Source organism: Onychostoma macrolepis, chromosome 08, assembly GCF_012432095.1.
Source record: "Onychostoma macrolepis isolate SWU-2019 chromosome 08, ASM1243209v1, whole genome shotgun sequence".
Taxonomy (NCBI): domain Eukaryota; kingdom Metazoa; phylum Chordata; class Actinopteri; order Cypriniformes; family Cyprinidae; genus Onychostoma; species Onychostoma macrolepis.
In genome coordinates, this window is record NC_081162.1 from 1,413,293 (window position 1) to 1,557,471 (window position 144,179).

General features: G+C 38.7%; 3 protein-coding genes across 10 annotated transcripts; 1 reads left to right on the forward strand and 2 right to left on the reverse strand.

Moving 5' to 3' along the window:
• Window positions 1-460: 460 nt before the first annotated feature.
• On the reverse strand, window positions 461-84,266 carry mib2 (MIB E3 ubiquitin protein ligase 2). 3 transcript variants are annotated; one of them, XM_058784121.1, is made up of 19 exons: window positions 83,936-84,266; window positions 64,185-64,532; window positions 63,249-63,420; window positions 47,335-47,441; window positions 44,887-45,081; window positions 43,038-43,180; window positions 40,637-40,744; window positions 40,246-40,350; window positions 37,259-37,421; window positions 36,277-36,410; window positions 32,630-32,778; window positions 28,655-28,811; window positions 27,339-27,493; window positions 19,754-19,880; window positions 18,643-18,867; window positions 7,723-7,901; window positions 7,456-7,640; window positions 6,152-6,217; window positions 461-3,791 (listed from the first exon to the last, which is right to left on the reverse strand). In XM_058784121.1, exons 1-19 carry the CDS (start codon window positions 83,946-83,948, stop codon window positions 3,550-3,552), a joined length of 2,973 nt encoding a protein of 990 aa, XP_058640104.1. In that variant the 5' UTR covers window positions 83,949-84,266; the 3' UTR covers window positions 461-3,549. The 3 variants fall into 3 exon arrangements, with proteins under 3 accessions (XP_058640104.1, XP_058640103.1, XP_058640105.1); XM_058784120.1 differs by lacking the exon at window positions 83,936-84,266 and adding an exon at window positions 70,905-71,808; XM_058784122.1 differs by lacking the exon at window positions 83,936-84,266 and adding an exon at window positions 66,363-67,490.
• A 2,505-nt stretch (window positions 84,267-86,771) lies between these two features.
• Window positions 86,772-96,930, reverse strand: ubiad1 (UbiA prenyltransferase domain containing 1). Of its 2 annotated transcripts, none has more exons than XM_058785540.1 (3): window positions 96,733-96,930; window positions 92,207-92,795; window positions 86,772-88,315 (listed from the first exon to the last, which is right to left on the reverse strand). In XM_058785540.1, exons 2-3 carry the CDS (start codon window positions 92,748-92,750, stop codon window positions 87,828-87,830), a joined length of 1,032 nt encoding a protein of 343 aa, XP_058641523.1. In that variant the 5' UTR covers window positions 92,751-92,795; window positions 96,733-96,930; the 3' UTR covers window positions 86,772-87,827. The 2 variants fall into 2 exon arrangements, with proteins under 2 accessions (XP_058641523.1, XP_058641524.1); XM_058785541.1 differs by lacking the exon at window positions 96,733-96,930 and adding an exon at window positions 96,520-96,726.
• A 9,209-nt stretch (window positions 96,931-106,139) lies between these two features.
• mmp23ba (matrix metallopeptidase 23ba) lies at window positions 106,140-136,858 on the forward strand. 5 transcript variants are annotated; one of them, XM_058783893.1, is made up of 9 exons: window positions 106,140-106,441; window positions 115,028-115,167; window positions 115,612-115,751; window positions 116,646-116,813; window positions 118,264-118,428; window positions 118,565-118,675; window positions 134,888-134,980; window positions 135,193-135,254; window positions 136,372-136,508. In XM_058783893.1, exons 1-8 carry the CDS (start codon window positions 106,316-106,318, stop codon window positions 135,240-135,242), a joined length of 993 nt encoding a protein of 330 aa, XP_058639876.1. In that variant the 5' UTR covers window positions 106,140-106,315; the 3' UTR covers window positions 135,243-135,254; window positions 136,372-136,508. The 5 variants fall into 5 exon arrangements, with proteins under 5 accessions (XP_058639876.1, XP_058639875.1, XP_058639878.1 ...); XM_058783892.1 differs by lacking the exon at window positions 135,193-135,254 and having other exon boundaries at window positions 136,372-136,858; XM_058783895.1 differs by lacking the exon at window positions 135,193-135,254 and having other exon boundaries at window positions 106,145-106,441; window positions 134,888-135,014; window positions 136,372-136,858.
• Window positions 136,859-144,179: the final 7,321 nt, after the last annotated feature.

Sequence of the window (144,179 nt, forward strand, 5' to 3'; positions counted from 1 at the left end):
AAAGTAATAATAAAACAATTCATATTTTAGACATGCATGTATGTATTTACTAATGTATGCAGTTTAGTTCCAACCATGATCAAACACACCGGCCTGTAATGTTCTAGTAATTCAGAAGATCTAGGAAAATGTGTTTTAGGATTCCTACATTTTTAGGGGAAAACACACAATATTGTCTGTTATGACACTGCTGTTCACGTATTCTAAATAAACATATTAAAACACTGACACGGTCATGTATCTTGAAGTGTTTAGTGACATCAAGACACTCGTAATCAGTCTGTACCAAAGTGTCCAAATAAATGAATTCATCACACCTAAAGCAGCTAATCATCGCTGTGAGTTTTGGTAGAAGCTTAGGCTTGCCAAGTTCCTCTGAGCTCTGCCAATATTCCTGTGCATTTCAATAAATGACTTGTCACCTAAACACCTTGCTTTTCATATCAATATTGAAACAAAATTCATTGTCAGTTTTATTCATTGGTAAGATCCTTAGATCCAGCCACTACAGCGCCCAAAAAACGAAACCATAAATATATGCTTATAAAACAGTTCAATATTTACTGCAAAATATTTTTTACAGAGTAAAACTTGGAAAAAAAAAAGGTGACAAAAACAACAAAATAAATATAGGAAATGGACAGTAAGGCCAACATCCGAACTCCACATAATGAACTGTATAAACAATTTTTAACATTTTTTTTTTAGCTTAAATAATTTAAAATACACTTTCCTTAAAGTAAAACTCGGCAAACCATTTCTGTAGTTCATTATCATGCGTTTGCCCTTACCTGCTGACAACTCACATATATTTTTACTTCTGAATGATGATTATGTACAGCTCAAACAATATTATTAAAACCGTCAAAGCAAATTGACATTTCTAGATGAATTCTGGATTGTCGATATTCTACATGGAAGAGACCATCAAATAACAACAACAAAAACATTGTGATTGAATTCTGAGTTTCTCTTTAAATTCACCGTTTCTGACGTTAATTTGACTTCACTAGTGGAGAAATGTAGTCAGTTTTGATTCTAGAGCCAGTGAATGATGCCACAATGCATGATGGTACATTTATGGCGCATTTTTGCCATATACATCATATTGCAATGTCAGGATACTTACAATAACTAACACAAACAGAAATAATGCACTAAACAGCAAGTGTATATTGAGCAGAACTGATGGCTTATGGGCAGTTGTTGTGTCTTGTGAGCTGTTAGCAGATAAGCTAATAAAACTAGACAACACACCGTCCTTCTATTCTAACAAGTCACGGCTGACTTTCACATTAAAACACTGTTCTCTTAATCCAAAAAGCAAAAGAACTACACAAACTTTCAATTTCAACAAATTAGAAAACGTCCAGCCCCGTAACGGGGCCGACAAGTTAAATCAAAACATTACAAAGGCTTCATAGGGACACAGCGTTCTTGTACGCATGTGTGTTTTCTCTCTCACACACGCTGACAAATTTTGGCACTAATACCGCCATCGCATTTCTCACAAACTGCAAAACTCTGCAGCGGTTGGCGTACAGCGAGACATTCAAATCGACATGTTTGTGTTGGCTATCCCAAAAGAGGGAGCTATAAAAAGAGCCCATCACAGAATGACATGTAAATAAACTCCGTAATGCACACAGTAAAGCCCTTCTGGAACAAAAACACTTGATGGACAATTAGACTTTATGAAGAATATGAACTGACGCTGAAGTACTCACAGGCCCAATTCACGTTGGATATGGAGAACATTGAAATTATTATTTCAGCTAACAATGGTAAAATACACTTTCTTACAAAACACACCCGACTGCCATTCTAACACATTTTTCACATCATAATAGTAGGTGAAATACAACAATCGTTACAGAAGTAGTTCTCTCAAAAATGACGGTCCTCTTATTTACTCATCCTCATTCCTTTCCAGACTCCTGCTGTTATTATTATTATTATTATTTATTTATTTATTTTTTAAGCATTAAGCATTTCATTTTATCGAGCATTTTTAAGTATCCTTACACCACCACCATCGCACAATTTGGATGATGGTCCTTTTTTGAAGCTTGACAGACATTTGACCTGGTGTATGGGAAAGAGTTACCGTGTATGCAGACTCTTCCGTAAATTCTACTGTGTTCCACACACACACACACACACACACACACACACAAACTAAACGCATACGGGTTTTGAATGACATGGGGGTAAGTAAATACTGACAGCAGTGATGATTTCATTAAATCATAAATTATATCGGTGCAATCACCTACAACCTTGAAGAGCTCCCAATTCATTATGTTCAAAACAAGTGATGTCAATCTCAGAATACATTTAGGCAAAGCATTGCTTTGGGAGATATGAGGCTAATAAACACTTTATATAATGTCATGCAATGCCAGTGGATAAGGTTGCACGTTTAGTAAAGTTTACAGAGGGAGATTTCTTGCATTTTGAGTTGAACTGACTTGCATGAACCTGAGAAAAACTAAACAACTCCTAGTAATAGGAAGCATTCAGCACCTTTGCTGCCACAAATGAATCTACTATTGTTATCAAGGGTCTTTGAGTCGGACCCTCGCACAGACACAGAGCCATTATCACACATGGGTAGAAATTACAGGTCGTCTGCACTTATAACACTACATATGGTATTCGTGACACAATATATGACGTAGATAATATGCTCACCAGCATGCATTATGTATATCTCTTGCTCGTGGAAAGCTTCTGTAAGTTCAAGCTCTGCGAGAGGTACGGTACAGGCATCTGTACAACATCACCCTCGGACAAACGACGGCAAATAACGTGAACGGCATTCTCAGGGACGCTGGGACACGACCGATGAAGCGCTGCACTTTAATGTACATCAGATTTGGCTTGGAATGAAGTTAGTGTTTGAAGCAGCAAGCCCTGGATCACCATATACGGTGGGATCTGATGGAAACAAACCAGGTCATATTTCACCCTAAAATCACACGGACAAAAACAATAAATTACATTATGAATCTGGGAGAATTAATATTCCTTATATTCTCTGTAAAAACGGCATAAATTAAAACTAGAGTAAAACAAATACTGTACTAGCGTGATGCATAAACACTTAATGCTTTGAGCATCGAAAATCTATTCATTTTATGCAGCGCTAAATATCTCAATATCTTCTTTTTCTTGCACAACATGATTTCTTCCTGTGGATTTTAGTGTGAAATATGGCCCAGGTCCCGACAGGTTTTGTGAGATGCTTTGACGTGAGACACACGTCAGCTCACGTTGCATGCTGGGTATGCTTTACGGTTCGCTATAAACTAGCTCTTCAGCGGCACGAAGTGTATAAACTCCTCTTCACTCGGTAATACTGTAGGTGCGGATGTTTCACCGGTCGTCGCAGCAGATGTCCACATGCTACTCAGAGGACTACACCGATCCAAAACCAGGTCCCCAAACGCAGTCATTGGCTGGCCATCCAGCGATCGCGGTCCTGCTTCGTGGCTGAATGATGAGGCTCAGGACAGGACAGACTATGAAGCACAAACAGGAGCGACGTCAGACGAACAGCTGGATCCTCTCGCGGATGGTCTGCCGGCAGATGGGGCAGGTCTTGAGCGCGGCGCTGCAGTCGATGCAGGAAGCGTGGCCGCACTGGAACACCAGCTTGATGTGGTTGTCGATGCAGATGGGGCAGGTGATGCGCTCCTCCATCTGCCGGTAGCGCGACTGCAGCTGCTCCAGCAGGTTGTGCTTCTCCGAGTTCTCTGAGCTGGGGCTGCACTCCACCTCCGTCTGGTCTGCTTTCAAGAAACAGAGACGCTCAATTCCAAGCACAACGCGCCACAGTTCAATAAAACACAACATGATGTAGGAGCGAGCATTAGCTCAAGCAAAGAACTAAAACTTAATAGTAGGGATGTAACGATATCAAAACCTCACGATACGATAATATCTCAATATGAAGTCCACAATACGATATTTATTGCGTCAAACGAAGAATTGGAAAAAAAAATTCATTAGTGCTGTCAAACGATTAATCGCATACAAAATAAAAGTTTTTCTTTGCATAATATATGTGTGTGTTCTGTGTATATTTATTATGTGTATGTATATATATATATATATATATATATATATATATATATATATATATATATATATATATATATATATATATATATATATATATATATATATAAATAAATGCACACACATACAGAATAGATTTTGAAAATATTTACATGTATTTACATGTCTATATTTATATTCATATAATTTATACTATAAATATATTTAATCTATAAACATAACATGAAATATATACATGCATGTGTGTGTTTATATATACATAATAAATATACACAGCACACATACATATATTACAGTATGTAAACAGAAACTTTTATTTTGGATGCGATTAATCACGATTAATCCTTTGACAGCACTCATTTTAAAGTTAAATACTTCTATTTAATGCACTTTGAGAGTAAAAAAAAAAAAAAACATGCTCCTAAGAAAACTTAAGTCAGTGAATTGACTTGCAGCTGAACTTTAAAGGGGACTCAACCCTCTTTTTATTTGTGATATACTGTCTCAGTCTAAATTACATTCACGCTGCTGTTTTAGGAAGACAAACAAATTAGAATATAGGCTAATGATGATAATAACAATTTGATATTATATTATTGTTATTCCCATGACTGTAATAGCCATATATTGTAAAACAATTGCACTGTAAAATAAATGAAAATTTATATTTTATAGGTGTATTATTTTTGCTTTACACTACAGTAAGGAAATTACAATACTTTTTTCCTCATTTCTACACTTGAAAGAGGTATTTTGAATTTGGACTGCATTTAAACCGCTCGCTGTCAGCAATTCATGCTGCACTTTTATTTTAGACCGCTTTTATCTTCAGCTTCAGTGAAAACAGGCTAACAAAAACGCATCTCACGACATAACTAGTGAAACGCTGTAATCACCTGCACATTACAATGTTGGGAATTACACGAACGTGAAAATAAAGCAAACGCACGCATGCGATAAACGAGTTCACTGCATCATTCAGTGTGAACGGAGCCGTTCTGAGACGCGGAAAACACTTTGAAAAAACTGACTTGATGAAGGGATTTCGGTTTTAGTTCGCTTGACAAATACTGTGCCAAAGCATAATGGCCCAAAACACAACTTTAAAAACCTTTAATGTTAGAATAAGAAGTTTAAATATATTTTAAGAACTACACTTTTTGCTCGAAAGACCTATCGTTTCATTTAGTCATGTCACCACGATAATATTGAGACAGTTTTGCTATTGCGATACCATGATGTTGATAATACCGTTACATCCCTGCTTAATAGTAATAGTAACAGCATGGTAATATAATTTCTTTCAGTTGCTCCAGAGTGACTAACTTTCTTTGCACCTTACAGCCCATAATATTTTTCTACAGAAAACCATTCTAAACAGGATTAATGTACTGAATGGCCAAATATATGTAGCATCTTATTGATCTCGTCTAAAATCTTGAAGACCAGTTTTTTACTTGAAGCTATTTTCTTAACAGGTTTCTATGGGGTACAAGACATTATGTCTTAGTTCTTCAGAACAGTAGACAGTATTTACTACAACCAATGTTTGAGAGAAATTTGGTTCTTCTTGGTAATTCAAATAGAATGTCCCTACCAAAATGTTACCAAAAAAAAAAAAAGCATTAAGAGCTGAGCGTATGCTGACCGTAACACAGTGAGCTCATTTAAAAAAGGATTTATTAACTGTTATTAACTGCATTTTGTTCTAAAGTGTTTATCGTTTGTAAAGCGGACACTTAATTTCTAGCGATTATCGTCGATTTGATTGCACAGATACTATTTAAACTAAACTGAGCTAGACAATGACATCTCTGAATTCAATAATGAAATGCCTTTAACTGAAAATTGAGTGTTTAATCTTATCATTATACATTACTGACACTCTATCCTCCAATTTGATACTGTTAAGTGCTTTGACACAATCTGTATTGTTAAAAGCACTTTATAAATAAAGGTGACTTAAAGCCGTCCATGGAACACCACAGCTGTTTCTTCTCAGAATGAACCAAAATGAAAAACTTTTTGATTCTTAAATCTCAACATAAAATATTATAAAAATGCTTACCTTGTCGAATTTTCTTTGTTATTGTCACCTGGCACCGGATACATTTCTTCATTCTGTGAGCACATTCTGAACAGAGACACACAGGACTGAGTTTCTATATACCAACTGTGTATACACACACAAGTAAAACATTTCTGGATCAACATCCATCCAACTTGTGACCAACTTTACTACCATATCCTCCTGAGCCCCAGCTGTGGAGTTTTTGTCTCTGTAGTGGACACTATATTTTAGTGAATTTCTCTGAGATCTTACATGTCACTGTTTTAAGTCTGGATGTCCTGTAAAAAGAGCACATTCTGGGTTTTCAGAGATACCAAATGATTGGATGTTTCACCACGATCACTCCCTCTCCTTGGCCTTTAAAGATGGCTGACATTAATTTAGTGATAAAATTGTACATCCTTATGGAAATACGATAATATTTTGCAATTATAATTTTAAATCTGATTAATTTTTTAATTGTTTGTCATAAATCGACATCTCAGGAAAATGTTATGGGGTTTCAAATCAAAATATGACTTCCTGTTATGAAACAGGTCATCATTTCATACTTGTCCCCTGTAGAGGACACCGGGACTAAAAGCATGTTTATTACACATTTTGGGAGACAAAACAATAAAATAGGAAAAGGAAAAAAAATTATAATAATAATAAATATATATATATTATTATTATGAAAATCTGGCCAATTACTAATCGCATTAGTACACTTCTTTTTTCAACATGCTGTCCCAACAGCACTTTAATATGCAAATTAGATGCAGTGTATAGATAACATTGTGTTTAATGGGAAAACCAGTTTATGAAATTTTTACACCCATATTGCATAAAGCAAAATGCTTTATCAAATCATTTTGTTATATATTTTATAACATAGTTGAGAATCATCCTTAAAGTTGCCTTTTCATGTCTATTCATGTCCTGGTGTCTTCTACAGAGGACATAACATGAATAAAATATCATTTTTCAAAAATGTTATTTTTCTTATGCTCTAAACCAGGGAACCTCAAATCTGGCTCGCGAGATCCAGTCTCCTGCAGAGTTTAGCTCTAACCCTAAGCAAACACACCTGAGCATGCGTCTTCAGGATCATTAGAAAATCACAGGTGGGTGAGTTTGATCAGGGTTGGAGCTAAACTCTGCAGGAGAGTGGATCCCGTGAGCCATCACTGCTCTAAACAATGTAACGACATGAAAAAATTACTTTTTTCTGGTTCTCAGGAGGTAGAGTGAAACTACGTTTTGATCAAGCAACAACAAAAAAGGTCGGGACTTGTTTGTTCACCGATCAGCAAGCTCACCCTCACAGGCGACGCTGTGTTGACATGGAGAGAACAGCACCAGCAGCGCGAGCTCGGAGCAGATGAGGCACTCGCTGGGGCCCGTCACGCTGGGCATGGCCAGGTTGGTCATGGTGTTGGGCGTAGTGTGTACTCGCCTGAGACTGCTGCTGCTGGTGCCTGTGCCACTCGTGACGGCTTGAAGCCTGAACACACAAACACACACACATCTGTTCATTCTTTAATCCCTCATTTAGTGAGCGCCACAATCAATGCACTGAGACACACCTGTGTTTTTCTGCGAAGCTCCTGATGAGAGTTTGTACGCTGCTGTCTGTAACCAGGTCCAGCGGGCTTTTACCTTTATGGTTGGCATAATTGATATCGGCCCCTTCCTGTGCCAAGAAGCAGGCGATAGCAGCTCCTACGTTCAGCTCCGTGTTTCCCATCAGCCCTGAGCTACACAACTACATGCAAAGAATGAAGGAATAAACACCATTGATTACTTTTCTCTTAATTATACTGTACAGCGCACATATACACTGGAAAACAGGAAGATGCTACTCTAGTGTGCAAGGCTTCTATTATTTCTGCACAGTATGTGAATTTTTACGTGGAACACATACACTGCCGCTCAAAAGTTTGGGATCAGTAAGATTTTTAATGTTTTTTAAGTGGAGTCCCTTCTGCTCATCAAGGCTGTATTCATTCGATCAAAAATACAGAAAAAATAGTAATATTGTGCAATTTCTAATATTGTTTACCTATTTTAATATACTTTAAAATATAATTTATTGCTGTGATCAAAGCTGTATTTTCAGCATCATTCCTCCAGTCTTCAGTGTCACATGATCCTTCAGAAATCATTCTAATATGATAATATCATTTTTGGAACATGTGATACTTTTTTCTTTGATGAATACAAAGTTATAAGAGCAGCATTTGTTCAAAATAGAAATCTTTTCTAACAATAAGTCTTTACTACGACTTTTTATTCATTTAACACATCCCTCCTGAATAAAGGCATTAATTTCTTTAAAATATATATATATTTTATTAAATATACAAAATATACTTTTGAGTAGCATTGTATATTGTAAAATTTTTATTAATCGGAGAATCCTAAAACATAACACAGGTCCCAAAAAAATTATGAAGCAGCACCAACATTGATTATAAATTAGCATATTAGAATGATTTCTGAAGGATTGTGTGACACTGAAGACTGGAGTAATGATGCTGAAAATTCAGCGCTGCATCACAGAAATAAATTATATTTTAAAGTATATTAAAATAGAAAACTTATTTTAAATTGCAATAATGTTTCACAGAATAATTTTTTTTTTCTGTATTTTTGATCACATAGATACAACCTTGATGAGCAGAAGAAACTTCTTTAAAAAAACTTATGGATCTTACTGATCCCAAACTTTTGAGTGGCCGTGTAGATGACGTACTACATTTACCAAAATGCTTAGCATACAGCAGACCGCAGAGCACACAGCGTGGAATACTGTGTCCCACAATGCAGTGCTTGATTGGCCTTCCATTTCAAGAGTGACAAATTCACCAGGAGCAAAAGCAACTGCGGTTTTTATCTTCTTTTAGGAATCATTACTTTCATCAACGATTACCACTTTCAACTGTGTTTCTGAGAAATCCCTTACTGCACCTTTAAGCGTGCAACAGTGAGCTCACAAGGCAGTAATGTAGTGTACTACAGTATGAATCAACTGTTTAACGTTCATAACCCTGATTCTCTGGAACAATGAAATGAGAGATCCACCTATGTGAAGAGCATCTGTACCTGACCTCTGCAGAAGCATCTAATGACTCCAAGTCTGGCTTGACAGCAGTGGTGGAAAGAGTACTGAAAATCTGTACTTAGGTACAAGTACTGTTACATTGCTGAAATAATACTCAATTACAAGTAAAAGTACTGGTGTCAAAACTGTACTTAAGTAAAAGTACAAAGTACTCTTCTCAAAAACTACTCCGAGTACTAGATACTTTTTAGCGGCGATATTTAATGAATTAAATATCTCATATCTTCGGGGTCCTAACGCTCTGCCAGATGCCCCAAGAAAACAAACTGTGCTAATATACACCCAACAATGTCATGTAATACTGAAAAATTATAACCCTAACCTTTATCTCCATACTGAAAACCTAGATGGCCAGACAGTGATTCAGCTAAAATATTAGTGTCTGAGACGCTGTGAGCACGGAGACTGTAGTGTGCACAGCAATTTTTTAAATGCTTAGCTTAAATATGTAGTATTAATTAAATAGTGCTCATTAATGGCTGTGAAATGAGTAGAGGCTTGGACCCAGAAACAGCATTCCTTATGTCATGACTTAACAAGAAAATTCTCCCCAAGCCATCAAACTGATGTCATCAAAGTGAGAATGCCATTCTAGAGCAGAAGCAAATTTTCAGTTTTTGATTAAATATTACGAAGGCAGACAATTTTTTTTCCCGGTGTATTGACTTACACGGTTTAATTGTTCACCACAAGACTAGTAATGTGCACTAAAAAATTAAGTAGGGTCATTTTTGATTTCATGACGACTTCAATCATTTTCAATACCATTGGAAAAACTACCACATACTGTATACTGCCATATAGATATTTTAATATTTCAAATAGTTTTGTCCATCCATTTTTCAAGGCAAGCATTATTTCAAGCTTTGAGTGGTTTAATCCAAGTCTTCTAAAAAAGACGTTAGCTTTGATGAACAGATTTTAATACAGGCTTTTATTTACATAGCCTAAATATAAACATTGATAAGCTCCTAGAGCACACAACAGTGTACAGTGTGAACAATTTAAACCGTTAACATGGGCGTGGAAAAAATACGCACCGCATACGCACCACAGACAGACGTAATGCCATACTCCTGTCTGTATGCCTGGTCTGTTCTGTTCTTGCGCTCCATTTGGGCGCGCTACATTCTGATTGGTTCGGATAGCATACTGCGGGAGGTCGGGGACGCTATAAAATCGTGCTATAAAGCGATTTAGAAATCGCGCAAGCTCAAATCGTGATTTTATGACGATTTCGATTAATCGCACAGCCCTAAATGAAACTCTTCTAAACAGAGCCCAAGAGGCAGCCATGCCCCTGGTAGAGTGTGCCCTGAAGGGACTCGCTTTTATTAATTTGCCAATGATAGAGATTCCATAAGCCAATCAAAGAGGCATTGCCAAGAAATGAAGAGCTATCCATTTAAACCCACCACAGGGTATGCAGAGGACATAGAGCATTCAACCTCTGATCCTGCACAAAAGAGAAAGGCAGTAGGTAGAAAGAGGAAAGCTCGATGGCCTCACATGTGCATGCTGGGAAGCACTTAGTTATAAGGGTCAGGTTGGGCCTAAGAAAAACCATATCTCCACCAAAAGTGAATGTAGTGCACAAGGAATAAACAGAGAGTACAATGCAAATCACTAGCTGCGTTTCCATTACCCTTCAAATTGAGCAAATTAAAATTGCGAATTGAAAATATGCCTAATAGAAATGCGCCAATTTCGCAAAAACTCCCATATATCGCAAAAAACGTTTTACGCTCAAACGTTTTTCAGGCAATTCGAAAAATTTCACAAACCTGTAATGGAGTTTTCTCGCATTTACAGGTCACAGGGCGTATGTAAAAAGTCATATGATCATTCTTCAATGTACTATAACCTCCCAGAAACACTTCACACATGGCTTTCCCAGCCATTAATGCTTAGACAATTTACACTGCTCACTCTGATACGCCCACTGAAGCAGATTGCGGCCACTCTAGTCAATGCTTGTGTTTATACCAGCCATGCCACGCATGTTTCTGAAGTGGCTCTCCACGCTGCTTCTATAAAGATACACACATACGGCTTCTTAGAATAAATATTGCCAAACTCCATCAAATCCCACCAAAATCCATTGCCATGACTTATTGCGAGAGGAAAAAGTTACGTTTTAGTCGCATAACACTGGTTAATGGAAACGCCGTCATTGTGCAATACTTTATCGACATTTATAAAATATCTCCAAAGTTTTGTGCAAATCTGTAATGGAAACGCACCTACACCAACATTTGGTTGAAGCCACGGCCAGAAGCAAGGCTGTCTTAAAGACAGAAGCTCAAAGGCTGTTGAAACAAAGTCTCCAGGGACCACGGAGAGGTCCCACTTTGGAACAGCCCTTCTAGTGACTAGTGACAATGACTACGTTTACATGCGCACAAATAATGCAATTGTTTCCAATCATCAGAGCAAGGACTTAATCTCATTATGATGTTTACATGTCAAGAGCAAAGCTCTTCACTCCCGTTTACATGCAATTTCCATTATTTGTATTATTCGCTAAGAATTGTGGCTATTTTTTTACCGCCATTATTCACAGAAGATGGGTCCACAGGATGACCCGGATTCGTTCGTGGACCTCTTTGAGAGAACAGCGGAGGCGTGCGGCTGGGCGCGCACCCAATGGGCAGTGCGCCTGATCCCGCTGCTGACTGGGGAAGTGCAGGTGGCAGCACAACAGCTGCCGGTAGCGAGCCTCCTGGCCTACCACGATCTCAAGTGGGCCATCTTCCAACGAGTCACCCGTACCCCCGAACAACATCGTCCACGCTTCGGGTCAATGGAGCTGGGGGATAACGGTCGATTTTTTGTGATGGCCCAACAGCTCCGTGACACTTGCCACAAGTGGCTGATGGCCGAGGAACGCGACATCGAGGAAGTGGTTGATCTGATGGTGCTGGAGCAGTTTATCGCTCAGCTACCACAGGGGACGGCCGAATGGGTCCAGTGCCACCTCCTGACGTCGCTGATGCAGGCCATCCAGCTGGCTGAAGACCATCTGGTGGCGTGCCCCGGGGTCGGCGAGCCCCTCATTAACCTCTCTCTCTCTACAACCCCTCTCCTTCCCTTTCTCGTCGCCGATCCATCTCCACCTTTCTCCTCTCTCCGCCAATCTCTTGGCCATCCTTCTGCCGCTGGGGCGGCGGGAAGGCCTGGGCCAGCCTGCTGGAGATGCAGGGACCCGGGTCATTTTCAGGACCGGTGTCCGATGATGGAGGTGGGAGTGTTGATCCGGGTTCCCGACTCCCCAGGGGCCTGCCCCCGATCAAACCGGGCAGTACCAAATACCTGTGAGTATTAAGGGGGGTACATATCAGGCTTGGGTGAATTCAGGCTGTAACCAAACCTCCATTCATCAAAGCCTGATGCAACAAAGGGCATTGGATACGAGCCGCAAGGTTAAGGTGAGGTGTGTGCACGGGGATGTGATTAACTACCCCTTAGTGCCTGTTAGTATTCAATTTCGGGGGAAAACGCATAGAATGAAGGTGGCGGTTAATTCCCACCTTAGGCATCCGCTGATTTTGGGTACAGATTGGCCAGCATTTACACAATTATTGGAGATTTTGTGTGCGGATGCTTCTTGGGAGACAGGGTGGGGAAACGGAGAAGCAGTGGCACAGACTGGAGATGCGGTTTCGGGACCTTCACAGAAGGGCTCGGAGGAAACGAGAGCGAGGGCGGATCTAAATCCCCCTGAGCTAGATGACTTTCCTCTTGAGCAGTCACATGATGAGACTCTTAAAATGACCGGATCCGCACCATCGACGGACAGCTTCTTCAGCCTGATCAGCCGCTCTCCTATCCCTATTTTTCCCTTATAAAAGATAGGTTGTATCGGGTGACCCAAGATACCCAGACAAAAGGAAATACAACCCAATTGTTAGTCCCAAAAAGTAGTCCCATGGCAGGCCACTTGGGGGAAGCAAAGACACGCGAACCTCTCATGGCCCGAATCTTTTGGCCGGGCATTCACGAGAACGTCTGCCGGTGGTGTGCGGCGTGTTGTTAATGTCAGCTGGTTAATCCGTCGGCCAGTTCAAAAGCACCATTGCACCCATCACTGGTAGAGGTCCCCTTCGAGAGAACTGGTATGGAGCTCATCGGGCCATTAGAACGTTCAGCACGCGGACATCATTTTACATTAGTTCTGGTGGATTATGCAACATGATATCCGGTAGCAGTGCCGTTACGTACCATATCTGCAAAGAGTGTGCCGGACGAGCTGTTGAGTCATCTCCCGAGTGGGAATCCCTAAAGAGATTCACACTGATCAGGGCATGGCGTTTATGTCACGTACGTTAAGCGAACTATAAACTTTTGGGCATTAAATCGATTTGCACCAGTGTCTATCACCCACAAACAGACGGCTTGGTGGAACGATTTAATCGCACGTTAAAATCCATGGTTCGTACGTTTGTAAAGGAAGATGCCAAAAATTGGGATAAATGGCTCGAGCCCCTGTTGTTTGCGGTGCGGGACGTTTCGCAAGCCTCCACTGGGTTTTCCCCATTTGAGCTTCTCTATGGTCGTCAGCCCCGGGGGGTTATGACGTCATTAGAGAGGTTTGGGAGGAGGGGCCTTCAAACAGCCGTAGTGAAATTCAGTATGTCATGGACCTCAGAGCAAAACTCCACACATCGGGGCGGCTCTCTATGGAGAATTTGCTCCAGGCTCAGGACAGACAAAGTCGCTGTACAACAGGGGTACGCGAGAGCATCAATTTACACCGGGAGAGAAAGTGCTTGTATTACTTCCAACATCTAGTTCGAAATTACTCGCAAAGTGGCAAGGACCTTTTGTGGTTACATGGCGAGTTGGGGATCTCGATTACGAGGTAAAGCGAATGGACAGAGGTAAAGTGAAAGGACAGGGGTGATTCATGTCAAATTTATCATCTCAATCTTTTAAAACGTTGGAATGAGGTGACATCTGTTGAGTTAGCAGCGGCCGTTTCGACAGAGGAAGATCTCGGACCAGAAGCAGCTGTCAAAACCAATCCGCTTGCTCTGGTCCCCGGGGGAGATTACCTCTCGCTGCTGCAGCTCACTGATTTAGCCAAGTTGCAAGCAGGTTTTTCAGATGTGTTTTCACCCCTGCCCGGTCACACGGACCTCATACAGCACCATATCAAAACGATCCCCGGGGAAGTGGCGTGCAGCCATCCCTATCGTTTACCAGAACATAAGAAAAAAGTGGTACAGGATAAATTAAAGGCCATGCTAGAGTTGGGTGTAATAGAAGAATCGCATAGCGATTGGGCGAGCCCGATAGTTTTAATTCCTAAAACAGACAGCTCGGTCCATTTCTGTGTTGATTACAGAAAGGTGAATGCCGTGTCGAAATTCAACATTTATCTGATGCCCCAAGTTGACGAGCTGCTTGATCGGTTAGGTTCGGCTCGCTTATATTCGACACTGGATTTAACGAAAGGGTATTGGCAGATCCCCTTATCGCCATTATCCAAGGAAAAAACAGCCTTCACAACGCTGTTTGGATTACACCAATTTATTATGCTTCCGTTCGGGTTGTTCGGGGTTCCCGTCACCTCTCAGCGTCTCATGGACAAGATCCTCCGGCCACATAGCGAGTACGCTGCTGCCTATCTCGACGACATCATTATATACAGTAATGATTGGCAGCAGCATATGGAACATCTGCACGCTGTCCTGAGATCACTGAGGGTGGCTGGACTCACGGCGAACCTGCGGAAGTGTGCAATTGGGCGTGTGGAGGTACGGTATCTGGGTTTCCACTTGGGGCATGGGCAGGTGCGTCCCCAAATTGATAAGACAGCTGCGATTGCAGCCTGCCCAAGTCCCAAGACCAAAAAGGAGGTGAGACAGTTCCTGGGGCTGGCGGGATATCATAGAAGGTTTATTCCTAATTATTCGGAGCTCACCAGCCCGCTTACGGATCTCACTAAAAAGGAAGCCCCAGATCCGGTCCAGTGGACGGAGCTGTGCCAACAGGCCCTAACCAAGGTAAAGGCTGCCCTGTGCAGCAGGCCGCTCTTACACTCCCCTAACTTTGATCTCCCTTTTTTGTTGCAGACGGACGCGTCGGACAGGGGGCTGGGTGTAATCCTGTCCCAGGTGGTCGGAGGAGAGGAGAGGCCGGTGCTGCATCTGAATCGTAATCTCTCAAAGAGAGAGACCAGATACAGCACCATTGAGAAAGAATGCCTGGCCATTCGGTGGGCAGTCCTCACCCTCCGTTATTACCTCCTGGGACGGGAATTCACTCTCTGTTCGGACCACGTGCCCCTCCAGTGGCTCCACCGTATGAAGGATACCAACGCGTGGATCACCCGTTGGTATCTAGCTTTACAGCCTTAAGTTCAAGGTGGTCCACAGGCGGGGGCGTAGATGGCGGTAGCCGACTTCCTCTTTAGAAATGGGGGGTGGGGTGGGGGGACTGCAGGCCGGATGGCTCCCCGGCCTGAGTCGGGCAGTGGGGGTATGTGGCGAGGAGGGCATGGGAATGCGAAGGCTGCAGCAGGAGAGTGGGTGAGGAGACGAGCGGTGATGAGGAGGTCAAGTCAATGATGACTAACACCTGTCTCTAACTCCAGTGATTGGGGAGAGACAAGATATAAGCATCCCACTAACCTGGGAGGGGAAGAGAGAGACAAATTCCCCAGGAGAGACTGAGCATTATTTGTGTGTGTCCTGAGAGAGTTTGTGAAGGCAGAGAGCCTGACAGCCCTTTATTTTGTTCTTTTATTTATTTATTTATGAGTAATAAAAGGTTTACTCTCCACCCTTGACTTCCTCGTCCTTCCTCTTTATCAAACTTTATTACACTGCGATTATGAGCTTAATCGCATTATTTAGATCAAAGTATTGCGTTTACATGAGGTAAAGTTTAAAATCGCAATATTGCCAAAATCTCACTATAATCGCATTAAGAGGATGCATGTAAACCCACTCATTGTTTCATTTGTGCCTTTGTTCTATTGTATTTATCTGTTATATTTCTCATCATTTGTTTCTTTGGACTTAATAATCACTCATACTATGAAATAAGATATCACCCAGTTGATTGTGACACAAATAAAATAACCTAGTGAAAAACAAAATACTAAAATGTATTTGAAATACCTTTACTTTGTGCCAAGTATACTACAAATACATTTACATATTTATGTACTTAATAAAAATACCCTGCAATTGTACTTTTACTATACTTATAGTCTGCTAAATTGGAACAACTAATTTTGCACTTAATGCACTTTAATTGTGCAGAAATAGTGTTGAGGTCCACCTTAAGATATACTGAAGTATATTTGATAGTGCTAAAGTGGAACTGTTGCAAGTATACTTCAGGTACACTTTAAATATCTTGCATTTAAAGACAAAGATCATACAATCTTTATTAATGATATTAAAACACATTTTAGGCATAATATGTGACCCCGGATCACAAAAGCAGTCATAAGTAGCACAGGTATATTTGTAGCAATAGCCAACAATATGCATTGCTAAGAACTTCATTTAGAAAACTTTAAAGGCGATTTTCTCAATATTTCGATTTTTTTGCACCCTCAGATTCCAGATTTTCAAATAGTTGCATCTCGGCCAGATATTGTCCAATCCTAACAACCCATACATCAATAGAAAGCTTATTTATTCAGAAGATTTATAAAACTGATCCTTATGACTCATTTTGTGGTCCAGGGTCACATATTAAGAATTATGCATTGTGCAAAAAAGAAATGCTCCAAATAAAGTTTAAATATAATTTTGTATCAGCAAGTCTTAAGTGATATGTCAATAAATATGTTAATGGATTTGAAGTATACTTGGTATGAAATTGTAGGGAGTTAAATTATTTCCTTTATGAAAATAACTCCTCGTGAAGCCAAAACTTAGGAACTCTTACAATTCAAATGTCAGGCCACAAAACAAACTCTTCATTTAGGCTTTGATCTCTTTGTGAAGCCAAACACCCAGGAACCCTTACAATGCAAATGTCATGCCACAAGACAATAAACTCTCTAATCAGACAAGAAGATCTGAGAGAAAGACCATTTGGTCCACTCACCCATCCTTCCCCCCTGGACTCATGGTACTGGTCACTGAAAGAACTCAAGTTGCTACTCTTACATAAATATTTACTGTATCTTAAGAATTAATGATCTTAACACTTTCATGTTTGATATCATTTTAAAGGTCTCGGTGCGATGGGTAAACTGGTCTCAATTTCACAGCAGTCACTTATATTATGGGAAATATTGGAAACTTAAGTGAATTCTGTACCTCTGTTGTGGGGGCGGTCTCCTTTCAAAACCTGATAAACATTGCTCTACAGGTGTGACCATTTGGGGCACGAGAACATCTCTTCCTGAGGTTTCTCATCCCCCACACACAGATCTAATCTGTTTTGGGGCAGAGAATAAATGTTTATGAGCCTTTTGTTCTGGTAGTATTTAAGGGAAAGTTGCAAATCAGTCAGGCGATTTGTAGCCAGATCAGCCCGTAGTGTGGAGGGTATTTAATATGTTCCATACTATGTATCTTCTTCTTGAAACCAGGTAAACATTTTATTCTTAGATTCATCTTTGAACAACTGTTATGTATTTTCTTATTTTTGAATTGGCTACTTAGTTTTATTATGTAATTGGCAAGATACGTTTACCTGACTAATAATAAATTGTTATATTTGATTTATTCTGATCTCTTCTGAAATCATTTTTTCCAGTAGATTAATGGTAGAGGTATTTCCGCAAATCTGCGTTCAGGACAGATCACACCAAAGCACTGATGGATGAGCCATGGGGAACACCATGAAGTAGACTTTGGATTTCTGACTGTCGCTGGCTTAACACGGCGTAGCTCTCGTGGTTGTAGGGAAAAATACACTTTTTGTAATGAGCATCCAGGCGCAGCTCACTTAAAGGTATTATAACCGCTCTGCACCCTCTGAGTAAGTTCAGAACTGACGAGTTTGTGTCGTGGATTCACAAAAAAATCGGCCGAAGTGTAATTCCTATGCGATACCTAGTCCCTAATGAACGAATAATTGAAAGTATGGGATTTTCAGAATAATCAAATATCTAAGTTAATGTACAATCGATATCTGTGATCAGTTTAATTATAAATATTGTCTAAACTTAAAACACTTGAAATTGGAGTCAGATCAAGCACGGAGTTAAATTAAAATTGAAACTAAATCCTAATAAATTCAAAAGCGCAAGTAAAAGACCGAATACGCATTAATCCTTCGACCAGGCGGCTGGATTCCGTTGTTTGGACTAGCGGGTGGATCCTTACAAAATAAATGTTTTTTCCTAGGGTAGACCATGCAGTATGCAGTGCACAGTATGCTTTTTTTCTCAGTTACTCTGTCCTCTTACCCTGCCGTAGAGCACCGCTCCTTCACCCTCGCCGCTGCTCATGACGGTGGCCAGCTGCTGGCGGCTGAGAGCCGTGTGCATGGCCGTGTCTCCATCCTCATCCTCTGCGTTGACGTCTGCCCCCTCCGTCACCAGCAGGGCCACTAGAGCCACGTGACCCTGAGTCACGGCCAGCTGCAGCGGCGTCTGATTACGATTGTTGCGGATGTTGATGTCACAGCGACCCTTAAAGCCAAAGAGGGCAGGTTACAAATACACTGCCGGGCAAAAGTTCGAAAAACACTGAACAGAGCTATGTTTTGATTTTAAAAGCTTCTGCCAGGTTGTAAAAACTAAATTGTGCCAACTGATGAATTCTGTGTTATTGCAGTTTAAAAATATCGTCAACATTCTGAAACAGAAAAACATATTATTAACTATTCTAAACTTCCTGGGACTACATGTATTTTTTCAGTTTCAAATACCTACAAAACATTCCAATGTAATAAACACATATAAAGCCACCAGATGGCAGCAAACTCAGTTCATCAAACATTGCATTACTCACGCTAAACACAACACACAGGGCTAAAAGTGAGGGTATGAATGTTGTTCAAGTTGGGGGTTTTAAATAAAGCTCTTAAAATAGCCAGGTTGTCACATAACACAGTCACTGAAAACACAACTGTGGCATTAACACAAAACTAACTTTCTTTAATAAAAAGGGTGCTTCTATGTATATACTGAGAGTTTATTGGGCAAGAACACTGGGGCTTTAAAAGCAGAAATATTTTGTTACTCTTAACTAAAATTCAGTAACAAACGTAAAGTTGTTTAAAATATCCTTTTCTATATCCTATTCATGTGTTAGAGTTGCTCCATGTAAAATCTATTTTTTTATTGTTGGGACAAGAGTCTGGATATAACTTTATACAGATTGGTATGTGATTTATTAGGTCAGATTATTAGACTTGAAGCTTTATTGTTATACTTTCAATTCTTTACAATTCTGTAATTTGCTGTACACTTTCCTCTTCGACATCCATTGTAAGTGTATGACTGTACGTGTATTTTTCCCATGTTTTAAGCAGACATTATTCTTGGAGTTAATTCTGAGGTCAATCTCTCACACCTCTTTGAGGAGAATCTCAGCTACATCCCGGTGGTTGTTCAAGGCGGCCAGATGCAGAGCAGAGAAACCATCTTCCTTCTTAACATCGGCCAGCTGTCGCGCTCGAGCCAAGATCATCTCTGTCGCTCTGGAGGAACACAAACAAATACAGCTCCGTATGACACCCACAGCGTGAGAAACGGGAATCCAGTACTACTAGGACTCATTCAATACTTGGATTTCAGAAACTTAGACATCACATTTTACATTTAAATCCGTGATTTCCTACACTTTCAGAAAAGAGTGTAGCTCCAATCCGGTGACAGCTTTTGTAACTTATGTATTTAAAGTAAACACCAGGAAACAGAAGGACTGCATTGTGATAATGTATCTTGTTTACTGCATAGTGACTGTACATCACGCTTCTCATTACACAGCAGCTCATTTACCAAATCAGTAAATACACAGACATGAACGAGTGATCCGAGTGTAAATGATTTCATTATATGAGGAGAAAGAGAGCACAATGTGACAGGAGAGACATGAAACTAGAACAGTTATGTAGGAAATCCAGCTAGGGACAACAGTTAAGCATCATTATATAAAAATATCTGACCCGCTGAATGCCAAGACTGACCAGTCACTTTCCAGTGCTCCAGAGAGGCCAGAGAAACAGCTCGTCCTGTGTGCGTTCGTGAGGGAGATTAGCCGTGTTTTGAAGTGTGTGCAATGGCTTAAGCTGATGGCAAACAGGATTCAGCAGCTCTGCATTAGAGCAGATTACACCTCCACCCTGTCTGTGTGTGTGTGTGTGTGTGTGTGTGTGTGTGTGTGTGTGTGTGGAAGCGCATCTGCTCCCAGTTGTGAGTCAATCTAATTGGCTGCCATGTCACCAATCTGCTCATAGTACTGACCTTGACTCCTAACAAAACACACACACACATACACACAACCATGACAATAACACTCATATCAGTAGGGCTGGGAATTGAGAAATGGTTTCATTTAATAATAAAATGCATTGGAATGATTTCTGTCACATTGTGTCAGTGCAGAAGTAAAATGATGCAGTTAGGAGTTCGTAGTCTCAACTAAACACTAAGAAAAGTCCATAAAAATTGGTCCCAATGAACCGTGTTAACATGAATTATCCATATTGGTTGTTCTACATTTATTGTGAATTATGCATTGCATTGTATTGCATATTAGAGTAGAAGGAAATGTCCAAAAGACGAATGGCTCTTTCGAATGAGCTGGTTCTTTTCAAGAATGATGGTCCAATTCATTGGTATAACACGGGGGTCGCTCACTCGCTGAATCACTCAAGGCACTTATTAAATGAACATCTGACTCAGTCACTTTTGGCTCAAAGCGATCTGAAATGTGTCACAGTGTACTTAATGAGACGTAAATGAGTTTAATAACTGATATATAGTTAGGACTGTAGGCCAGTAGGACATTGTTCTGGAAATGCGAAGGTATGCTCATGTGAGCTGTGTTTGGGAAATAAAATGTCTGGGAGCAGAATAACAAGTTTTACTGTTGACATCCTAGAGCTCATCTGCAAGAGCACACAACACACACGTTTATCTAATGCCATCTAATCTAAACAAGGCATGATCATAGGCTTAAACATGTTAATTATAAAGACTACAGACAAATCCTAAACTAGTTTAAAGCAGCCAAATTTTCAGCTATTGGTCTAAAGTCTGGTCCACACCGCATCTTCTTCAAGCTAAGAACCGCCCACAATGACGGATGGCCGTCAATCAAATCATGTCTCTGTGAACGGTTGTATAGAAAACACAACAATAACAGAAGGGTGTGCAGACTTAATAAGAACAGGTTTCTCAGATATAACAGAAACAAACTTAACTAAATACTAAGAACCTCAAACAAAAGCGGACCCTGACACCCGGATGGTGTATAAAGACATCAATCAGACTACTGACAACTTTTGCCATTTGTGGCTGAGATTAACCCCAACCTATAATAATTAAAACATTTAGAAATCAATGCTACCTTTCCAGGCCGTGCCCAAAGATGGGGTTTGCCAGTTTTAGCTCACTTCCAGAGACAATTCTGTCTCCAAAGTATATCAAAGTAAACCCATACATCCTCAAACAGCTCCACAGAAGAGCAGCTTCTCAATATTGTCTCAAGTCTCAGGTTTGTGCCATTACCTTGCTTAGTTATCTATCTCTTCTCTTTAATAGCGCTGCTGTAATAAAACTTTTTAGCCTCATACTGTTGCAAATGAGCTGATCTCTTGAACAAAACTTTCATTTCATTATTCACTGAACCATCATAACTCTATTCAGTCAACGATTTTGGTGCGCCACAGAAGAGAAACATTTCACAGCACGATGATTATTGAATGACCTGTGAAGAGTAACTGATAATCCTGGCAGCAAAAGGTATTTCCACAAGACGTACGTGTGTGTGTGTGTGTGTGTGTGTGTGTGTGTGTGTGTGAGAGAGAGAGTTTGTTTGCCTCTCTTTCCACATGAATCAAGTTTATTGCACAAGTGTAGAGTGAAATGTGGTTTCGCTGGGTCTGCGGTGCAGGACAACAACACTGAGAACTGTGTGCTATAACCTCACTGCAAACAATAAGCACTACGAACACTGAACAGATGCCATGGATTCATGTCACCTATGCAGTGTACACCGAGTACTGAAGCTGTAGCTAGTACTTGCTGTCAGCAGTGCAACAGTCCATAGCAATAACTATAAATGAGGTGCTCTTTTATTTCAAGTACTAGCTATTTGAGCTAAATAAGCACAGAACACAAATAAAAGTACTGATTATTATGAAGCTGTGGCTGTAGTGCAATGTGTTGTTATTTTTATTATTATTAGTTTGTCTGAGTGCAAAAGAATGCCATGAATTGCCATAATGTCACTGATTATCATTTCCATTCATAAGAACAATGAACAAATCGATGTTTCATAAAGATTTTAAAACATTTTTTTCTCTCAATAAAGACCAATGACATCCCAACATTACTATCTTTGATTTAAAGCACTGCGGATGATGAAACTACAGTACACTACAAATCTACTGAATATAAATGATATGATACAAATATATTTACGAGTCTACAGCAAAATATTTAAATGTATACAAATTTAAAAAGTAGTGCTGGGCAACGATTAATAAAAGTTTTTGTTTGCATAATGTATGTGTACGTACTGTGTTTTATATTTATTATGTATAAATAAATGCACATCCATATAGTATATATTTTGAAAACATTTACATGTATATATTTATATTCATATAATTTATATTATATATAAATATTTAATATATAAACATAAAATTTTTCTTAAATGTATACGTGCATGTGTGTGCATCTACACACATATATATATATATACACATATATATACATATATATATATATATATATATATATATATATATATATACATATATATATATACACATATACACACACATATATACACATATATATATATACACACACATACACACATATATATACACACACATAATAAATGTACACAGTACACACACATATATTATGCAAACGAAAACTCATTGTGGATGCGATTAATCGTTTGACAGCACTAATAAAAAGGTTTGAATGCTTCAAGGGTGTGAAGAGTCTGCTGAGTTTTCCATTGGCAAGCAGCTTCTCTGATTAGTGGATGTCTCTCTTCAGGATTATGGGTAGAGTAAATCTTTACCTGGAACTCAGCTATTCGAATCGCCCTTGTCCCTTGAATGGATTTTCTTTGTTTGTCTCTGGTCAGCATCTCAGAAAACTAATATTTCTTACTGTTAAAATTGAAATGAATGAACGATAAGAGGAGTACACAAAACGTTATGCTAAGATCAGAGAAGAGCTGTTCAAGAACAGACGATGTGGGAATCAAGAGCAAATATCAAGTGCCAAATCGAATGAATGACTGCAGTGTTTCTCTGTCACTCTGGGTCGTGCTAAACTTCACACGGCCGGCAGCGTCAACACTCGCACACTCGCACACAGCACATATGACAACTGTCAGAACAAGACCAGAGAGCTGAAGAAGCTGCTGCTGGACAACACCAGAATTCAGAGTTTACTAAAATAATACAACAAATCTAATGCATTTTTATCACATCAGAGGAGGAGAAGGCTTTCCATATCTATTGTGATTTGAGCTGTTATGACTGATGTCAACATGGGCAGCTGCGTTACTTACTTGAATTCTTGAAAACTAACCTATTCAATAATAATGTGTAATGCTGGGCCTGTTTAGTTCATGGTAGTAGTAGTAGTATATTTTTTATTTAATGCCATGTCAGCATCTTAGGCTATTTTCTTGGCAAAAACAATTAAAAAATACAAGTATGTTTAGTTCATGGTAATAGTTCAACTGATGTTCACATCTTTTGGAACTCAAACTAGGGCTGAAGGATTTGTTAAAAATAAAAAAATAAAGAAAACTGACTGCAAATTTATAACATAACTTTGCATAACATCAGTCGTCATTTGGCATTCACATTGTACATGGACTTGAAAGAGAGTTCAGACCTATTTTTTTTCTCCATCTACTTTTAATTAACTATGTTTTGGAACCTAAGTCCACCTGAACATTAAACAAAAATATTGTAAATAAGACGATTATTATTGAGCACCTGAGATGGTGTTTTTCTGAGCCGACAAGTGAACAAACTAAGTAAAAGTGAATACATATATTCACTAAGACTCTGTTATGTCACACAAATGAGTCTCTAAACAGAGCTAATGTTCAGATGTTCTTGCAGCTGTCAATGTTAACATGTTATACAATAATGTGCTTAATTAATCAATAACTTGATTTAAGGCAGAGCAGTGACAAAAAATAAAAAATACAAAATACATTCCTGGAAAAAAAATACATTATAGGGTTCATAAGATGTGGGTAAAAATTGCTACATTATTTAATCCACAATATTTTTACATTACGTGGTAATTTTTGCAAAATGTGGAGGCTTCTGGTACAAGGCAAATAATTGTAAATAATTCAAACAAAGAGGGAGGAGGAAAGTGTTTGTGAAACCTGTTGAAAACAATCATCGTAGTTACAATCCTGTACTAATGGACCAGAAATTATTAAGCTACTTTAATACAACAAGAAATACATCTGTTCGAAATTTCCTCATGCAATATGTAATACTGTTATGAATTAAGACTTTAACCAGTTTAGTGGCCCCACTACTATTGTTTACATCAGTTGCATGCTATTACCATGATTAACTGTGTGAAGGATTTAAGACTCCAGCTTCAGTATTTGACCACTGATTATGATATATATAAAACCATTACAGAGACAGCAATTTCTTAATTTCTGTCAGGAGTGCAAATTATTCATAAAAAGAATAAATGAAGGTATTTTTGAATGATTTTGATGAGATACAGGTTGATGTATTTGGAAAGTATCTGAAGAAATTATGGAGAAAAAAAAACTGCGGGCATTGTGGTGTAGATGTCTGCATCTGAGTTATATTAAAAAATAAAGAATGAATAAAATCAGATTTCAGTAATACATGAAACACAGTATAATCATAAAAAATGTTAAAGCCTTAACGGGAGATCATGCATTTCATTGATGTCTTTTAAGTTTAAAGTGAATAAATGAATTCTTTAATGTTTTGAAGGGTTAACTGTGTATTATATAGTAGGTTTACACTGTAACTGACATGAATAAAACAGATGTTATTTTCAATTACTTATGATAAATAAATCATTATCGACCAACCAAAATCTGTACAGCCCCAGCCGGTAACAACATTTTTAATTCAGGCTTAGCTCTAACTCTAAACTGAAACCTAAGTGTGACTGGTTCATAGTAATGTTGTTCCAGGACCAACAAGGATACAGATCCAGGAACGTGTGGTATGTGTGTAAATCATGAGAAGTGTGACTCCAGGAGTGTGTGCGAGGCAGAGGGAGAGACACTGTGTGACAGACATGCGTCCTGTGGCTCTTTAAGTCAACCGTGTCGCCGTTATGAAAGAATCTGGGTCACATTCTCGTGACACCAGAGGAAATGTGTACAAGCTTGTACGAATTTACCACGCAACTGTGGCTGATGGGCGGCCAAAGAGCAAGTCCTGGATCTCTACAGGAAGTGGAGAGCAGGAAATCTGATGCCACACCCCTCAAGAAAAGCCACTCACACAATGCCATGCACTGCACGTTTCACTGAAGCTCATCTAGCTGAGATTGTGGAGTATCAAATGCAAAAATCAGTAAGTGAGGTCAAATAATGAGTTGAAACCAAGGCATAACGGGAGTTTCATAGCTTTTCAGCCTGAGGGGTCATCTATACACTGTAAAAAATGACCGTGATTTTAACAGTAAAAGGCTGTAAAAATGCTACAGTAAAAACCAATTAATTGGTTAACGGTAAGTTCCCCTACTACATTCTGTGAAAAACTGCATTGGTCATTACATGTAATTTTACAGTAGCGTACAGTTTTTAGAAGTGAAAAAGAATGTATAATTGACAGTAAATATATATTATTATTATTAATATTAGTATGTATATTATATAATATTCCATGCGTTACATTTCACATTTGATGTTTTTTCGTTGAAATAACAGTTTTTTTCTTAGTTTCTTCTTATCAGTTGTGTACATTAGGGTTGTATGTTACATCAAATGTGGTTAAATATGTTTATTGCAATATTTCAGTATTGTGTGTCACCATGATGGTGATTAGTGTTTGTATGAATGACACTGTGCCTCTTCTATATTTGTTAGTATTTAAAAGCTGCTTGTGATGGGCTTTTGTTCGTCATGTGACTCTTTCATCACTAACCTGCTTTTGGTGGTTATCAGTGCATTACAAAAGTACAAAACAGATTTCAGTACTTCAATAAGTTGGTATACTCGTTCATTATATCAGTTTATGAAATTACAGTTTTTAAATGTAAATTTAAGTTACATTTATTAAGCCTCAGACTGAAAGAAGTGCCTCTGAAACTCCTCATTTCTCTCAATGCAGCACAGGAGAGGTGTCAGTGAATAAATGGGAAAACAAAGTAACATGCATTACTCATTTGAAAAACTAACTCAGATATTTTGTTGTAAATGTAAAAAAAATAATTATTTTACTAGTTACTAGTTACAGTTAAAGATGTACCTTCTAGGAAAGGGTATTAGATATCCTCATTTTTAAGTGATTTATTTCTTCATTGAAACTATCATTCTTGTTTCATCTTTGTTCCACTGACATTTAGCTGTTTTTTTCTTTGCATGTTTTTTTCTTTATTATACTTTTTGTTTTAAATGCTTTAGTTCCTGATGAGGTCACCTGTCAACTGGTGAATAACCCGTAGGGTCAGGGTGTAAATTCACAATGGTTTGTTGATGACAAAACATTCAGCAACATCATGACAATTACAATCATTTTCACTTGCTTGACAAGACATGAAATATTGATTTAAGTTGAAATGGTTTCTTTATACGAGAAGAGTGTTTGAGAGACAGGTGACATTTTGAAAATTCAGTCAGGTATACAGTTTAGTGTTATTACGCAAACAATATCAGGTAATAAGAGAGGTAATAAAGGAGGACGGCTGCTCTTTGACAGAGGAGCACTCACAGTTTGTTGCCCTTCAGAGCGGCGTGATGCAGCAGGTTGAAGCCGCGGTTGTTCTGCTGCGTGAAATCGATGTTGGGCACCACAGTCAGAATCTCAATGATGCTCCTGAAGTCTTTGGCAATGGCATCATGTAAGGGTGTATCTCCATATGAATCCTGACAACACCGAATTACTGCTGTTAGTGAACACTGCAGAATCTAGTTTTCACATATGTGACCCTGGAGCACAAAAGCAGCCATAAGCAGCACAGGTATATTTGTAGCAATAGCCAATAGCCAACAATTTCTTTTATGCCAAAAATCATTAGGATATTAAGTAAAGATCATGTTCCATGAAGATATTTTGTAAAATAGTTGTATCTTGAAAGCTTATTTATTCAGATTATGTATAATTCTCAATTTTGAAAAATGTACCCTTATGACTGGTTTTGTGGTCCAGGGTCACAAATTCAAATTTTACAGAAATGTTTAAGGGATATGCCGCCCCCCCCAAAAAAGAGAAAATTCTCTCATCATTTGCTCAGTCTTTATTTTCTTTTCTAAAATCTTTCTTTTCTTGGCTGTGCGCACGTTTTGTGAACTGCATCACATGCACTCAGAGATGGACTTGGAAGAGATGGAAACTTTTATACAGTACTTCTGTCTAGATTCCAGCTCTGCTTATTCATCCTTTCAACCTGCAAGTGCTGAAGCAGTAGCCTTTCAAGTCCAAATGTTTTTCAAATCAGGAGAAACATGCAAACGCTGCACTTAAGAACTGTGCATTGACTGAAAACATGTTTAAATGAGTTATGAGTTTAGCATAGTATGGGATGATAATGCATGAATTAATATACTATTAATAGAAAAACATCCTTTTGCAGAATAGGTGTCATTGATGTAAAATATAAAATTAAATATATATATATATACACAATGTAAATGTAGCCATTTAACAATTTAGTTGTAACAAAAAAAAAAAAAGAAAGAAAGAATCAACCAACCATGAATTCAGATGGAATGATTTTGCCTGTAGGTTATAAGTAATACTGAAGATACTTAAGTTTGGACTATTTAAGTAATAAAAACACCAGCAGCAACACGCCACTGCGGCCTTCTGCACTGCCATTTTTCACATTAACATAAAAACAGTTCACAAATCCCCCATTAACAAACATACATAAAAAAATTCAAGGTAAAATAAAATCACACTATTATCCAATAACAAAAAAACGACATCAATTAAACTCAAATCAGATCACTGATTTAGTTCCTTAATCACTCAATCAGCCATGCTAACAAGCTTAACTGGAGCATGAGGCGTGTTTTCTGTCTAACCTGCAGGTTGACGTCTGCAGAGTGCTCAGTCAACACTTTCACCACATCCGTGAAGCCTTTATTGACAGCGATGTGCAGCGCTGAACACATGGAGTTATTCAGCAGGTTCACACTGGCTCCTTTACTGAGCAGCAAGCGTGCGATTTCTGCCTGATTCCTGCAACCACAGCACACAAACCACATACCAGACACACACAAACACAGTGGGAAACACATTAGATGAGGAGAATACAAATACATCAACATCAAGTGTACAATTACAGCCTACAATACAAAAACTGAATGTACTCTAAAATAAACTGTACTACTGACAAGCCACAACACATGCTAGTCAACCAACAGTGTTGGGGGTAATCCATTACAAGTAATGCGAGTTACGTAATCAGATTACTTTTTCTAAGTAACTAGTAAAGTAATGCATTACTTTTTAATTTAGAAGGAAATATCTGAGTTACTTTTTCAAATAAGTAACGCCAGTTTCTCATGTATTGACTGACAGCTCTGGTGTTGAGAGAAATCAGGAGTAAGTGCAGAGCGTTGTGTGTGAACATGATCCTACTGTAGTTCTAGACTAAATATGAACATTATTTACTCATCTTACTGCACAAAAACACTATTCCTCAAAATGAACAAAAACAGTCAAATGCAAACTCAGAATATTATACAAACTGGCAATAGTTAAACGTGTTAAATAAGACAAATATTCTGTATTTAATCCCATTTTATTAACCAATGTCTTTGCTGCTGACCTTCGATGATCCAATTCAACAAAACTATAAGCAAAAATGACATGTGTTTCATTTGTGTTATTGCTGAATAGTGTTGATCTTTCTTCTCCTGCGTCATATTCTTCATGCAATTTGTTTGCGCTGCGCCCTCTACTGTACAGACGTGAACTGGACCGTGTCAATGTATCGTGTAGTACAGCGGCTCAGGGCGCAGACTGCACAGCAAGCAGTGGCCTAACATAGTAGCAAGTGTTTATTAAAAAAATGTAACTGTCATGCTTTCATAATCCCAAAACTCAACAAAAATGACCAGCGAGTCAGCGACCAATAATTAATTGTGCAAAACTTAGTTTAGTTTATCCTCATCGCTCATACTGATGTACTGAAGTACTGAAGCTTGTGTAGTTTCGTTTAAGGTTTTTGAGGATTCAACTTTACACTTTTAAAGGGGTCATCGGATGCGACACGCACTTTTACATGTGGTTTGAACTGAAATGTGTGTTGGCAGTGTGTGTACACAACCACCCTATAATGATAAAGATACCAGTGTTTTTTTTAAAATCTCATTAAATCTTTACCCCTGTATCAAATCGAGCCGATCTCAGATGCCTGTCTGTGTGACATCACACAGACCCAGGCCCTCCATGATTGTTGATTGACACTGGTGTTTTACCTTAGACCCGCCCTGAGTGATCCGTCAACAATCCGCCATTGTTTCACCGCCGGAGCAGGAGTAGACAAGAATGACTCCTAAGCAATTGAGGTGTTTTGTTGTTGGATGTAATAATGAACATAGCAGACGTCATTTACTCCCGACATCTGAGCCGCTGAAGACGCAGTGGATTAAGTTTGTTTTTGAAAGAATGTGCCCCAGATCTACCTAAAAGCGTCTACCTTCACGTGAATCATTTGTGATCCAGATTCACCTACAGAAGAAGTGAGTGTAAGGTTTTTTTAATGAATCTTTGCAAATCGCTTTTCCTAATAATGTGCTAGTTAGCAAGTTTCACGATGAATGCGGCTAAAGTTTGCCGTATCTCAGAGAGTGGCTCAGAAGAGAGGGGCGGGGTCAGCAGAGCTCATTTGCATTTAAAGCGACATGGAATAAAACAGCTTGCTGTAAACAGAGCTGCTTTTGACAGGGTAAAAACGGTGTTGTTTAACACTACCATTGTAAACTACCACAACCACATACCATATTTAATATTTAGTACACATGCACGAAGTGTAAAACGAGAAGGGCATAACCTTATTCGAAAAAAGAAAACACGCAATTATCGCGATTTCTGCAGTTGTTGCATTCCTCTGCGGTTATGCTCGTCAGTATTGCGATATTGCGGTTATCGCGACAGCCCTAGTTGGGGACTCCCAAAACCAAAATATGAACCTTTCATTACCCATAATAGGGGCACTTTAAGACCCTAAAGAATCATATCAACTTGTGGAAAATGGGCATCCGATGACCCATTTAAGGAGGCCTAGAGAGACTTTTATGACGACTAGAATTTGGAGGTCAAGTTCACACTTCAGAGCATCAAATCAGCTAAATGACCTAATCTAAAAAAACTTAAACTTTATAGCCAACCATTCATCTAACTCGTATGAGGAACTAGTAATTCAGCTACATCAGTCAGATCTGCCAAAATCACACCAAGTGCCCCAAATCATGTCCAGCCGCCTGCACTGGCCAGATGATCCAGACTTTGTCAACCTAAAGACATCAAACCACTGACAATATATGTACTCTTGCATGTACTTTAGAAGTTCAATAATGTCATGATTTAGTCTGACTGAAATCATACCAGTCAGGTTTTTGCAAAGTGGACAAACAGAACTAGATAATGTCACTGTAGTCTGGTTTTGGTCTAGACATGAATCGGACTACAGTCAGGCCTGGTTTGTTTTCTGAGAAACAGAGCTGATGCTTGTATTTAATCCTTTAAGTAATCAATTACAGTGAGTACTGTAACTCAACCATGCAAAAAGGCACTGTAATGCAATTAAAACTCTAAACATGCTTAGCGTCTCTGGAGTGCGCCTTCACGTCAATGGGTTAAATAAAGTTTACTGAGGACTAGTGGACTACACTGCCGTGTGCTCAGCAGCGAAAATTTTGTCAGCCATTTTTAATTGAGTCTTAGTCTTTTAAATTAGTCTTAGTCAGGTCTCAAATGTACTTTTTAGTTATCATGATATTTAGTCAACCTTGTCCTGTTTTTGTTTAGTTAAGTTTAAGTCAATGAAATGTCTGAGCAATTTAGTCTAGTTTTAGTCAACGAAAACTTTTCGTTCACATTTTAGTCATTCTGTATAATGGTTAAACTATTATTTTTTGCTCAAAATTAGAATCGCAATGATTGTTGTCATTTGAGAAATTTATTTTTACATTTCAGGAACCAATTACCAATAAGCACAAACCAATAGAAACCAAATTGTGCTGATTTATTATAGGCTATTTAATATGTAATTTAATATTAAAGATATGCACTCTTCTATGTCTACATTGTGAAAACTGGTAAAAACACACTAAAAATATTATAGCAGTGAAATTCCTAGTAATTCCAATAATTCCAAATTGCAATGGTGTTTCTCTATTAAAACAACAGCGGTTGAGTAAGTGCATTTATTCAACAACCACAATCGCAAACAATATAGTCGAGATCTCATGACAGAACACAGACCGGCTGAAGGACACTTTCATGTAGATTGCTAAACTCCAGCTTGTTTGTTGTTTTTTTCAGATCATTGTGGGCGCTTCTGCAATAAAGAATTGCAAAATTAAGCAAAACACCGGTCAGAAAATATATCCTTTTAACAGAGAAGCTCTGGTTCGGGAATTTGAACTCTTGATATCTGGCAACCGCACAAAAGAAAACTCGCGTAGTAGAGGAGATTACAACAGTCGGCAATAATATTTTGTCTCCTTTTTTTGACGGAAATAAAAAAATATTTTTGTTTAGTTTTTATTTTTTACAATACATTTTAGTCTTGTCTTTTATTGTCAATGATATTGCATGTAGACATAGTCACAGTTATTGTTTATTGTCGACTCCTCATTGTTTCTTTTTAGTCTTGGGGAAAAAAAGCTGGTCAATGAACATTTTTCGCCATAGTTTCCGTGGAATTAACACTAGTGCAAAAACACAGGTTGCCCTGCATCTAATACTTGGTAATATACATGTAGCTTTTTCTTATAATTGTCATTGATAACCCATTCCAGAGTGCATGAATAAGTACTGGCGCTCACCCAAACGCTGTGTAGTGTAACGCAGCGTCTCCGTCCTCATCTTTAGTTTCAATGCTGCTGTTGGCCTGAAGTAGAACCTTCACCACCTCCATGTGCCCCTGATGGGCGGCCACCTGCAGAGCCGTCTTCCCCTGGTTCTTAATATCCACCTGAAGACAGTCACACACAGCCTTCATTCAAACACACTTCTGCAAAGACTTTACTAGGGCTGGGAAAATAAATCGATGCATCGCGAATCAAGAAATGATTCCGCACCGATTCTGAGATTTTACGAATGCATCGTGATTTGTTCTCGAGTCGATTCTGAGCTTAGTTTTGAACAGCAGATGGTGCTGCATGCTTTAGAAACAGCCGTACTCCGCTTGTTCCCAAATCCTTACACACACTTGAACCTAAAATAATCATTCATAAAATTCGAAAAGGTTGAAGCGAATTACAAGGGTGTTCACAGTGGGCTGTGTTTACATTAATCTCACATCATAAAAGCATTCTGAGCCGATGTGAAATTACAGACTCAGCCGAACGCACAAGCGCTCTTCAGCACTCTTCTTCATGAGCATTTGAGTGTGCGGATAAAAACTAGAGTAGAGTGTAAAATCTAAGCTCAGAATTGATTCCAGAGAGAAATCGCGATGCATTCAGAAATCTCAGAATCGATTCACGAATCAAATCTGCATCGATTTATCGTCGCAGCCCTAGACTTTACCTCCCAATCAGACTATCTAATGAAATAGTTTACTCACCCTTTTTCCATTTAAGATACAGATGAGTTTGTTTTTTTGTCAGATTTGTAGAAATGTGTCATTGCATCACTGTCTCAGCAATGGATCCTCTGCAGTGAATGGGTGCCGTCAGAATGAGATTCCAAACAGCTGATAAAAACTATGGCTGCCCTCGACTAAAGATTTTTCTGGTCGACTAGTCGTCGTTCATTTTAGGCATTAGTCGTAATAATGAGCCTTTAATTGCCTAATAAGCTCTCAAGTGTACAGCGCACTAGCAGATATAATAATTATGAATGTGTCAGGGAAAAACAGCAAGGAGGCTGCATTAACATTTTAATAATGTATTGATAAATGAGTGCATTCTTTGTTTCTGGCTTAAGAGATGAAGTCGGCGACACTGACTCGTCATCTCAGCAGTAGTGATGCGCCTGAATGCATGTTTCATACGGATTACATAATATGAGAATATTTGTTTTCCACTTGAATTGGTTCATTTGAAAGTAGACTTTTCACTCTCTATAGATATTTTTTTCATGGTTACAGAGTTTTGAAGTTTCGCGCTCAAGTTCACAGAGACCGAGACGGCAGAAAGCTCATTCTGTTTGCTTTTCATTATTTTACATAAGTGCAACGGTTCGTTGTTATTCTGAGTGCACACAAATAAACGTAGAGTCTTTACAGATTCAAAAGATATATTACTCTTATCCGTATGAGCAAAAATGAGGAGTATTTTAAGATCAAGTGACGCACCGGCGCCTCCATCTGTCCTGCAGTGAGCTACTGTTCAACTAACACACTCCACACAGACACTTCTAGGTTAACATTAGATTGAGCGGCCATGTAAAGTTGCTGCTACTAACATATTTCAGGTGACACAACATATAGCCATGTTTGAGGTCTATGAATGATATCCTACCCGATGTATTACAACATAGACCAGCCGTTAACGATCTGTCTGTCACAGACTGGGTCCCTCCAGTGTGGATTTTTTTTTTCCGCGACTAAGCAAATAATACATTTTGGTTTACCAAGCCTCTTCTCTTCGACCATTAGGGGGCAGCACTAATAAAAACATCACAATAATCCACAAGTAATCCACACCACTCCAGTCCATCAGTTATCAAAATCCAGCCACATATTTGTTTAGAGCTGTTTTGGACTGTTTTGTCTTGTAATCGGTGCTTGATCTGCAGATTTCTCTCCTGATTCAGACCAGACCACCTTTTCACTGGAGGAAGCGTTATTATGGATTATAGTTTTAGTTTAACCTTTAGTTAAAGGTCCCATGGCATGAAAATTTCACTTTGAGGTTTTTTAACATTAATATGAGTTCCCCTAGCCTGCCTATGGTCCCCCAGTGGCTAGAAATGGCGATAGGTGTAAACCGAGCCCTGGGTATCCTGCTTCGCCTTTGAGAAAATGAAAGCTCAGATGCCCAATCTGGAATCTTCCCTTTATGTCGTCATACGGGGAAAGGTTACCTCCCCTTTCTCTGCTTTGTCCACCCATGAGAAAATGAGCTACTACCGTGCGAGCGCAATATTTTGTTTTTCCTCGAGAGACATCATGACTTGCAAACGAGCGAAGCATGGCAGTTGCTCAGTGTTTGGATGTACAAATGAACACAAAGTATTTTTTTAGTTCCTTCATCCGAGCCTATGAAGTGTAACATGTGTAACATGACTTCAATATACGTGGACATGGGCAACTTTGTCATAAAAAAAATGATCCAGAGAACAGTCTTCTCTAAACTACAAAGATTACTGATATAGATGCTAATACAGCTTTAGAACCATAGCAAATCAGAGCAACATGAAAAGCCAACAATGTAGGCTAGCATTAGCTACATGATAATAACTGTAACAGCATACATAAACAAACCAACTAAAGTACCGTATCCAGACACAATATTTTAAACTAAACATTCGGAAACGTCCTGCTGTAGCCGCTGAGTTGCAACTTCTTCATCCGGTGCTTCTCCATCCGGATCAGATTCTGGGTCAAACTGAAAAGCTTGAACGACTGTGTGTCTACGAGCCATTGCGATACATCCACTGTCAACATTAGCGTATGGTACCGTGGCCGCAAGCTGGTTAAGGCCACACAGCCACCCTCCACCTTGCCCCGCCTCTCTCCTCCTCATTAGCATTTAAAGCTACAGACACAGAAATGGCACGTCCTAAGGAAAGCTCATTGTAGGACTGGCTTGTAGTGGCTGAAATTCTGCACCAAGGCTGAATTTCGGGAAAGAGACTTCAGATACAGTATTAGGGACCACTTAGGCCTACATAAAAGCATCCAAAAAGCAGCATGTCATGGGACCTTTAACGTCTTGATGGATTTGTTTCAGCTTTTGTCTTCTCAAGATGTTAACTGATGGACTGGAGTGGTGTGGATTATTGTGATGTTTTTATCAGCTGTTTGGACTCTCATTCTGACGGCACCCATTCACTGCAGACCATCCATTGCTGAGACACTGATGCAATGACACATTTCTCCAAATCTGATGAAGAAACAAACTCATCTCTATCTCGGATGGTCTGAGGGTGAGCACATTTTCAGTTTTGGGTGAATTATTCCTTTAACATCTACCAAACTATCTAGCTATGATCAGCTTAATCAGAAAAAGATCCCACTGAGTACGGACGTTCTTTATTAACTGTGGTGGCCTCTTTTAACCAGCCGTCCGTAGTCTCTAATACAGTATCTTACAGAGAGGATGCATTTCCCTTGAAAACGCCGATAAATAGCTGAGCCATTGCTGGGCCGTCTCTAGTGGGCTGTGTGTTTATAAAGGGAAAGGCTATAACCCTTCAGACAGAGAGAGCTGAACTTGAAACGTCTGGAGATTCCCTCCCTTAGGACAACCCATGCAAACAAATTCCGGTTCTTTTCCACTAAATCAGACTATGAGGCACTAACCTTTTCAGGGTGTTTCTGTACCAGTTCCCGCACTTTAACGGCGTTCCCATGTGCCGCCTCGATAACCAGCCGGCCCGGATGATCCTGCTCTGTGGACTGAGAGAGCAGCTTCTCCAGGACTGAAATGACCGTGCCTGAACGACAGAGAGAAAGAGACATTTTGATGCTGTGTTCAGAAAAGGGATTAATGTTACAGTCCTACAGTTCAAAACCCTCTAAACCAGTCAGAATGAGTCAAAATGTCACCATGCATCAAACAACACAAACTATCCAGCACTGGCACAGCATGCAAAGGAGAGAAAAAGAGAGAGAGATACACTAAAAACTAAAAACACACAGTGCTGAAACGAGAAAAACAAGCGTTGGTATCATGCAGGACAGTGTGGAAGAGAACAGAAGATGTGCTTATTTTCTCTTTTACATTAACTCTTTCCATATTTTTTTTTTTTTTTTTTATCAACACTTGAATGTAGGTAGGTTTCATTAAAAAAAAAAAAAACATTTTGAGCAAAAAGCTGAGTAAATTGCATTTTTATCAAATACTACATCTGGATCATATTCAGTACGATGATCAAAGCAAAGATGCAGTAGATGGCTTCCATCAGCACTCTCTAAGCTTGCACAGTCTTTTACCACTTCCTCCAACATTTCACTCTGTAACATTAGGCAGTTTTCATTTATATGCAGCTTAGTGTTGATGATCGCATTATTTTATATGAGATCACTCGTTTCTGCGTCTTCCTCGCCTGTGTTTTTGATCGAGTGATTCTAGACTCATTGAGGAGATGCGTAATAGCACCCCCGAGTGTATAACAGTGAAAACACGGAAACCCGGGAAATTCTGTGTTTGGCAGGAAAAGAGTTAAAGAGAAAGTCAAGTAAAAATGAATCATACAGAATGATTGTGATCATTGTGTAATTATGAGCTGGGTGGACAGTGAGGAGCTCAGCAGACGTGCAGGTACTTCCTGTGAATTCTTACTTCCTGATTCGCTGGAGCTCTCAGCTGTCATCAGATTGGCGTCGACCTCGCCAGGCTGAACAGAGAGACACGCGGGGTTAAATGTCCACGTCTGACCTCCGAACGCCACGCGCAGGTCACCATCTGCATACACCTTCAGAACCTTCCCAACCTGACCCAGAGCCTGAGAACACACACACACGTCATCGAAACGCTACAACTAAACTAAAAATCAGATGGCAAGGTGTTAAACCAGTGCTGTCATGATACCAGAATTAGAGTAGTTGTCACCAATTTTACAAACTTCAACAAATTGTTACATGTTCCCTTGTTTTGTGTGTTATTGACTCTTATTTTGATGTATTGTTTTTGTGTTCTGTCTTCCTGTGTTTAGTTCCCGTTTCCTCTGTTGCCTTTGTCTCCTTAGTCACCCTCATTTGTTCCCATGGTAATTCATTAGTCTCACCTGTTACTCATTAGCCTCTTGTTACCCTGTGTATTTATACCCCTGTGTTTCAGTCTTTGTTTGTCGGTCGCTGTCTATACATTCTGTGTGTAGCTGTTGCATGGTTTTGGTTCAGTTCCTTGTTTTGTTTTTTTGCCTATTTTGGATTGTCTTTGTTTTGTGTTCAGTAAAGGGGTCATCGGATGCAAAATTCACTTTTACATGTTATTTGAACTGAAATGTGTGTTGGCAGTAGTGATGCAAAGTCCGATACATTTCCGTGAACCGGTTCTTTTCGGACAGATCGGCTCATTGAACCAGTTCAAAAAGCAGATTCATCGGTTCCTGACGTTATCAAGCAATAACGTCTCTACTCATTTCTTTTCTAACAACTCAGTGCCATGTTGTATTAATGAAAAATTCAAACAAGTCATTTGTGTCAACACATACTGAAACATTCAAAAAATAAAGTTATTTGTGTGAAAGCATATTGCTGATTATTGCCATACAATTCACTTAAGTTAATGGTGTTTGTGGTCACAGTTTCATTCGCGGATCCATATCAGATACGACTGACTGACCAGTATTGACTAGCCTACAACTTGGATAAGATTCCTAAAAGTTTCACACCTACAGCACACATTAGACATTGATGCACAAACGCGGATTTGTTCTACATGTCTACAGTACAAAGAATTAATAAACTTCTTTTGAAGTCTTATAAACTCCTTTTTGCTTAAGCAACTTTAAATATAATATGCATGCACAATAAACTATTGTAAAATTTATTTACATCACTCGACGTCCTCGGTAATCCTCGGCAAACTTCGACAGTTGGTTGAACCGGCTCATTCGGTTCTTTTTGAGTTGGACGTGCCACTTCGGCTGTGCGTCCTGCGTCATCAACCTGGAACTAAAGTTCGATTCAGTTCGATTTGTGAACCGGCTCGACCGGTTACTTCCTGAGAAGTAAGTCTCAAAAGAACAATTCGTTCAAGAACCGAATATCACTAGCTGGCAGTGTTTGTACACATCCACCCTATAATGATAAAAATCCACCCAGTGTTTATTTTTTTTAATCCTGATAAATATCCCCTTTCTCAAATCAAGCGGTTCACAGAATCTTGGCAGAGTGACATCACACAGACCCAGGCCACTCCCATGATTGTTGATGCCCTGAGTGAGCTGTCATCAGTCCACCATTGTGTCGACACTGGAGCAGGTTTCGACAAGAATGTCTCCTAAGCGATTGAGGTGTTCTGTTGTTGGATGTAATATTGAACATAGCAGTCGTCTTTTACTCCCGACATCTGAGCAGCTGAAGACACAGAACACGCCCCCGATCTACCTAAATGCATCTATGTTAGCGCGAAGAATTCGTGATCCAGTCTCACCTACAGAATAAGTGAGTATAAGTTTTATTTTTTATGAATCTTTGCAAATCGCCTTTCCTAATAATGTGTTAGTTGGCAAGATCCCCCTCAGTCTCAGAGAATGGTTCACCCCACAGAAGAGAGGGGAGGGGCAAGCAGAGCTCATTAGCATTTAAAGGGACATGCACCAAAATGGGTCGCTGTGAACGGAGCGGTTTTAGACAGGGTAAAAAGGGTGTTGTTTTACACTACAATTGAGAAATTTTAACCAAAGTATGTTATAGACTTTTCATTAAGACCCTAAAGAATCATATCAACTTGTGGAAAATGGGCATCCGATGACCCCTTTAAATTATTGCTGCATTTAGATCCTCACCTCTTCCTTGCCTCCATCGTGACACAAAAAAAAAAAAACCTACTTGAAATACTGAATTTATTATTAATGATAAAATTATAATTATATTTTTTAAAAAGTCAATTTATAAAAATACTACATTTAAAATAATTATAAAAATACTATTTAAAAGAATATACACAATAAATTAAACAATCATACATAAATTGTTTTTTATTTTACAAGTTAAATGTGTTTAGTTACAGACTGGCTGTTCATAAAAGAATAAATTAAATATGGTTTATTTTTAGTATCTAATCTATAAAGGCAATTACTGGATTGCATTTATTATCTCTTTAAAAAGATCACTAAAAAGTCTATAAACTTCCTTTATAAACAGAATAAAGCCTTTTTAATTTATTGTTGTAATTCTCTCATGATTTGGCAATGGACCTGCATTTCTATTTTTAACATTTTCATTTTTTTTTTCCTCAAAACTGCTGCTCTTCCTGTTTCTTGTTTAAAATCTATCTATCTATCTATCTATCTATCTATCTATCTATCTATCTATCTATCTATCTATCTATCTATCTATCTATCTATCTATCTTTTAATGCCATGTCGGAAGCAAGGCTATATTTTCTGTCAGAAACAGAATAACAATAGTCATACCATTAAAAAGAAGCTATAGAATACATTTAAGGTTAATACTAGACAAAAAATAAAAAATAAATAAAATATATATTTTTAAAACATCTCGTTTAAAACCAGTCACAAAAATACTGGGAAGTTAGTCATTTACTGTCACAAATGAATGTGATTTTGATTGTAAAGTGTGTGTTGTGGAGAAACCTACTGGAGCCATGCTGTCTGTCCACTCTCCATGGCCCACCTGGAGTCTCTTCACATTGTCAATGTCATCCAGCACTTTCACCAGCTCACCCACGGCAAACGTGTTCACCTGCACACGCACCACTCTATTATAGGAACACACACTTCCTAAAGACCAATTAAGCAAAGTCATCTGAGGCTTCAGCTAATCGCCGGCCCAGAACTCACAGTCTGACACATAAGCAGACTGAAACAGGCACAGCCATCTATTTACGGCTCGCTTTTTGTACAAACAAAGCAGTTCACGATAGGGACGGTCTGCGAATGAGCTTGAGAGGAACTAAATATATACAGCTCACAGTAAAAATAGCCTGATGGACAAACAGACGCTGTGTTTCTGTGAGGGATGGGCTTGCCTTGGTCAGGGCTCCGGGGTGGAAGGTCCAGCGGATGTTATTACTGTACTGGACTCGCACGTCGCCACGGTCCGTTATCCTGTGCACGGTGCCGATTCTGGAGATGTACTACCAACACACACACCACAACACAACAGAGTCAAACACAAGCACTGATATCAAATACTTCACAAAACAAGACAAAAGCCCTTTTCGGATGGGACTAGTTTTACAGGGGGTCGTTAGAGAAATTTGTGTTTCACAGACCTACTTTTTAATCTGTTTTAATCCTGTCCGAATCTACCATGTCTGTGTTTTTCCTCACACAACCTCTGTACTAACTCCAGAGCAAATTACCTACTGTTTTTCAGCAAACTCCGTGATCCTCCGAGAAAACTAATCCCATCCGAACGCGAATGTCTGTGATTGCCGACAATATTTTTTTCACAATGCGTTTCCTTGTGTGTTTTGGCCAACGTGAAGTACCGTAGACGCTCTTACCGCGCGCATTTTTGATATCTGACCCTGGAGCACAAAAGCAGTCATAAGCAGCACAGCTATATTTGTAGCAATAGCCAACAATACATTGTATGGGTCAAAATTATCATTTTTTCTTTTATGTCAAAAATCATTAGGATATTAAGTAAAGATCATGTTCCATGAAGATATTTTGTAAGTTTCCTACCGTAAATATATCAAAACTAAATTTTTGATTAGTAATATGCATTGCTAAGAACTTCATTTGGACAACTTTAAAGGTGATTTTCTCAATATTTAGATTTTTTTGCACCCTCAGATTCCAGATTTTCAAATAGTTGCATCTCAGCCAAATAGTGTCCGATCCTAACAAACCATACATCAATGGAAAGATTATTTATTCAGCTTTCAGATAATAAATCTTAAATTGACCCTTATGACTGGTTTTGTGGTCCAGGGTCACATATGTTTGCCTCCTGGCAAAGAAATAAAAAATTATAATAATAATAAAATCAAGAGCCAGATCATGTAAACTGTTAAGACTGGCTATTGTAATATCAGCATCAGGTAAGATTACTCACATTCATTTCTGCACTCAATTAAATGTTTTAATTACATATGTACCTTAATGGTTTTGCTATACTAGCCATTGCTTCACCATGGTATTTGTAGTAAAACTGTGGTTATACTATGATAATCAATCCGAATGACTATACGCAATGCATGCATACAGAGCATGTGATCTCTGAAACGCCCAGATGTGCCAAACAGACCCTCCCACCTCTGTAATAAACACAGAGATGTTAGTCGCGTCCGAAACTGGTACATGACAATCGCAGACGTTGGGTGATAAGAATAGAAACTCAAATGTAGTTTAGAAAACTAGTCCCGTCCGAATAGGGCTTAAGACTAATTTGAAAGACTAAGACAAACTTTAGGTGGACAATGAAAATTTGTCAAATAATGTGTGCTTTTTTAAATGAAGGAATAGAAGGAGAGCTCAAACAAAAACTACAAATGTTTACACTGAATTCAATTCCAGATACAGTTTGTGTAAACTGTGTGGTATCAAATTACCAATATTAACCAGAAAAAAAACTATGCATATTGCAGGACCTTTCTTCCCCAAATTATAAAACCCCCTAAAATGACAAGTAAGCTGTTTTTATTCAATCTTAAGAAACTTATTAGCACACATGCTCCTAAATACATTGTATGAACACATGTTTGAACACATGTATTTTTAGTCACAAATGTGAGTGAAATGCTCACAATGACAAACCCTGTAAGATGCATGTTTTTAACTCTCATTTTGATAGGTCAATCTGACAAAAAGTAAATAAAATAAAAATCACCAAAATTATTTAAAAATTAAAACAAAAAAAGTAGAAATTGTTATTTTTTTGCAATGTTACTTTATTTTCATTACTTTTTGTCAGCACACTTCACTAGATTTATAATGACGTGTTTGTAAACCTGTTTTCTGCCAAAAAGAAAGGGTTTACCATTGATAAGTGAAGATATTCAGACGTAAGTATTGCAATTTCACTATAAAAAGATTATGAATGTACTTACTATGAAATACTCATTTTTACATTTACTTTTAAATTTATAGTGCAGCCGTATTACATAAGTAACAGATTACTGTTTTAGGAATAATAATAATAATTATAAAGTACTTTATTATTAAATTCAATTGTTTGGCTTCTTAAAAACACCAGTGTAGGCATAATGTGGACTGAGACACTATCACAACTAAAAAGAGGCCAAGGTCCAGGTACAAGTCAACGCAAAGACATTTTAAACGTGAAGAAAGTTATTATGAACAACATTTATAATAAGTAAAACGACTCATGACTACAATTACAAAAACACACAGGTACAACATTTTCTTTGAAATAAAATCAGAAACATTTATTAAAAAGTGAACACAACTGATTTTCACCTCTGCCATTTTTGGGTTCCAGCCGCCGTGACCCTCCTGCATCTGTCTGAGGATATCCACCTCCAGCAGACACTTGACCTTATCACCCTGCTGGAACGAGTGACTGTCTGCGCTCTCCTGCCGCTGCAGCTCCGCGTGCTCGCCTACACACACACGCACACACACACACAATAACACACGCAAACACAAACACACACGCACACATCAAATAAAACGCCATCAAACACCAGCGCTGGGGAGCAAAAGTACCATCACTACATCTCTCAGTAGGCTACAAAGTAACGTGACAAAACAGTACATCAAAATGTTTTATAATATTGGTACAAATCAGCATGGCCGGTAAAAATTTCATAAATCGGTTTGTTCTGAAATGGTTCACTTATTCATCTGATTGTGTGGTCTTTTACATTGCATTTTTGAGTGACATACAATATTATTGAATATTTACAATAATTCTATATATTATTCTATAATATATATATATATATATATATATATATATATATATATATATATATATATATATATATATATATATATATATATATATATATATATATATATATATATATTTATATATATTTTAAGGCTGTCAGTCGATTAAAATTTTAACCGAATTAATTACATGATGTGTCGATTAATTAGTCAATTTTATTTTGCAATTAATTAGATTGTGAAAATACCAACAAAAGATTATTTAAAGCTATTTTTGTGTTAAATGAGAAAGTATCAAGTAGACATTACTTGAGAAAGAAATTAGCTTTTGAAAGTAATATTTTATTTGATTCAACATAAAATGTATTACACATAAACATTTGCTACAACGGCCTAACAAACTATAGAACATAAAAGAAGATAATTTGAGAAACATCTCAGTATTGTTCATACAATAAAAGTCATTGGTAACCAAAACAGCTTTGTTACCAACAGTCTTCAAAATAAATACCTTCTTTTATGTTCCACAAAAGAAAGGTTTGAAACGACATGAGGGTGAGTAAATGACAGAATTTACATTTTTTAGGTGAACTATCCCTTTAATGTTTTTATTATTATTATTATTATTATTATTATGAAATGATACTGTAAATATGAAACTAAATCTGACAGCAGGTGGCGGTAAATGTCTTCATTTGATTCGTTCAAATGGCTGATTCGTTCAGGAATGAAGTAAATGGCTCTCTTTATGAATGGGCTTTGAATCATTGATTCACACGATTTGTTCAAAATGCGATTCATTCAGAAACTAAACACCGCTGTGTTGCTCGGAGACACGCAACAATTCTGCTGTGGCTTTAAAGGTAATATGTTCTCTGCAAAATTGAGCAAAAACATAATATTTTGTTAAAAATAACACAAAATCAACTTCTTGTTTATGGAACTGTTTATGAAAATACATTTAAACTCGTGATATTTGGGACAAAATCAACACTCGTGTGATATTGCTCTCGCTGCTCGTGTGATATCGTATGATATAAATGAGACAAAAACTCATACAGGGGCATTTTTGCCCCAATATCTTGAATTTTAGGGCATAACAGCATTTATGGAGTTGTTACCCTGCATCATATTTGTCAAATGTAAGATGACGTACAGGACTGGGGGCGGGGCCAGTGCATTAACTATGTTAAAACATTTTAATCCTGTTATTTTTTCATAACTAATTAAGTTAACACGTTAAACTGACAGCCTTGATATAATTTTTTATGAAATGGATGGTTTTATTGATGGCAAAAATTGCAAATGTATCTGTTTCACACTCTTGTATTTGTGCTAGGCAAATTATTTGTTCTATGCATAAATAAATAATTCTTATGAGGTACAGGTGGCTGTGTTTTACTGCCGCTCTTACCTAATTTGGGCAGATGCTCCTTGTAGTAGTATCCTCCTTGCACATCCGACACGTATTTCAGATCCACCTTGCCCTTGTGGCCCATTCTGTACACGTTTGTGGTTCCATTGCACCAGGTGACACTAGCCACGCTACGACCCGATTCCTGATCCCATCCACGAATATCCACCACCTTCCCAACCTTCCCCTCACCTCCTGCTCGCACGCACGCACACACACACACATATATATAGAGACAGAAGCAGCACAGGGTAGGAGACTCAGACCAATGTCAGCAGCTTTGAATTAACTTGAGAGATGGGAGAAAACTTTTAAAAAGTTTAAAAATCAACATGCATGCACTTTGTCTGAAAGAAATTAGATGTATATCAGATCAGAGCAGGGTCAGAAAATGCATCTAAAAGGAACTAAAATATTTCAGCCATGTAAAAATGAGAGTGCAAAAAAATGGTCTCTGTAGAAAATTCCTGCAGTTTTATATGCTACATTTTGAGATGTTTTGTCCCATTCTTTTTCCAGGAAAATAGAAAAAAGTCAGCACACTGGGGCTCAAAAATTACAAAAATGTAATAGAATATCCTATACGACAGTCTGTTATTGAATTTTTGTATTTCTGGAGCCCAGGTGTGCTGACTTTTATGATATTTTCATGATCAATTTTTTGTCAAGCACCCTGTTGAAGAGTTTTTCCAGGGATGTGCATGATTTTGTTTTGATTTGAAGTGGTTTTCCATGGAAAACTTTAAATGTGAAGAAAAACACTCCCAAAATGTGAGACTAGTTACATTTTGACTGGGATTTGGTTTAAAAAGAAAAAATCTTCAAATTATCACCATTGTCTGCATGAATGGCAGAAAACCAGGCAGTAAACACTTACTGGAAAAACTTCACCAGCTTAAGTCTCCTCTTCATACTGAGTCATGTAAGCAAAGTCACTGTGTGTCTCATTAACACGGAGGAGAAGATCATCAGTGAATTATGACTCTCACACAAAACTCTTTATCATGCTACTGTGCTTCTACCAATTAAAGCTATTTTTGAATTTGATGTTGATTGGCTTATACAAGTATCAGTCATACTTATTTTATTTCAAACTGAATCACACACTGTGACTGGATAAAAATATGCCTGTATAAAAAGAATAAAAACAACTCCAGGGAGCAAATACTGCCTGTTTCTGACACTGGATTGGAGTAAAGAGATGTAGCAACTAAAACACACCAATGCCAGCCATCACAAAATCTAGTGTCATTTGTCAATCAAATAAGAGTTATGACATCTGAATACTTAACCTGAACAAAGCCAATATTTCACTTTTCACAATGAAAGGATAATCAAACAACAAGAGAACAACAAAATGCTCAAAAAGCTATTACAAACACAGGGGAACACAGCTGAATCTCACAAAACCTCTCAAGATTTACCCCAAAATCACAAGAACAAATGAGCAGTCATATTTTGCATAAATAAAAAGAAATATATTTTATTACCATTGTCAAGTCTAATCATAATATTTCTTTATCTTATTTGTAAAATATCTCATTTTCTTTATGTAAAATAGGTGCATAGTCGCAATGAAAATGTCATAATGCAAACATCTCAAAGGTCTTAAACCCTAAGAAAAGTTTAAATTTTCTTAAATGGAAACCTTTGTTACTTTCTCTTTTGATTTTGGGGTGAAATACGAACATCAAATAACAACCATCACCAACTAACACAAGTGTTCAGCACAGCTAACCAACACTAACGTCACAGCGATGACAGCCAGAATATGCTTTCAGATCACACATAACACAGAGAAAGAGAAGCTCACTGTCTACAGACGTCGATGAGCTCCACATGGGCATTTTGACTCATTCATCATTGAAGTGATTATACATTTTAAAATACAACCTTCACACAAGAACATGTGCAAGTGTTTATAGAAACAGCACGACGGATGATAAAACATCACGACACAACACAAGCTCAAACATCTGATCTGCCATAAAGTCTTCACATCTTACATCTCACATATTATCAATGCAAAAAAACATTTCCTAAACTAAACTCAAACTAAACTCTGCAGGACCAGAAATGGTTAAAGGGATAGTTCACCCAAAATGCTGTCTATGGAGGGTCAGAGCTCTCGGAATTCATCAAAAATATCTTAATTTGTGTTCTGAAGATGAACGAAGGTCTTACGGGTTTGAAACGACATGAGGGCGAGTAATTAATGACAAAGTTTTCATTTTTGGGTGAACTATCCCTTTAAGGCAATGATAATACTGCAAATGTCCATCCTAAGAGTCCAACATGACACAGACTTCAACTCTTCTAGTTAATGAAATTCAGGTTGTCTGTTCTATAAGTTACACAGATGCTGCATTGAACAGATCCAGAACGTTCCTTTAAGCCTTTGAGACACGGCTGAACCTGAAATCAGAGGTGTTAGCGAGCGAGTCTCACCGTCTTGGTTGCCCCAGTCCCAGTCGGGCCCCCGGACCACCTTCACCCCCTGGAAGATTCCTTTCAGGATGATTCTGGACAGGTTCTGTCTTGGTGTCAAGCTCACTCTGAGTTTGAGAGAAGGAAGAGCGAGTTATTAACCTGAGGAAATCTTCAAGGTCTGATCTGCTTCATCCAATTACATTTTACACAATGTTCTCTTTGTGAATTTGATTTGTTTCACAAATAAACGATGCTTTGCAGAGTCTTTCATTATAACTGATGCGAATACAAAAATGTACATTTAATGTTAAATACTGAAATTAAACTCAAATTAATATGATACTAAATGCAAATGCATTAGAATTCAATGACCTGAGGAAAAATCAACACACTTATTTTTTAGGTATACGTATTAAAATTGTGGATAAAAGCAGACTACACCCTCATGAGGCCATGAAAATGAATTGTGCAAGTTATTGATTAATGCATGACTATTTTAAATTCTAATCTCTTTTGGAATTTCCTAAAACAAAATTAAACTAACACCCCTAATTCCCAATTTTCAACAGTGTTTTTCACAATACAAACAAATCACAAATATTCACAATTATCTTAACTAATAGTAGCACTAGTTCTTGTAGAGCTCATGGAAAGGTTGAATTCTCAGGGAAAATCTACAGCTTGATATACATCGTAAGTAGGGCCCTATGAAATCTGTTTTATGTTTTCCATTTTGATTTTTCTGAATTCTATTTATTCTTTTTTTTCTAGACTCTGTTTTAATGGTTAAATTAAATTTTAATAAATCAAAAGCATCTCTGAGTAACTGATTTTATAAAAATAAAAAATAAAAGACTTTATTATTTTTTTTTTTTTTAAGAAATACTGTGTTGTGTATTTACATCTTTCGGGTAAATAAATTCAGGTAAATATTTTTTCAGGTAAATATTTTTTCAGGTAAATATTCATTAAAAATGTTTTAATAATTTTATTATTAGTAGTAGTTCTATAATTACATTAAGTAATATATTTCTGTCACAGTTTCTTCAAGTTAAACAAAACTTTTATTTTAACGGGTTGCTGTGAAGACCTTTATGTTTCCGTTTGTATATGATATTATGATAGTTTTACTCAAAAGAAACGGTAAAATGCTCAAGAAGTGACTCTCAGAGAAGTTCTAGAGATTATGTTTATGTTTTTACATACTGGTATTTTGAGGCGGCAGAAGATGAAACCACGAGAGCGTCACGCGCGCTTCAGTATGTGTGTAGTAAACGAAAACTGCGCGTCTGCGCCATTCATTCACACAGAGACACACAGAACATGCAGGATTCATATTTAAATAGTATTTTGTGGCTTAATATTTACAGACACTAGTCCATATCGCGTTTCAATTGAACTGTACTGACCTACTTTTGATTTATTCGTCCAAAATTTGGCAAATTCCGTGATATTCTACGTTATACAGTAAATTCCATTTTTATGACTGGATTCTGCAATTGCAACCGCGCTTTCTGCATTGCGGAAATCATAGCGCCCAACGTAAGTCACTTCAGATTAGATCATCACATGAAGAAACACAGAAGTAACCCTAGCACCGCAAACATCTGATCAGCCCGTAGCTAAAGACAGCCAAGCGAGAGGTATGTTTTCTTCAGTTTGTTAAAGCAAACAATGTCAAAATCACTGATTTCACACTCATTTAGAGCGATGAGAGGACGCTCACAGTCAGAGAAGACTGTATGTCATTGTTTCTCATTTGGGAATGTGTGCTCGAGGACATTGGACAGATTTTGTACAAGAGCAGCATAATGGGAAACACATTCTCTCAATACAGCTAATGACAGAAGGCTGTCTTATGTCAACAAACTAAAGCAGCCTTGGGAGCTCTTCAAGAGCGCGTTGCGAAAGACCCTGTGCGCTAAACGCAGTGGAATAACAACGAATAACAGCACATACCTTATAGTAAAGATCTGATCTGATCGGGGAGCAAAGGAACTGCCTATTCCCATAATTCATCCGCAGGCTCGCTGCCCAGCTAGATCTACTCCATCAGCTCCAGCACATTCACGCGTCAACAGTCAGCAAAGTCAGAGATCTCTGCTCGGCTTTGATTTTCTCTTCAAACAGGTATCATTTTCTCTTACGGTCGGAGAGATAATGTCACGTCCGTCCTTACGAACGCTCTCTTGCCATATGGCAGCACCTGCACGGCTCGAAGGCTTAAAACACAATCAGGATAAATCTCTAAGCAGTCTGTGGCTCTTGTGTCTCAGGTGCGCGTCTAAGATCAAAGGTAAGGCGTAATCCACAGACGCTGTTTATGCACACGCAACGGAGATGGACGATTTATCTCTCTCTCTGCACTGACAACATCAAGAAGAACGTGGCATCTTAAATAAATAACGTTTGTTGCACAGATTAAAGGTTTGACATACAGAATAAACTGCATTTGACTGAAATGCTGTATTGGAATATTTTACCCAGTTTTTACTCTACCAATGATAAAACTGTGCTGTATGATGAGTTTTGTGCGATAGGGAGCCATTCAGCACCTGTGAGCTCCCGTTATTATGATTTTTATTGTTTAGTGATTTACAAGTTACAGTTGTGCATGAAACGTCCCCATGACTGTAAAAATATGTATTTATAGCAGTGGCATATTTTGAGTTTTGATATGCGAGAATGCCTCATTGAGGTTTGGGCTGTTTTTGACTAGCCATTGGGCAAGTTTTGTTTCGCAGACCTGACAAATATTTTTCAAATGAAAGACAGAAGCACAATTTTTAAGAAAAACAGAGGTTTGTTATGTTTCAGATTCTAAAACAATGGATCTAGATTTAAAAACAATGGCAGAGCTTTTGTCGAATGTAAAAGTTCAGGTGATGAACTCCACCTGCAGCTCCTCTCTACTGGTGCTCTGTTAATAATAATGAAAATATCTTTGTGGAAACTTTGATCATTTAGAAAGTTAACTGAACAGCATTTATTTGACAGAAATCTTTTTTAACACTATAAATTATTTTAACTTAACTTTTGATCAATTTAATGTGCTTTTTTTAGTGCTGTCAAAATTAGCGTGTTAAAGTCATTTTTTCAGTTTAACATTTAAAGTTTTAAAATATTTAACGCAGAGGTGGAGCTTGGGTTGACCACCCCACTCACAACTGCTGCTTCTGTCTCTTTTTTCGTGACAAGGATTGCGTTTATTTAGACGCAGAACATCTTTGTGACCACATCAAACAGGAGACTTTTCAGACGCGCCTCCACTTCACCTCAGCGCCAGGCGGGAGTCAAACGAAAGCGTAAACGGTGACGAGGAGCTTCAGCAAAACAACAGTAAACTCTGGTCAGATGAGATTTTGTCAGGCCATATATCAGTAAAAACCAATCGTCCTGTCAGCTGTTCTGTGCTCGTAGTGTGCAATTGCACGTACAAATGCGGTGGTGCGCGCTGTGAGAAAATACAAAGCGTGTCAGATCTGCATCGCGTTCAGCAGCAGCTGCTCTTAAAGTAACAGCAGCCAATTAACATAATAACCAGCTACTGTGATGTCTATCAATCATAGAACAAAAGAAAAGTGAGGAAATCAATAACTTTAAGGATTCATTTATATTTAATTTAGAATTTAATGTTTGATAACTTTATTCAATTACTGTATATTTCCTACTTGCTGAAGGGCACAGGTAGCCAAATATGACATTTATTATAATGGGTTTATGTGAAGATTGCTTGTTGTTCACTTAAATTAGAAGTCTAATAAATGTTAAAATTGACAGCTCTCAATTATACTGTAATGTTGAATGGTTAAAAATGAGGAAAAAAGAACAATTTCCTTGAGACATCAGTAGTATTGGTATCATACTTGTCTTCAGTCATAAAAAAGATGCCATTAAACAAATATTAAAAATATACTGTCTTTATGTTATTTCTACATTAATTTGAAGATTGAAAGTGAAATTACTGCAATATAAAAGTATATTTAAAAACTTTAATGTTAGGTGAAATTAATTTTTTAAATCGATTGAAAGCACTATTTTTTTTTAGTTTTTTTATTGTATTTACCCAAACTTTTGAATGGCAATGCATCACGTTTTCTACAAAAACGCAACAACACTGATAATAAACAAAAATGTTTCTTGAGCAGCAAATCAGCATTTGTGACCCTGGAGCACAAAAGCAGTCATAAGTAGCACAGGTACATTTGTAGCAATAGCCAATGTCACGGAGCTGACCCGTGACCATGCATGAACTATGGGCACGTACCCGCATAACGTACACACACAGCGTGCAGCGTTACACAGTCTGGTTGCCGGCACTGACATCTGTATACACAGAGTTCTGTAATGTTTGACCCATACAAATGTTGTGTGTTATGTGGTCATGCTGGGTTAATGTGTGTATTATGTTCATTGGGAAGTCTGTACATGTCAAGGTGTTTGTGTGATTGTGGATGTTTAATATAACCTGACAGCATCTATAAAAGTTTTGTTTATACATAAATTCATGGTACAAATAACCACAAGACTCATTTATACAGTTAAAACATTTATTTGGTAGAAGTTTATACAGATTAACAGATTAACAGTAGCAGTGAAACAAATGTGTATCTGGTTGGGTTTTTAGGATCTGTATTTGTATTTGGGGTTAATATGTACTGTGTGTTTGTATGTCTAAAGGTTGTATATTGTAATTGGGCCTGAACTTACCCATAGAGTGGTACGTTCCAGAAGGAGGGGCTTAATGGCCACAAGAAATTGTTTGTTGTGCTCTTGCCCCAACAGTGTGTAGCACGGTCGCACTCGTGTCCTGCTTCACAGCTGCAGTGAACGGACTTTTTTAAATTTTGAATAGTTTGTGTGCTTCCTGGGTGCACTTTTTGTAGCACGGTTTTCTTGTTGGGAATCTTGTTATCGTCTGCACAATAAACGCACCTGCAACTGGACTTCAGTAGATCGGCTATTTTTTACCCCGGCCGCAAAGGCTACTCCGGACAGCCAACAATACATTGAATGGGTCAAAATTATGCATTTTTCTTTTATGCCAAAAATCATTCGGATATTAAGTTCCATGAAGATATTTTGTAAATTTCCTACCGTAACTATATATAAAAAAAAATTTGGGATTAATAATATGCATTTCTATAAACTTAATTTGGAGAACTTTTTTTTTTAATTTGGACATTTTCTCAATATTTAGATTTTTTTGCACCATCAGATTCCAGATTTTCAAATAGTTGCATCTCAGTCAAATATTGTCCGATCATAACAAACCATACATCAATGGAAAGATTATTTATGTATGGATGTATAGATTTCAATTTTAAAAAATTGATTTCAAAATATTACTGTTTTTACCCTATTTTTGCTCAAATAAACACAGCCTCTGTGAGATTTAGACTTCTTTCAAAAACATCAAAAATCTTAATTATTCCAAACTTTTGGCGGCCAGTTTTCATCCACTAAAATCAGCTGGTTAGGAGTCACGACAAAACAGTTTCAGAAAAGTTAGTTCTGTGAAGTTCTCTAGCATCATCTGTTTGCACATAGCACTGTTTAATCAATGCAGTGAGTTCCATATCAGTGTTTGAGCTCAGTCTTTGGTGACACTGCTCTACGGTGTCAAACGGCAGTCAGAGATCAAGGTTAGTCCTCTTTTAGCCTGTTGACATAGAAACTCGAGTAATCCACAGCCACACACAGAGACGGCGTCACGCTACACGTCTGTAAACACCATATCAGACACATATTCAGCCAGCAATCTGTGCGTTTCCATTTCCCCACTGCTGGCATATGTTTAGTCTGTAATTACACGCTATTTTACTACAACCTCAAGTTACTCAAAACATCCTTATATATAAATTTAGATTTCATAGAACATCATAAAAGTAATGTAACAAGCTGCACAATTTGCAGTATCATTCATATCTGTTGAAATTCGTTTTATGCTTATGTTTAATTCTTAGGCTCAGGTGTTTATCTTGAATATTATAAGCAATAATGCTTAGCCAGCACGAGAGAAACGTGATACCTGAGAGGTTCATCATCGACAACATCTACATGAGATTGATATGAATATATAAAGCCAAAGCGATATTACTGTGTGAAAGACCCGATGAGCTCTACACTCTTCTACAGTAACAGCATCCGTGTTTGACACCAGAAAGATTACAGAAGACAACGTGACGGAAGCTAACTAGTAGCTGCCTTAGCCGATTAACAAGTTAGGCTGTTTTGTTCCATGCTCTGCTGAACATATGGGAGGCCTTATGGCGAATTGTGTCCTTACACACGTTACCAGCCTGCACATGACCTCTGACAGAGAGCTGCTATATACAGCTGTGTTCAAAAAAATAGCAGTACAACATCAGTACCCTGATGAACCACTGTTATTAGCAGTAGTGATATTTCTGCATTGCAAATTTAATGCATTAAATGCATTTACTTGTGGACGTAGTAGTGTAATAGAAAAACAACAGTCCCAGTTGGCATGACATGTGTGCTGCTTGTTCTGAGTAACTGACTAATGCATTGAAAGGGGTGTGCTCAAAATAATAGCAGTGTGGAGATTAATTAGAGAATATATTCATTCTGTGAAAAAACAGGTGTCATTAATTGTCCTTTATTAAGGAGGAAGGAAAGCAATGTGTCACACATTGTTATAAATTAGATTTCCTTCTGAATTGCTAAGTAAAATATTCCAAACATTGTTCAGAACAACAACGTAATTAAATTAAAAAGTTGATTGGAGAAGGAAAAAGGTATAAAGAAGTGCAGCAAATTATAGGATTCTCAGTAGTGAAAATTAGCAAAAAATTAGCAACTACTGTTAAAACGTGTTGAAGAATAGTCCGAATGGCAAAGATCCAGCCAAGAGCCACACCCAAAGAAAAACTGCAGTGCTTTACAACTATAGGACAGGAAGAGCTAAATAAACTTATCAGTGCATCTAAACCAACAACATGTTTATTAAATCCTGTACCCACTAAACTACTGAAAGAGTTGTTACCTGCTGCAGAAGAAGAACCGCTTCTCAATATTATTAACTCAGCATTATCCTTAGGCCACATCCCAAAACCATTCGAGCTGGTGGTTATTAAACCTCTTATTAAGAAACCACAACTAGATCCAAGTGAACTGGGAAATTACAGACCCGTTTCAAATCTTCCGTTTGTGTCTAAAATTTTAGAAAAAGTTGTGTCTGCTCAATTGTGCTGCTTCCTGCAAAAAAATGATCTCTATGAAGAATTTCACAGAAACTGCACTTGTTAAAATTACAAATGACTTGCTTCTTGTGTCAGACCAAGGCTGCATCTCATTGCTAGTTTTACTTGATCTTACTGCTGCGTTCGACACTATAGATCATGACATACTCATATGGTATAGACAAACTATACGGGTATTCAAGGGCAGGCTTTAAGATGGTTTAGATCCTACCTATCCGATCGCTACCACTTTGTTTATTTAAATGGGGAGTCATCTCAAATATCACCAGTAAAGTATGGCGTGCCACAAGGATCTGTCCTAGGTCCTCTGCTATTTTCAATATACATGTTGCCCCATGGTAATATTATTCGAAAATACGGGATTAGTTTCCATTGTTATGCTGATGATACTCAACTATATATCTCAACAAGACCAGATGAAACTTCTGAACTATCTAAGCTAGCAGAGTGTGTTAAAAATGTAAAAGATTGGATGACCAATAATTTTCTCCTATTAAATTCGGATAAAACAGAGATATTACTTATTGGATCAAAAAAAAAAAACAGTACACAGAATCTCTTGGATTACAATTTGTAACTAGACGGATGTACTGTTACGTCCTCTAAAGTCAAAAATCTGGGTGTTATATTAGACAGCAAATGGTCCTTTGAAAATCAGATTTCATTTGTTACAAAAACAGCATTCTTCCATCTTAAAAACATTGCCAAGCTACGAAACATGTTACCTGATTCCGATGCAGAAAAGCTAGTTCATGCTTTCATGACTATTGTAATGCATTGCTAGTAGTTTGTCCTGCATCTTCAATAAACAAGCTACAGGTAGTCCAAAATGCAGCGGCTAGAGTCCTTACTAGGTTAAGAAAATATGATCATATTACCCCAATTATAAGTTCCGCATCAGTAAAAAATATTATTATTTACCTATAAAGCCCTTAATGGTTCAGCTCCTGTGTACCTAACTAGTCTTCTATCACGCTACAATCCAACCCGCTCCCTAAGGTCACAAAACTCCACTAAAGGAGGCAGAGCTTTTTCGCATTTGGCTCCCAAACTCTGGAATAGCCTTCCTGATAATGTTTGGGTTCAGACACACTCCCTCTGTTTAAATCTAGATTAAAAACATCTCTTTAGCCAAGCATTCATATAATGCATCTCATAATCTTGTACTGCAGTTATATCTGATCAAACGCACATTATTATTCTTTAGCTTGGGTTGAACAAATAGTTTTTTCTTGGTTGGAACAGCAGCTACACTAATTATGTCTCTATTTGTTTCTCTGTCTCTGCCACGGGGTTGACATCCCATGGTAGCTAGGAATTACACAAGCTTCAGTCTGGATCCAACCCTTAAAAGATCTGAGATGACCGAACACCTGAGAAGAGATGATGCCAACCCCTCAGAGGACCTTTACAAGAAGCCCCCGTAAAGCACCATCGTTGAAAAAACGGCATGTGCAGAATCGGTTAAAATTTGCCAAGGAACACATCGATTGGCCCAAAAGATTGCCATTATTTCCCCCGCCATTATATTTAATTTTAATTTTATATTTAATTTTATTTTATTTTCTACATAGCGCCAGATCACAACAGAAGTCATTTAAGGTTACCTCTCCTATAGAACAGGTCTATACCTTGTTCTTTTATTAAACAAACTAAATAGCCTTATGTTATTTAGCTTATTTACACAACGGCATACCAAAACTGGCCGGCCAGCAATAATATCTGGCCCGTGCCCCAGATATTATATATTCACTCGCTCCAAGAGCACTCCATCACGAGTAGACAATTCATGCCAACAGCCCGTAATTTAACTGCAAATTTAGCAAGAATTTACATGTTAAACATATGTAGCTAGCTTGATAGAGAAGGATCACTCAAATCAGAAAGAATGTGAAGGCTATGATGAAAGCTATAGTTCTCAAGGAATTATAGTTTGTTCCTTCTACATACTGAATATTTTTAGCTGAAAGCATGATTTAAACAAGTACAACACTTATTCACATGCAATCGCTCTCTCAATAATGCATTCTAACAAATGTAATCTTACAGTGCTACTTCATCTGTATCCGATTTCGAATGAGCAGAAATCTGTAAGAAATGCATCGATCCGTCGGTAAAATAACTGATGAAAACGTACTGTTATTTTCATCACAAACCAAATTTGCACTGCAAAAACCAGCAATTATACCCTTTAATGCTGACAACCATGTTATTAGCTTGTCATGTGGTTGGAAAAAAAGTTTGAACACTAGTGTTCCAATAAGCCACGTTGAAACTCTCCTGTTATTTTATTTATTTTATTTTTTAATATACGTTATGAACAGAGCGGAGCGGTGTTTCTGACATCAGTGAGCGAGGAGTGGAGCGGGAGGGGGAAATGATGAACCTGGAGCGGAGCGATTATTACAGTCATGGCCAAAAATATCGGCACCTTTGGTAAATATGATCAAAGAAGGCTGTGAAAATTAATCTGCAGTTAATCCTTTTGATCTTTTATTTAAAAATTCACAAAAATCTAACCTTTCATTGGATAATAAGAATTTAAAAATTTAAAATATCATTATGAAATAAATGTTTCTCTCAAATACACGTTGGACACAATTATTGGCACCCCTAGAAATTCTTATGAGTAAAATATCTCTGAAGTATATTCCCATTCATATTCACAATTTTGAGCACTCCAGGGTGATTATGAACATGAAATTATCCAGCCATGGCTTCCTGTTTCACAGAAATATAAATAGGAGGAAAACAAAGCCCAAATTCCTTAATCATCCATCACAATGAGAAAACCAAAGAATATATTTCTGATGTGCAGCAAAGATAATTGAGCTTCACAAATTAGTGAAGTGGCTTTAAGAAAAGAGCTAGAGCAGTGAAAATCCCCATTTCCACCATCAGGGCAATAATTAAGAATTTCCAATCAACTTAAAATGTTAGGAAACTGCCTGGAAGACGACGTGTGTCTATATCGTCCTAATGCACGGTGAGGAGGAGAGTTTGAGCAGCTAAATACTCTCCAAGGACCACAGCTGGAGAATTGCAGAAAATAGTTGATTCTCGGGGTCGGAAAACATTAAAAGAAAATTGTCAAACAGCAGCTACATCAGCACATGTTGTTTGGGAGGGTTTCAAGAAAAATTCTCCTCGTTCATCCAAAAACAATCTCCAGCATATTCAGTTATCAGACACGACTGGAGCTTCAGATGGGACTGGCTTCTATGGTCAGATGAAACTAAAAAATGAGCTTTTTAGCAGCAAACACTCAAGATGGGTTTGGTGCACACAGGGATAAAAAGTACCCCATGTGTACAATGAAATATACTGCTGTATTTTTGATGTTGTGAGCCTATATTTCTGCCGGAGGTCCTAGACATCTTGTTTAGACACATGGCATCATGGATTCTATCAAATACCAACAGATAAAAAATCAATAAGTGACTGACTCTGTTAGAAATCTTATAATGGGCCATGTTTGGATCTTCCAACCGTACAATAATCCAAACACAAACCTCAAAACAACACAAAATGGGTCACTGAGCACAAAACCAAGCTTCTGCTGGCCATTCCAGTCCTCTGACCTGAACCCTGTAGAACATGAGTAACCTGAATCTAAAGGGTCTGGAGTGATTCTGGAGGAAGGAATGGTCTCTGATCTCTTGTCAGGTGTTCTCTAACCTCATCAGGCATTATAGGAGAACATTTAGAGCTGTTAAACTGATGGAGGTTTCAAAAAGTATTGAATAAAAGGGTGCCGTTAATTGTGTCCAATGTGAAAAACATTAGAGAAAAACATTCATTTCATAATGATATTTCCCCCCATTTTAAATTCTTATTATCCAATGAAAGGTTAGATTTTTGTGAATTTTTTAAATAAAAGATCAAAAGGATTAACAATGCAGATTAATTTTCACAGCCTTCTTTGATCATATTTACCAAGGGTGCCGATATTTTTGGCCATGACTGTAAATGCTCGGAGCGAGACGGGGAAATTGCTCCACTCACATACTCTGCCGGACACTGCCACACAAATGTGGCTTTTTGTTAATGACTGTCCTCCTACAGGATTTAACACAGAGTAACAGCTCACTACCAGTTACAAAAGACACTGTAAGTCTGTCACAGGCAATTCTAGTTGCATTTTTCATCAAATTAATTTCTTAAATTATCCTTTGACTATGTTCTGGCCCACAATCTAGTGGCGATAATTTTTATTTTTTTGAACTTACTTGCCGACCCCTGCCCTACATGGTCACGCATTTATAATTATCCTCTGCTCTCTGTATCGCGCATGGCAGAGTTCCGCACCGATGTGTGCACACACACACACGCACGCACACACACACACACGCCGCACACACACACACACACACGCACACACGCACACACAGGTGAGCACACTCCCACCAGCGGACAGAGAGCACATGTCGGAAAATATGTTGCATCAACCACCTGAAAATCAGACCAAAATATCTGTGTTTAAGGCTGCATAGTTGTAGGGCCCTATGATTTCTGCGATGTGGAACTGTTTAATGTCACAGAATTTGTCAAAGTTTGGATGAATTAATCAAAAGTAGGTCATTATATCTAAATCAGATCGAGATATGGACTAGTATCTGTAAATATGAATCCTGCATGTTTTGCGTGTCTCTGTGTGAATGAATGGCGCAGACGCGTGGTTTCGTTTACTACACACATACTGAAGCGCGTGACGCTCGCGGTGTTTTCAGCGTCTGTCGTCTCACTAAATGAGGACATAAACACATGAACATCACCAGAACTGCTCTGAGAGTTCTTCATGAACATTTTACCATTTCAATTGAGAGAAACTAACAGTTAGCATCATATCATATACACAGATATTTAAAGCTATTCACGGCAAATAGTTTTTAATAGTAAATCACCGTTGTTTGCCTAAAAAATATCATGTTTAATTTTTATTAATTAAAAGATAAATTAATGTAGTATGCCTTCATTTGATTGAACACAGAATTTCTAAAGAAAAAAATCATAAGGCTATTAAGAATAAATAAAAGTTGTTTTTATTCATTCAAATAATTAGACATGCTAAAACCCAGAATTTGGTAACAATTAAACAAAGTGAGAAACAATAGGACATTTCATACGGCCCTAAACATGTCATTTGTGTTAAACTTTTAATAAATTGATGTTGAATCGTACAAGTTTCATGATTTGAATTAATTAGACATGCTTTTGATTAATACAATTTAATTTAATTTAATTTAATTTAATTTAACTATTTAAAAAAAAACAGAATCCAGAAAAATTAAAACGGAAAAAAACGGAATTTGGAAAAAATTGTAACGGAATTTGGAAAAAAAAACAGATTTCATAGCGCCCTATAATTGTCATAAAAAGAAATGTTCCGATGTTTAGTTCAATGTACAGTTCAAATAATTGTTCAGTTGTTATATTGACTGCTGTCATTAACAGAAACACATGATTCCTTCAAGTGTTCGTGTCGGTGTCCGTCTGCAGATCCCCTGACCGCTACCCAGTTGAAAACTTGTGGTGTGACATTTTAAATGTGATTTCTGAATAAAACCCAAAAATTCACAGAAACTGTGGAACGTAGTTGGTTCTTCCTGGGCTGAAATACCTGTTTCAAGGTGCCAGAAGTTGGTTGACTCGATGCAACGCAGATGCACAGCAGTTATAAAAAACAATGGTTAAGCAACTAAATATTAGTTCAGTAATTTAAACTTAAGTTTAAAAAATGTCTTTAGTTTCTAAGTGTTTGAGAAAAATATCGATACTGCTATTTTTTTTTTAACAGATTAATATTCCTTTTCTTTGCTTCCTGTAAAAAAAAAAAAACACAGACTTCATAAAATCTCTTAATATTTTGATTTAGAATTGAATGTGTAATGTTTCCACTATATTTGAAATATGGAAATAAAAGCTATTGAAAAAATATTTGCACTTTATTCACTTTCATTAAGGCACTGCTATTTATTTGAACACAACTGTACGTAAATTAATTTATACTAATAAATATATTTGGCGCACAAAATGAGATGACAGCAAAACCATTCACCATTTAATTAGCTATATGAAAAAGTAACTGAAGGACACATTATTACGCCTAATATCTCCTTTTGTAAGTCATACGGATAAGAAACAAAATAAAGGTAAGTGATGTTTTATTTTTGGATAAACTGTTTTATTCTCAACCTAATCTCTCATAAAATACCTTGTAGGGTTATGATAATCAAAACTCTGCGAACCAAACTATCACTTTAATGAAAGAATATTTTTTCCCACTAATAAAAAGATTTTATCATTAGCTAGCTCCACACTGGAGAGCTGCTCTATAACAGAAAATCAATTTGTAATTCTAACTGAAAGCAACACTGACTGATTTTTCATGTTTAATGCTGTAAAGCTGCTTGATTTAAGGCTATCTATAAAGCACTATATAAATAAACGTGAGCTGACTGGACATTACTGGAGTACTGAACAAACATCCACATCACTGTAATCAGATGCTTTCTTAACTGCTGCTTTCTCACCGCTGTCAGTTTATGTTGTGTTTATTTCGTTATTGAGAGGAAAGCGCGCAGCATATATTTACATATTCATCCAGACGCAGCTCGGCAGCTTCAGGTTGGGCTGTGTTTGCTCTGAAGCGCTGTGTGTGTCTTTTTCTCTTGAACTGCATCAGGAGAGCTGAATTACAGTCTCGCTCTACAGCGGCACACGGGTCATTAGGTCATGAGAGATCAAGTGACTACTCGACAACAAAAATATTTGTTGATGTAAATGTATGTTTTTTTTTTTTATTGTCGACGTTGTCGATAACGCCGCCTATTCGTTTCAGTGTAAACACTGGCATGGTAGAAAACAAGGTGGAAAGATTAGTAGTGACGCTTAAGTGGTTTCACTTTTGTTAGACAGCTAACGATCTGTAAAACTCACTAGTATCAGTGTGATTTACATGCAACTCAGAGACGATCACGCTTATCTACATCGATAGACGGCAGTGCAGCGCATAACACCGCAGTGATATCAGTACCAAAGCAGTGATGGGAAGATGGGATCATTCTACTGACTTGGATCTTTGATCCTTCATGGTCCGAGTCGTTTGTTCTTCTGTCAAGTGAAAAAGTCATACAGACTATGCACAGGAAACAGAAATGATTAGTTCAGTCCTGAGTTATGGGTTCTTTTCAAATGCTGCATAAGAAATGATGGCCATGACAGGAAAAAGCTAATTTAGCCTATAGGGAACTTGTTTTCCTCAATGCGCAAATACATTAAAGCACTGTTTTAGCTTTATTGTGCGAAAATATATATAATGATATTAATAACAGTGCGATAATAAATGTTGTATATATTGTACATTTTGTATGTACAATATATCTCGCTCTCTCTCTGTTAATGGCAGAGTAAAATGAGGGTGTTTATGCCTTTAAGCACCTGCTGGTGGCAGTGTGATATTGTGTGTGTGTGTGTGTGTGTGTGTGTGTGTGTGTGTGTGTGTGTGTGTGTGTGTGAGAGAGAGTGAGTGAGTGACAGAGAGTGTGTGCGCTCTGGACCATTACTTATATACACACACACACACACACACACTCTCTCTCTCTCCTGAAGATGTTTTTTTAAATCGTGTACCAAGACAAGCAGCACAGCTGAGACTGGAGACCGGCTTGGATATTTTAAACACCCTGTAACTCAGGGGTGCCCAATAGGTCAATCGCAATCTACCAGTCAATCGCAAAGGCAATGCTGGCAGATCGCACATCATTTAAATATGCTTAGGTCAGTGGTTCTCAACTAGAAGGGTGGGGACGCAAGATGTACTCGTAACTTAAAAATATATATAAATGAATAACAGCACCACCTCTCTATGTATTCTGTGATATGTTTCAAAGCAGCTCAAGCCGTTTTTGTGAAATACAGAATGTATTTATTTTTCATTTGGTAGATATCGGTGAGTTTATCATTTGAAAAGTAGATCCACACACAAAAAAAAGTGCTGTAACTGAATTGAATCACACTTTACAAAACATATTTGAATTCCTCTTCCATTGTATTGTGTGTATAACAACCAAAGCATCACCTTTCAGAATAAATACAGCTTAAGTTCTGCACTAAAAACGTTTTCCTACCTAGTCTTTATTTTTCTTAATTTCCAGTAAAAATATCCTTGAAACAAAATACTTTTACTTGAGAAGAAACATTACATAAAATATTAAGACACATATTTTAAATATACTGTATGAAGAAAATATCCCGGAGGGTTTAAAAGCAGAAGTAAAGGTTTTTAGTAAAAAAATAAATAAATTATGCCATTAAGAGGCACTTTTACAGTTACATCATGTCTATTTCAGGTATCCTAGCGCATATCCGTGAGCTGAAATAACAGATATAAACAGCTGGGCAGGTTTAGCAAGCAATTTTACTCACTCTAGCCTTGTTTATTCTGGTGTTTGGCTAAAAGACTTCCACTGTAAGTGCATTACTGTACACACACATTTGTTTGAGTTATTAGGTCATTCATACATCACTTTCGTCAAAAGTGTATTCACACAGAATCTGGCTTTTGTCCTGCATCAGAAAAGAAAAGAACGCTTATGCTTACTGATGTTTCTATGAGAATGAGAGCAGTGGGCTGACATTTAGACAACGCTAGCGGGAACAGAGTCATGCAGAGAACAGACAGAGCGAGGAGAGACGAAGACTCACGGGTGCGAATGCGCCGTCTCGTAGCGCTCGAAGGCGTGCATCAGGTCGTGCTTGTTGTTCATGTAACACTGAGTGCACAGGTCGTAGTCGAAACACACCTTACACTTCCAGCGCATTCCCATGATGCCGTGCTTCTTACAGCTGTCACAGATGATGTTTGAATGTCGGACACCTACGAGGAAGAAAGGGAAGTGAACACAAGGGTATATTAAATGAAAGATCAGCACGTCTACTTCATTTCATAAGGTCATCTTCTGCTAGAATCCAGCAAACGCTGAAGACGACAGCAGCGCAGTGCGTCTCTGAACACGCTCGAGCCTGTCTGCATGTCTGCTTTCCCGAGGATTTCACTCCATTAATCAGAAACGCGTCGTTTGAGGCAGATGAGACTGATTTTAATGATGCGGCAAAAGCATTTCCATATAAACACAAGAGCCACAGTCTCCTGCTGAAAGATAAAAAGGATGGAAGGAAAGAAGCAAAGCATCTCACTCATAGTAATGTAATGCAGTTTGACAGACAGACATTGCTCTCGTTCATCTGAAAGACACGTAATCAGTTCAGGGATGCGCAGAACTGTGGTGTAACTATTAAAGCCAGTAAGCATCTTGAAGTAGGTTTCTTAAAGCGTTTTGGAGACGTTGCCACAGTTCTTCTGGATTTAGTCCCTCTCAGTTTGTTCTGTTTCTTCATGTCATTCCAGACAGACTGGTGATGATCAGATCAGACTAAAATCTCACTGGATTATTACAATTAATGGCTAAATTAATGTTTGGAAATGTAAACTGATATCACACTACAGCAAAAGATAGAAATAACTGACTTAGAACCATTTTTAATACTAGTGTTGTAATGATTTAGGCCAGCGCTGTATAAGCTTCTGCAGCTGTTGCAGTGTTTAGCATGGCTGGAACTGGAGGAGGTGTTGTGTCTCACCGATCTGTGCGTTGTCGTACAGCATCAGGTCGTAGGCGCTCTGGTATCCGGTGCGGTAGTTGGTGCGCGTCCCGCTGTCCCACTGCACCACCACAGTTTTGTCGGGCGTGGTGGTGCTGCCCTGCCGGCCGATCTCCACCACCGTGCCCACGTGCCCCTCTCCTTCATCCTGGTTCCCCCACTTCCAGTCCACGCCGCGCACCACGCGCATGCCCACCTCCATGCTGCCGCGCGCCGGCTGCCCGCTGTGGCCCTCGCTGTGCTTGCGGTGCGCTCGCGGGACGGCGGTGGCTGCTGGGGGTCGAGGTGCAGCGAGAGGAAGGGTCTCTGGAGACAGATCAGGGGTGACTGGAAACACACACAATAGACAGAGACGATCAGTTCTCCAGTTCTCACCTTTCAGTATCAAGCAGGGCTGCTCGATGATGACACAAATCCTAACCAGGATTATTTTGGTCAATATTGTAATCACGATTATTTAACACGATTATTAGTGGGCCATATGACCAAAACTTTAGATGCAAGATTTATTTAAAGATATCTATCAAATATGTGACCCTGGACCACAAAACCAGTCATAAGGGTCAATTTTCTGAAACTGAGATTTATACATCGCCTGGAAGCTGAATAAATAAGCTTTTCAGCCAAGATACAACTACTTGAAAATATGTAATCTGAGGGTGCAAAAATAACAAAATATTTGATTACAGCCGTTACCGGGGAAATAAGCCCATCTCCAGCAACATGTTTCTGTTGGTGCTCAATTTTTTTGGTTTTCTTCAGTAACTCAGAGCACTTTGCTTCAGTCTATAAGAATAATAAGCCTACACTATCAGTCAAATGTTTTTGAACAGTAAGATTTTGTTTGTTTTTTAAAGAAGTCTCTTCTGCTCACCAAGCCTGTATTTATTTGATCCAAAGTACAGCAAAAACAGTAAAATTGAAATGTTTTAAAAATGTTTTTTTCAGCGCAGAAGTAAGCAGTTTTCTGTGAAAGTGCAAGACTTCTGGTTCATTAGCTGCTGTGAGGAAATAACAAGAATATCAAAATACAGTAAACGGTAAAACTATATGCACTAGAAACCAGTGTGTTTATAATTAAGACAATACATTAAAATAATGTGGCAAAAAATACCAGTTTGCAGTTTCAAGCAGCATAACGAGCTGTTTTGTACAGCTAAAAATAACTGGAAGGGAATGGCACCGGCCGTCCTAACATGAAAAATAAGGTGGATACAATACAGATTGTTTCAAAGCAGCTTTACCGAGATGAAACTGGAATAGAGATAAATTCAACTTTAAAAAAAAATAATAATAATAAATAAATAAATTTATAGTGCTGTCTAGAACACATCAGTGGGGTCATGATCTGGCCTCAAAAGCTAATTAAGACATTTAAATATTGATTGGTTTTGTTGAAAGCAAGAGTAAACAAATCCCAGAAAGCATCAATGAAGATACCATTGGTCATCTTAAGAGGATATCAAAGAGTCTGATATGAGTTTAACATTATGCAGATTTAATTAGCAGTCATTGAAGCAATACGTCTATAATTTCAGTAGTGGCTCTGGTTTCAGGCAGAATTAATATGTTGTGATGTTTCTTATTGTGGATGAAATTACTTTTGGTACAGAAAAAAAAATTACAAAACACTTTGTAAAAAGTACTTTAAACAGGGAACTGTTAGAAATTCAATACATAATAATATAATGTGCTTTTTACTTGTACAAATGTATGTGTTATACTTCATATACTGAATAAATCCTGTTGGACAGTAGTTCAATATAAAACTGAACCCATTTCTTCTCAATACAGTTGTAACTGTGCACAAATTATCAAGTACATGTTGTTCTTAAAGGGGTCGTATAATGCCAATTTTCCACATGTTGATATTATTCTTTAGGGTCTTAATGAAAAGTCTGTAACACAGTTTGGTTAAAATTTCTCATTGGTAGTGTAAAAACACCTTTTCACCCTGTCAAAAACAGCTCGTCAGAGCAAGCGGTATTGTGTCCTTCTCCTTTAAATGTTAATGAGCTCTGCTGACTCCGCCCCTCTCTTCCCAGCCGCTCTCTGAGGGACTGTTTACTTTAGCCTCATTCATCGGGAAGCTTGCTAATTAGCACATTATTAGGAAAGGCCATTTGCAAAGATTCATTTAAAACCCCTTGTACTCACTTCTTCTGGAGGTGAAGCTGGATCACGAATGATTCGCACGAACATAGACGCATTAATGTAGATGGAGGGCGCATTCCCTTCAGAACCAAACCTAATCCTCTTCAGCGGCTCAGATGACGGGAGTAAATGACGACTGCTATGTTCATTATTACATCCAACAACACAACACCTCGATCGCTCAGGAGTCATTCTGGTCTACATCTGCTCCGGCGGTGAAGCAGCTGATGACAGCTCACTCAGGGCGGGTCTGAGGTAAGACTCCAGTGCAGTCTGTGCTGAAAGCTTCTGTCAATCAACAATCGTGGGCGGGGCTTCCACGCAGACAGACGGCTCGATTCGAGAAAGGGGTAAAGATTTAACGAGATTACAAAAAAAACACTGGGTGGATTTTTATTATTATAGGGTGGTTGTGTACACACACCGCCAACACACATTTCAGTTCAAACAACTTGTAAAAGTGCATGTAGCATTATATGACCCCTTTAAAAAAAAAATTGTCTTTTAATCTTTTGCCCTTATAAGCAGTAGGTGCAGTAGTCCTTTACAACTGGCTGCAAATTCTGAAATGCCCACCATTTACAACGCAAAATTAAATCACAATCTACATTTTTCTCATTGAATGTCTCATTTCACTTAAATTGTAACATCACAAAAACAAAACGGTTTGTAAATGTGTCATGTTGCATTTAAAACACTATTTCTGCGATGAAGATCAATAAAATGCACTAGTGAATTATAATTATTAGAACTTGTTTCTTTTTATTATATTTCAGCCTTAACACCAGAACAAACGTGAAAAGTTTCCGGAGATATTGAAGGTGAAATTGTGTCAGAGATCACAATTCAATCCGTTTATGTGCTCTGTCCAGCTGAAGGGCGTAAGGCTGAGAGCACATGCCTCATATTCTCATGACTCCAGTGCTTTTTATGGTTTTCCTTGAAGCTGAGGGATTTGTCATATACTGTAATATCCATTTAACATTTCATCAGTCACTTAGTCTCTATTTTTAATGCATTGGTCTGGGAAGCTCCATCCACAATGACATCTCATTGGTTTCAAACTTTGGTGGAAAAAAACTAAGCATGATCTGGCAGGAGCACGGCATTGCTGTCATCCAGTATGAACAGGACTGATGAAAAGGGTGTTACTGAGTCACTGATAAATCCAGGTTTAAATGGTCTGATATTGTGTCTGATCTATAAATGCATGCCTTTAAAAAAAAAAAAAAAAAAAAAAGGTTAAGTTTGGTACTGGACCTGCAGGTGTCTTGTGTGAAGTTTCTGCTGAGCCAGCTTACAAAAGTAAGAATGGGATTCCTTGCGGTGAGATGGTAGAAACGGTCTTACTGTATGGTCATTTCTGCAGCACTAGAGCCACAAAGCATGCATACAAATGAACTAGAAGGGAAAGTTCATGACCATGCCTGTTTACAGAGAATATCTTTCTTTCTTTCTCCTTTCAAAACTGTCATTGTTCAAGTAAATCCAATCAAAACCAATTGCAACCTTGTGAATCGGAGATCAGTATTCAGACATAACCAGCTGTAGTAATGAATGCAGTCGAAATGATTACACAGCGGTACATGACACACAGTCAAAGCAGACCTCGTACAAGCTGCTGAAATCAGACGTTCACCTTTAATTAAATAGGCTAACATATGCCAGCTGTTTGCACCAAATACTGCCTTCAAACTCTGTCTCATAACCACAACAGACAAGGAGAAGAGCAGCAGATGTGTGTCCACTCACAGCCCTGGGCGCTCAACCTGTTGGACCAACGAAGGGGAGTTTATCCGTTTACGCTCAGACGGTTCTGAACAGATGGACGGCTCTACAGCGAAGCAGCTTTCTCATGGAGATTCACACAGAAGTCCATGCAAACAGCTCAGCGAACCCCGCTGGCCTTCACAGCACTGGACAATGCACAGAAACTGAAGGAAAACCTGTTCAAAGACTGGACATGATCTGAGACTGATACAAGAATCATGTTACAGCCAAAGACCAATGCATGCTCATTATAATAAATGTATCTGAAAGTTTCAAAGACATTTGGAATTTAAAAAAAATAAAAAAAAATTAAAAAGTAAATAAATAGTACACTACACTAGCCGCTTTTCCACTGTGGGACCGCGCTGCTGTAAAACCCACCCTTAACACACGCCTCTCTAAAGCAAACGCCACAGCATTTCACCAGCAGGAGGGAAATTAAATAAAATAGAAAATATTGCAAAACGAACTTAAAAGGATAGTTCACCCAAAAATGAAAATTCTGTCATTAATTACTCTCCCTCGTGTTGTTAAAAACCCGTAAGACCTTGTTCATCTTCAGAACACAAATGAAGATATTTTTGATGAAATCCGAGCGCTCTCTGACGCTTCACAGACAGCAAGGATCCTCACACGATCAACACACAGAAACATAGCAAAGACATCGTTAAAATAGTCCACGTGACATCAGTGCTTCAACCGTAATTTTTCGAAGCTATGAGAATACTTTTTGTGCGCAAAGAAAACAAAAATAATGAATTTATTCAACAATTCCTCTCCTCTGCGTCACCTATATGTATGCATGGATACGCTGTTTATGTTCAGATCAAAGTGTAAACAGTGTATCCGCGTACGTGATACTCTCCAAAATGGCACTAAAGGGTGACACGGAGGAGACAAATTGTTGAATAAAGTCGTCATATTTGTTTTCTTTGCGCACAAAAAGTATTCTCGCTGCTTCGTATTATTACGGTTGAAGCACTGATGTCACGTGGACTATTTTAACGATGTCTTTGCTATGTTTCTGTGTGTTGATCGTGTGAGGATCCTTGCTGTCTATGAAGCGTCAGAGAGCGCTCGGATTTCATCAAAAATATCTTCATTTGTGTTCTGAAGATGAGCGAATGTCTTACGGGTTTTTAACATCATGAGGGCGAGTAATTAATGACAGAATTTTCATTTTTGGGTGAACTATCCCTTTAACAGAAATGGACGTTTCGTCCTTACATAAATCAATATTTTTATATATTACCAATGACGTATGATAAAAATAGTAATTTATTAATTTGTGTCAGCATGCTAAATCAAACTGATATTTATAATTATTTCACAAAAAAAAAAAAGAGAACACATACTTGTATTCGGCGGGCTGAAAATTATTCCTGTAATTGACATTATGTTTCAAGCACATTTATTCTTAGAATATCCACATCATAAAATCCCAAGATGAAAACAACAATTAGCCTTTGCTCAAATTGATGTGTGTATTCATGAACGATGAAGCAGAAATCTTGTGTGCTCTTCATCTGGGCATTCTGCTCCACGCCGTTTATTATAACGGTCATCATAACACAATACTGAATTCTGTCATCAATGTAAAGAATTATTATAAGTATTTTTACACCCCTACTATCTATTAAATGCATGGCTAAAACTGAATGTGGATTGCACTGCTCAGATTCTGATGTCATGAGGTCTGAACAACGCTCTGAACAAGCAAAAATAGAAATAGGCTTCAAAAACAGGAACTGCTCCCTTCCAATAAGACAACTTCCTCCATTCCTGAGTCACCAGAGCCTGGAGTGGAGTAAAGGTCAGTCCAAGAGTCTGCAAACACTCACAGCTACTGTTCAGCATCAATAGTATTCACTTCCACAATAGGACCGACTAACAGCGCCCTGTACCGGACTTCACATGAGACTCTAACAGATCCCCAAAAGAGTCCCTGACGAGAAATGGACTCTGCAGGACCCTCTAATTAGTGACAAAAGTTTTCACACTTTTCGCTCAATTAGGGCTGGGCGATATAGCTAAATAAATTATCCCGACGATATAATGTTTCAGTCGTATCGGTAATTATTGAACATTTTTTATGACTTTTTTTAATCAAAGAGCAGAAGAAAAATGGAATGAAATGAAATTGAAAAAAATCCATCCAGATGAACAGAGAAAAACGGCGTGAATACATGTCATGCCAGCTGCCCATGCATCTGCGCTAGAGTGACACGAGTCGTACTTTGGTTTGTTCCCGCTGCACCTCTGACAGAACGGGCTGGAGCTGGCTTTCATCAGACACACATGGTGACCCGGCGCGGTTTAAAGAAGGAGAGGAGAGAGAAGATAAATCAATACTCATCCAGGATAAACAGCACACTGAAGGGGGATTACATCAACCCTCGAGGAGCGGCCAAAACACATCCATTCCTCATGAAACACAGTCGAAGAAACATCGCTAACTCTTCCAGCCAGCTGACAGAGAGCATTGGCACTGTACTGTGAGACCGCACTTAACCGATGGCTTGGGTTCTGATCAAACTCTCACTTAATATATCGAACCACATAAACAGAGTTTGCAAAACAGCCAATGTTGGGATTGTGAATATACTATGCATTACGTATCAGATGCCAAGAGAGCCAACATGAACAGAAGACACCCAATCAACCTTGCCCAACAAACAGTGTTATTTCCATCACGTCTTTTTAACTCAAAACGCCTAAAGCAACAGAATGCGATTAACAAAGAGTTAAAGCAGAATAAACACACAAACCACTTACAGGCCATACGTTTCAGAACGCTTCGAATCATCGTCGCCGTCCTGCTTCAACGCTCACCTCGCTCTCAGCCGTCCACAGCTGTTTGTTTTGGGGTGAACTTTGCTCTGATTGGAAACTCAGAGACTCAGACGCTCTCTGGCAGCAGATTCGAGAGCAGAACAAACATGACAGGCACATTTCCCTGCACGGACCTCCACAATGCTGTCGTTGAAAACGTGTTCGGACACAGGGCAATGATCGAATCTAGTGACCGATTCCGAGCCGTCCGTTCTGATGTCACACTTACGCTCACATTCGCATGAAAACGTTGTCGGCGAGGAAGTTCTTCACTGTGAGTGAAGAAGACAAAGTTTGCAATTTGTAATACGTGTAGGGCCAAAGTAACCCGTGGTTAAATTAAGGCTTGTTTGGGACAAGTAGATTTAGTAGGGCACGTGAGAGAATTTTACAGGTGAAAACATCAATAACAAAAATAACTATGGAAGCGCTGAAAAATGTATTTTTTTCATTCAGTGTAAACGGGGACTGATAATGTATTTATGTCGTGCCAGATGAGGCTCCTGCAGCCCGAGCGAGTGAGAGAAGTCAAAACAAATGAGCAACACAATGTTATATATATGATTTTATACAATAAACAAGAAGTTCAATTAAGTGACTTATATTTTAGACACAATATTGACTGTTTTTGCTCAATTTCACTCATGAAAATAGTTCCAATTAAAGCCACAGCAGAACTGTTGTGTCTCCGAGCAACACAGCGGTGTTTCATTTCTGAATGAATCGGTTTGAACGACTCAGTCATTAAAACAGTATTTTGCCGCCACCTACAGGTGGTTTTATTTCTACCCCTTTCCAGTCACACAGCACTTTATTTTCAGAGTAGATTAAATAAACAAACATATGTAACTTAGTCCAGATTTGTGGAATTATGTATATATATATATTTTTTTTTTTTTTTTTTTTTAACGTAGATAATTTTTTGCATTGAAAAAAGTATAGATTTTTATTTGTACATGCTGTCAATTATAGTTCTTAAAAAAAAATATCAGAATTGGCAAAAATCGGTATCGGCAGGTCACACTTACAAAAAAAAAAATCTCTAAACTTAATATTTATTAATGTAAATCCTGTAGGTGTGGTTCATCAACAGCATTGACCTTATTTGTTAACATGCATAAATGTGCAATGAAATTTTGTCTTTACTTTCAAATCAGCCTATTTTAATGTTTATAACAGTGCAATGCCACGTAAACTTTTGTCGTAAGTGCACTACTATTAAAAACTGAATAATGGCTCAATATAATTGTCTGTCAGTGTTGACTGTCACAGATGTTGTCCAGAGTTCATGTACAATGTTGCGTCTCTTTACATTTATCTTGGATATTCTAAAAGCCATTTCATTAAAATTTTCTATGTACATTTTTGCAAAAGAAAGTAAACCGAAAACGACAAAGCAGCGCAGATCTGAAAAGTTTTGTAACAAAAGTGTTACAAAAAGCTTAAGTATTATAACATAAGTGCGGTTAAGAGTATAGTAATATGCAATGCTTCAATGAAACTAGCATTAGAAATAAGCCTTCAGCAATCATTTTCAAAGCTTTTAAAAAATACAAAGTTGAACTCTTCTCTGTGTATTTAAAGCTCAGGGACATGTATGAAGGGTCAGATTAGGATGGCACGTGCAGCTCCATCATCATCTCATTATAATCTACTCATCATATTGACAATGAGATAAGAATAACAGCAACACAATGTTATATATATGATTTTATACAATAAACAAGAAGTTCAATTAAGTGACTTATATTTTAGACACAATATTGACTGTTTTTGCTCAATTTCACTCATGAAAATAGTTCCAATTAAAGCCACAGCAGAACTGTTGTGTCTCCGAGCAACACAGCGGTGTTTCATTTCTGAATGAATCGGTTTGAACGACTCAGTCATTAAAACAGTATTTTGCCGCCACCTACAGGTGGTTTTATTTCTACCCTTTCCAGTCACACAGCACTTTATTTTCAGAGTAGATTAAATAAACAAACATATGTAACTTAGTCCAGATTTGTGGAATTATGTATATATATATATTTTTTTTTTTTTTTTTTTTTAACGTAGATAATTTTTTGCATTGAAAAAAGTATAGATTTTTATTTGTACATGCTGTCAATTATAGTTCTTAAAAAAATATCAGAATTGGCAAAAATCGGTATCGGCAGGTCACACTTACAAAAAAAAAATCTCTAAACTTAATATTTATTAATGTAAATCCTGTAGGTGTGGTTCATCAACAGCATTGACCTTATTTGTTAACATGCATAAATGTGCAATGAAATTTTGTCTTTACTTTCAAATCAGCCTATTTTAATGTTTATAACAGTGCAATGCCACGTAAACTTTTGTCGTAAGTGCACTACTATTAAAAACTGAATAATGGCTCAATATAATTGTCTGTCAGTGTTGACTGTCACAGATGTTGTCCAGAGTTCATGTACAATGTTGCGTCTCTTTACATTTATCTTGGATATTCTAAAAGCCATTTCATTAAAATTTTCTATGTACATTTTGCAAAAGAAAGTAAACCGAAAACGACAAAGCAGCGCAGATCTGAAAAGTTTTGTAACAAAAGTGTTACAAAAAGCTTAAGTATTATAACATAAGTGTGGTTAAGAGTATAGTAATATGCAATGCTTCAATGAAACTAGCATTAGAAATAAGCCTTCAGCAATCATTTTCAAAGCTTTTAAAAAAATACAAAGTTGAACTCTTCTCTGTGTATTTAAAGCTCAGGGACATGTATGAAGGGTCAGATTAGGATGGCACGTGCAGCTCCATCATCATCTCATTATAATCTACTCATCATATTGACAATGAGATAAGAATAACAGCAACACAATGAGATACATCAGTATCAGAAGGTCCTGCAATCTGAGCCGATTCTTTTTCCAGAAAAACTGTTCAGTCCCTTGATCATGATGAATAAACAAAAACATGTCCAGAATATTAATTATATGTAGAAAATGAAGTCTATTTTTAAGACCATTGTAATTTTAGCATTATGACATTGTTTTAATGCCAATTAAGCATATTTTCCCAAATTCTCATTTTAGTAACGCATCCAGATGTTATAACTAGACGTTAAATTCTCATTCTCAGTGTTGGGAGTCATTTTTACGGAACTGCATTAATGATTTTTATTTAAATCTGCTCAAATTGTAAAATACATTTATTTATTTTTTTCACATTACAGCCATGTGAATTAGATTAGACGGGGTGCTTATGTTAAGAAAATAACATTGCAATACAACAAATGAACTAAAAATCTGCTTTTAAAGTGTTCACAACCATTTCTACATTCTTTGGGAGTGAAAAACATGCACAAAACCTTGAAATATAACCTAGAAATGATAACACAAATAACCCAAGCTGAGACGCTGCATGCCTGTAATCTCATCAGCAGGCCTCTGTTCAGTCGTCTTCGTTACCTGTTGATAGGTTTGCGCTGCAATGCTCCACGTGTCAGAACAATCAAAAAGCCATGGAGCCCTGCGGACATCTCACAAGACAATGAACGGCACCGATCCAAAGCAGCCCATCCCACAGGCCCTGTAACCTACAGCACGAGCCGGCTCACTCCCAGAAACAAGCCAAAGCAGACAAAGACAGAAAGTGGGCATCACAGGAGCGTCTTCATTGCTGCACGTCTCTGCAGACAATACTGCTGAGCCAATCAGAATCACCGACAGCGAGCGCTTACCAGGAACCCGTGTGCTGCTACAGGAAGTGGCCAGCGTTTAGTCCTTCGTGTGTCTGATCAGCACAGATTATCCCACACGGGACAAGAGGCCACTGAGACTTTGGCTGATCACTCGCTCACACACACACACACACACACACACGTAGAGTTGGGTATCATTTGAATTTTATCGATTCCGATTCATATCGATTCCCATTTTCGATTGCAATGTGGTTTTAAAAAAAGAAGTCAACATTTAGATATCAAACACATTTATTTTGTGTCTCTTTTTGCAAAACATTTAATTGCTATTGAACACCATGAATAAAAATCAGCCGGCTACATAAAAACTGGACTCGATTAAGAGCCGTTTGTGTGCAAAATAGAGCCGCATGATTCTGGATAAATTGAGACTTTTTAAACGGAGGTTGTAGTTCTCTCACAATTCTGAAGAAAAAAAAAAGATTCGACAACTAAAAATCTCATGGAATGATTCAACGACTCACTCAAGATTTACTTGTTTTTGAATGAAGGATACATTAGCTGCGTTCGATTTGAAGCACGGCTACAGACAGCCGCTTGCAGTTGGGGCGGAGTTGAAAACGGAGGCGTCAAGTCGGACGCTTTCTGCTCCTGTTACTGATGCTCACGTGGTGCTTGCATACTCTATCACAGATGATACTAATAAAGTTGGGGTACATATGCTTTCATCAGTGTTTTTGATAAACAGGACTCAATATAGCATTGCGACTATAGTAAAAAAGCTTTTACTGTTAAAAAAAAAAACAGATTTGTGAGCATTATTGGAATTGAAAAGGTTAGAATAAACCCGAAACACACGTGATCATTGTCATGCGGTGAATCTGGCCAATCGTGAAACAGCTCCCGAGTCATCTGGCTGCTCTCGAAATGCTCTCGCAGCAGTTTGATGCCACACGTGACAGTCACGTGATGTCGGCGCCGTCTCAAGTCGGACAAAATTTCTAACCGGCATGCACTGCTTCAAGTCAGAATTTGATCGATCTGCGCAGCGCTGCGTTAAGTCGAATGCACCTAAAGACAAATACATTTTTAACAGCCCCTTTCTGCTACTAGGTTTACGATGTGATTTGTTGATAGAAACATGTTATTTACTGCTGTAATTTGAGGTGAATAGTGGAGGTTTTCCATGCACAGAGCCAATTAAAGGAATACTTTAATGGAGGTTTTCCATAAAAGATGTGCACACAGGAATTGATAGGTGGAATTAAAATTTTAATTTTACAACAAATATCAGATTCCTGACCTTAAGTATCCGATTCTGGAATTGGAAGTGATTTCCGATTCCCAACCCTACACACACGTTGTTGCAGCAATAATTATTTTCATGTCCACTGCAATGCACAAGCCCTTAAAAGTCAGCAAAGTGGATGCATCACATGAGGAAAGAGCTGAACACATCTGTCGCTCTGGGTTGATGTGAGACAGATGCTGGTGTGAACAAACACCTGCCGCCTGGGGCTGCCGCTCGGCTCCAGACGTGCTGGAAGAGTCGCTCTTGTATTCGTATCCTGTGCTAATAAATATACGCACAGCTGCATTAGGCAGGATCGCAATATAAACACATGCATCCACATGATCCAAGCTGTAGCAGAGCCACCAGTGATGAACACGGCTTCAAAACCCAGAGAGGACAACAAGAAAACTGCTCTAGTCTAGAGTTTAAGCTGTGCTAAAGATCACATAAGAGATCACCCAAAAATGAAAATGTCCTCACCCTCGGGCTATCCAACATTAGGATGAGTGTGTTTCTTCATCAGGTTTGTAGAAATGTGTCTCTGCATCAGTGTCTCAGCAATGGATGCTCTGCAGTGAATGGGTGCCGTCAGAATGAGAGTCCAAACAGCTGATAAAAACATCACAATAATCCACAGCACTCCAGTCCATCAGTTAACATCTGGAGAAGACAAACGCTGAAACACATCCAGCATTCAAGTCCAAGTCCATAATCCATAATAACTCTTCCTCGAGTGAAAAAGTGCATCTGCTGTTGTCTCTCACATCAAACCCCAGCCACATATTTGTTTAGAGCTGTTTTGTCTTGTAAACGCTGCTTGATCTGCAGATTTCTCTCCTGATTCACACCAGAACACTTTTTCACTCAAGGAAGAGTTATTATGGATTATGGATCGTATTTTAGTTAAATGCATCTCAATGCTGGATGTGTTTCAGCTTTTGTCTTCTCCAGATGTTAACTGATGGACTGGAGTGGTGTGGATTATTGTATGTTTTTATCAGCTGTTTGGACTCTCATTCTGACGGCACCCATTCACTGCAGAGCATCCATTGCTGAGACACTGATGCAGAGACACATTTCTCCAAACCTGATGAAGAAACACACTCATCCTGATCTCAGATGAACTGAGGGTGAACACATGTTCAGTCTCAAGCGCCAGCAGCAGCCCATCATTCTCTAAGTTCTGTTTAATACGACAAATATGTATTTATACAAATTCATTCATGCAAGACTGCTGTGCTTTAGTTCTAATTACTAAAGTTCAAACATAAAAAGCTTGACTGACTGATGTTGTGTTCAAAAACAAGTGTAATTCTTCTTTCAAATCATTTTATATATGAATGTATCTTTGTAAAAATTCTTGCCATTTTGCAAATATAATTTGATTTGTAATGTGCCAATCTAAAAAAAAAAAAAAATGACTAGCCAATGGCGATTCTCTTGTCAAGGGGTGTGTTGTTGAGGGTAGACAACACTAGCTTTTGGCCAGATCTGACAGGACTCTGAAACGTCAGATCTAATGAAGAGCTCCAAACTGAAAGCTAACCGCAGCGCACTCTTACATTACACATAATAACAGCCTTTTTGATTGATCAGATATGCAAGCTATTTTTAACTGTATGGACATTTACGCTGTCATTTCAAGATTATTATAAAGTGCAGCCCATTTCCTTAACTTACGAGAGGTATTTTATTTTAATATTTTCATATTCTGCATGTGAAAAACATGTTATGCATTACTTATGTTTTACTTTTCTCATAATGTGCAGGCCGCTTTATTCCAGAAGCTATGACGGCTTGGACCCGTGCCACCCTGGCCTTCATGTAGCCACGCCAATGTAAACAGGCAACTTTTTCATGAAACCCATCATTTGGTTTATATTACAACATGTCAGTCTGGTTTTCCTCCTCTCTCGTCTGCACACACTGCAGCGCTTGATTTCCATCAGGAACAACGTACCCTATAATATCACCGTAACAGGTGTTACTAAAGAATAGCTCACCCAAAAGAACAGATCTGTCATGACTTACTGATTGTCATGCTGTGGCAAACCCGTTCTGAATGACTGATCGAATGACTTCAGACTGTAATTAGACACGTGAACTACTCTGATGTGAATTTTCTCCTGATTTGTCGTCATTTTAGAGCTTTACAGATAAAGCCCTCATTTACTTTAATTACATGGGAAAGAACAACCAGAAGATGAATTCCTAAAAACAATTCACCTTTTGCGTTCCATGGAAGAAATGCTTTCATCCTGCTCCAATCGAACCATAAATAAGTGTAACAACTTCAACCTCATAGAACAAATAAACACTGTGCTGTGCTGACCTATCGGATCACATGCGCACTGCGCTTGAACGAGCATTACTGTGACGGCTCAAATCACGCCCGTATGACGCTTACTGAAATGAAACGGTCAACTGTGAACACACAAAATGTTAGACAGCTCTAGACATAAATGCTAATTACATTTTCACATGAAAGTGAAGTCAGTGCACTTGATGTTTTGAATATATGGAAATCTGGAGAACTATCAGAAGCCTTCCACTAGTCCACGCATCCAGCAGGAAGGGGAGGAACTGCTGACTAAGAGTCATACGCCGGGTTTCTGAGACATCTCACCATAATATTTTTGAACCCTTTTTAGTCATTCTAGTCACCATCCCTGACCTAGGGCTGGGCGACATGGGCAAAAATTCATATCTCTGTATTTTTTGGCCGATTTGTGATATACGGTATGTATCTCGGTATTTTCATTTTTGCATCAGGATATATATATTTTTTATCTGTATTTAAAGCAACAGTTGAATTCACTAGACTAAAAATGAAAATAAATAAGAACAAAAGCACAGACTTGTATTAGGCTATTTTGATTACCCCATCACAGTCAGTGCTATCATAAAAATACACTTACTTGTAGGTTTAAAATTCTACATGACACATTGTACAAATATTTCAGCAAAATATATATTTTAATCAGAATTATTGCACTCTTGTCTGTTTGGTGCACATGCGCACAGCGGCGCTCGTTCACTGAAGTCTGTGAAGTTTAGCGGAGAAGAAGGCTCATGCACTCCTGACAGGAAATATTTGCATGGCTTTCTAACATTTACAGATGGAGAATATACCTGTAAAATGTAAGTTATGCATTAAGGAAAACAGCACATCTCAAACACATTAAACAGCTCAAGCAGAGTCTCCGTCAGCGGCACACATTATCTTGGACCCCACATCAAATCTTAGACCCTACTGAGGCTTCCCGAGCCAGTTTTTCTCAATCCTCCAGGGTTAAATCTCAAGACAACGACAGCCTACAGACCTGGAGCTCATGACCCGATGGGACAGAGGTCAGTGAGAGATTTAACAGCTTTAGCTGAAGGCAAGATTTTCAGTGCATGACGACTGAAACGTCTTCGACAGGTTTGGAAGTACACAGCAATACCTGGTGTTCTCACCTGGCGTTATGCATTTTTGTCAATCCGTACACAAGTTGACAATGTTAAACAAGTGTAAACAGCGTCTGAAATGTTCTGAGCTGGTCCACTTTTGACTTCTTCCAGAGGTACTAAAAGCGCACTGACCTGATTGTTTCTGTAGTGTAGCCACTCATGTGGTTAAATAGGTTCAAACAGACACAAAAGACACCTGCTTGCTGCACACTGACCTTTGAGAAAGTGCACCAAAACAATCAATTCCAAACAAAAACACACAATTATCATCAAAATTTTAATTTGCTTGCTTTCCCGCTCGCTCACAATCAGCGTAATGGCTTAATTCATCCAATCGTATTCGTCCACCTCTCTCATGACAGTGATGTGATGAAACAAGAGAGAACGGTCTGGACTAAATCTGAACACTAGTGGTCACAGCGATTATGATCAGATCACCGAAAACACATCTTAAAGGGATAGTTCATCCAAAAATGAAAACTAGCCCATGATTTACTAACCCTCAAGCCAGGTATACACGACGGTCTTCTTTCAGACGAATACAATACAAAAGTTATATTAAAAAGTGTCCTGACTCTTCAAAGCTTTATAATGGCAGAGAATGGTGGTCCAGATTTTAAAGGCCCAAAAAAAGTGTTCATCCATCATAAAAACTGCACTTTATTATAAAAGCTGAGGTTTGTTATCTACTGAAATGTTATATTTTAGCTGTTGTCAATGATCTAATGTTGTGTTTGGTCAGTATATTTTCCTTTACAGCTGCAGGCTGAGGAAGATCATGAAACACAGCTGCAAACCCTAAAAGATACAATAGTTTACAGATGTTTTTCAGCGGCAGCAGAAATATGACAAAAACTTTGGGGTGAAACTTGTTTACTTTTTTTTTTTTTCATACCTTTATTACTTGTGGAAAAACTTTAAACAATTTTAAATAAGCATAAAGAATGGCATTGATTTTTGTACAGTTTATTTTTGTTTAACTTTATTAATAAAAATAATGTGTTTTTTAGTTAGCATGTTTTAATGTTTTGCTTTGGTACCGAGAACCGTGCATTTTCACTGGTATTGGTACCGAATACAGAAATGTTGGTACCGTGACAACACTAAATGTAGACGTATTAAATGTATTGAAGGAGGAGGAATGGAATATAATTACAGTATTTTTGGTGATTTAAACTATAGTGTTTATACGTTTATACTAAATGTATTTAGACTACTGTTTTTCATACAAATACCTAGAAGCCATATTACATTTTTACCATGGTACTGAGGTGCTATATTTGTGGTTTTAACTGTGATTATAATGATCTAAATGTATGCTACTACGGAAGAACAATGGTTAAAAAAAAAAATAATTTTTAATTTCACCATATAAAAATGAGATTGCTACAATTTTTACAGATATTACTGATTTTGATAATGAACATAAATCTACATCTGCATCCTAAACTCAAGCTACTACAAATGTGTATTTCTAAGAGACAAAAAGAAAATGTTATATTATTAATATCATCAGGCAACACAATTACTCATTAGAACATGCAGAACTAGAAATTATTTTTTCTATTAAGATATTCAGTTATTTAGTTACTGGAAAAGTGTATTCAAAAAGTGTTTATCATGTTCTGACCACAAAGAATCGATTCACTTCAGAAGGCCTTTATTAAACTCGACGCTGTGTGAAGCACTTTTTTTATGACGGATGGCCACACTTTTTTGGGCTTCAAAATCTGGACCACCATTCACTGCCATTATAAAGCCTGGAAGAGCCAAGACATTTTAAATATAACTTTTTCATCTGAAAGATGAAAGTTATATACACCTAGTATGGCTTGAGGGTGAGTAAATCATGGGGTAATCAAGGGCCACGAGGATAAATGAGGACGAGCTTGATTTTTGGGTGAACTATTTTTAATAGGCTGTGAGGCTTGGCAAAACCTTGCTATTGTGAGCGTCACAAAAGAAAGAATGCCGAGTGGCAGCTCATCACAGAGGCGTCCTCAGACACGCTGCTGCTGCAGATCACTATTAACAGCAGATGAGTGATGCAGCATATATTCACATTCTGCTTCATCCGTCCAAACACCACTGCAACGCCGGGTCACTGACCACCTCAGGGGACCCTTTTACACCCACATGGTTCCCGTGCCATTCTAGAACCATTCAGAGCATTTCCACCACAGAAATGGCAGCTCTGGTCTGGAAAAACCGGTTCCTTATTGTCCCTAAAAGCTTGCTGCTCTGGAACCAGGAACCAATTATGTCAGGTTGCTACTGATACAAAAATGTCTGATAACAAATGTATCTAGCCAGGGCTCCAGACTGCGACCATTTTTTTCTGCTGGTGCAAGTAAATTTTGTGCGGTATATATATATATATATATATATATATAGAATCAATACATAATACATGTGCTAATCATATCTATCTATCTATCTATCTAGATAGATAGAATTAACACAGTTAAGACTAATTAATTCACACAATGCATGTAGTGTTTCTTATTTATTAGGGCTGCACGATTAATCGAATGCGATGATCATGTGCATCTCGTCAGTGAAGCCGGTTCTGTGATTAGTAGTAAATCTCCATCACATGCTTTCAGACGGAGCAGATACTGCGTAGCTTCTCAGTGAACTACAGCTAGTAGTAAATGTTGCTACATCTGAAAGTGTGTGAAAATACCACATTTAATAACATGCTTTACTCCAAACTCACTTCATAACGTGTCGAGTGTTTGAAATAAATCCTTCTGTGAGATGATGTGGCTTCTCACACAGAATAAGGCACAATATTTCATAGCATTCTAAGCAGTGATAAAGGCATTGCATTATTATATACTTTATTACAATGAAAATGATAATAATAAGAACTCAGATAAACCACATTGTCGTAGTCGTGTGTTTATTAGTCACGCTGAATCAATGAAAGCAGTTCAATCTTGTTTATTCAGCTGGTGCTATAGGGATCTGCTGGGTTTCTTCTGCGGGGTGTATTTGGAGTGTCTCTGGCCTTCAGACGGAGATTTACTACTGATCACAGAACCCTGCTTCACTGACAACATACGCATGACTATCACAGCTTCTGCCTAATCACGACTGTGATTTCATTTTGTTATCGTGCAGCCCTAATTCACATCCCTGATTCAAGCAGTCACCAACACTACGCTTAGAAAAAATGCAGACTCTGCGTCGACCTGCAATGGTCAAAGGCAGCGTTAGCCTGCTAAGAGAACCGCTCTGACTCTCTGGCTAGGCCAGACTTTCTGATGCGAATGATGATTAAACCTCCTCTATATGGAAGAACAGTTTCGTGTAAGCGGTCAGACTCAGCTACTCCCTGAGTTATTCTGCATATTGTTGGATCCATGCAGTTCATGGTAATATTAATGAAATGTACTTGTTACATATTAGCTTATAAACAATTCTTTCACCGAATGGAAAACAAGTTGCAAAATACTGACTTCAAATATTAAACCCATGTAGCTACATTATGTCTGATATTGAAACCGATGACTAGGATGATGAATTATTGCTGTCTGAGAGATAACAGCTCAACCCAAAAGCAAACACATGGGTTAACCACACCTTCACCAGTGTACGCAAACACACTTAAACGCAAAACATACATCCATGTATTCAATGTTAGGATGCAAAACAGGCATGAATGGCCTATATCCACTACACCAAATACAAACACTCGGCGAAGGGCACAGGAATGTTGTCACAGGACTGAATCTGCATTAGATTGGCACATATTAAGTGTCTCTGATTCGTCTTTGTTAGCTGACCAATAATAAAAAACAGTCTCGCTGACCTTCGAAACAAACCTGCTGCTCTTTCAATGAATGCTTGTGAGGAATCAAAATTAAACCGACGTCACTGTACACAAAACCTACCCTGATATTACCATGTTTTTGACACTGTGCCACAGTAATAGCAAGGTTTTTGGCTTTGTCCACTTCCAGGTGTATATACACAAGCATCTGATGCCATCACTCCACAGTACTTCAAGTAAGATATTCCCAAACATATTTAATAATAAACAATGACTCACCATTTCAGTACACAAAAAGCACCATTGTTTTTGGACATGTCTCTTTATAACACCATGTCTTTTGCACATGGCAGCACCGTGGTATTATTAGAGCAATGATATATACACACAGTAATCACGCAGTAACATAGAATATGTGAAAATATGACCATCTTTACACCACCACCGTGCTTTCATCAATGTGCGCTGCACAAACAAACGAATCACAATAAATACTGGAAGTAAATATCAAACGCCAACAGACGTGCGTCGCGTGTTTATTATTATCATTATTATTATTAATAACTGCTCTTGTCATTTACTGATTGTATCGACTGTTTGAGCTATAATCAGCAGGTATGGGTTTAATAAATCCCTTTAGCAGCAAAACATGCAAATTAATATGAATATTCAAATAAAAGAAGTAAACAGTGTCCACGGCCGCGACAGCCCCGTGTAACCGCCGCTATGTGAACCGTCATCGGCCACAACACGCCCGCGGCTCAACGCGTGGATCAGCCCGTGATGCTTACCTGTCGACAACATTAATGCTTCCGCGAAAACCTCACCGGCCCACCGGTGATTAACGTGCTCGTACGGGCTAACGGCGATTATTCCAGCGCTGCGCGGCGAAGGACGCGCGTGTGTCAGAGCACGTCACTGCACAGCCATCAGACCAGCGCGTCACGAACCCTCCGCGCCGCGTGCTTTCAGATAATCCCAGATGAAAAACTAAAGAAACGCGTCAACGCGCCACGGGTTTGGCAGACGGAAATCACAACAGAAGCGCGCTAGTCGAGCTAGCAGCGCTGGGCTCGGCTGGACACGCCCACACGCTCCGCGGCGTCACCGCTTCCCTGCGCGATATGCAAATTACCGACCTCACTATGGCGAAGGATTGGCTCCTGAATATTAATAAGGTGACGCTGCAGGAAGGTTACCAAGCAACGCTCATTAATATTCATGAGGCAGTCCTTCGCCGTAGTTGGATTCGTAATTGCTCGCGGGATACTCATTAAAATAATGTTCTTGTTTTAAATGATTGTCTTTAAGAAGCAGGATATGCAGAATTTGTGGGACACCTTAACGTGTTTGATGAGTGCGCATGCGCGGATGGCGGAGCTCCTGCCGTGGACCTCGTGAGCCATCTTGTTGTCGCTCCATAAGCTGCACCGCTGATCTCTGTGTCATAAATCATGCGTCTTAATTAAAGTCAAGTGATGTTCTTTTTATTATTTGAATCTTTTACAGACATTTTCCATGGTCCGAAAGTTCATCTTCAGTGACGCTTCACAGCAAGGCTGCATATACATTCGTTGTGTTCATCCATCTATCTATCTATCTATCTATCTATCTATCTATCGTGTTGCTAGTTACTAGTTGTAACGGAATTAGTTACAAAATAAATGTAACTATATAATCTGTTACAGTTACTGAGAAAAAGATTACAGTTACTTACGAAAACGTTAAAGAAAACATTTTTAACACAGATTTGATTGATTTCTTTCCTAAATTGCAGTGACTGCTCTAAAATATGAGACACCAATGTTTCAGGAGTTTAGTTACGCAAAGATTTAATTTCAAAAAACATTATCAGCTGTTAAACTATATTTTATTATTTTAAATCTGTATTTAACCTCGATCTCAAAGTAAAAGCGGTGCTGAAGTCTGATTTTGTGGTGGCTGTGCTTTTATATTAAATTATACATTGTATTTAATGTGTAAGGTACATGTACAACAAACTGTAAAGTCATAGTGGTATCGTGAACTGTAATCGAATCTATACCTGTGGAACCGCCAGCACACGCGGTGTTCGTCTAATAAAGATCTTCATAGCTAGCAAACCATAGCCTTTGCAGATTTGCTTTCAACTGACTGTTGATCCAGAGCCACGTCTTCAGCGCTCTTGATGTTACAACTCTGAGTGAGAGCCGCTTCAGACTCAGCGCGTGCGGCAGGGAACTGAACGAATCATTCAAACTGATTCGCGAACCGATTCATTGGTCTGCCAACTGGTTTGATCAAGCCTTCGAATAGAATTGACTCAAAAGAATGAATCATTCGCGAACGGGCAACGCTCATTGCCCAGAAAAAAAAGTAGATGGCGCGCTTGGAATAAACTGAAGGATTTTTAACTTGTATGCGTTAAGATAAAGTAACGAGAGGAGCGTCGCCCACAGTAACTAAGTAAAAGTACCGTTTTTCACTAAAATGTACTTGAGTAAGAGTAAAAGTACCCATTTTAAATATACTCTAAAAGTATTAGTTACCCAAAAAATGTACTCAAGTAAATGTAACGAAGTAAATGTAACTCGTTACTACCCACCTCTGGTTACGCAAAGATTTAATTTCAAAAAACATTATCAGCTGTTCAACTATATTTTATTATTTTAAATCTGTATTTAACCTCGATCTCAAAGTAAAAAGCGGTGCTGAAGTCTGATTTTGTGGTGGCTGTGCTTTTATATTAAATTATCATCTTAATTCAAGTGAAGGATTTTGAGTCTGACTTTTTTTTGAGTAATCAAATGTAACCAGTTGCATTACTTTAATAAAGTAATGTAACACTTTAATAAAATAGTAACACTGCTTAATACATTTTAAATAGGATAACTTGTAATCTGTAATCTATTACATTTCCAAAGTAACCTTCCCAACACTGTCTATCTGTCTATCTATCTATCTATCTATCTGCCTATCTATCTATCTATCTATCTATCTATCTATCTATCTGCCTATCTATCTATCTATCTATCTATCTATCTATCTATCTATCTGTCTATCTATCTATCTATCTATCTATCTATCTATCTATCTATCTATCTATCTGTCTATCTATCTATCTATCATCTGTCTGTCTATCTATCTATCTATCTATCTATCTGCCTGATAATTCCTAACATTCACATATGATCTTATTTTAACCTTTTAGTTTTAAAATATATATATATAGCCTATAATTTTTTAATGAAATGTTGCAAAAAAGAAAGAAAACGAGAGAAAGAAAGTCTTATTTACACTGAATCTAAATAAAATAAAACTTAATATCTGGTTAAACTGTATTGATGTGTGTACAGGCATAAACATTTCTAATTCAATTTCTGCTGTCAGAATTACTAAACTACAAACTACGACACATTTTCAAACTGTATTGTCTACAAATACTTTAAGGTCATTCTACTTACCTGAAAGCCAGGTGCATGGATTGCACTTCAAAATTACTGTATCAATGTGTGTATTATTATCAGAAAATAATACACTCAAGAAGCATGGAAAGCAGAGCTATCAGAGCTCCCACAGTTATCCATAACGTCCTCAGCATGTCATGACGGAAACGTTGGAGTAGAATGAATAAAAACATACTTGGTTTAGTATATTCTTTATTTAGAAAGAAAATGTGGCATTTAAATATGTCTTTTAATGCTGAGAAGCATTTCTATACAACTACACCGTTCTTGCAGAATCAGGAGGTGTTTCATTTGGCAAAACCCATTGAAGTCAACTATAACTAAAGAATGATTAAACGCTGAACATGGGACTAGTGTGTCGTTTTAGACAGGGACTTGAGATTTGACATGGAAGATGATATTTTGGATTTATAAAACATACATCAAAAACATTAAAAAATGATTTATCCACGTTTATAAAAACATGAAAAAAATGGGAAAAGTCCTATATATCAGAAACCTTTATTCACTAGTAAACCATATATTATGTAAATATACTGTATACAATCGGCTTCTTCGTTTCCAGATCGGTCTGTTTTGACAATACTGATGTGCTGGGCACTCGTCCACTCCCAAAACATAAATTAACAACAATAAATTAAACTCTCTGCACTTCCCATTAGCATCGCCGCTATAAATACAAAAGTATCTAGAGGTGTTTAAAACAAACAGAAAGTAGTGCTGTCAAACGATGAATCGCATCCAAAATAAACATTTTTATTTACATAATATATGCATGTGTACTGTATATAAATACACACACAGTATATATTTAATATATAAACATTTTTCTTAAATATATACATGCATGCGTGTGTATTTATACATACAAAAATGAAGAGTTCATTTGCAAAACAACTTAACAATTTTCAAAAATCATGTTTTTTCATTGTGCCTTCAGAATTAGCTTGATCAGAATTAGATTGGAATATTAATTGGAATATTACTTATTCCACTTAATCTCAACCAAACTGCACTTTATTGGGTAAAAAAAATAAGTAACAAATACAGCTAATTAACACAATCAAAACATGATAATAAAAAAAACTTAAAAAGTTACCTGTTTTTGCAAATAAACTCTTCAAATATACACAGTACACACACATATATTATGCAAACAAACACTTTTATTTTGCATGCGATTAATCGTTTGACAGCACTAACAGAAAGTTTTAAAAAGAAAAAAACAATAGTTCTCTCACAATAGCGGCAAGCTACCCTGCGGTGCCAAAATAATCCCGAAAACATAGAAGAGTCCCATGAGCAGGTTGAGCTTGGCAGTCTTTTGAGGGATCTTGGCGTAGCACTGGCAGCGGAACTGCCTCTCCAGAGGGAAGGCCATGGGCAGCGTGAGCAGCGGCAGAGCCATGCTGATGGTGTAGCGCGTGGCTAGGATGCAGAAGAGCAGGTAGGGCACGAACAGCAGCAGGTTGTAGATGACGTAGGAGAGCGTGGGCCCCACCAGGATGGCCAGCGTGACGATGCCCGCCTGCTTGTCCGAGTCCATGTCTCGCGTGTTGTTGCTGTGCAGGATGGCCTCGGTGTTGAGCGCCAGCGGCACGGCGTACACCAGCGGCAGCACCGACAGGTAACCCACCTGCACTGCGTGAGCGAACATGACCGCCAGGGGACCGAAGGTGATGAGGATGACCACGTCCCCCAGAGCCACGTACTTCAGTCCGATGCCTGCGGTTAAAGCGCAAGAACACATCAGGAAATAATGCTTGCGAACAAATGAAACTGACAATAAAGCAGACTTTGACTTTTGAAATGCCTGGAAATTAGGTGCGTTAGGAGAAAAGACATCAATAACACACAAAACCAGCAGAACCTCAATTCAGACTGGGCAATATACACTCAAACCAACATTTATTCAGACACCTTCAACATTTCTCACATTATCACAGTTTATTCTCTATAGTTTAGAAAATGGCAGGAACTCAGAGTTAAACTGTGTCAGAACAAATCAGATAACTTTGATAGAAAGGTATGTAATGAATTCGGTCGAATAGCTGTCAGCTGTTAAATTTAAGAACACAATTAGATCAAACCAATTTAGCTTCATTTTGTTCAGTCTGTGGAGTAAAAAGGTTGCATTAGCAATTAAAGAAAAAACTAAATTTAAACTAAATTTTAATTTTGCCTGCTTCACTACATTTACCTATGTTTGCTGTTAGCACAAGCAGACCGATTGTAAATTAAAATGCTACTATCTTCAACTCAGAAATGTAATGTTCCCTGCAAGGTTATGCAGAACGCAATAAGTTTCATATTCACAATTCCCATTTAGATGCATTTACACAGACTGGTTAATGCGGCTCAGAGTTGACATGAATGCATTTACACTGCTATACTGAAATACTAAATGATTTATAAAGAAAATTATATTTTTAAACCTGAAACCAAAAGTCCCTGTCCAAGACCACAAGTGTGTGTAGAGCATTTGATTATCTGCTGGAACACTTGGAAAAGGTTTTTTTTTTTTTTTACAGATATTTATTTACACGTTTTGATTTTCAATACTTTGCACTTTAAAATCATAGTAGTCCCTATGTAATAGACAACACGTTTTAATTGAGCTGCTTGAAAAAAGCAGTTGCAAACATTTTACAAAATACTAATTTGTGTACCTAAAAAAACACTTTGTTTTACTACCAAACAATATGCAGTATCCAATTAATTTAATTGACACTCGATTTTATTCGGAATCATGCAATTTCAGTGCACATGAACTCAATGATAAGATACAATTAGCCTCTCTCTCAGAGATGGTGTGGATTTAGTGTGCGTTAAGAGCACTGAGCTTTGTGATTTATCAGATCTGGGACAGTCTTGCATATTTTTATGAAATATATATTTTGTAAAGTGCATGATCACTGCTGTATTGTACACACACTCTGAACTGGACAGGAGCAGGAAGATAGAATTGTGATTCATATGTGAATCCATTTCATTCCTAACACACAACATGTTTCTTAATTTTATATCGTCAGCAAAATTAAAGTGACTATATTGCCCAGCCCTATACGACAGCGTTTTAGTGCCACATTAAAAAACAAAAATTAGAAAATCTAAAATTCCGAGAATAAAGTCAAAATTATGAGAATTAAATTGTAGAAATTAAAGCTATAATATTTTGAGAGTATAGCCTATAATGCACATGCAAATGGCCCAGATTGGGAGGAAGTTGCCAGGCCGCCGGAATTTATTTGAATATATATGGGATTATTAGCAGAAATCATACCATGCGTCATATACTCGCAGGGACAGTATGCCTGGAAATAATATTTCACTATGATTGCGTTCATTATTTGTAGTGCGCCAGTCACCCAATAATAGCTATAAGCTTTGTGCTTTTGGTACTTTTAATATAAAACAGTCTTAGCTTTCAAAAAAATCTGTCAGTTTTAAAGCGAAATTCAAACAATGTGTCTTACAATAATGTGTTTTTCAAGCTCTTTAATGTGGTGTGACAGATCACTATATTCATGTGAATTAATGCATTAAATTATGCTGTTTTCGTTTTGAAAATTCCACCACCTACTCCGCAAAAATGTCTGCGGCGTCCAACCTTTCATTCCTCACATGTATTTAATTAAAAACAACAATAAAACGTTCAAAGGTTGGAGTGGGCTCAAGCTTATTGTTGTCTTTTCTAAGGTATATAACGTTTATTCATGGTATAATACAGTAAATGATTGGAAATAATATTTCACTTCAAATCCATTCATCATTTGTAGCGTGCCAGCCACCCAGAAATTGCAATAATTTTGTGCTTTGCTGCTTTTAATATAACACAGCTCAGCTTACAAATTCTTTTATCATGAAATACAAATTATAAATTGTAGAATGATAGCATGATAAATAAAGTTATAGCATGATATAAACCTGATGGAACATCAGAAGGCATGGAAAAAAAAAACAGTATAGCCTAATTTAATGAAACATGTCTCATTAATCATAAAGATGATTGATTCACATGCCGCTTAAACAAATGTGGCGTGACAGATTGCTGTATTCGCCTCAAAGCGTGTGAAAAACACATTACTGTAAGACATATTGTTTGTATTTGTCTTTAAAACTGACAGAATTTGAAAGCCGAGACGTTGGAATTTGTCCCGGTGCTCCCAATCCAGGCCATTTGCAGTACAGGCTATACTCTCAAAGTATCATAACTTGGTAACACTTCATTTTCATAGTCCACTTTAGACATTCTGACAGTGAGTAACTTTGCAGCTACATGTCAACTAGCAGTCATTAGAGTATTAGTAGACTGTCTGCTTAATAACTTCTAACAATTTATTTTGATGGGTCCACAACATACTGACTATAAGAAACTTTGGAAGTATATCTCAACTTAGGCCATGTTCACTCCGTCAGTTTTTGGGATTGACAACCGCATTTTCTTTACAGCCGCTTACAGTTGTGTTTATAGTCTGTATGAACGTGCGACGGGAGTCAAGCCCGTAGTCCTCACCAGTAACCATAGCGACAGTGACCAAAGTCAAATCAAAGATGGCGAGGTCCATAAAACCGAAAGTCTTATCACTTTCTGACACGACAAGTGTCCAATCGAGCCGCGAGTTATTTCGTCAAATCTCCATTTACCGACAGAAGCTTTTAAATGTGGGTGGAGAGCAGAGCATTTGAATCGCGCTCAGATCACAAAACTGACACGCAGCTCATTTCTCCGTCACTGTAAGTTAGCGAAAACACACATGAAAACACGTAACACATGGTAGATGCGCGTTTCTGCGGCAGAGCAGCTCTCGTGCACTGTATGACGTGACAGACAACCAGTCGTCCAGTCCTGTTCCGTTCAGTCCTGAAAATGTACAGGTGTGAGTTCGGTTTCAGAATGCGGAGTCACGCTCGTAAATAACCGTACTGTGTGTGAACGTAACCGTATTAAGGACTCAAATACAGGACTGACAACCATATTCTGCTGCTGTGTGAACGTGGCCTATTCTACTAACCCTAAACCTACCCGAACAGTCTACTCAGAGTTAGTAGACATGTAGTTGCAAAGTTACTTATAGTTCATGTCTAAAGTGGACTATCAAAATAAAGCGTAACCAATAACTTTAATGTTGTAAATGACTTAAAGGGATAGTTCACCCAAAAATGAAAATTCTGTCATTAATTACTCACCCTCATGTCGTTCCAAACCTTCGTTCATCTTCAGAACACAAATTAAGATATTTTTGATGAAATCCGAGCTCTCAGACCCTCCACAGACAGCAAGGATCCTCACACGATCAACGCACAGAAGCGTAGCAAGGACATCGTTAAAATAGTCCATGTGACATCAGTGCTTCAACCAAATTTTCATTTTGGTGTGAACTAACCCTTTAATTCTTATCATTTTGACTTTATTCTCAGATTTATTGCAACATAATACATGGTGTATCTTTTTATACAACAATGTTCATGAATATGTATGGTCCCTATTAAATAAACCAATAAATTAAAAAAAAATAATAATCTTGTAACCTTAGATTTTTTTTTTTAAATGTGGCACTAAAACGCCGTCGTACTAACCTCAACGAATGCATGAAAACCAATCAGTGTATTCACCTCCAGTGTATAAAAAAGAGCTCGACAGTCCTCCGAAATAAATGAGAGCTAGATGCTCTAGTTTGAGGGTGGACAGGAAGTACAGCAGAGTGGCACAGAGACATCCTGCCGAGTACAGCGCCGCTCCGAACATCACCACGTCCTGCGGCTTCAGGATCTGATCCACCAAAGTCCTGTCGTCGCTCTTCTTATGATCGATTCCCTTCGAGAAGTCATAGTAGGTGTTCACCAAGTTCCCCGCCCCGTGGACCACCAAAACGGCCACGGCACACACCAGGAGGATGAGCAGGTCCACCGAGCCCTCCAGCTTATAGGCCAGAGCGCTGCCCAGAGCCACGGGGATGAGGGAGGCGCTGAAGCTCCACGGCCTCAGGGCTAACACGTACGCCGCGCATTTGCCCTGAACGTCCAGCGCCATCCGGGCCACGCGGGACAGATGACTGCCGCGCTTCTGCTCCACTCCTGACGGCTTCGTCCCATTCAGTCCGTTAGAGCCAGAGAGCAAGCCGGTCTCCCCGCCGGTCTGCTTTAGGCTGGAGGTCATAGTCAGCTCAATCCACGAGCGCTTCAGAGAGATCAGAGGACGCAGCTGTCCAATCACACACACACACACACACACACAAAACATCATGAGAACAGCAACCTTGACACCAGCAGCAGAAGAGCTAAAGCCATTTCCAGGCTTCTAAGAAGCAAAGTTGTCATACTTGTGTAATCTTCTATATAGCGCATTAGTGCGGACCACTTTATCAGCAACTTTCTCATTCCCATTCATTTTTCCCATAGGGATTTAAAATAAAATGTCTTTGTAAGGCAAGGCAAGTTTATTTATATAGCACATTTCATGCACAATGGTAATTCAAAGTGCGTATTTAGGCCACGCCCACACCGGGGGGAAACAATCCAACGCTCTCCATTGACTTTGTATTGAGGGAAGCTGCCTCCTTGTCATTTCTGACTTATAACAAAAAACAGAACAATGTCTAAAAGCTGCTGTGTGACGAGGTGTGCAGTAAACAAGCTAAAAACCCAGAACTACGTTTTTATAAGCTGTCGACACAAAAAACAAGCGTTTAAGGAGACAAATAGTTGTAAATGTCGGGGTATGTCAAGTTTGGCCATTCAGTTGGATCATTTCTCAAACAAAAGGAAGGTAAGGAAAAGGGGCACTGACCAATAAAATTTAGTTTCTCAATACATCTCCTCTCAGGTTCACATCGGGTGGTGAAATAATCCTTTGACACGGTAAAAATTTTTAACTAGGTCTCAACTCCGAAATTATTTAAAGGAGACATATTATGCCCCTTTTACAATATGTACTAAGTCTCTGGTGTCCCCAGAATGTGTCTGTGAAGTTTCTGCTCAAAATACCTCTTTAAATGCAAATGAGCTGCTGCTCCCCGCCTCCTTTTACGATGTCCGAGAGAGCTCAACATGCTGCGACTTCAGCAAACACATGCAAATAGAAAAAACACCTGCAAATCAAGAAAACCACTTCATCAATTTGACAACGCATGTGCTGCAAATGCTCACAACACAAACAAATAAAGAATTTTTTTGCAGTGCGTTTCTTTATTTGTTTGTGTTGTGAGCATTTGCAGCGTGTGCTTTGTCAAATTGATGAAGTGTTTTTTCTATTTGCAGTGCGTTGAGCTCTCTCGGCCACCGTACCCTTTTCCAGAATAGAGCTGCGCCATTACAGCTCGTACCTGCTAAAAAACATCTGTTTTGGTTCTGATTATCCTGTATATGGTGCTGAAATCATGCGTTTTAAACCATATTAGTTTAAACTACTGATATAGGGTTTTCTGAGCGCACACATCTGAAGCACACGCACAGAAAGCGGCTGTCACACGGGATGTGAGTACTAACTAAGCTCTCATTCACACACAAGTTTACGTTAAAAACACAGGAGTTACAAAAACACAGTTGGTTATGTGTGTCAAGGTGAACAGCTGGGGAAGTGTTTATCACATGTTTATTTTAGATCTGTGTGGCAGCAGCAATATACAGTCAATAAATCAATAAATCCACTGCGGTCTCGTCTCCTCTGAGGCTGGGACTCTAATGGCTGGTTTCCACTGAGCGGTACGGGTCAGTACAGTACAGTACGGTTCGGGACCGAACACCCTGATCAGGCTTGCGTTTCCACCGCCAACAGTACCCTTACTTGATAGATGTGGTGTATGCGGGAAAATAGCGATCGACGATAAAACGTGACAATAAGCACAACTCTACCTCTTTTTGTTAAATGTCAGTTTTAATGAACAAGTCATTTATAAAAGTATAAGTACAAAGTATAAGAGGCTTATATTAGAAGAAATAAAGACAAAAGCAAACAATTCAGTCAAACGTATGCTACAAGGTCAGCGCTGTACTACGGTAAAGTTCAAAATAAATATATAAAGTTATAAACTTTGTGCTCAGCCAAAACGATATGACCAGGAATAAATAATGGATCCATGAGAGCACGAATGCCTGTTAAATATACCCAAAGCGAATTGTATCATGTTTAATCACTACAGACACATCAGAGCCAGCGGCAGATGTCAGAAGGACTAGCCGAGCGAAGGCTGCTGGAGGCGGATACATGAGCGCTGACCGCCCGCTGACCGCCTGGAGCTCTGAAATCAGCATCGCAAACTTACCAAATAGGCGCTATCTTTATAAATAAACCACAGATTTGAGTTTTAAACAACTACATTCTCGCCTGAAAAACTCTTAAAACTACATTTCATGACACAATAACAGTAATATTTTGAAAATTAAGCTATTGTCTGTGTGAAACTATAAAATTATAAAATACACATATATTTTTTTTGTGTTTGCGCACTCTGATTATAATTAATCACTCTTATATAATTATAAGCCCAGCACTCACGGACAGCAGAGTGGAACGAGTGAAGGAGAAGCTTTATCCCTTTGTATCACGCAAAAGTGACGATTCTAGTCAACCAATCAGCGTTCTGCAGTGAGTTTAGCTCCACCCTTTTGGTACCCTTTGCTGTGCTAGGTACCCCAACGGAAGGGTACCAGAAAAATGGTGCGGTACGGTTTGCTATTTTGGTACCATTCACAACTTCCGACAATGGAAATGGACATAATTGCATACTGTACCGAGCTGCTCAGTGGAAACGAGCCATAAACAGTGTTTTGTGTTCGTCAGCGCAGCCAAAGGCAGAACAGTTAGCATGTTTTGCTCAAACTTTCCCCGTGGCATTAGAACTGGTATACCGGTGTCACTTGCAAAATCAAAATGACAGCACCAGATTAAGGGGCGGTAATATTATAATGAGATCCCTTTGCAACGTCACAAGTGGAGCGAAATCAGACGCGCTCGTTTTTTCAGAGGCTTGCAGAAACAAAGCTACTGGGTTCATCTTTTTCATATCGTAAGACTAAACCCACGAAAAGTGGCCAAAAGTGATGCGTGAAGGTTTTTTTTTTTTAAATGACCCCACAATTCACTTAAAACTGGTCACTTAATGTTGCTAGACGGCATCATAAAGGCGAGTTGACTGATCTATTTAAATATAAACATAGATCAGTGGGAGAGTCTGGGAATATAGATATGGATTTTGTTGCTATAGGCTTTTGAAAAATGTCTCTAAAGGGATGAGGAAGTCACTAAATTGGCAACATTGGCACATTGACTACAAGATAAGTTATTAATATTTCATTGGTCCTCTTGCATGTGTTCATAATTTTTGGAACAAAGAAATTATGACCGCACAATTTGGCATGTCTCATTGCATTATCATCACAAATCAAATTAATACGGGCCCTGATCTCTTCTGGAAGCTGGTTCCAACTGCGGGCAGCATAACAGCTAAAAGCGGACTCCCCTTGTAAAAGTGTTATAAGCCATGAACCAAACCAACCAGCTACGAGGAGAACCAGCATTCAACATTACTGACTTTGGTTTGAAGAAAAACAATGGAGTAAAGTTTTTTTGGGGGTCATTCAATGCCAGGGTAACAGAACACAAAGTATAGCATGATCTAAAATAACGAAAAGATAAAAACTTTGATTTACAATATTAATAACGGTGTAAACTAACACTAGCTTCTCTATTCTTTTTGTATTCTATTTCTTTGTTATCTTTTTATTTAGTATACAATTAACAAATTAACAGAGACATCTAACACTAGCTTGCTCTATTCTTTGTTTTCTTTTTATTTATTATATAATTGCTACGTGTACTGTGTTAAGCTAACTGAGACTTGTTACAGCACTTGCACATCATTGCTCTTTTGTTGATTCTGTGCAGCAGTAATGCGAGAGTCACGAGGTAACTGCAGGTGTGAGCTCACCTGTTGATCATCATCATCATCATCATCACATGATCAGCTGCTCTCTCTAGAAGTTACTCATCTGTCACACACGCACGCGTTCAGATCGACACAATAAGCGTTTCTCTCTCATGTGTTTCCTCACTGATGATGATGGCCAGGCTGCTACAGGCTAAAGCTAATGCTAGTGAGAGAGATTACCAGAGATTATCAAAGCGTCTGCGGGGATCGTACCTGCTCCGCACTCGCTTCACCAGAGTTACTCCAGGAGCCGCTCACGCATCACAGAAATCCCCGCGGGGTCAGTCGACACGATATTTACACGACATTAGCGACATTTACTGACACGCATCGCCATTTCCGTCCAGCACCGCAGAGCGCACCCGCGAGAACGGCCCGAGCGGAAACACGCGCAGCGACCTCGTTCCGCCCCCCGAGAAACCGCTCTCAGTTATTTAGATTATCCATCCACTTAATCACAAACATGCTCAATTTAATAATAGTAGTTCCCCCAATTGTTCTTTTTGTCTTCAGTCTGAAGAATCATTTATTTTGGGACTGTGCTTATTGTAAAGTATTCTGGGTTGACTTTTCCTATTTTGTTAAGAAAATATTTATATTCAAACTTTCGTATAACCCCAAAAATTGTGAATCTAGACCCTTCTCGCTTTAAATTTATTATTAATTTGTTGCTATTTCTTGCCACGTTTTATGTTCTTAAATGTAAATTTTCAAAGAAAATGCCTTTCTTTTTTATTTTCAGGAATATTTCTATGTAAACATTTTAAGAAATTCTAATAATTCTATCGCATTCAAGGCTCTTTCATGGCGTGATTCTTATAAGCAAACCTAGTATAATGTATGTAACCCTCACTGTCTTTTGTAATTGTTTTTCTAATAATAAAAAACAAACTTCTCTCAGTTGGAACAGAGATAGGATAATCAAAATATTTCTATACCAACGATGGGGCGTTGTGTTAAGAAGGTAAAGGAAGGAACGTAGAAGGCAATTAATACATTAATGAATAGAATACATTCTCTTTATAAAACTATGTTTTTCAAGAAAAAAGCCTAAAAGTAAATCTGAGGTTGTAATCAGGTATTGGAACAAGTTTCATAAATCTAGTTTCTGGATGTATGGAGTCTGAGGTCTACAATAAAAGTTGGATTACATGCTCAAAATATAGCAGACAGAGAAATAAATTCATGCAAAAATGAAAATGTTGTCATCTTTTGCTCACGTTCATGTTGTTTGAAATCTGTATGAGTTTCTTTATTCTGCTGAACATAAAAGATGATGTTTTGAAGAAGTAGCCATTCACTTTCATAGTACCTTTATTCCCATACTATGGGAGTCAGTGTCAAATGAAGGAGAATAAATGATGACAAAATGTTTATTTTGGATGAACTATCCCTTTAATATACTCCGATCGTCGACTGGGACTGATTTGGAGGGTAATCAGATCTCTATAAAGAGAATAGAGCTATAATAAGATCTATAATAGTCGAGCGACAGCATCACTGAAACACAGGTTGAAAGTACAATCCCAGGCTTTCAGGATGAGCTGCTGCTTTTAGACGGAATGTGAAATATCTTTGGAAATCAGGTGAGGATCAACTAAAGGACACCAGAACGACGAATGTTCGTGAGAACTACTAGTTTGTGAACAAAAGAATGAGAATTTCTCATTTCGAAACTGGTCTGATAGCTAGTGTCAATATCAGCTTTAGCTCCATGATGCAATAAATCAGTCTGCATTTGCTGGGAAAAATAAATGATCGTCATCTTTTAATGTATCTGATGGCTACATATCCTCCTTAATAAAGAGCTTTGCCATGTTTATTCAGCATTCCTTCGGTGGGTGGACGAGCTTCGTCTGCTGAATGCGGTTATTTGCTCAGACGCTTCATCTAGCTTTACAAACTCAAGACAGAAACCCTTCAGGCCTTGTTTAACAAGGATTAAAGGTCTTCTTTTTGGCTCATGCGGAGGATAGGAGAAATGAAGCAGTGAGATAGCAAATAAGGCTTTGAATCAGACTTTAAACATTTATATTGTGCAGCATAGAAACTGTCGAACATGTTCTTCTACATGTGAAAGTTCACAGATCTCAGCTCACAGATAAGGTTAAGGCCATATCTGTAGGAATAAAGAGGTTACCTTTACAGAACTGTAAGTGACCACAGCTTTATTTGATGAAAGAAATCAAGTTTGATTAAGATTTTTTCCTTCTTCATCAGCGCTTCATACTCCATCCCAGGAGGTGGCAGAAATGCACCACAGCTGCTTTGCAAACATCAATAGAAGAAGACGTTTCTCTGAGTCCAGTAGACAAAGGCAGAAACTCCACTGACAGTCAAAATGATGAATCCTGAGGTTTCATCACCCCAGCCTCACTCAGGTTTTTCAGTGATAATGCAGGGATGTGTAGATATAATGCAGGAGAGCTGCGTGAATAAAGAAAGTCCCTGTATGACCTTGTTTCTTCTGAGAATGGAGGTCAATGGTAAAGTCCATGTCTTTTATGTTCCTGTAAATAACTGAGAGTTCATGCAGATTTGAAGTGATTCATTTTTGAAGCACTACTTTGCATTTAAACATAATTCATTTGAGCATTTTTTTTTTCAGTCAGTTATGTTCTAAATTTTGTCCAGTTGTGTTTACATTAAATATAAATAAGTGTTTGTGTGTGAAATATCTCAGATCATATTAATTAATAAAGGGAAGAAAATTTAGATTTTTGTATTGTTAAACCTACACAACAGAAATGATGACATTAAACTATAAAATGATTATAATTCGGTCGTAATTAAAAAGGTTTTTGTAATTAATAGTTTAACATATTTATATACATTTTAAGGAGCAAAATAATAAACAAAAAATAACATGTGAAAGCTTGTATCAGTTTGTGTGAACAGTAGACAGGCATATCATTTCAATACAGAGCTGTTTCTCTTCAGATGTCTTAACAGATGTCAAACTAGTCATACAGCTACCCGATGGGCCTGCTTTCGTCACCCACATTACTGGCTGTTTATAGATTTAAAGAAAATCATTATAATTATTATCATTTTAATAATATTAATGATAGAGCCGTAAATGATAACCCGAGCTGAAATGAAGAGATTTGTGGTTTAGTGCCCTTTCATGACACTGTCCATCTCTCTCGTGTTAAAGGGCCTCTGTATTAGTGTCACGTGTGTTTGGCTGTTTTTCCAGGTTATGAGTCATTTATTGTTCTGTTTCAATCATGTGAGTTTTTCTGCTCATTCTCCATATTTATGACAATCGTCTGGGGAGAGTGAATATAAAAACACATGAACAACGATACCGAGAAAACTTTGATCTTTGGATTTGATCAAGCCAGCATAGACCTGAGCACATTTAACATTCATGGACGTGCACATCTACTCCACAGTTCATCATGCTGACAGAGCTCACCTGTACAGGGATTTCTGATTAATTGTTTTTGTGTTTCACCAGCATTACTTTGCCCCACTGATGGTCATAAACATAGTTATCGTCACTGAAACAGATGGAGATAAGCAAGCAGTTTGGCTAATGTACAAGTTTAAAACGTTCCTGTATAGGGTCTGGTGTTGTTGCCTAAGTTAATTTTGCATAACTATAGAATATATGTATATAAGTTGTATATATAAGTTGTATAATATATATATATACAGTGGGGCAAAAAAGTATTTAGTCAGCCACCAATTGTGCAAGTTCTCCCACTTAAAAAGATGAGAGAGGCCTGTAATTTTCATCATAGGTATACCTCAACTATGAGAGACAAAATGAGAAAAAAAAAATCCAGAAAATCACATTGTAGGATTTTTAAAGCATTAATTGGTAAATTCCTCGGTAAAATAAGTATTTGGTCACCTACAAATAAGCAAGATTTCTGGCTCTCACAGACCTGTAACTTCTTCTTTAAGAGGCTCCTCTGTCCTCCACTCGTTACCTGTATTAATGGCATCTGTTTGAACTCGTTATCAGTATAAAAGACACCTGTCCACAACCTCAAACAGTCCAACTCCAAACTCCACCATGGCCAAGACCAAAGAGCTGTCAAAGGACACCAGAAACAAAATTGTAGACCTGCACCAGGCTGGGAAGACTGAATCTGCAATAGGTAAGCAGCTTGGTGTGAAGAAATCAACTGTGGGAGCAATTATTAGAAAATGGAAGACATACAAGACCACTGATAATCTCCTCGATCTGGGGCTCCACGAAGATCTCACCCGTGGGGTCAAAATGATCACAAGAACTGTGAGCAAAAATCCCAGAACCACACGGGGACCTAGTGAATGACCTGCAGAGAGCTGGGACCAAAGTAACAAAGGCTACCATCAGTAACACACTGCGCCGCCAGGGACTCAAATCCTGCAGTGCCAGACGTGTCCCCTGCTTAAGCCAGTACATGTCCGGCCCGTCTGAAGTTTGCTAGAGAGCATTTGGATGATCCAGAAGAGGATTGGGAGAATGTCATATGGTCAGATGAAACCAAAATAGAACTTTTGGTAAAAACTCAACTTGTCGTGTTTGGAGGAGAAAGAATGCTGAGTTGCATCCAAAGAACACCATACCTACTGTGAAGCATGGGGTGGAAACATCATGCTTTGGGGCTGTTTTTCTGCAAAGGGACCAGGACGACTGATCCGTAAACGAAAGAATGAATGGGGCCATGTATCGTGAGATTTTGAGTGAAAACCTCCTTCCATCAGCAAGGGCATTGAAGATGAAACGTGGCTGGGTCTTTCAGCATGACAATGATCCCAAACACACCGCCCGGGCAACGAAGGAGTGGCTTCGTAAGAAGCATTTCAAGGTCCTGGAGTGGCCGAGCCAGTCTCCAGATCTCAACCCCATCGAAAATCTTTGGAGTCCGTGTTGCCCAGCGACAGCCCCAAAACATTACTGCTCTCGAGGAGATCTGCATGGAGGAATGGGCCAAAATACCAGCAACAGTGTGTGAAAACCTTGTGAAGACTTACAGAACACGTTTGACCTCTGTCATTGCCAACAAAGGGTATATAACAAAGTATTGAGATGAAATTTTGTTATTGACCAAATACTTATTTTCCACCATAATTTGCAAATAAATTCTTTAAAAATCCTACAATGTGATTTTCTGGATTTTTTTCTCATTTTGTCTCTCATAGTTGAGGTATACCTATGATGAAAATTACAGGCCTCTCTCATCTTTTTAAGTGGGAGAACTTGCACAATTGGTGGCTGACTAAATACTTTTTGCCCCACTGTGTGTGTGTATATATATAAGTATGTATATATAAGTTGTATATATAAGTTGTATAATATATATATATACAGTGGGGCAAAAAGTATTTAGTCAGCCACCAATTGTGCAAGTTCTCCCACTTAAAAAGATGAGAGGCCTGTAATTTTCATCATAGGTATACCTCAACTATGAGAGACAAAATGAGAAAAAAATCCAGAAAATCACATTGTAGGATTTTTAAAGCATTAATTGGTAAATTCCTCGGTAAAATAAGTATTTGGTCACCTACAAACAAGCAAGATTTCTGGCTCTCACAGACCTGTAACTTCTTCTTTAAGAGGCTCCTCTGTCCTCCACTCGTTACCTGTATTAATGGCATCTGTTTGAACTCGTTATCAGTATAAAAGACACCTGTCCACAACCTCAAACAGTCCAACTCCAAACTCCAGCATGGCCAAGACCAAAGAGCTGTCAAAGGACACCAGAAACAAAATTGTAGACCTGCACCAGGCTGGGAAGACTGAATCTGCAATAGGTAAGCAGCTTGGTGTGAAGAAATCAACTGTGGGAGCAATTATTAGAAAATGGAAGACATACAAGACCACTGATAATCTCCCTCGATCTGGGGCTCCACGCAAGATCTCACCCCGTGGAGTCAAAATGATCACAAGAACTGTGAGCAAAAATCCCAGAACCACACGGGGACCTAGTGAATGACCTGCAGAGAGCTGGGACCAAAGTAACAAAGGCTACCATCAGTAACACACTGCGCCGCCAGGGACTCAAATCCTGCAGTGCCAGGCGTGTCCCCTGCTTAAGCAGTACATGTCCGGCCCGTCTGAAGTTTGCTAGAGAGCATTTGGATGATCCAGAAGAGGATTGGGAGAATGTCATATGGTCAGATGAAACCAAAATAGAACTTTTGGTAAAAACTCAACTTGTCGTGTTTGGAGGAGAAAGAATGCTGAGTTGCATCCAAAGAACACCATACCTACTGTGAAGCATGGGGTGGAAACATCATGCTTTGGGGCTGTTTTTCTGCAAAGGGACCAGGGCGACTGATCCGTGTAAGCGAAAGAATGAATGGGGCCATGTATCGTGAGATTTTGAGTGAAAACCTCCTTCCATCAGCAAGGGCATTGAAGATGAAACGTGGCTGGGTCTTTCAGCATGACAATGATCCCAAACACACTGCCCAGGCAACGAAGGAGTGGCTTCGTAAGAAGCATTTCAAGGTCCTGGAGTGGCCGAGCCAGTCTCCAGATCTCAACCCCATCGAAAATCTTTGGAGTCCGTGTTGCCCAGCGACAGCCCCAAAACATTACTGCTCTAGAGGAGATCTGCATGGAGGAATGGGCCAAAATACCAGCAACAGTGTGTGAAAACCTTGTGAAGACTTACAGAACACGTTTGACCTCTGTCATTGCCAACAAAGGGTATATAACAAAGTATTGAGATGAAATTTTGTTATTGACAAATACTTATTTTCCACCATAATTTGCAAATAAATTCTTTAAAAATCCTACAATGTGATTTTCTGGATTTTTTTTCTCATTTTGTCTCTCATAGTTGAGGTATACCTATGATGAAAATTACAGGCCTCTCTCATCTTTTTAAGTGGGAGAACTTGCACAATTGGTGGCTGACTAAATACTTTTTTGCCCCACTGTGTGTGTGTATATATATAAGTATGTATATATAAGTTTTTTTTTAGTCACTCTATTTGGTGCTTATCAAATATATCTTATAAATACTCATTGCACATATTGTATTTTCTAAAATGCTCACCATCATTAATGCTTCTCTTTTGACAGATAAAGTAATTTTCAGAAAATTAAATGCACAGGAGACTGATATCTGATTCAACAGTTCCACGAAGAACCTTTAACGTCCATGGAACCATTGCACTGGACAAAAGGTTCATTATAGTGGAAATGTTTCTTCAGATTATTAAAATATTCCTCTCGCCAGAGCTGGGTAGATTACATACAAATTGTAATCCGTTACTGATTCCAGATTATATGATAAAAATTGTAGTCAGTAACGTAATCCATTACATTACACAATTTAGGTAATATAATCAGATTACTTTTAGATTACTTTTGATTTAACTTGTTTATAACATTGATTTAAATAGCATTATCTAGTACCATAATGATGTAAAAAAGAGTAAGAAATCTTGTTCCATTCATTGTAATTTACAACATGAAGTGCATTAAACATTATATTACATCAAGGTTTCCCAAACTAGGGTTCATAAAGGAACTGCAGGGGGCTGTGAGGTTAAAGAAAAGCTGACAATTAATTAAATCATAAAATATTAAAATGAAAATAAATAATTTTAAAACAAACTTTTCGAGGAAAGTCTCTTCACTCTGGCGGCCATATTTGCAATGCCTCCGGGCAGCTCGTACAAGACCGATCTTAATGAATCCTGAAATCTCAAAAACTGCTCACTGAACTCACAGTTAAATTGCATATGTCAAATCAGCAACAAAAATCTGAAAAGAATTGCCCCATGAATGTTGTTTCTTATGCTAAATAGCGTTTAAAAAGCTTATTTTTCAGGCTAGATGCGGAGTCATAACGTGCTTATACAGCGCATGTGCATTGACTCTAGTCAGGTTTCTATGGGAAATAAGGCTCTTTCTTTTAGAAGGTGGGACTATTCCTCCACATTGCGCGTTACAGTTTCTCCCATTCATAAGAATAGGAGTAAATAAAACACTTACTAAAAAAGATGAAATATTTTTATTTACCTGCATGACATGTGATCATTAATCAAAATCAAAGAAACCGTGAACATGCAAATGTAATACTTAATTATTGAAATATTTATTTTAAAATCTCAGAAGTACTTAAAGCAAATATATTTGGTGAATAAGGTTTAGATGACAAAAAGTTTTGGAATGCCTGCATTATTACATGTAACTAAGAAATAACGTGAATATGTGCATTTTAGTTAGTTATAATTAATAAACCTACAGAGAAATAATTCAAATAAAAATGAATGTGTTCATCAGTAGTTGATGCAATGTTGAAACCCTTCTTAAACCTGAAATGATTTTTGTAAATCCAGTGTTCAAATGCTGTCGCCACCCGACTAATGACTGATCTTTGTGTGAATGTCCACAAAACTGGACTATATACTGTATATACATATATAATACCTATGTATATAATCGCTAGGCTATTTTAGAAAGGAAAATTTAAAAGATGAAAAAGAGAAATTAGGGAGAATCAATGATTTATGAATAATTTATAGCTATTGTGTGAATAATATGTAATCATGTAATCCATAAAAAAGTAACTGTAGTCTGATTACGAGTATTTTAAAATGTAGTTTACTCTAAATACAAGCACTTAATTTTTGGCATCTGATTACGTAATCCAGATTACATGTAATCAGTTACTACCAGCTCTGGCTCTCGCTAAGAATAAAACGGTTATTTTAAGGTTGTTTTATGCTTATTTAACCTTTCTGGTGGCTCAGGGTTCATGTGACCCGATTCGTTCAAATACATCGTGTATAAATGTTAAAAGTCCAATTTACACAAAGTTTTAAAAAACAACAACTTTGGTTCAAATGAACCAATGCGGTCAATGCAGAGCTCCGCATTTTGTAGTATATTCAGTGTTGGGCTGTAACGGAATGTAACGGAATTACATAATTTAATTAGAGTTACAGTTCCTTAGAAAAATGTGTAATTAAATTACAGTTACTTAAAAAAATGTTAACGATTACAAAGGGGGTCACATCTGAATATTGTCACATACACCCATAAAGATTTGATTGATTTCTTTCATGAATTGCATGACTGCTCTTAAAATATGAGACGCCAGTGTTTCAGGAGTTTAGGACACATGCTTATTCGATAACTGTTTTATTTCCTATTTGGGTTTATGTATATTTATTATTTAAGATAAAAAAAAAATTCCCAAAGATTTGATTTCATAACAGTATCACAGCTACTAAACAATTTCGTATGGTTTTAAATCTGTATTTAACCTCAGAATGATCTCAAAGTAGTATTTTGCGGTGGCTGTGCTCAAATTATAATAATCTTATTTCAGTTGATGAAGGATTCTGGACGTCTGACAGTAGTCAGTGTTGAGCGTATTTACAGTTGAAAACATTAGATATTCAGAAAAGTAATCAAATGCAATCAGTTACATTACTTTAATAAAGTAATTGAAATAGTTACACTACTTCTTACATTTTAGATAGGGTAACTTGTAATCTGTAACCTATTACATTTCCAAAGTAACCTGGATGTTCAAAAAGGGATATTTGGGCTACTTTTGCAAGCATGATGCATTCAGGAGGCCGAATCAAAAGCAGATGTCTTTTGAAAGATGATTAATCCTCCAAAAATGACAATGAAACAGCAAGTGTGGTAAAAGCTGCATTGATTGCATTACAATGTGTGCTTCAGCTGAGCTGCAGTCTGGCGCACTGACCGCTCTCAGAGCTGCAGGAACCCAATGGCAAGCCCAGTCACCCGCGGGAAATGAATGCTGAGGAGGTCTGACACGTCTTTGCTAGGGGAAATCATTTGGACGGCGACGTCGCAAAGATGGTGCGTGAAGTTTATGGCAGTCTGCGGAAAGAAGAATACTTCGCAGCACTGCTTCTGCTCGCGGCGGCGGGGTTTGGGCTCTTGATGCATGAAGTCACGGCTTTGCCTGTCTGGAGACTTGAGGTATGCTATTAGATTTTCATCAGGACGATCATTTCAGAAGCGCTCTTTTTCCTTGCATAACTCTAGACACGCGTCAAAGCGGCTCAAAGGCGTCACGCAGGATCCATTGAAACCCTCGAGTTATAAAACTACACGTCTTAAGCGGTCGTCCCAAAAAAAGAAAGAAAGAAGCGCAGGGGAACGGGACAGAACGCAACGCAGGGGATCCGAGACGCGGCGAGCTGCTTTTAACTTGACGCGTCGGTCTTAAAACGCAGTGCTCGTGGCGAGACGCGACGCAGGGACGCGCGACGTCTTTCTGACAGCAGCAATGACATTCTTCTGCATTTCCATTCGTATGTGCACGCGTTTTGTGCTGGGCTTTCTTTTCTTTGTGTGTGTTTCTCTTCTACTTTTACACTCTGAAACTTTCGAGGATGCGCCTTTGGCAATTCCAAACAATGCATTTTGGTGTTTTGTGGCTTTTAGGCTTCTTCACTTTGACTGATCCATACTAGCGTAACGCTTACACAATATTTAAAATATACTGTTGATCTCCTTTCTCTTCCAAGAAACAGAACAACTCATTTTCCACTCACAGGCTTCTCCAAAGTCTTGTCCTATAAAACGCTCCCTAGATTGAGTGCATCCCCCCTCCCCCCTCCCCCCCTCTAATAGGCTACCACCTGCGAGGAGGACTGTAATGCCTGGAGAGAGCTTCCCATTCATCACTAGGCAGGGTGCTTGGAGGCACATGTAGTCCTGGAAGTATGGGCACTCCCAAATCATGAGCCGTGAACACCATGAAATAAAAACTACATGCATGTTGGAGATCTTACTGTGAACAATTCATCTGTGCATGTTTCACTTTTTTTAATGTTTTGACTTCAAAATGTTTCATATCTTAACTGGATGTTTAACCGACTACAACATCTCTCTGGTGACGTTTGCAGGACTTCTGCATTCATTTAGCGCACTTAATAGATGAGGATGAGTTTGTTTCTTCATCAAAATGGATTTGGAGAAATTTAGCATCACTTGCTCACCAGTTGATTATCTGCAGTGAACGGGTGCCGTCAGAATGAGAGTCTCGTGAAGCAAAAAGCTGCGAGTTTGTAAGAAACAAATCCATCAGTAGGTTTTTAACTTCAAACCGTTGCTTCTGCCTAAAATACCAGTTCATAACCCATAATAACGCTTCCTCCTACTTGTGGATTATTGTGATGTTTTCATCAGCTGTTTGGACTCTCATTCTGACGGCACCCATTCACTGCAGAGCATCCATTGCTGAGACACTGATGCAGAGACACATTTCTACAAACCTGATGAAGAAAGTTTTATTTTTGGGTGAACTGTTCCTTTAAACCTCACTTTTGAATGCCACGCCGCCATCTCAACATCCAATCAACAACTGATGCATAGAACCAAGTACCCACCTATTTTTCTTTTTCAATAATCACTCGGATGTACTGTAAGTGACTTTTCAAATGAAATTTTAGTGCTTGATATATTGTTTGCAAAAAAATATTTAACGGGAATAGCCTACACATCTACATTTGAATGGATGTCAAAACAGCTGTTAACTAACTAACTAACTAACCTAAAACAAACCCTAACCCATGAGCCAATCACGGTTTACAGCTGTGGCGTAAATAAATGTTACTGGTTACAAGGTTACAAATCCTTCTAAATGTCCTGTCCTGTTAAACTTTTTGTCACGGGACAGTGCTCTTCAAGTGACTTTATTAAGTCTAAATAGCCCAGATACAATCCAAGATAGATCTCACGGTCCTTTCAAGATGCAGTATTGGCACTTCTTGTGCATTACTGAATGTAGATGGAAGGTACTGAACCATATATGCTCCATCTGTAGTAGTTATATAATCTTTTGTCCATCCTTGGGGACAAGGCTGAAATATGTGTATTGGCAAGGATAGTATGACTTTACTTGTGTCGAGACAGTTTACCCATCCGTGTGTTACTGACCCCTCGACTGTCTCTAGGATTTTAACCCTTGCATTACATGTTGTCCAAGGTTTTTCAGTCTGACTGGTTTATGGAAGTGTTGACGGTTTCGTTTGGGATGTTTAGCTATTTGCTTTGGCATATTACTACACTACAAACATATCCAGTCCACATCTCAGACCTTTCTATTTCACAGAAGACTTTTTTGGATCTAGCAGTGTTACATAATTTACAGTCAGCATTGGCAGCTCATGACCGAGCGTTAAATCTACTCGTGGCCAACAGTTGAGAAAGCTGTCAGACGCAGTGAAAGAATAGATTAGAGTAGCTCTTTTGATTTGTATGAACAATATGAACATCCGTTTTGGAAAGTGTCTGATCATTCGGTCATCACAAAAGTAGCTGGGAAGATTTTTTTGAAGTGTGTCTTTGCCGTGGAGGGAGCATGACCATCGATTAGGCTCTGAAGTATCGCATTTTGGATTAGGAAAGGCTTTAACAATTAATTACAGCATTAAATAATGTTTTGTAGGTTGGGCTTGTCTGCAGCACGTCGCTCTCTTGTGTATCACGTGTTTGTTCGAACAGATCACTTGATTGATTGTTTGTGCTGAGGTCAGCCAGTCAAACATGGTTCCTCGTCCGTTAAAAGCACCTTGAACCGTGATTCTTGCGAGCCTGGAAGGAGCTGGAGACTGAATGTAGGCCACAGTGTCTTGTCAAAGTGGAAACAAAGAAAAGAGTCTTCGAGAGTACCAAACATATGAAGAGGAAAGCAGCCAAACCTCAAGACACTTGGATCAAGCTGCTACCTACAGATTTATCCATTTTCTGTTCCTGAACCTAACAACATGACATGGATATGATTAGTTGTATAGGCCTATATCCTGATATCCTGCATGTGGAGAAAATGACCTGCAATTCTAAAAAAACACAACGATCAGAGACTCTTTCCAGGTCATTGCCCAGGAAAAGGTTGCTTGGCAGCATTATCCCTGTATTCAGTGTATGCTAAATTACCTTTAATCCACTTTCTTCACATTCATCCTCATCTGGTTTACTTGCTACTTACTGCTTCAAACAAAAAGTGCTTGAATACTGTATGATTCAAAGATTTGATGCCATGTATTTTGCAAAGTTATCTGTATCCATCCTCTGATCCCACACCTGAGAACTGTCCTCAGGGTCATGCGGATCTTTTAAAAGTAATGCCTTACAACAATGCATTACTCCATAAAAAAGGAACTAACTACGTTACGTAGTTACTTTTTATGGCAAGTAATGCATTACGTTACTTTTGCATTACTTTTTGTCACCTGGGCTGGGCTTGCTTTTTTATGTTTTAAAAACAAAAAACCCAAAAGTTATATTTTTTGACAACTCGAAAGGCCCTTTCACACCAAAAGTGAGATGAATAAACCTTAGGCTGAAGGACGTGCCTCTGTCTCTGCACTTACTCCCAGTTTCTCCACACAGAGACAGGAGAGCTGTCAGTGAATAAATGGGAAAACAAAGTAACTGGCATTACTTATTTGAAAAAGTAACTCTGATATTTTGCTGTAAATCTAAAAGCAATGCGTTTCTTTACTTGTTACTTTAAAAAAGTAATCTGATTATGTAACTTGTGTTACTTGTAATGCGTTACCCCCAACACTGATCATTAGAGACCATTTATAGGAAAAATGGGTAACACTTTAGAATAATGGTCCGTTGTTAACAAGTAACTATGCAGGAACTACTAGTGATCTGGACCATTATTTTAAAGTGAAAAACACCTTAAACACTCAGTAATTACTAAGTAATTTAATAAGTTATTTAACATATTTAAATCTGACACACAATGTGTGAGGCACTAGTGATATTTTACCAGACACTGTAATCTGGAATATGCTGTTTTGTGCTTAACACAATATAAATGCAGTCCATGCTTCATTAAGGATGAGAATTGCTTTTGTCAAGAGAACATTATTATTTATATTCAAGAAAAGTCCTCCCAGCCTACTGTCACTAAAGGTAGGTCTTTTGGAGTCGGAGGCGTACTGAACTGACACAAACTACAGCTCATTATTGTTAACTAATTCAATCACTTCCTAATTATTAACATTTTTAAATGAATTATTTTTATTATTATTCTCTGTTTTTGACTGAAATAAGCACAGTACATCCATCCTTTGGTAAGAGTAGAAGTCACAACTGTAGCTGATTTATTTGGGGGAAATCATATTCATAAATTAGTTTCCACAAAGAACCCAATTGTTCACTTTTAAGACGTTACTGTTGTGATTAGTAATTAATTGGTTATTCTTTATTAATTGGTCATAGTTCACAAGTAGTTCTCAATGAGGAGATTTTTATTTAATAAGTGTCAAATATCTAATAAGGAACTACCTTTGTCCTAAAATTGTTATTACTTACTGCTTAGTTAATCTTGCCTCTCTATGAGTTAATAGTATTAAGTGAAGTGTTAATGTAGTACTACCTATTACTCCCTGCATAGTTACTTGTTAACAACGGACCATTATTCTAAAGTGTTACCGAAAAATGTTGGTCAGTAGTCAACATTTAACAAGTCTCTGCTCTCTTTGCCACCACAGACCGATTCTCTATAGCATTATTCTACAAAAACCATTAAGTTCCCAGTGTACTAGACTTTAAATACCAATCTTTGCCTTACTTCAAGGTGTTATCACCAGTCGAACAGAGAAGCTGAAAGGCTAAATGAGGAAATTAGCAGATTCTTGCAATCATACATATTCCAGTTGGACTGAAGGTTTAACAGTAGACCAGGGCCCATATTCATTAAAAAAATGTTAGTGCTAAGATTTGCTCCAAGAAACAAAATTCTAAGAAAGTTCTTAGAAATGTGGGTGTTTCCTTATAAAATGAAAGAAAAGATCCTAGTAAAGAAAAAAGTAGTTCAGAAAGCATCTTCACCCTTAAAAGAGGTTTTAAGGTCCAAAATTGTTAGGAGTACGGACGAGGACTTTTAAGAGTCTCTTTAGCAGCGGAGAAAATGAATGAAACATGAAGAGGGAGAAGAAATGTGTTGCATACAATGCATGACAGTGAGTTAATAAGACGCTACACATTAGACCGTGCAGGGATCATGTTTGTGACACGCTGACACCGCGCAGAAATGCCATAGCGCCAGAAATGGACGTAATCACTACATTAACTACATTAACATATTTGGCAATATGTGTGTGAGTGAGTGTGAAAGAGTACGGTAAAACAGGAAAAATTACGCCTGTAATTTCAAAGTGAAGGTTTAATAGGCCCTACTCTTAAAAGCGCTCTTTTATTTCCTTCTTGGACAACTAACCAGTCACATTCTTCAAAAGACCGCTAGCAACGGGGTCAGCCCCGCCTCCTCACTGAGATAATTCTTTTGGTCTTTTCCTCGCTCAGAGTTGCTCTCAGATTGGTCCTGAATCACTTTCAAGCTAAGACACCTAGTTAGAAATAGTTAAGCTAAATTAGGAGCTCTCTGAGAGGATTCTTTAGGAATACGTGCCCAGAGCTCTGTGGAAACGCACCTGCTGGCTTATCTCTGATCCTGCGGCCGCTTGGGACTAAACCTCCACCTTCTTTTGTCTCGGAAACCCAGTGAAGTACCAGCTGCGAGTGACTGGAATGCACACAGCAAAGAGTCCTGGGAGGCTCCATGTGCCAGCTGCAGAAAGCCGCATGAATTCCAGTTGACATTGACATTGGCAACCAACACCAAACCTCAGAGTTGGGCAAATAATGTGGCTCCAAATCATGTCCTGCTAAAGACGTATTTGATATTTTTAGTGATGCCTTTAAAATGGCATTCTAAGAATTTGCACTCTCTAAGAGAAGGACGTACGGTTTATGAAGGCTTGTATTGTTATTACAATAATACTGAGCAGTAATACTCATGTATTCTGGATAAGTCACCCATGTATTAGCTTCACATGTTTCTTGAAACGCACTCATGTCCCATTGTGTTTCTTCTTGGTTCATGGGCTTCTGGGGATCTCTGAATAAATCTTTAGACAGTCCTGCGAGCGTCTGCTTTGGCGTGTAGCTGCACCAACCTGCAAAGAGACCCGACTCAAGTCTCAAACTCCTTTACATCACAAGCTCGAGGGTAGCGGAACACATATTGTATGATTAAACTAGGCGGCAAGCTGATCGCCCCAAAACACTGTCATTTGTGAGTTCCACTCGGTCAATGTATCTTGGACCTAAAATACGTTTTTCCATTTTCAATTATTTTCCACTGGAAAAGAATGGAAGTCTTGCTTGCCAAGAGTGCAGCTTAAAAAACCACGTCTGCTTGTAAATGCATGTGATATAAAGGCAGGCCTAAGAGACTGCTCTGAAAGCGAATCAGTTCAGGAATGTCCCCTCTGCCCTGTCGGACCAAAATAGTCTCCATCTCCTCTAGTTATAACTATCTTAACTTTACTGCTCCTATCAGCGTTTGCAAGTGGCGTCTGCTAGCTTTTTACCTTTTAAAACACGCAGACTCGGGCGCTCTATCGACACTTGACCCTTTTCCAGAAGACTGAGATAAAAGGCAGCAAAGGACTTTACAGCACGTATAGAAAATCCTCCATGTTAGTCCATGCAGTCGTCCGGTTTGGAAGACTGTATGCTCTGAGTGAAGCCAAGCTTTATGCAAACACTGTCGATTTCTAACCCAGAGACTCCTTGGCTCTCTGCTGTGTTTGTGTATGTGTCTGTGAATGTCTGCTTAATGTGTCTGTTTCAGACACTAGTTTAAGGTCAGATTACCAGTGAAGTGAAAAAATTTGGACAGCTTTATGAAACCCAGAGAGTGCTCTCAACATCAACGTCTGAGTTCAAATTCAGGCCAAATACCTTCTGGGATTACAATATAAAATGAGGCGTTTTTTTTTTTTTTCCCCAATAGACTTACATCTTCCTGCCAATTCATTACAGTGCACATTCTTATGAAATCAAAACTGTTAGCTTTGAGACCTTCATATAGTTGACAGTCCTTTAGTGGACATACACTTACAGTCTCATTTGCTGCTAAACTGACCAAAAATCTTGATCTTGCATGCATCATTTTTTTTAAAATACATCCTTCTAGAATGACCACTCATGTAGTTGAGTACTTCAGCAAGCTGATAGCATGTGTTTGCTGTGAATGTGTGGGCTGTGGTTACACACTCTGACCAAAAATGTAGTTTTCAACTCAGTAACACCAGGTCAAATTCTTTCACAAGAAAAATCACACAGATAATAAAAAGGTTATGTGTGGTTAGAGCAAATCTGTGTGTTTCAACTGTAGTCTTATAAGAACACGATGTGTAAATCTCTTAAAAGCCTCTTAGGAGTCCTTCTTTCTTCTTTGATTTACTATAATAACGCTGTGATTCAACTATACCTCATCATGACTATCAGCGAGAGCCACTGCACTCACAGTCTGACAGCATCTGATTTTAAATATTGTTAACTAGTCGACCATTCGATGCTTCGATTCGAGGAGCCTGATTCGATCTCACAGTCGAATATTCGCGGGGTGTTATGATCATGCCATTTTGGCTATACAGGGGTGCTCAGTGTCTGATTTCACATCGAACTACTGGTTTTCTCCCAATAAGTTAATATACAGCCTATTATGATAATGCTGTAAATAAGAATCTTAAAAGAAAGAAGCTTTAAATAAATATTAACCTGCGTGAATAAATCCAACCACCCCTATAGATTAAAGTTTTTTTTTATAGCCCCATCAAAAACTTGCTTAGCCCCGGTACAGCCCTTCTCTCTTTTCTATGTGCGTTCATAAATTGTATTAATTTGTAAGTGTCATATTTGGCAGTTGGCATTAGAAATTACATTACTAATAACAGTGGCATATGAGAAGTTTAATACCACAGAAAAAAACATTTTAAAAAAACCAAGTAAAATATGCCTTTTTCGAAGCTGCTGTATATATATATATATATATATATATATATATATATATATATAAACACACAAGGTGGCTGAATTTGCATGCTATTTAGATAGCTGAAGCTTATAGGCGTTCATTACTTTCACTCAATTTAATTAGTCTGAACTGTTAAGAGTAATATGATTCGACTATCAGTCGACTATCGGCATGATTTGAAAATTCCGATTCGACTATGAAAATCCTTAGTCGGGGACACCCCTAGTTCTTATTATATAAGACAATTATCTTGAATTTTGAAACAAGTATGAAAAGAAATGTGAAAACACAATAGCAAGTTTGGAGTTTTAGACTAAGAATTTGTAATATTTACCACTTATTTATCACTCATTAGTGAATTGATATGCTACTGTAATTTAATGTAAATGTACTGCAGTGCTTTGCATGCACTGTTCTGTAAAGAGCATGAAATAATTGTCTTACATCAGACAGAGGAGCAGTCTGGCTGAAAGATGAGAAGAGCAATCCAACAAGTCTGACTTAATAACTGAACTGAACTTTGTCATTTTACTCCTGACTAATCAATACAAGATGTGTTCCTGGCTCAACAAGCCATTTATTAGAGCAAATTACACTTTAAAGCACCTCACAAGTGGACTTATCGCTCTTGTTGGAGCAAGCGTGGCACAGACCTACATGGAAAATCCTGCTCACAGATCAATCTAATCTAATCTGAGATTTTTTTGTCCAAGGAAGAAGCTCTCATGTCTGGTGTTTTAATCATTGGAATTCATAAAGACGCCCGCTCCCATGTGCTTCAACTTTCCAGAAACAAACGCTACACGCTCACTCCAGAGAAACTAAAGTGGGACAAATTCAAGCTGACTTACAAGTAAGAATCCTTTTATGTTTTTGTGCATTCGTCTGATATCACAGCCCTCTGTTTGAAACTTGTGAAGTCCCGCATTGCTTCTGTTTTGTTGATATTTCATAACCTATTTACATTTTTCCCATATTTACCCATGTTTAGAAGCTCTAGGAGTTCAAAAGCGTGTATCCAAAGGACAATGAGTACAGAATTTGTTTCCCTCTGGTCATACAGTATATTTATGCCATTAATTTTTCATTGGGGTCTTGCATATCCTGGTCTGTCAAAGTTTGATCTGGTATAAAACTTATTTTAGAAATTCTTTTGTGTTTCATGGCAGGAAGTAAGTCATACAAGTTTGGAACAACATGAGTAGATGATGGCAGAGTCATCTATCCTCAGTGAATAAATTTACATTTTTTTGATTACTTGTCCACATTTTAATGGGCGCTTTGTGTTTTCATGCAGACTGCTGTCATTTCCAAGGAATCTTTTGAATGCCAGTGACACAAGGAGAGGCATGGCCAAGGCCTTCTCTATGTGGAGCGATGTCTCGCCCTTCAGTTTTCGTGAGGTCCCATCTGATCAAGAGGCCGACATCAAAATCGGTACATTAAATACATTTTTGTTTGTTTGTTTGTTGCAGTACAGAGGAATTTGAAGTGACAAAGTAACACAGAAAGAGGTAAGTTGGTGGTTTTGTGTTTCGCCATAATTTGCCAACTATGGTCACAACTTCCATCATTAACGACATAGTTCAAGGATTTGGTGTTTCCTAAATCTAAAGTTTTAGTGAACATTTGCAAACACCACCGCAAAGTTGTATGGTTGGAACTACATCTCTCGACCTGTGGTTAGAAGCACAGTTTGTTGTTACTATGACATGTGGAGATCATGCACTTGAGCAAAATAAGCAAGCTAACATGTAGTTCAATCAAATCTTTCATTCCATACGTATACAATTTCATTCTACATCTTTTAGTTTCTTAAGAGAATTAAAGCACTGTTTTTGAAGTGCGCGTATGTGTGTACCAGCAAGATAACAGAGAACAAAAACGCGATTCTTCGATTAATTTGATTAAGTGAAGTTATCACTCCACCACCAGCTTGGCATCATTAATGACCAAGGTGGTTCGAACGACGAATGCGTGACAAAGTTCCTGCATTTTTGGGAAATGGCTAAATTGCTAGTTAGTTTCTTCAACAATGTATCATACTGTGGTTAGTTAAGCAGCGAGTTAGCACCTCTAGCTAGCTCTAGATTGACATGATTCTCATTGATCACTGCCAGGTTCAGAAGATCCGCCCCAGTGACTGGTGGTGAACGGTTCGTACTTGCTGGAAGTTGTGTTTGAGTCTGTTAAATTAAGATAAATGGGACTGATTCTGAGTTGTACTATAGACATGGAAACATACAAAAAGGGATATATCGTCTTTGGTATAATGCGTATAGGAGAGGATGTACTATTCAAGAATCATATTGGTTGGTTGACTTTCATCAGGCTTCTACTCTGGAAACCACACCGACTGTCTGCAGTCCTACCTGCACCACTGTTTCGACGGCATCACCGGAGAACTGGCCCACGCCTTCTTTCCTCAGACCGGAGAGATCCACTTTGATGATGACGAGTACTGGATTCTGGGAAACATGCGCTTCAGCTGGAATAAAGGCACGTGTTTTTTTCCCCCATTGGGTGAAAATTGAGAAAACTGGAATCTGATTGTTTACTTGCCTTACTACCATGCTGTAGAAATGATCCAGAAAGCTTCCTGGGTGTCACAATTTTAAGAAATGTTCATTACGCCAAAATAAATATACAGACACCATAAAATAGACCAGACAGAACATATCAAAACCCCTACTTATTATTAGTTCTAACTAGGTTTGGGAATCGAAAATCAATTCCAATTCCAGGATCGGATACTTAAGGTCAGGAATCGGATACTTGTTGTAAAATTAAAAATTAAATTCCGCCTATCAATTCCTGTGTGCGCATCTTTTTTTAGGTGGCGAAAAGGGGCTGTTAAAAATGTTTTTGTCTTTGAATCATTCATTCAAGAGATTCATTCAAAAACACTGATTCATCCAGTAATGAAACAAGTAAATCTTGAGTGAGTTGTTGAATCATTACATTCATACATTCCATGAGATTTTGTTTAGTTGTCTAATGTTTTTTCTTCAGAATTGTGAGAGAATCACAACATCCATTAAAAAAAGAAGTCTCAGTTTATCCAGAATCGTGCAGCACTACTTTTCACACAAACAGCTCTTAATCAAGTCCAGTTTTTATGTAGCTGGCTGATTTTTGTTTGTGGTATTCAGCAGCAATTAAATGTTTTGCAAAAAGAGACAGAATAAACATGTTTGATATCTAAATGTTTGACTTCATTTTTTTACCACATTGGAATCGGAACTGGGAATCTATAAGAACAAGAATCGATAAGCAGAAGTTGATCAAATTCAAACGATACCCAACCCTAGTTCTGACTGTAAACAAGAGCCTTCACAATTGTCTTTTTAATTAAAGCTTTAACAAGGACAATCACACTAGAACATTCAAATCTGCGTTTCTGCTGCCAATGGCCCCAAAAAGAGCAATTTTCTGTATAGGCATGAAACAGTTTGTACAAAATTCAAATGATTAAAGAAGTTCAATAAAGATTAAAAACAGATATAAACACTGATGTCTATGGTAGTGATCAAAACAGATTAAATCACCTTTTGAAAGGAACAACGTGTCAAATAAAGATTGTATTGATTATATTGTTACACCAGTAGGTGGCGACAAGTGACTGTTACAAATGTAATTATCATTGAATCATTCATTCAAGTGATTCATTCAAAAATGCTGATTCATCCAGTACTGAAACAAGTGAAGTCTTTTTGAGTGAGTCGTTGAATCATTCATTCAAACAATGAAAAAAAATCCTTAAAATTAGTTACATTTTTTTCTTTAAAAAAAAAAAAAAAGACTGCAGCAATTAACATTTTATTAGAACCTCTAGTAAACTGTATGTTGCTTTGTTTAGTGGTATTCAGCAGCTGTATTTTTAGGGGTTAAAAATAGGAAGCAGATTTGACCTGTACGTGTTTGTGTCTGTGATTGTTGTTGTATTCAGGAGTGTGGCTGACAGATCTAGTTCACGTGGCGGCTCATGAGATCGGTCATGTACTGGGTTTGATGCATTCCCAGAATCGCAAGGCTTTAATGCACCTCAACGCCACATTGACAGGCCGCAAACTCATCACTCAAGATGAGGTTTGGGGATTACATCGACTCTATGGTATTTTACTCATTAGCACAAAAAAAACATCAAAAAATAACTATACAAACTGGAATACTTGTGTCATACTGTTGCATTTCTACAATTGACACCTGACACCTTCTTATTTCCTGTTTTCCTGTCCATACCACTGCAGGGTGTTTAGATCGATTATTTATCTGTCCTGCTTGGGCAAGGAAGGGTTATTGTGACAGCAAGAGGATACTCATGCAGAAACACTGTCCCTCCAGCTGTGACTTCTGTTATGGTAAGAGGCCTGTTATTTCAGACCAGGAATCACCAAAAAAAAAAAAAATAGTGTATAGAAAAATCATGAGTCCTACCAGACCTAGACAATATAAAGTGTGGTCCTCATTGCAGCTTATTCTGGCCAAATCTAATCTGAGATTTTTTTGTCCATGGAAGAAGCTCTCATGCAACTAACCACATATAATTTTGTTGTTTTAACATTTTTTAAAGTAGAGTATAATCATAATAATAAACGGGTATCAAAAATGTATTTTTAAATTTTGGGAAATAATGGTGTGGTAATCTCCGCAAAATGTGTGTCTAAAATGGTTTACTAGGCTGAGATATGTGAAATGTCTTTTGATGTTTTTGACAAGCAAGCTAGCGAAAGAAAGATGGTGTGGAATGAGTTTTTGTGACAAGTGCTGTAGCTGGGAATCAAACCCTAATATTCCAGACAGGGTGGTGCTCAACCGCTGAACTACTGGGAAGTACTAAGAGACGGATGAAGTATGAACTCAACATATCTTGAAAGCCTTTAATGTGGTATTCAGTTAAATGATACAAAAATGGCTTAAAGATTCAACAAAGAGTACTAAATTTTCACAAAAGCTGGCTAACAAACAGGGAAGGCTCAAGACTGAACACCAGCGTATTGACTAGGCTTAACATAAATAGAGAAAAACACAAGTGAAAACAATCTGATTGGCAACTAAACTAGAAAACCCCAAGATCAAAATGCTTTCTAGTTGCCGGAAAGGTCAGTTCAGGCAGAAGTCTTACAGCAGCTCCTCTGCTAGGAATGGCTCCTGACGTTCTATGAACCACAGTTTGGGTAGCAGCAGTGGAAGACATTTACATTTAGTCATTTTGCAGACGCTTTTATCCAAAGCGACTTACAATTGGGGAATACATAAAGCGATTCATCTTGAAGAGGCAATCAGACAGACGAAGTGCTTGCAACACCAAGTCTCAGGCATTGTTCAAATAAGTACAAACTACCAAAGGAAGGAATAAGTAAAGAGAAAGATTTTTTTTTTTTTTTTTAAGTTTAGGATGAAGTCAAGTGTACGGAGCCCCTAAAGGGACATTGGCAAAAATAAAGATATTTATCGCAAGACGAGATACTAACGCGCGCGCACGAGATACTAACGCGCGCGCACGAGATACTAACGCGCGCGCACGAGATACTAACGCGCGCGCACGAGATACTATCGTGCGCAGAGATACTATAGTTACAGTTTCGGTTGCATCACTTCTGCCATCTTACACAGAAGAAAACAAGAGCATGCATGTGCATGAATTAGCCTAATTGAGATCTATTTTGGCCAAAATAGATCTCAATTAGGCTAATTCATGCACATGCATGCTCTGTTTTCTTCTGTGTAAGATGGCAGAAGTGATGCAACCGGAAACTGTAACTATAGTATCTCTTGCGACGCGATAGATCTCGTGCGCACGCCGATAGTATCTCGTGCGCACGCCGATAGTATCTCGTGCGCACGCCGATAGTGTTCTCGCGGCGCACGCGTTAGTATCTCGTGCGCACGCGATAGGTATCTTTTTATTTTTTGCCAATGTCCCTTTAGGGGCTCCGCAAGTGCTATCGAAAGAAATGAGTTTTGGTGAGATTGCTTGGAGAAGATGTGAGGGATTGGGTCAAGAGGACATGTTGTAGGATGGTTGGAGAGGAGAAGCTTGGATACTTCCGCTTCAGTGAGGGGACAGAAAGAGAAGATGGGAGTTTTAGCAGTGGATGTGGTAGGTTGAGGGTCCTGTGTGCGTGGAGGTGAGAACTGACCACTGATCGATCTAGTTTTGTCTGTAAAAAGTGGCAAAGTCATCAGCTGTAATAGAAGTGGTGGGAGGAGGTGGAGGGGACAGAGGAGGAATTAAATGTTCTGAAGAGAGTATGCATGTCTGGAGCGCTGTCGATCTTGTTGTGGAAATGTGAGGATTTGGCAGTGTGGACTTTAGCAGAGAAGCAGTAGCGGTTCTACATTGAATTACTCTCGGGCGAGACCCCTCTGAGCGCCCCCACCCATCCGAGAAAAAAAAAAAAATAGTGTATAGAAAAATCATGAGTCCTACCAGACCTAGACAATATAAAGTGTGGTCCTCATTGCAGCTTATTCTGGCCAAATCTAATCTGAGATTTTTTGTCCATGGAAGAAGCTCTCATGCAACTAACCACATATAATTTTGTTGTTTTAACATTTTTTAAAGTAGAGTATAATCATAATAATAAACGGGTATCAAAATGTATTTTTAAATTTTGGGAAATAATGGTGTGGTAATCTCCGCAAAATGTGTGTCTAAAATGGTTTACTAGGCTGAGATATGTGAAATGTCTTTTGATGTTTTTGACAAGCAAGCTAGCGAAAGAAAGATGGTGTGGAATGAGTTTTTGTGACAAGTGCTGTAGCTGGGAATCAAACCCTAATATTCCAGACAGGGTGGTGCTCAACCGCTGAACTACTGGGAAGTACTAAGAGACGGATGAAGTATGAACTCAACATATCTTGAAAGCCTTTAATGTGGTATTCAGTTAAATGATACAAAAATGGCTTAAAGATTCAACAAAGAGTACTAAATTTTCACAAAAGCTGGCTAACAAACAGGGAAGGCTCAAGACTGAACACCAGCGTATTGACTAGGCTTAACATAAATAGAGAAAAACACAAGTGAAAACAATCTGATTGGCAACTAAACTAGAAAACCCCAAGATCAAAATGCTTTCTAGTTGCCGGAAAGGTCAGTTCAGGCAGAAGTCTTACAGCAGCTCCTCTGCTAGGAATGGCTCCTGACGTTCTATGAACCACAGTTTGGGTAGCAGCAGTGGAAGACATTTACATTTAGTCATTTTGCAGACGCTTTTATTCAAAGCGACTTACAATTGGGGAATACATAAAGCGATTCATCTTGAAGAGGCAATCAGACAGACAAGTGCTTGCAACACCAAGTCTCAGGCATTGTTCAAATAAGTACAAACTACCAAAGGAAGGAATAAGTAAAGAGAAAGATTTTTTTTTTTTAAGTTTAGGATGAAGTCAAGTGCTATCGAAAGAAATGAGTTTTGGTGAGATTGCTTGGAGAAGATGTGAGGGGATTGGGTCAAGAGGACATGTTGTAGGATGGTTGGAGAGGAGAAGCTTGGATACTTCAGCTTCAGTGAGGGGACAGAAAGAGAAGATGGGAGTTTTAGCAGTGGATGTGGTAGGTTGAGGGTCCTGTGTGCGTGGAGGTGAGAACTGACCACTGATCGATCTAGTTTTGTCTGTAAAAAAAGTGGCAAAGTCATCAGCTGTAATAGAAGTGGTGGGAGGAGGTGGAGGGGGACAGAGGAGGGAATTAAATGTTCTGAAGAGAGTATGCATGTCTGGAGCGCTGTCGATCTTGTTGTGGAAATGTGAGGATTTGGCAGTGTGGACTTTAGCAGAGAAGCAGTAGCGGTTCTACATTGAATTACTCTCTGGGCGAGACCCCCTCTGAGCGCCCCCCACCCATCCGAGAAAAAAAAAAAAAAAACACAAAATTTTGCACAAACAGCCATGTTTTACTATAACAATATAAGTGTAAGACAAGCTTATATTTCTCAATTGCACAAAACATTCAACAGAACATTTGAAAAACACAATTCTGCACAAAACAGTATAAGTTATCAGAACTTAAATATACTCTATATACATAAAAGTGGCAAAAATATGTACAATCAGAATGTTTCACAATCAGGCTTTGACCTTTTTCTCTCCATCGCTGTGTTTATTTGGCACTCGACAATCAACAGATTTCCCATCCCTCAACACTGTCACTCACGACCAGAAGTCAAGACTAAACCAATTCACCTCCACATAATCGTTTTGTATTACCTATTTTTATTAGCCATTTCACACAATTCAGAAAAAACAAAAACGTGCAAATTATAGGCCTGTGTTTTAATATTATGAATGAAATGTGCGTTATTTGGAAGAAAGTAAAGGTGTGACTTTAGCCCACTAAGTGGATCAAAATCATCGTCGCTGTATGTGGATACCCGGAGCTGTATGATACATCTTCATACTTTTATAGAAACAGGAATAAAAAGGATCTTACTTGGTGTGTTACTTTGTGCACAACATAGTAAATCATAATTTATAGCCTATTTGTTACATAAAAATAATATTTCTATGTTAAGACTAGAATAGGCTACTTATGGCAAACATTTGTACATTCATTCTAATTGTATCCTATTGCAAATACACTCACAATAGTATAGTAAAAAATAGTTATTTGTGATTGGACCAGTGTAGTGTAATGAGAGGAGCCGCCTGGCAGAAGCCCCTCCTTGACGCGAATTCGCGTCTGTTGTGAAGCGAATTTCAGGCGCGAATGAAGAGAGTAAACTCAAAATGTTCAAGCGTCCAACTATGCGCGAATAGCGCGATTTATTCGCGCAAGTCGCGTCTGGTGTGAACGCACAGTCACACAGCTTCTGTGCACGGCACCTTCTCAGCAAGCAGGGGCGCCAATTTGCAAATCCCCACACAGTTATATGAATAGAAAACGGCTTAGCGGCGCAGATGATTTTTTATTTATTTATTTATTTTTTTCAAGTGCTTGTGCCGCCCCCCACGTGTCATGAAAAAATGCCGCCCCGGGTGGCTGCCCGGTTCGCCCATGCCTAATACCGCCACTGCAGAGAAGGATGTGAGCAAAGACTGGTACCTACTGAGGTCCGACAGATCGTTTGATTTGCGCCATTTTCTCTCTGCCGCTCTGAGTGTAGTCCGATGTTCACGAAGAACCTCGGATAACCAGGGGTTGGAAGGAGCAGCCCGTGCTGGCCTAGAAGAGAGAGGGCAGATGTCGTCTAGACAAGAGGTTAAGGTAGAGCATAAAGTCTCAGTAGCTGCATTCACATCCAGAGATGAGAAATGGGTGGGTGATGGAAGAGAGGAGGATACTACAGAGGAGAGATGGGAGGGAGAAAGGGAACGTAGGTTTTGTCTAAAAGTAACCAGTATGGGGGTTGGTGGCACAGGAGTAGCAAAGTGTAATGTAAATGTAATGAAGAAATGGTCCGAGGTATGTAGCGGTTGTACCAGAATGTAATCTGCTGTACAAGTGCGTGTGTAAATTAAATCAAGTTGGTTGCCTGATTTGTGCGTGCTAGTAGTGGTAAGGCGTTTGAGATCAAATGAAGCTAGGAGTAAATGGAAGGCTGTAGCATAAGGCTTGTCTGAGTGAATGTTGAAATCACCAAAGACTAAGAGTGGAGTGCCATCCTCCACGAAAGAGGACAGCAGCCCGTCCAGCTCCTCTAGGAAGGTGGCTAGAATTTGGCTAGAGGGACGGTAAATGACCACAATCTGGAGTTTTATAGGAGCTGATACAGTAATGGCATGAGATTCAAATGAGTTGTAGTTACATAGGGGATAGCGGGTTGAGTATTTCCAATTGTTAGAAATGAGCAGACCAGTGCCTCCACCCCGGCCAACTTGATGTGGGGTATGAGAGAAAGAGAAATTGTTAGAGAGAGCAGCTGGGGTTGCTGAGTCTTCTGGACGAATCCAGGTCTCAGTCAAGCCCAAGATGCTGAGCATGGATTTTAAAGAAAAAGCAGAAATGAAGTCAGCTTTGTTGACAGCTGACTGACAATTCCAGAGACCCACAGAGAAAGAAAGAGGTGTAGTGGAGGAGGTAGAGATAAGGCGCAGGTTAGCAGGATTACGTTGCCGTCTGCGTGTGATGTTAAGAGCGTGGTTGAGAGAGAACCGGAATGGTTTGGAAACACATGATAGAGGTGGAAGGAAAGAGGATAGAAAAGGAGAGTGTGTAAGGGAAGGGGGAAAAATTATACTTAAGTGTGTGGCTCGGTGTCGTTGCTCGGTTAAAGTCGCGCAGGAAAAGTAATTGGTCTTTACCCTCGTCAGTCTTCACACGAGGAGGCTGAACGCTTCCTCTGACCTCTGATAAATACAGCCTAACACACTACAGTGAAAACAGCTGTGGCCGGCTTCTGATAGGCCCAGCCAATAGCCAAGTGCAAATAGCTCAAGACGAAACTAGCACTTCGCTTGCAAGGAGCAATGAAAATGATCCAGGTTCCTTCTTAGCCGAGGTGCAAATTATTATAATTACCAGTAAGTGCAATCAGACATAAAAACCTCAACGAAAATGCAGAATAGAAATAGATAGGAAACGAAGTATTCCTTCCTAACAGCAAGTAAATAATTTAAACAACAGATCTATGACCAAGTATTGCAACACTTACGTGCTGCTGTCGAAAGACTATTCTCCCGAATATTCCGACTATTCTCCTAAGACTATTCTCCCGAATAGTCACCAGAAGAGATACTTGGCTTTTCCATAGAGCAGTCGGAAATCCAGCAGTTGGATTTTGGTTGACTGCCAATAATGTCTGGCACATGGGGTAGGCATTGGAGATGGAGGGACAAGAGGCATGATGTGAGAGATGGGAGGAATGCACATTGATCTGGGCAGCAAGAGTCAGTAAGAAACAGGGTTAATCTTTCAGAAGATCTTGAACTGACCAATGAAATGAGAGGCCAGTTTCTGAGACTCAACAGGAAGTAGGAGATCCTTGTTGATCCAAACCCTCTGACCTGGACAGAGTAGTGCCGTAGGACTGTATCCTGATTAGCCTATTCCTGTTAAGAGTATCTATGTACAGTAGGGCTTTCCTTTCACTCCACCAGGTAAGTTGGCATCTCTGGACCAGTTGAGTTGCAGATGGTAGAAGCAGACTCCAGCTCCAGAAAAAGGGGGAACACAAACAGGCATTCAAAGGGGGAAATATCTACAGAGGAAGAAAACTAGGTGTTGTGAGTGAACTGTACCCAAATCTACATCCACTATAAAGGGCAACTAATAACCCGGGAAGGTCAGTATGGATGTGTAACTATTGCTGCTTTAAATGCCCTGTCAGCCTTCTTTGTCTCCTTAGTGAAGCTGCCTAGAGGTCTTCATAGATAGATCAGTATGCGGTTCTGCAATGGTGCTAGTTACTAATGAACTGTTTGAAAAAATGGGCAAAACCTAGGAAGGGTTGGACCTGTTTGACAGAGCAGGGTTATGACTGAGACACTAACCGGCCTAATTGGGATTACTTGATATTCATAGTGGCCAGTAGGGGTGTTGAATGCAGTCTTGTGAAGGCATAAGGTGTTGTAGAGACCCAGTTTGGTGAAGATTGTTGCAAAGAAGTTCAAATGTGACGTGAAGTGAAAGTGACGTGTGGCCAAGTATGGTTCCTAATACTCCAAATTTGTGCTCTGCATTTAAAGTGCCCCTATTATGGGTTATGAAAGGTTCATATTTTGGTTTTGGGAGTACCCAACAACAGGTTGACATGCATGCACGGTCAAAAAACACTTTCATTTTCTTATAATATGCATTTATTTTTACCTTATTTGCTCAACGACTCTGTTTAACGATTCATTTTTCCAAACCCCTCCTTTGCGTAACGCTAATCTGCAGTGATTGGTCGATTTCATTTAAAGCAGGGTTTGTGAGCTTTTAACGCTCCAAAAGTGGCACCTAGTGGCAAAGAATGAATTTGCATTTTCATTCAGACAAACACAAAAATCAAGTTTTTCCAGGTCTGCACGCGCAACAAGTGGGTGGCAATATGATAATGTTTCATGTTGACGTCAAAATGAAACGGCTAGGGATTCATTTTAAAAACAACTCATTTGAATGATTCAGAGTTGACTCTTTTTGACAATAACTTTATACATGGTGCACTTTCATGTTTAAAACTTTGCAGGATGTTTTCATTCACTTAAAGCTGTGTTACACACTGCATGAAAGGTCATTTTCAAAAATCCATAATAGGGGCACTTTAACCCATCCAAGTGCACACACATGGTAGTGATACACACCCAGAGCAGTGGGCAGCCATTTTTGCTGTGTCATCCGGCACAGTCATAGGGTCTATAGCAGATCTTCCTGCAGACTTAAAGTGTCATGAAACCCTAAAATAAATTTTTGAGATGTTAAGATATATGAACAGGTTGCACATCAGTGAAAACAACAAAAGCACTCATTATGTCTATTATTAAGGGAAAAGTGGTTATTATATTAAATTTTTGGAACAATTTCGGCTTCGGGTTCAAAGCGCAAAGTTGAACCAGTGTCACAAAATGTGACGTATATGCGTTAATTTGCAGTGGTGATTGGCTGCCGTGGCTGGAGAGTACGCATCTATGTCATCAGTTTTCCGAGCTTTTCTCAGTATTATTCATGAGAATGAACTCTTGTGATCCGATCACTGCACTGTATTATGCAAGAAGTTGTACAACCCCGAATTCCAGAAAATGTTGGGACGTTGAATAAAATGAAAACTAAAAGATTTTCAAATCAAATGAGCTAATATTTTATTCACAATAGAACACAGAGAACATAACACATGTTTAAACTGAGAAATGTTACACTTTTATCCACTAAATGAGCTAATTTCAAATTTGATGCCTGCTACAGGTCTCAAAAAAGTTGGCACGGGGGCAACAAAGGGCTGAAAATGCAAGAAATTCTGAAAAGATTCAGCTGGGAGAACATCTAGCAACTAATTAAGTTAATTGACATCAGGTCTGCATCATGATTAGCTATAAAAGGGATGTCTTAGAGAGGCAGAGTCTCTCAGAAGTAAAGATGGGCAGAGGCTCTCCAATCTGTGAAAGAGTGCATAAAAAGATTGTGGAATACTTTAAAAACAACGTTCCTCAACGTCAAATTGCAAAGGTTTTGCAAATCTCATCATCTACAGTGCATAACATCATCAAAAGATTCAGAGAAATTGGAGAAATCTCTGTGCGTAAGGGACAAGGCTGAAGACCTTCGTTGGATGCCCGTGGTCTTCGGGCCCTCAGACGACACTGCATCACTCATCAGCATGATTCTGTCATTGACATTACTAAATGGGCCCAGAAATACTTCCAGAAACCACTGTCGGTAAACACAATCCACCGTGCCATCTGCAGATGCCAACTAAAGCTCTATCATGCAAAAAGGAAGCCATATGTGAACATGGTCCAGAAGCACCATCGTGTCCTGTGGGCCAAGACTCATTTACTGTTCAAAGTGGAAAAGTGTTCTATGGTCAGACGAGTCCAAATTTGACATTCTTGTTGGAAATCACAGACGCTGTGTCCTCCGGGCTACCTTCCAGCGTGTTATCAGTATTGAGTTCAAAAGCCAGCATCTCTGATGGTATGGGGATGCATAAGTGCATACGGTATGGGCAGCTTGCATGTTTTGGAAGGCACTGTGAATGCTGAAAGGTATGTAAAGGTTTTAGAGCAACATATGCTGCCCTCCAAACGACGTCTATTTCAGGGAAGGCCTTGTGTATTTCAGCAGGACAATGCAAAATCACATACTGCAGCTATGACAACAGTATGGCTTCGTAGTAGAAAAGTCCGGGTGCTGAATTGGCCTGACTGCAGTCCAGATCTTTCACCTACAGAGAACATTTGGTGCATCATTAAACGAAAAATACGTCAAAGATGACCACAAACTCTTCAGCAGCTGGAAACCTATATCAGGCAAGAGTTGGACCAAATTGAAGTTCAACACCAAAACTGAAGTTCAAGTTTAAATTTCACAACTATTCAAATTTAAAAAACGTCCCAACATTTCCGGAATTCGGGTTGTATTACAGCAGAGAATTCAAATCTCATGAAAGAGCTTCTGCGTTGTCCGCTCACCTCTGTAAACATTACAATCCCGTTTTGATACTTACCCCATGCCACGAATAGACGACCTGCTGGAAAGAATCGGACAGGCCCGATATATTACCACCCTGGACCTGTGCAAGGGGTATTGGCAGGTGCCCCTTGACAACAACTCCAAACAGTATTCGGCATTCAGGACACCGTCAGGGCTATACCATTTTACAGTTCTTCCCTTTGGCCTGCATGGGACACCTGCCACATTTCAACGACTCATGGACCAAGTTCTTCGTGGGTGTGAGGGGTGGGCAGCCACCTACTTGGATGATGTCGTGATCTTCAGTAACTCCTGGGAGGAGCATCTGACACATCTGGAAGAGACCAGTTTCACACAATACATTACCCTGTTCCAGATTCATCCCGATCATACATACTACATGCATTGTCTCGTTTATATCATGTATTTCGTGTTTGTTTGTCATGAGTGTTTGGTGTGGTCAGTCTTGCTGGTGGCACCGGCAAAACCGAGCGATTGAGCATCAACTGTTTAAATGTGTTAAAGACTGACGAATGTAAAAGAGAAACATTTTATTTTTTTTATTTTGTGTTTATTATGTTTAAATGAGGTTTTGTGTTTATAAAATATGTCTATTGTGTATATGTATGGAGGTTATTGGAAAATGTATTGTTTTAAAAATGGTACGTCCAAAGAAGGGGCGAGTCTGGCCTCCCTTTTTATAGGCCAGACTCACTTTTATCACTTGTTAACCAAGTCGAATGCGAGCGTGCAACAGTAGTGCCGTGAGCAAACACCCAGCAGAGCTAGTATACTGAGGATACCTTTTGTGTATATATCTTTTTCATCTTTATTTTCCAGTTTGTTTCTTTGCTACTTTGTAATTTTTTGGGGGGTACACTGTATATATTTCTTCACGCCATCACTCGTGAACTTTTGTATATATTGGTGGTGCTGTAAATAAACTACACCTTGTAAGAAAGTGCTTCTGTGGGTAGAGCCATCATTTTACATCTTTTACAGACACTTTCTACGTCCCAAGCGAGTCGGTGGTTCTCGCAGTATCACACCATAACAATATTTAATAAGTAACAAAACGTGGAGCGCGCATAAGAGAGCAGTTTCTACGTGGAACGCCGCAATGAGAACACTCGCTGCGTGATGAAAACACTCGCTGCACGGATCATAGTTCATATCCGGACTGGAGCAAGCATGTGTGTCTATGTGAACATATTTCATATTCTCTCGTGCTCCGAACATGAATCAGCACAGTGTTTGCGCACATTTCAGGTCTTTTTCAAATTAAATACAGGCAAATAAGGGCACTGATACAGCGGTACATCTGATCATTAACGCGATGACACGACGGATTATTGTGATACACAGCAGACGATTGATATAGACAGAAAATCCAAAGTAGAGTAAACTAAAATTAACTGTCTTTATTATTTCTGTTTCAAAGATTTTAATATTCATTCATCTGTATAATGAGGGTGTTGTAGGTCTGTGTTTTATTGGTTTTCTCCCCTCTTCCCACCCTTCACACTCCCACTTTTCCAAAGTTTTACATGCCCATTTCTGGAGTCTTTTTCAGATCTAAGGTGTGAAAGACCAGTGCTGAAACAGGGAGATTTCATGACACTTTAAGTTCCAACCATGCTTTAACACACTAGCCTACCATTTTTAAGTAATCCTGAAGATCTAGATGGTTCAGGTGTGTTTGATTAGGGTTGGAGCTAAACCCTGCAGGATGGTAGCCCCCAGGAGCAGGGTTGGCTACCCTTGGTCTATTGGGTGGAAAAGTCACTGCACTACTTCGGAAGAGTCCAGCAACTCTGGAGAATCATGTGACAAATCAGAAGAGTTGCTACTGGTTCGGGATTAACACAGTAGTTTGAGAGGATGGCAGAGTAACAAGAAGCATAACAGTCAGAGCTCCATCTAGTCCCAGATCCAGAGGACCAATTAATTTGTGTCATCTAAGGATTTGGGAAACTCAAGTCAGTTAATTAAGTAAGAAAAAAACAGAATTTCTTCATTATTGTAACGAAGAGTCAGCACAGTGAGGATCCAACTGTAGCTTTATTGACAATATGATCAGAATGATACAGGGTAAAGAGACAGCAAAAGGTTGGGGCAGGCAGCTTACAATCACAGTCCAAAGAACAGGCAATAAGTCGGGGCAGGCAGCAGAGAATCAAACATGAGGAAACAGTCCAAGATCAAACAAGAAAGATAATCCACAAGTAAATGCTCAGAAATGAGTACTGTAGCAAATCAAGACTTCAAAATTAGTGTACGTGTGTGCAGTGCTTATATGCGTGTGTGCGTGATGAGGTGCAGGTGTGTGTGCAATCAGTCCCAGGTTTGAGGGCTTATGTGAAATGCAGTCCGGATCAAAGAAGTCAGTATTCAGGTGAAAGCTCCCTCTGGTGGTCCGAGGAAGGCAGTACAGGAGTCTCACTTATAACAGAGCCCCCACCCTGCGAGTGGCTCCTGACGCGAGGAAGCAAACGATGTGGGGGTCTTCCATGTGGTCGAAAGGCCGGCCTTTCCGGATGCATCCTATGAAACTCCTCCGTGAATATGGGTTCGTACCCCGTACCCCTCCAGTCAACCAGATACTGAAGTATACCACCCTGGCACCTGGAATCGAGTAGTTCACAAACCTGGTACGCCTCCTCGCCGTCGACCAGAATGGGCAGGAGGTGTTTGGACCTCGGCTCCCTCCTCCTGCACTCCTCTCAGACCACCAGCGGGTTTCAACAGCGAAACATGAAAAGTGGAAGAAATGCGATAATTAGCAGGCAAATCTTGATGAAATAAAACTGGAGTAATTTGTTTGACAATTTTGAATGGACCAACATACCTAGGACTGAGTTTCTTGCATGGAAGTCTGAGGCGAATGTCTCTGGTGGATAGCCAAACCCACTGACCTGGGGCATATTCAGGACTGGGACAACGGTGGTGGTTGACCTGTTCCTCTCTTCTCCTCACAGCTTGCTGTAAGTGGGTGTGTGCTCGATTCCAAGTCACCTCGCTGCGCCGCAGCCATTCAGTGACTGAGGGAAGGTCTGACGGTTCACCAGACCATGGGAACAGGGGAGGTTGGTAGCCTAAGACACACTTGAAGGGAGTTAGACCAGTGGCAGGTTTCTGAAGTGAATTTTGTGCATACTCGGCCCACATTAAGTATTTGCTCCAGTTCTATTGGTTCTGTTGGCAGTAAGCACTGAGGAAACATGAGTTCCTGGTTAATGCGTTCAGTCTGACTGTTGGACTGTGGGTGGCAACCAGATGTGAGACTTACATTTATGTTGAGGTGTTTGAAGAATGCAGACCAGACTCGGGAAATGAATTGGGGTCCCCTATCAGATACAATGTCCTCAGGTAGACCATAGAACTGAAATACATAGTTGCTTAGAACTTCAGCTGTTTCGAAGGCAGTAGGGAGTTTGGGTAGAGGAATAAGACAACAGGATTTAGAGAGTCGGTCTATGACTTTAAATATTGTGGTATTGCCCTGGGAGTTGGGAAGGTCAGTAATGAAGTCAACAGTGATATGAGACCAGGGGCATTGAGGGATAGGTAATGGTTGAAGGAGCTGGTAGTTTTCAGGAAGTCTTGGATGTGTTACATACTTGTGGTGGAGCACATTATGCATTGGCCTGATTGATTTCTGTCAAGATGTCCCACTGGACAGGTGCTACTAGAAGGTTTTTGGGGAATGATACTCTCCTCTACCTTGGAGTGATTTGTTGCCTCAGTCAATCGTGACAATACGTCGGCCTTGGCATTCTTGGAGCCGGGTCTGTATGTGACTGTGAAATTAAACTGAGTGAAGAATAGAGCCCATCTGGCCTGTTGTGGATTCAGTCATTTAGCTGAGCGTAAGTATTCTAAATTCTTGTGATCTGTTACGGGAGCCGTACAGTTTTAATAACCAAGTATATTTAAAGGGATAGTTCACCCAAAAATGAAAATTTGATGTTTATCTGCTTACCCCCAGGGCAAGATGTAGGTGACTTTGTTTCTTCAGTAGAACACAAACGAAGATTTTTAACTCAAACCGTTGCAGTTTGTCAGTCCTATAATGCCAGTCAATGGGCACAGAATCTTTGAGAGAAAAAAAAACAACATACACACACAAATCCAAATTAAACCCTGTGTCTCGTGACGATACATTGATGTCCTAAGACACGAAATGATCGGTTTGTGCGAGAAACTGAACAGCATTTATATCATTTTTTACCTCTGATACAGGCAATGTCCAACTCTCCTGAGCTCATCCACAACATCCGGTGTGTGGCGCGTCAACGGCTCTGGAACATAGATATACATATACATAGATATATACGTAGATCCTTATGTATCGCAGCCCATAGAATCAGTCGATAATGAGGCATCTATGTATATATATCTATGTGCCAGAGCAGGTTGACGCGCCACGCTACCGGACGCCAGACAGTCGGACATTGAGGTTTATCAGAGGTAAAAAAATGATATAAATACTGTTCAGTTTCTCGCACAAACCAATCATTTCGTGTCTTAGGACATCAATGTATCGTCACGAGCCGCAGGGTTTAATTTGAATTTGTCTGTGCATGTTTTTTTTCTCTCAAAGATTCTGTGCCCATTGACTGGCATTATATGACTGACAGACTGCAACGGTTTGAGTTAAAAATCTTGTTTGTGTTCTACTGAAGAAACAAAGTCACCTACATCTTGGATGCCCTGGGGGTAAGCAGATAAACATCAAATTTTCATTTTTGGGTGAACTATCCCTTTAATTTTCTCTGTTCCGCACACTGTGCCTTTTTAAAGTTTACTCCTTTAAAAAGGAGTATACCTTTTTGGATATGGTCAACACATGCACACTATGACTGCGCAGTCACACTCCACATACAAGCATTCATCATCATATGTGATATTTAATATGTGGACCCTTATCCTTAAACCTGACAGAATATGAAAATTCAAATGTGAAGTGGACTTTGGTCTTTTAGATGCATGGAGATTTTTTAGAGAATTTTCTGATTCTCCAGCAAACAGTACATAACACTGTCATCATGTTAGTTAGTTAGTTAGTTAGAAATGTTATTGATCCCTGTAAGGGGAAACTCATTTGCCACCATTGTACATTACAAAACAACACAATAAATTCTTAAACAACAAACACTACATCACAATCAAATCAGTCCATCAACAATCCATTTGCCACCACTGTACTTTGCAGGCAACACAATAAATAACAACAATAAACACGAGGACAGTATTAATCCACATACTGTACAAGTTATACCACTTCATTAAAAAACAGCAGTTGGAATAAAAGACCTTCTAAATCATTCTGTTGAACACCGAGGCATTACCAGTCTCTCACTGAATGAACTCTTAAGTCCGCTAAAAATATAATTTAGTGGATGTCCTTCAGAGTTAAAAATCATTTTAAATTTTGCCCTTGTTCTCTTTTCCACAATAACCTCAAGAGATTCAGGAATAAAACCAATAATTGATCCGGCCTTTCTGATCATTTTATTAATCCTATTTTTATCTTCCACAGCGATACTGCCTCCCCAACAGAGCACTGCATAAAACAGGATGCTGGCCAGGATTCCCTGGTAGAAGACATAAAGAAGCGTTCTACTGATGCCAATAGAACTTAACTTTCTCAAAAAGAATAATCTTGACTGTGCCTTCTTAAAAACAACTTCACTATTTCTTTTCCAGTTTAATTTACTGTCCAACTGGACATAAGACTGGAGTATTTCTATATTCTGGCCATTAATTGTCATCGGTATTATTGCTTCTTTATTATTGCCTTCTCCACATTCAATTTTAGGAAATTTTCATCACACCTTTTAACAAAAAGCTCAACCTCTCTTCTAGTCCAGATCATTATTTTGATTGATTAAACCCACAAGGGCAGTATCATCAGAGAACTTGTGTAAACAGCCCGATGTCCGAGTGTGCCTATATTCGGAGGTATGCAGTGCAAATAAAAAGGGTGATAAGACAGTGCCTTGTGGACCTCCTGTTTTAGTTATCATATCAGACATTCCATCACCCAGCCTAACAAACTGGGGTCGATTTAGAAGATAATCCAAAATCCATCTAATGGTTGTGCTATGTAAATTAAAAAGCATCAATTTATCGGCCAAAACATTTGGTTGTATTGTATTAAAAGCGCTAGAAAACCCTCCCCAAAAAAACATAATCCTCACAGAACTAGCAGTTGTTTCCAAATGACTATAAATATTGTGCAGCATAAAAAGCAATCATCCGTAACCCTAACCCTGATCATGTTCTGACTTCAGCGATGCTGCCACTCCAAAAATGTAGTAGGTCTATGAATAGAGATTCTTGGAGCCAACAAAGGTGAGGGAGCGAGGTCACCTGCAACACTGGGAGTGAACAAGAGAATATAATGAACAAAGACTTTCATACAACAGGAGTAACGCTAGTTCATTCCACTGCTAGCTACAATTATGTTCTGGACAAGTAATCAGTTGTGCAATCTTATTTCATTTTAATTTTCTAACAGAATTCCCATTTCCCACTGCCCCGCCAACCCCAACTCCCCCACGGACAAAACACAAGTTTGTTGTGGAGGGAAAGAACCTCACCTTCCGCTGTGGTAAGAAGATAGCAGCCAAGAAAGGCAAAATCTAGTGAGTTCTTGCTTTTCTACACACAGTGTTATAGCATCTCTGATGCTGATTCTGAAAAGTACAGTGCCTATAAAAATGATATGCCCCTTAGTGGTTTTCATGTTTTATTGTTCTACAACATTGAAGCACAGAGGATTTCACTTGGTGTTTTTGACACAGAAATATTCACCCTCTTAAGGTGGTCACACACCAGATGAAAAGCGCAGCACAGAGCCGCACCATGGCTAGGACAACGCACAGGTATCGCAAACCGCATACGTTGCATTCAGTTCAAGGTAGTAGTCCAAAACAGTTAATCCAATCACCAAACAGAAAAGTTCACTTCAAGAATGAACAAAGCGTTGTCGATAAGTTTGAACTTAGGTGTTTGAAAAAAAAACTGGGCAAACGGACAGAGAAAGCATAATCTATATTATTATAGCTTTCTGTACGATGCATGTAGACTTTATTCAAGCCACAGAAAGATGTGTTTTCCTGAAAAATGCACAATACGTGATATTCCAGCATAGGATGAAGTCATTATGTGCATTAACAATAATTTGGGACAAATGTGATTTAATGGAAAATTATGTAAATGGCACTCTGTGGTGTCACAGGATTTTGAACAGTGTCCTGAGCCATAGCTGGGCTCCATGGACAGATGCAGAGTGGAACAACCTCTGTGTGTAGAATGATAGAAAACAACAACACTGCTTCTCAGCCAGTGTGCAGCCCCTTTAAAGTCAGTATTTGGTATTGTAGATGCAATTCCAGCCACGAGTCTGTTGGCCCTCCAGGACTGCACACCCCTGCCTGATAAGGAGGTGGTCTGGGCATATTTTTAAACATGTGGCCTCTCATTTAAGAATAATCATTAAATTCAGTAGTGAATCTTAAGTACCTTTTTATTATTGTGAGAAGCGTTTGTGCTTGTTTAAACCAGGGCTGGACAACTCTGGCCCTCTACAGGTCCACTGTACTGCAGAGTTTCATTCTTATGAAATTGGTTATTTTGGACTTTATCTTTGTAATTCTTTTAAATCACATTTTCCAACCCAGTTTTGGAGGCACACCAACAGTTCACATTTTGGATGTCTCCCTTATATGACCAATCCATTTCAGAGTCTCTACTAACAAGATCATGAGTTGAAAATGTGTACTGTTGGTGTGCCTCCAGGAGTGATTTTCTGCCAATCACTTAATTCCTCTGAGACTCAATGCTGTAAAACAAACATGAAGAAGTCTTTTTACAAGCTCTGCACATGATGTCAATCCTGAAGATTTGTTTGGAATCTGGGTGTTTTCAGTGAGAAAAAGCATAAATACATTTGTGTTTGTTAGAAATGACCTAACCTGAAGCATTCTCTCACACCAATAGTTGGTATAAAGACGGCGAGCTTCTGGACTTCTCTCATCCTGGCTACATTTCCCTGAAAGATGACCACATCACTATTGTGGCAAATGCCATCAATGAGGGCACATACACCTGCATCGTGAGGAAGAAGAACAAGGTGCTGACCACGTACTCTTGGAGGGTACGAGTGCGCTTCTGAGGACCCGAGATGCTCCTAGAGCGCGAATTATATCCAGAACATTAGCTCAGACCAGACCCACAGCAGCATCCTCTCATGCCTGTCTCCTGATTGGAAGAGAAGGTTCTGACATCACTCGTCTCAGGATAGCTGTAGCATCGAGGAAACCATGGGATCAGGGTTAAAGTTCACCACAGCACTGTGGAACATCACTCACTTGGGCACATACTCATGTCAGTTCATACATACACAATGCCAAATGTTTTCATATCAGGGTTTTTACTTGTGTGTGTTGTAAATACATTCCTTATTTTCCAAATAAAACAATTTATTCTGTCATTTGAAGCTTTTAATTAATTCAGAATGACTTGACAACATGGAAATCCATAAAATTGGTGAAGGTTGGGGGAATACAGTGGGGTCAAAAATCTGAAAACGCTGGTGAAACAGCTTGATTCTTGAAAATGAAAAATTTAATTACAAATAATTAAACTGAAAAAAGTACATACATTTCAAAATGCCTTGCTATATTGTATCTCTTATGCTTTAATGACAACAGAAGTAGAGTTGGCATGAACAAAACTCGATGGTTCATGATATCCAGCATGAGATGTTCTGAAGTTGTTCACTTTACATCATTATTATTCTTTACATTTGATCTTAAAACATGGATTTCTTGCTTAAAAATGTCCAGTGTTTCCTCACTTTTGGACTCCACTGTATGTTGTAGCATATCCAAGTGTTTTCCATATCATCATCAGCTGACCAGCATGACTCTCACTGTATTCCACTAGCATTTTCTTTTCATAGACAAAATAATCAGCTGTAAAAAAATACTGGTAGTGATCCAAAGCTTATTCTAGTTGGGGATTTCAATTCATTTCTAAACCAAAGGGGTACTCAGCCTGTTTCTTATCCATCTTAACTTATGCTGATATTAATTTTCACCTTGTGTAAGATGCCACCCATCAGCACACTGGCTCGCATTATATGCCGCAGAACATTTATTTGGAATCTTGTAGACATGGCAGCAATTTAAAGAGTGGAAAGGCAAGTGGAAAACAAATGGTCATGAGGGTAGACGGCTCACTCCTGAATTCCCCTTTTACAGCTGGAAACAAACGATTAGAGACCTTATATAATGTGAGGAGCAAGTGGGGTTTTCACTTTAGAAAAATGACTTTGAGATTTCTCTACTAAAGAATATTCAGGAGATTTTCTCACACAAAAGAATATTCTGCTATATTGTTCCAAACCCACAGGACACACAGTGCAGAACACAAAAGGAAGATTTTTGAAGAATACGATGGCTGATCTTCCATATGCTGAAAGTGAAGGGAGACTGGGTCGGTCAAGCTCCGAAATGACAAAAAACATTCAAGTTTCAAACCCAAACAAAACAAAGGTGAGACTCATATGCTACATTCATGATCTTTCAAAGTCTGACCATTTCTTTATTACTTTTAATTTACACCTTTCTTCTTGTGTTTCACCAACCGCTCTGCCAGTTTCATTCAGACGAAACCTGTTCCTCCCCACCCCCCACCCCCCACCTCTCATCTGTTGTGTCATCCTTTTTCCCTCTCCCACCCAGTTCTCATCAATGGATGTGAATACTGCCACAGACACTTTATGCTCCATTTTAACATCCTGTCTAGACAACATTGGCCTCTCTTCTCCAGGACAGCGCACACTAGCCGCTCCAACCTCTGGTTATCTGATGTTCTCCTTGAACATCGATTCAAACTCAAGGCTGCAGAGAGAAAATGGTACAAATCAAAAGGTCAAGTTTTGAGCGTCACACAGTCAAGAACTCAGACTAACCACATGCACAGCTAACATCTCTCCTTCTTCCCTGTCCTTAAAGAAGCAGAAGTATCTAAACTTCTCCTCTGTGCCCCAACTTCATCCTACTACCAGGGGCGTGTCTAGAGTGGTGGCACCAGGCCCCCACAAAATATCCTTGGCCCCCCTAACAGCACAGACTGATCAGAGTATAACATCTGCAATTCGAGTGCATTTAAAATCTTACTTGAAGTAAAACACACCTATACTCACTGTCTGGTTCACTGCCAATAATTTCCCGTATATTTACGACGCCATTGGATTAGAGTGCTGTCAACTTCACAATGCTCAAACAGGAGAAGCGCGATTTCACAGGCTGCAGACCACATCTGTTCATTTAAGTATTAAATTCTAATTAAAGGCCTATACAGTGGGGCAAAAAAGTATTTAGTCAGCCACCAATTGTGCAAGTTCTCCCACTTAAAAAGATGAGAGAGGCCTGTAATTTTCATCATAGGTATACCTCAACTATGAGAGACAAAATGAGAAAAAAAATCCAGAAAATCACATTGTAGGATTTTTAAAGAATTTATTTGCAAATTATGGTGGAAAATAAGTATTTGGTCAATAACAAAATTTCATCTCAATACTTTGTTATACACCCTTTGTTGGCAATGACAGAGGTCAAACGTTTTCTGTAAGTCTTCACAAGGTTTTCACACACTGTTGCTGGTATTTTGGCCCATTCCTCCATGCAGATCTCCTCTAGAGCAGTAATGTTTTGGGGCTGTCACTGGGCAACAGCGGGTTGAGATCTGGAGACTGGCTCGGCCACTCCAGGACCTTGAAATGCTTCACGAAGCCACTCCTTCGTTGCCGGGCGGTGTGTTTGGGATCATTGTCATGCTGAAAGACCCAGCCACGTTTCATCTTCAATGCCCTTGCTGATGGAAGGAGGTTTTCACCAAAATCTCACGATACATGGCCCCATTCATTCTTTCGTTTACACGGATCAGTCGTCCTGGTCCCTTTGCAGAAAAACAGCCCCAAAGCATGATGTTTCCACCCCATGCTTCACAGTAGGTATGGTGTTCTTTGGATGCAACTCAGCATTCTTTCTCCTCCAAACACGACAAGTTGAGTTTTACCAAAAGTTCTATTTTGGTTTCATCTGACCATATGACATTCTCCCAATCCTCTTCTGGATCATCCAAATGCTCTCTAGCAAACTTCAGACGGGCCGGACATGTACTGGCTTAAGCAGGGGACACGCCTGGCACTGCAGGATTTGAGTCCCTGGCGGCGCAGTGTGTTACTGATGGTAGCCTTTGTTACTTTGGTCCCAGCTCTCTGCAGGTCATTCACTAGGTCCCCGTGTGGTTCTGGGATTTTTGCTCACAGTTCTTGTGATCATTTTGACCCCACGGGTGAGATCTTGCGTGGAGCCCCAGATCGAGGGAGATTATCAGTGGTCTTGTATGTCTTCCATTTTCTAATAATTGCTCCCACAGTTGATTTCTTCACACCAAGCTGCTTACCTATTGCAGATTCAGTCTTCCCAGCCTGGTGCAGGTCTACAATTGTGTTTCTGGTGTCCTTTGACAGCTCTTGGTCTTGGCCATGGTGGAGTTTGGAGTTGGACTGTTTGAGGTTGTGGACAGGTGTCTTTTATACTGATAACGAGTTCAAACAGATGCCATTAATACAGGTAACGAGTGGAGGACAGAGGAGCCTCTTAAAGAAGAAGTTACAGGTCTGTGAGAGCCAGAAATCTTGCTTGTTTGTAGGTGACCAAATACTTATTTTACCGAGGAATTTACCAATTAATTCTTTAAAAATCCTACAATGTGATTTTCTGGATTTTTTCTCATTTTGTCTCTCATAGTTGAGGTATACCTATGATGTAAATTACAGGCCTCTCTCATCTTTTTAAGTGGGAGAACTTGCACAATTGGTGGCTGACTAAATACTTTTTTGCCCCACTGTATATGTATGTATGTATGCATGCATATATATATATATATATATATATATATACACACACACGTTAATGTATGTCGAAAGCTCCTTAGAGTTTGTGCTTAGTTGTGTAGTTGTGTTATTCAGCCACAATGCACCAGAACCACTTAAAATAGAAATGGTTGTTACGTTTCTTCCTTTTGTTTCAAATATTAAAGGCACAAACACTTTCCCAAATAGTCTGCAGTAATGTGAAAAATACTAAAATGTGGGCTTTTAATAATGTTAGCGTTCTGACACTTGGAATTTTAAGATGTAGAATAGTAAACACCTGTTTGTATTGAATAAACAAACGTTTTTGCGTGGTAGTCTTATATTTTTTATTTTCGTTTGCAATGTCCAACAACGGCATCACATTTAAATGATTTTATCTTTAATCAGATGAGAATATGGCTATTAAATATACTTTATGTATGTATACACTTTTACCTGCACTCACACACATCATCAACACCCCAGCGCTTTCAAGCAACCTCAGGTAACCCCACTGCTCAGAAACCCCACACTATACACCTTAGAAGTAGAAAGTTACAGACCTTTGTCTCTTTTCCCATTCGTAGCAAAAACCCTTGAGTTTTCAACCAGGTATCATCTATCTTTTGTCAGAATGACCAGCTGGACATTAATCAGTCAGCAGAGCTGGTAGTAACTGATTACATGTAATCTGGATTACGTAATCAGATTACACAAATTAAGTACTTGTAATTAGAGTAAGTTACATTTTAAAATACTCTTAATCAAACTACAGTTACTTTATGGATTACATATTTTTCACACAATAGCAATAAATTATTCATAATTCATTGATTCTCCCTAATTTCTCCTTTTCATCTTTTAAATTTTCCTTTCTAAAATAGCCTACCGATTATATACATATTATATAAGTATACATATAGTCCAGTTTTGTGGACATTCACACAAAGATCAGTCATTAGTCAGGTGGCGACAGCATTTGAACACTGGATTTACAAAAATCATTTCAGGTTTAAGAAGGGTTTCAACATTGCATCAACTACTGATGAACATTCATTTTTATTTGAAAAGGCATTGCAAATATGGCTACGGAGTGAAAAGACGTTCATCGAAAGGGAGTTTGTTTTAAAATAATTTATTTTCATTTTAATTTTTTTATGATTTAATTGTCAGATTTTCATTAAACTAACAGCCCCTGTAGTTCCTTTACGAACCCTATTTTGGGAAACCTTGATGTAATATGTTTAATGCACTTCATGTCGTAAGTTACAATGAATGGAACAAGTTCTTACTCTTTGCATTTTTTTTACATCATTATGGTACAAGATAATGCTATTTAAGTCAATGTGATAAATTGGTTTCACTTTATTTTGATGGTCCCTTTAACACATTCTATTGACTATAAGTAATGTTGCACCTACATTTCTACTGACTCTCATTAGAGTGTTAGTAGTGTATTAGTTGACTGGTAGGGTTAGGGTTAGATTAAGTTGACACGTTCTTGCAAAGTTACTTATAGTCAGTAGAATATCTGTTGGGAGACCAACACAATAAGGAGTTAGTAGATATGAAGCAGACAGTCTACTAATACTCTTATGAGAGTTTGTTGACATGTAGTTGCAACATTACTTAGTGTCAACAGAATGTTCAAAAGGGACCATCAAAATAAAGTGTTACCGATAAGTTAAATCAAAAGAAAACTACACATTTTAGGTAATATAATCAGATTACTTTTAATGTAACAGATTACGTTACTGACTACAATTTTTATCATGTAATCTGTAACGGATTACAATTTGCAAGTAATCTACCCAGCTCTGTCTGCCAGAGAGGCTGTATGACTGACAGGTAAAGCAACCAATCACGTTTTGCTTTGTGCCACGTCATGTTTAGGGGTGATAATAACAGACTCTTAAAAATAAAACTCTTGGACAGATTTTAAAGATTCTATGCTGCGAACTTTATATATTTCACATACTTTTGAAAATCCACCGTTTAGTTGATCCTGATAAGCACTAATCATCACAGTTGTAATCATGACAGCTTTCTTCTTTAATGAGGGGGTTTGGCATCATGGCATTTTTGTTTCCAGGCAGAACGGGAAATCCTGTATAATTCAACCAATCCAATGACGACTTTGAATCTCCTGAAGTCTTTCCAGTAAAGTGTGCCATATGCATCAGGCATTCAGCCAACGGTCCGTGGGACTATTCAAAGACCACATTGCAAAGAAGGCTCGATCATGCTGGTTTGCATTGCACAACATCAGGAAGATTAGGCCCTTCGTAATGGAGCATGCTACTAAACTTTTCATCTAGACCCTTGTCACTTCTAGACTAGTTTTCAATGATCCCAAAAGGGCCCACGTCAAATCTCTCTTTATCTCCTTGCACTGGCTACCGGTTGCGGCTTGCATCAAGTTCAAGACATTGATGCTTGCACACAGAACAGCCACAGGCTCAGCACCCGCCTACTTCCACTCACTCTTACGAATCTACATCCCCTCCAGAAGTCTGAGATCCGCTAGCGAGCGACACCTCGTTGTACCATCACAGAGAGGCACAAAAATCACGTTCCAGAATGTTTTCGTTAACTGTTCCTGGCCGGTGGAATGAAATTCCCACCTCCATCTGGAACTACTAATTCCTTACAATATTCAAGAGACAGCTGAAAACTCTTCCATGAGCACTTAAAGGCATCGGGCATCCTACCGACTTTTTCATGCCAAAAAAAAAAAATCCTATGTCCCTATTTTTTGCCTGTTGTCAGCAAATACACAGGGGAACAGATGTAAGTGAAAACAACAGCAGGTTTATTGAACACAGACAGGTGGATGAAAGCAAGACGACGAGTCCAGGTGAGTATACGGGGAATGGCGAGGGTACTTGGTTCTCATCGGAGTTCTTTTCCAGGAGATTCGAGGAGAACAGCGGAGCGTGGAGATGATGGAGCACAGGAGCAGAGGGGAACGGGGAGCAGAACGCTGGAGCAGCTAGCAGGTAGGTAAAAGCAGGTAATAGTAAGGTACGTACACATGCAATGTTTGCAGATGATCCAAAGCAACAAAGGAGCGGTGGAGTATCCTTGAGGTAAGTAACAACAAGTAAGGATTGCATAGCAAACTGTGAGACCAGACAGTGTGACAGCGAAGAGTGTAAGGGTATAGGGAGCTTGATTAGCGGTGACAGGTTCGGGGAATCAGACTCCAGGTGATGGTGATTGTGGACTGAGAGCAGGTGTGAGCCGGGGAGGATTCTTGGAGATGGAGTCTTGAGCTGGTGAACTTGTGACACCTGTACTGTTCTAAACAATTTCTGAAACTTGTATTGCTGGTGCTTATAATAAATTGTCTGCTGTGTTCCTCATTTGTATGTCACATTGGATAATGGCATCTGCTAAATGAATAAATGTCAATGTCATATAAAAGCTTAAGCCCAAAATTTACACCATTATTCCTTGATCTCCTCTACTGTGGCTTTCAAAACATTTGTTTAAGATATGCAAGAACCAGTGAGCTTTGGCATTTATGCAGCATGTTTTTGTAGTACATATGACTTTTGCAGTCAGTTCCAAAATTTTGGCAGAGGGGAAGATTATTAGTGAATATGGACACATATAAAGACAAAGAACCACCTGATGCGAAGATTAGTGCAATTCAATAGTGTAATACAAAACCAGCCATGGATTATCTTGCTTATGGCGCATTCATTCCGATCGCTAATTAAACTGATTGAACTTGTGGTGAACAGTACATTCCAGGACCCAGTTTATGGAGGGGCCCCTCTCTGACCACAACAGTGGAAGGTTTTTGATTGGATCTTGGTGGACTAACATAAGCAAACTAGGACAACGGCCAGACACCTTTTAGAAGGCAAGA

What these genes read in the sequence shown, in the direction of transcription:
- mib2 (XM_058784120.1), bottom strand. Translation starts at nt 70,935, where the DNA reads ATGATTCGAAGCGTTCTGAAACGTATGGCCT. An exon ending in GAGACGGCGCATTCGCACCC is followed by an intron (nt 47,442 to 63,248) that starts GTGAGTCTTCGT and finishes TCTCAAACTCAG; the next exon opens with AGTGAGCTTGACACCAAGAC. An exon ending in AACAAAGAAAATTCGACAAG is followed by an intron (nt 3,792 to 6,151) that starts GTAAGCATTTTT and finishes TCTTGAAAGCAG; the next exon opens with ACCAGACGGAGGTGGAGTGC.
- ubiad1 (XM_058785540.1), bottom strand. Translation starts at nt 92,750, where the DNA reads ATGACCTCCAGCCTAAAGCAGACCGGCGGGGAGACCGGCTTGCTCTCT. An exon ending in CTCTTTTTTATACACTGGAG is followed by an intron (nt 88,316 to 92,206) that starts GTGAATACACTG and finishes CTTTAACCGCAG; the next exon opens with GCATCGGACTGAAGTACGTG.
- mmp23ba (XM_058783895.1), top strand. Translation starts at nt 106,316, where the DNA reads ATGGTGCGTGAAGTTTATGGCAGTCTGCGGAAAGAAGAATACTTCGCA. An exon ending in GGGATTACATCGACTCTATG is followed by an intron (nt 118,429 to 118,564) that starts GTATTTTACTCA and finishes ATACCACTGCAG; the next exon opens with GGTGTTTAGATCGATTATTT. An exon ending in CAGCTGTGACTTCTGTTATG is followed by an intron (nt 118,676 to 134,887) that starts GTAAGAGGCCTG and finishes ATTTTCTAACAG; the next exon opens with AATTCCCATTTCCCACTGCC.